The sequence below is a fragment of the Lolium perenne genome, chromosome 7, assembly GCF_019359855.2.
Source record: "Lolium perenne isolate Kyuss_39 chromosome 7, Kyuss_2.0, whole genome shotgun sequence".
In the NCBI taxonomy this organism is placed as follows: Eukaryota; Viridiplantae; Streptophyta; class Magnoliopsida; order Poales; family Poaceae; genus Lolium; species Lolium perenne.
This window is the reverse complement of record NC_067250.2, coordinates 260,192,004-260,313,899: the sequence shown is the minus strand read 5'-3', so window position 1 is coordinate 260,313,899 and position 121,896 is coordinate 260,192,004. Positions and strand designations below refer to the sequence as shown.

The 121,896-nt window shown below is 44.2% G+C and overlaps 8 protein-coding genes, 1 non-coding gene and 3 pseudogenes across 10 annotated transcripts; 7 read left to right on the top strand and 5 right to left on the bottom strand.

Moving 5' to 3' along the window:
• Nucleotides 1-2,297: 2,297 nt before the first annotated feature.
• On the top strand, nt 2,298-7,935 carry LOC127313063 (110 kDa U5 small nuclear ribonucleoprotein component CLO). Its single transcript, XM_051343599.2, has 10 exons — nt 2,298-3,157; nt 4,331-4,399; nt 4,474-5,667; nt 5,761-5,859; nt 5,970-6,128; nt 6,373-6,458; nt 6,547-6,745; nt 6,884-6,994; nt 7,094-7,300; nt 7,393-7,935. Exons 1-10 carry the CDS (start codon nt 2,390-2,392, stop codon nt 7,489-7,491), a joined length of 2,991 nt encoding a protein of 996 aa, XP_051199559.1. The 5' UTR covers nt 2,298-2,389; the 3' UTR covers nt 7,492-7,935.
• Nucleotides 7,936-9,545: 1,610 nt separating this feature from the next.
• On the top strand, nt 9,546-16,995 carry LOC127313064 (uncharacterized). Its single transcript, XM_051343600.2, has 13 exons — nt 9,546-9,972; nt 11,203-12,131; nt 12,260-12,337; nt 13,110-13,181; nt 13,271-13,375; nt 13,463-13,603; nt 14,125-14,310; nt 14,386-14,465; nt 15,094-15,166; nt 15,234-15,335; nt 15,840-15,951; nt 16,328-16,412; nt 16,504-16,995. The coding sequence occupies exons 1-13, from the start codon at nt 9,657-9,659 to the stop codon at nt 16,682-16,684; spliced, it is 2,460 nt and encodes an 819-aa protein (XP_051199560.1). The 5' UTR covers nt 9,546-9,656; the 3' UTR covers nt 16,685-16,995.
• Nucleotides 16,996-19,300: 2,305 nt separating this feature from the next.
• Nucleotides 19,301-24,410, bottom strand: LOC127313068 (putative F-box/FBD/LRR-repeat protein At1g78760; annotated as a pseudogene).
• A 1,706-nt stretch (nt 24,411-26,116) lies between these two features.
• Nucleotides 26,117-29,980, bottom strand: LOC127313065 (F-box/LRR-repeat protein 13-like). 2 transcript variants are annotated; one of them, XR_007858773.2, is made up of 6 exons: nt 29,007-29,980; nt 28,253-28,396; nt 27,633-28,150; nt 27,251-27,393; nt 26,411-26,528; nt 26,117-26,331 (listed from the first exon to the last, which is right to left on the bottom strand). XR_007858773.2 is itself a non-coding variant. In XM_051343601.2 (3 exons), exons 1-3 carry the CDS (start codon nt 29,841-29,843, stop codon nt 27,767-27,769), a joined length of 1,365 nt encoding a protein of 454 aa, XP_051199561.1. In that variant the 5' UTR covers nt 29,844-29,980; the 3' UTR covers nt 27,506-27,766. The 2 variants fall into 2 exon arrangements, 1 of the variants encoding a protein (XP_051199561.1); XM_051343601.2 differs by lacking the exons at nt 26,117-26,331; nt 26,411-26,528; nt 27,251-27,393 and having other exon boundaries at nt 27,506-28,150.
• A 3,100-nt stretch (nt 29,981-33,080) lies between these two features.
• Nucleotides 33,081-37,336, bottom strand: LOC127313066 (F-box/LRR-repeat protein 13-like; annotated as a pseudogene).
• Nucleotides 37,337-40,845: 3,509 nt separating this feature from the next.
• On the bottom strand, nt 40,846-43,266 carry LOC127313069 (uncharacterized). Its single transcript, XM_051343602.2, has 5 exons — nt 42,854-43,266; nt 42,561-42,743; nt 41,933-42,002; nt 41,746-41,817; nt 40,846-41,202 (listed from the first exon to the last, which is right to left on the bottom strand). The coding sequence occupies exons 1-5, from the start codon at nt 43,133-43,135 to the stop codon at nt 41,147-41,149; spliced, it is 663 nt and encodes a 220-aa protein (XP_051199562.1). The 5' UTR covers nt 43,136-43,266; the 3' UTR covers nt 40,846-41,146.
• Nucleotides 43,267-52,638: 9,372 nt separating this feature from the next.
• On the top strand, nt 52,639-54,617 carry LOC127313070 (putative F-box/FBD/LRR-repeat protein At5g52460; annotated as a pseudogene).
• Nucleotides 54,618-55,571: 954 nt separating this feature from the next.
• LOC127315324 (F-box/FBD/LRR-repeat protein At1g51370) lies at nt 55,572-57,452 on the top strand. Its single transcript, XM_051345821.2, has 3 exons — nt 55,572-56,463; nt 56,585-56,728; nt 56,847-57,452. Exons 1-3 carry the CDS (start codon nt 55,597-55,599, stop codon nt 57,228-57,230), a joined length of 1,395 nt encoding a protein of 464 aa, XP_051201781.1. The 5' UTR covers nt 55,572-55,596; the 3' UTR covers nt 57,231-57,452.
• Nucleotides 57,453-58,928: 1,476 nt separating this feature from the next.
• On the top strand, nt 58,929-60,408 carry LOC127313071 (uncharacterized). Its single transcript, XM_051343606.2, has one exon. It carries the CDS (start codon nt 58,975-58,977, stop codon nt 60,406-60,408), a length of 1,434 nt encoding a protein of 477 aa, XP_051199566.1. The 5' UTR covers nt 58,929-58,974.
• Nucleotides 60,409-91,993: 31,585 nt separating this feature from the next.
• LOC127313072 (FBD-associated F-box protein At4g10400-like) lies at nt 91,994-94,039 on the top strand. Its single transcript, XM_051343607.2, has 3 exons — nt 91,994-92,933; nt 93,055-93,198; nt 93,317-94,039. The coding sequence occupies exons 1-3, from the start codon at nt 92,061-92,063 to the stop codon at nt 93,698-93,700; spliced, it is 1,401 nt and encodes a 466-aa protein (XP_051199567.1). The 5' UTR covers nt 91,994-92,060; the 3' UTR covers nt 93,701-94,039.
• A 6,903-nt stretch (nt 94,040-100,942) lies between these two features.
• TRNAL-AAG (transfer RNA leucine (anticodon AAG)) lies at nt 100,943-101,023 on the top strand. Its single transcript has one exon. It is a non-coding gene; the product is annotated as a tRNA-Leu (tRNA).
• Nucleotides 101,024-101,290: 267 nt separating this feature from the next.
• LOC127311829 (uncharacterized) lies at nt 101,291-102,241 on the bottom strand. Its single transcript, XM_051342305.2, has 2 exons — nt 102,112-102,241; nt 101,291-101,927 (listed from the first exon to the last, which is right to left on the bottom strand). The coding sequence occupies exon 2, from the start codon at nt 101,884-101,886 to the stop codon at nt 101,584-101,586; it is 303 nt and encodes a 100-aa protein (XP_051198265.1). The 5' UTR covers nt 101,887-101,927; nt 102,112-102,241; the 3' UTR covers nt 101,291-101,583.
• Between the last annotated feature and the right edge of the window lie 19,655 nt (nt 102,242-121,896).

The window sequence follows — 121,896 nt, the reverse complement described above, 5'->3', positions numbered from 1 at the left end:
CTGGAGTTTATTTGCAGTTTTACCTCATTGTACAGTAGAAGGCTGTGATGATCTTATGTAACAGAGTCAATGTTGTAATTCTATAGACATGCCTTGGACCCGCATATGTTTCTGTTGTACCACTCTGAGCGATATAATACTAATGGAACGGTGTTTCATTGGTGTTATATCAGACTTGCATACTACACCATGCAGTGGTATGCCGGGTCACCACAACAACCGAATTGGAGACTCCCAATATCTGTAACAACACAACAGTAACAACAAGCAAATCAATCACAAGCAACTAGGGTTTCAAAAAGAAACACTAGCAAAGGGTCCCTCAAACAAATGAGGGGGGAATGTAAATCGCTTCGGTGAAGATGTAGATCGGGGTCTTCTCCTTCGATTCTCCAAAGATCAAGAGCTTTGGGTGGTTGGAGGATGAGATCTAGTGAATCTTGTATTTCTTGAGGTGGCTCTAATGGTGGGTGAACTTGAGCAGAAATGAGCAACCAACACTTGAGGAAGAAGGGGGTATTTATACCCCCAAGAAATCCACCCGTTGGTGAAAGCTGAGGCCGAATATTTCGGCCTAAGTATGGGTCGGATTACCCCCCCCCCCCCCCCCCCCCCCGCCCGGAATATCCGGCCCTCGACAAAATATCCGGCCAAATATTCGACCCTAGTCCAGGGGGTTGGCCGCTCAGGTCCTTAGCCGTTTTTCAGCCCCCCCGGATTATCCGGCCTGGTGTTAGTTTCCTGCTTCCTTTTTCTTCTTTCTCAACACAAATCCACCACAACTAGTTTCTGCACTATATTAACGCACATTAGTGTATCACATGCATTGTCATCAAACATACAAAACTATAAACCGAGAGATGTTCTTTCAACCACCGTATCCTCCTTCTTGATCCAACAAGTATGGTGTATAGGTAGATGGGATATACATGCCAACAACTCGACGGCGTTGGAGGCTATGGTGGAGAACTCCACCAGGGCTTTGCCAAGCTGCTGCCGAGGAGGAGATGGGAGAGGAGAGGGGGCGGAGGCTAGGGTTTGGTGTGCCACACCCCTTCCCCTCCCTCTAGTTATATAGGCCATAGGGTCGGCCAAATTGGCCCCCTTTCCAAGCCTAGGGCAGGTGGGCCTCCTAGGGAGAAAACTTACCCCTTAAGTTTCGCCTTCGATAGTCCCTCACTCCCTTCGGCCTTTAGGGTTTCCATTCGGCTGGCTGCATGAGCCTTGCGGGGCTGATTCCCCATGCCCATGTAGGCCTGGGCACTTCCACTTGGTCCAAGTGGGCCTCTGGGAAGGTGTGGGCCCCACTGGTGGCCGCTCTAGAACCTTCTAGAGAACTTCCATACATACAATGCTGGAAAATTCCCGAACTTTTTTGAAGCCCTAAAATGACTTTCCCATAAATGAATCTTATTCTCCGGATCATTCCGAAGCTCCTCGTGATGTCCTGGATCTCATCATAGACTCCAAACAAACCTTCAGCATCACGATCATGAATATCCCATTTCTACCCAAGCGACGTTGAGCATTAAGTTTGTGACCCTACAGGTTCGAGAATCTATGGACATGATCGAGACACCTATCCGATTAATAATAAATAGCGGGACCTCCGCAATCGCAGAACACAACGTCACGCAACAAAAATCCTAGACTTGCTAAACCACAGCTAATCTCGACGACATTGTAATCCCATCATCAATACAAACAACAAGCACCATGTAAGGTTTCTCCTCTAGTGTCCTGAAGCCAGGTAAAACCCTCGCTGTCTCCCGTGTCTTGTGTTTGTACACCGCTGAAATCACCGTCATGCCGTTTTCCCTAAACCCAATTTCATCACGTGTGAACATTGCCGTGGTTACCCCACGTCACACCCGGACGCTGCCCTATCCGCCCACGTCCACGCTGCCACCCAAACGGATCAAATAGAACACAAAATGTGTCACATTTGCGTCTCTGCCTTGGATATGGCCTTAGTCTCAAACTTGCATTGTGCATCTTATTCTTATACAAGGATGTAATAATATGGAAATAGTCCAAATTAAAATTGAAATATTGAGTATGGTTGGTTAGTTTGCTGTACACTAATATAACGGGGATATTTTGTGTGGAAACGGGGACATATTTCCAGGTGCAGCTCACCAAGTCGGCTGTCATTTCCAAAAATATTACGGAGTAGTAGGTCGTGTGCTATTTCGTGTGTTTGCTGGTGAGCGGCACGATCCCGATCCAAAGGACCACATCGCTCGCACATGTGTATGCCGGTTTCCACCTCTCCTTCTCTACCGCCTCTGCCTGCCTGCCTGCCCTCTCTCCCCAAATCTCAAACCTCCCCGCCCCCTCCCGGCGGCCCCCAAAACCCTAGCCCGCCGCCGCCGCCGATTTCGCCGCCATGGACGACAGCCTCTACGACGAGTTCGGCAACTACATCGGCCCGGAGCTGGCCGACTCCGACGCCGACGACTCCGACGCCGCCGCCTCCCCATCCCCCACGCAGTCCCGCTCCCCCTCCCCGGCGCGCTCCCCTTCCGGATCCCCCACCGCCCGCCGCCCCGCCGCCCTCATGGACGTCGACGACGACGACGGCTACACCGACGCCGCCCAGGGCGCCATCGTCCTGGCCGAGGACAAGAAGTACTACCCCACGGCCGAGGAGGTGTACGGCCCGGGCGTCGAAGCCCTCGTCATGGACGAGGACGAGCAGGCGCTCGAGAAGCCCATCGTGGCGCCGCCGCGCGACGTCAAGTTCGAGGTGGGCACCCGCGCGGGCGCGACATCCACCTACGCCTCCACCGACTTCGTGCTCGGCCTCGCCTCCAACCCGCTGCTCGTCCGCAACGTGGCGCTCGTGGGCCACCTGCAGCACGGCAAGACGGTCTTCATGGACATGCTCGTGGAGCAGACCCACGAGGTGGACACCTTCGACTCCGAGGGCGAGCGCCACGTCAGGTTCACCGACACCCGGGTCGACGAGCAGGAGCGCAGGGTCTCCATCAAGGCCGTGCCCATGTCGCTCGTGCTCGAGGGGGGGAACGGCAAGTCGTATCTCTGCAATATCATGGACACGCCCGGGCATGTCAATTTCTCCGATGAGATGACTGCCGCGCTCAGGCTGGCGGATGGGGCTGTGCTTGTTGTCGACGCTGCTGAAGGTGTCATGGTAATTCGCTCATCCTATTGCTTTATACATCTCTGCTCTAGTGATGGATTAATAACCTCTCAAAGTAGGACCATTCATCTGGAATTAGTACTTGCTTCCCTCTTTTGTTGAGTGACATAACTAGAGGCCTGAAAGTGTTGCTTGAGCGGTTCTGAAGGCAAATAAATAATGCGTTGCTTCAACTTGGTTTGTGTAACCTTAACTTCTTACTCGGTTAGAGTTTGGAAGTGGTTTGCTGGTGCTGAATTTGACGCTATAACAGCTGCACCTGCTGATGACAAGCATGAGCAAACATATAGTGCTAATATTCTAAGAAAAAGCTAAAATTCTCTTTTACGTCTTGTTCTATTGTATTTTTATTTGGTTCAAGTATTACGCTCAGTTAAAGCTTGTAAGGCAATGATAACTCAATAGGGTATCCAGCATTCAACAGTTTTCAAGGCAATTAAATAGTATGTTACTTGAACTTGGTTTGTGTAAGCGTAACTTCTTATTCGGATAGAATTTGGAAGTGGTTTGCTGGTGCTGAATTTGGGACGCTAACTGCTGCACCTGCTGATGACAAGCATGATCAACCATATAGTGCTAATATTCTAAAAAACAGCTAAAATTCTCTTTTGTGTCATTGTTCTATTGTATTTTTATTTGGTTGAAGATATGCTCAATTAAAGCTTCTAAGGCATTGATAACTCAATAGAGTTAATATCTAAAATCTATTTTTCTTGAAACTGCCAGCACCATTTTATCATTGCCACTTTTGTGTCTTCTTAATAGATGGAACACACATTATCATAAAACTAGAACAAAGTAGTAACGGCCTTGACAAGAAAAAACGTTGTCATTTAGTCAGTGCCACCCTCATTTTTTGTTCTAAGCTTGTTCTTACTGTATTAGCTAAACCCAGTTCGACAGTGAGCTTATATAGAGGAGCTTATATGCTTAAGCCTGCAAACCTATGAACTTCCATACAGTTTTTGCTCAAATAATAAACTGCAAATCTGCAACATGCACTAGAGTTATATAAGTTTGTTGTTTAAGTTTTTCCTTCTGCTAAAATAGTATCTTGGCTGCATGCATACAAGCATCTCCAGAAATGAAGTACTTAAGCTATGCTTCAATTTTTATTGGAAGCATCAAGAGTTTTGTTATTTATGTACCTGCATTGATGATTAGGTAAACACCGAGAGGGCGATTCGTCATGCAATCCAAGAAAGACTCCCCATCGTTGTTGTGATTAACAAGGTACAATTCCAGCTGTTTTCTTCTTGATTCAGTTGCAAGCTGAAACTGACGTTTGCTCCATTGTGTTATTGCAGGTTGATAGACTAATAACAGAGCTAAAGCTGCCACCAACTGATGCATATTTCAAGCTACGGCATACACTGGACACAATCAACGATCTAATCTCATCTTGTTCTACCACAGTAGGTGGCACTCAACTGGTAGATCCTGCTGCTGGAAATGTTTGTTTTGCGAGTGGTTCTGCTGGCTGGTCTTTTACCTTGCAATCCTTTGCTCATCTTTATTTAAAGATTCATGGGATACCATTTGACCATGAGAAATTTGCATCTCGTCTATGGGGTGATTTGTATTATGACCATACCTCTAGAACCTTCAAAAAGAAGCCACCAGCAGTAGGAGCTAACAGATCATTCATTGAGTTCATCCTTGAGCCTCTGTACAAAATCTATAGCCAGGTTGTTGGAGAGCAGAAGAGAAATGTTGAATCAACTCTTGCTGATTTGGGTGTGACACTAAGCAATGCAGCTTATAAACTTAATGTTATGCCTTTGCTAAGACTTGCTTGCCGCTCAATTTTTGGCACTGCTACTGGCTTTACGGACATGTTAGTGAAAAATATTCCTAACGTGAAAGATGCTGCAGCAAGGAAGATAGAACACATATACACCGGTCAACAAGATTCAGCACTTGTGGATGCAATGAAGAAATGTGATTCTCAAGGCCCCCTTATGGTCAATGTTACGAAACTGTATCCTAAGCCTGACTGTAGTGTCTTTGATGCCTTTGGACGAGTTTATAGTGGCACAATACAGACTGGTCAGACTGTCCGGGTCCTTGGAGAAGGCTATTCTCCTGATGATGAGGAGGACATGACTGTCAAAGAGGTCACCAAGTTGTGGGTCTATCAGGCACGGTACCGTGTTCCAATAAGTAAAGCCCCTGCTGGTTCTTGGGTTCTTATTGAAGGTGTGGATGCATCAATCATGAAAACTGCAACCATATGTCCCATGAACATGGATGATGATGTGTACATATTTAGACCTCTACGCTTCAATACCTTGCCTGTTGTAAAAATAGCAGCTGAGCCTCTTAACCCAAGTGAGCTACCTAAAATGGTGGAAGGTCTCCGTAAAATCAGCAAGAGCTATCCTCTTGCAATTACTAAGGTAGAAGAGTCAGGAGAACACACTATCCTTGGAACTGGCGAGCTGTATCTGGATTCTATAATGAAGGACCTCAGAGAGCTCTACTCTGAAGTAGAAGTGAAGGTATAAACAATGCACTTAACTTGCTTTTTCTTCTTTTTTTCTTCTTTCTTGAAGCTTTTTTTTACTTGACTTTGTTACCTTTTTTGTACACAGGTTGCAGATCCAGTTGTGACGTTTTGTGAAACAGTTGTTGATACTTCCTCCATGAAATGTTTTGCTGAAACACCCAACAAGAGGAACAAAATTACCATGGTTAGATTTTATTTCTGGGATTTTTGTGCCCTTCTTTCTTCATGATGGTAAATAAGCATACAAGGTTAATTAATTGTGGCTTTTTTTTATGTCTGTGACAAAATTTGCAGTTAGCTGAACCATTAGAGAAGGGCTTGGCAGAAGATATTGAGAATGGCCTTGTTAGTCTTGATTCCAGACAGAAAGAAGTCACTGACTTCTTTCGCCAACGCTACCAGTGGGATGTGCTTGCAGCAAGGTCAATATGGGCTTTTGGACCTGATAAGCAGGTAAGATGGCAAACTGCTTATTGACCTATCAGTAGGCATGTAACAAGTTGGGTCTTATTGGTTGGGTTCTCTCATCTGTTTATTAGAGTTGTATGAATCCCGCCAGCCTGCTGATTATGTGTTTGCAATTAATGCTGAGTTGGTCATATGCCACAAACTTTCCACCAGATCATCAGTTTATAGTTTCATCCATATCATAATCCCATCATTTTGTGGACTGAACATATCTTACTTTGACATACAGGGTCCTAACATTCTACTGGATGACTCTCTTTCGGTAGAGGTGGATAAGAACTTGCTAAATGCAGTCAAAGATTCAATTGTCCAAGGGTAGGGTACTCTGCTGTACTGTTAATTCAAAATTCACTCAGAATCTTTGTCAGTGCCTTAATCATTTTATTTATTGCCATAACCACAGGTTTCAGTGGGGTGCTAGAGAAGGTCCCTTGTGTGACGAACCAATTAGGAATGTGAAGTTCAAGATCTTAAATGCAAACATCGCTCCAGAACCATTGCATCGTGGTGGTGGTCAAATAATCCCCACGGCTCGTCGGGTGGTCTACTCAGCCTTTTTGATGGCTAATCCTCGTCTCATGGAGCCTGTTTATTATATTGAGGTTAGTCACAGACTCCTGGTTCTTGAAAATAGACTTATCATTGTTATCTAGAACAATGCGTACATATTTTATATTTGCTTTATCATGTTGGGTTAAAAGAAATTCTGGTTTGATGACCTGATCTGATGTCTGTGGCAGATCCAAACTCCAATTGACTGTGTCTCTGCTATATATACGGTCCTGTCTCGGCGACGTGGTCATGTGACAGCCGATGTTCCCAAGCCAGGCACTCCAGTATATGTTGTGAAGGTACGAAACATGTTTTTTCTTCTGAATTCAGCCTTTTTTTTTTACCTTAAGTTAAACCTGCATGACTCTTGCTGACTGTATTGTTTTTGTAATTGTCAGGCATTTTTACCTGTCATAGAGTCTTTTGGCTTTGAGACAGATCTCAGATACCATACACAGGGACAAGCCTTTTGTGTGTCAGTGTTTGATCACTGGGCTATTGTTCCTGGCGACCCTCTTGACAAGAACATTGCCCTCCGGCCTCTGGAACCAGCACCTATACAGCACCTAGCCCGTGAGTTCATGGTAAAGACCAGGCGAAGGAAGGTAAGACATACATCTAGATACTGAACAAACATACTATAATAGCCTCTCTTAAACTGATCGTAGAACTAATCGTATGTACACCCATTTTCCAGGGCATGAGCGAGGATGTTAGCATCAACAAGTTCTTTGATGAGGCTATGATGAATGAGCTGGCGCAGCAGGCTGCAGATCTTCACTTGCAGATGATGTAGTTCAAAGAATGTAAGCCACGGTTGCCTCTGTTAGGATAGCGTCATGACATGATCTTCAGATGATGCAGTGGTCCATTTTCCTTTCACACTGGAAACCGATCAAGTTCTTTTTGGGGCTACCATGTGGCGATCTTCCAAGAGATGCAAAATGCCCACACTTGTTGCACTTGGATCTGTGCGTTCTGATCTTTGTCTATTATTGTAACACATTATCATACACCGAGCACCAGCTGTCTGTCATGTATGTACTATTTGCTCTAACATCTACGGCATCTAACTAATTAGTGTAACGATCAAGAGCTGAGACTAGTTTTGACATTTGATAGGGGAGGGCATCTCCAGTGATGTTGGCATTGTTGGTTTAATTCTCTCTTTGTTTCTTTCCTAAACCGATGCACATTGAGCACCTTATTCAGCATGTAATGTGCTTTTTTGTGTTGTAAACTCTTGTGCGCTGGTGTGTCAGGTTCTGTTGGTTCTCAATAGCACATAATCTTTTGCATGATTTATAGGTACGTGTCCACCAACTATTGGTTGATAACTTGATATGGTCCCCTGTGTCACTTAAGTACTTTTTATTGCCAAAATTTGTATTTTGTTAGTCAGATCTGTATGGTGAGTTATACTTTGCTTAAGCTTGTGGCAAAGTTAGCTCTGGACCAGACATCATGTATCTGACAGTTTGCTGACTGCAGTATGCAGTTAAAAAAAGAACGTTTACTGCCGTGACAATTAAAACTGTCGAGTACTCCTCCGTTTCATAATTTTTATCACAGACTCGGATGTATATATCCACAATTTTTTTTAGATACATCTAAATTTACGACAAGAATTATGAAATCATATGGGTATGACAACTCCGTGATGCTAGCAACATATAGCTCTTTATTTTTAAGAACTCAAAATTTGTATTTTAAAGTTTTGAAAAAATCTAAAACAAGTATTGGAGGTAGCCAATGATGTATGCTACAAATGGTGCAAAATCTAAATGCAAACTGATTTGTGTTATAGGCTACATGAAATTGACAAAATCTGACAAAATTAGTAGTCTTGAAATGTGTACTACTCCCTCCGTCCTAGTTCCCAAGGCACAATCCTAAAAACTATTTATCCCATAAACCACCACCTTCTAGGCATAATTCTATTTAATGTGGAAGTAATACCACTTGGGAACTCGATCAATTTTCTGCATGCACCGTGTGAATCCAATCAAGTTTTTTGCATGTACAAGCTAGTCGCCTCCTCTTGCACCAATTTTTCTACATGCACCATGTGAACCCAATCAAGGCAGTAATTATAGATGGTTTTTATGTGAGAAAACTTGACCCAATCAGCTAGTACCTTGGACCAAGATATTCAATTTTTTTGACTTGGGTACTAGGACGGAGGGAGTATTTACTATAAAATTTATCAAAATTTATTATTTTTGTGTAGTCTATAATATAATATAAAGTAGTTTGTATTGAGATTTTACACCATTGTAGTATACATCATTGGCTATCTCCAGAATTTCAATTACGATTTTTTTTCAAAATTTTGAAATATAAATTCTAAGTGTTTAAAAATAAAGGGCTACGTGTAGCTGAGGCTCCATTTGAAGTTTTCCTATCATGTAGGCTCTTATACATTTTTGTATCTGTAACTTGGCCACGAACATGTTGACCGATATAAGGGAAGCTCAACTGGGGCATCATGGTGCCCGGACAGTACACCATACATTATGACCATACAATTACATCATGGGTGCTAGATTGCATCATAGGTGTATAAAAGAGAGAAAATCACTTTTCAAATATCAATAGGAGAGAGAATGCACTTTCCAATTATCAGAAACAGAGACAAATCACTTCCTAGTTTGCTGTGCATGTTTCCTTTTCTGATTCATGGTGCCCAGGCATCATGGTGCACCAGTTAGTTTACCCCGATATAAGTTCATATATATATATATAGATACAAATGCGTGTTCGTCTCAACTCTCAAGTTGATTTGACCCAACTACGTTACACGTGCACACCATAGTTTTTCCAAATGAGAAAGTGAAAGCCCAACGACTTGTCACTTCTCCAAAACCCGCATCTCCCGTCCGTCGTCTTCCTTTCCCCACACCATTTCGAATCCCCAAAACCCTAGCCTCACCTCGCCACCCAAGCTCCCCACGCGCTCCCATGGACGCCAGCGGCGGCGGCGGCCGCCTCTTCCAGTCGCCGGCGCCAGAGGACGAGACGATAGCGCGGAAGCGCTCCCGCCGCGTGAGCTTCGCGGACACCACCGCCGTGCACGTGTTCCAGCGCGACGAGGACTTCGAGACGCCCCCGGAGGAGCGCCCCGCCTCCCCCTCCCCGTCCCCGGCGCCGGAGGGCGACGAGACGGAGGAGGGAGACGAGGAGTTCGTGCGCGCGCCCTTCGGGTTCCTGGGGGATGTCGATCTCGGCTCCGACTCCCCCGCCAGCGCCGCCGGGTCCCTCTCCTCCTTCGACGGAGGTAACCCCCTCCTTCGTTTGTTTGTCTCGCCGGATTCCTGGGCGAATTAATTCGTTTTTATTTTATTGCCGGCCCACATTTCGAGCCTCCCAGAAGTGCTGCATTCTATACAGTTAATTTGAGCATTAATTTGAGGCTCAGATCGCTGCATTTGTCAAGCCATTTTTTAGCTTATGTTTGTTTATGAGTGGTTCCTCACCTCAGTTTAACTGTTTAAGTGCTCAATTCAATGGTTTATGTTAAGGCTGACCTTAAGTCTTGAACAGGGAAGGAGGGTTGCCCAGTGTCATTTGTTTATGTTTCTGGGACTGTTGGAACGAGTTACATTTTTCCCCGAGGTTTGGGGATTTAGTTCAAATTATTTAGGATCCACAAATTCATCTCCCTGTCCAGACATAACCATTAATTTTAGTTGCTTTCAGGGCTTTTTTTTTTGCTTACTTAATTGGTGGAACCAAGATTTAGCTGGGGCATTTTTAGCTTAGTAAGAATTGGGGGTGAGGTGCACCTTAGAGTGAGAGATCTCGATGGCCTCTCCTGGGGTCTGGATGGCCAATGGTGCGGGAACGATCGTTGCCACCTCCCCGAACCTGCAGACACAAGAAATCGGGTTAAGACATGAGCTTGTTAGCTTCAAGATCTTGACCAGTCCGAAACGAGATACACCCTCATGGCGCTCTATTCACGCGCTTAGTAAGCTGATTGTTTTTGTTTTGTACATGCTATACCTGTGAGTAGTGGGTGGGGGGTGCAAGGGTACTTTTCTTGTTGTTGATAATGACATTGTTTTAGTTTAGGATTTGGTCCAAGATGGAGACTATCCATTTATTATGATGTCATAGCTTTTCGTTGAGTCTTATGCCGAGTGTGTCATCGGGACTACTTAAGGTTGCCTTTATGCTTTATTGTTAGAATTTGAGCAATTTGGGTTCCGAAATCATTTTGCGTATCCAACAGTGTGCAGAAAGTGACTATTGATTGATAGACTGCTGAATACATATTTGTCTTGGATATTTGAATTGCTTAATATAGTAAGTGCCAGATATTGTTAGCGTCTGCTCAGTAAGATCTTCAAACCACACACTGTGAATGCATACATGCTAGCAGTTTCACTATATCTTTCCCCCTCGAAATGTCGCTACGATTTGTGGTATTTTACAGCAATGACAAATCAATTATTCTTTGTAGAAGTGCTATATCTTCTTACTTACATGATCGTTGTCTTGACAGATGGCAACTTCTTTGGGGTTGTCTCAACAAGCTTTATTCAACCGGGGAGACCATCAGATTCTGGAATGTCAGAGGATAATTACCATGATCAAACCTTAGATTCCCACACATTCTCTATGCATTATAACAATCTTATTCCTCCAGATGACTGTTCAGCACACTCAGCTGGAAGTCTAAGGTTACCCGATTTAGAATCTACAACACCACTGAAGGAACTGAAGGGATCTGAGTCTGTAAAATCGAGTGCTGGCCGGGATGGGTTAACTGACATGAGTTTGTGTGCAGAAAACGATGAACGTTATGATTACACCAAGTTGTCACCCACATTGAACAATTTACTGCAGGAGGTCCAGGAACCCGAGTCTCCTAAAGATGGAGCTAACCAAATCATGAATTCGGAAACTGTTCTACATACTCCGAGAACACTAGTTCAGCCGCTGCCAATTTCAGAAGGCTCTATATCTTCGCTACGCTCCAAAAGGCAGCAAGTCTTCACTCCTATTCCTCATTCCACTAGTAATGCGGCGGACCAGGAGACAGGCTCTTTGGGGAGCGAGTTTATGAAACATGGTAAAAGAATTTCTGCTCTAGGCCATGTGCTAAAGTTCAGGCTTCATGAATCACCTGCTCCTCCAAGGCAGGAGCTGAATGAGGCCACTGAGTTTCAAGATACTTCGTGCAATGTCCTTGCGCTACCCAATCGTGAACACAATTCTTATATGGATTCAGATGGTAGTGGAAGAAAAAGGAGCAGCGAAGAAAATGTCTGTGCTGAACATGCGTTGCCAGAAAAAAGAGCAAAGGGACCAAGAAGCCCAATAACATCACAGAAACAGCTTCCATGTGTGTCATTGTTTTCTCGTAAGGCAGAAGAAAATCAGAGTGAGCCTCATGATAGTGGACAATCATTAGGTGATGATTGCAACAAGGTAAGACTAAAAATTGCCAGTTTAACTGTGTCCAAACTGTTGAAGTTATTCATGTTTCTTGTTCTTCAAAATGTTTGAACTTTAGAGTGACTAGTCTCTATATGAAATCTAGTGTTTTCCTCGTGCAGGTAGTGTTCACCGTATGTGATTCCATGAAGCAAATGCGAATTTGCCCAGCATCTATTAGTAAGCTTAACCCACAACAGGTATGCATTTTGCCCTGCTATGGGACTAAGCTATTGTTCCCTTCTGTTCATTCACTTTGAATACTTCAGAGACTCTTGCAGTACTGCAGTAGTCTTATTTTAATTTAATATGCTTCAATAACAGGTCCTACAGAAACTGAATCACGGTTCTTAGTTATTCCTTAGATTTACTTGGGAAAATATGTTGTCATCCTTAGGACTAACCTTGGCTCCACATAGTTAGGGTCTTCTAAGTGACACGATTCATGTGTTTGACATGCAATATCCTTTAATTCTCAAGAGTATTTGAGGTAGCATTATCTTCTGTAATAAACAGCCGAGGTGGCTTGAAAAGGAAATTCATGATTACTTCTGCAATCAGATGACCACCATTCGTTCAAAGACGGTTTGATTGTTTTCAAACTATCTATGTCTATTCTCAAATCTGGAAGCTGCAAATTCCTGAGTGAATTACTCTCTCAACCAGTTTAGCCAGACTTCTAGATATCAGTCTGATATGGATATATGGTCTACTTGCTTATTTGGAGTTTGAGTACAGTTGCTAATTGCATGTGTTGAGCAATCTAAAAAAGAGTAAAGTTGTTAATTGTTATTCAGAATTTATAGTTCTCTAAACCTCTTTTGTGAACTTTTTTCCGCGAGGTCATTTATTTTTTATAATGTGTTCAATTCGATATTTCAACCTTATGATCTAGTGTCCGGGATGTCTCGTGGAAATGTTCTATGCAGCGTGAGTTTGTTGTATCTGATGTATGTTTCTTTTTTAATGAAGCTTGATATATTCGGAGATAAGCTGGGGAAGATTCATGCGGCTAGAAAATATAAGAGACTTGCTGCTACTGTGGTATGCTATCCATCATTTAGTTGTCATATTGTCTGTCACTGTTAGAAAATTACTTCCACTTATCTGATGTGTTTGTTTTCTGAACTCAGAGGATTCAAGATTCCAGACTAGCTGAAGCAAGATCTCTCCATGACAAGCTTTTACATGAAAAGACAAAATTGCAAATAAATTCTGTTAAACTGGATAAACTGCAAGTAGGGATTTCTTCGTCTTCCTTTCAGCCCTCTTGATGGTTTCTATGGTGCAGTGCAGTTAGCTTACCCCTGTTCTGTTTGGTGTAGAACAAAGCACAGCTATGTCATGTTGGAATTCAAGAATGCAGCTATCTGAAATCCAAGATTTCACAGCTTCGTCGTTCCACAGCGGGTGCTACACAGGATAAGGGAGGCCCTCTTGGTGCAGCAACTTCGATCAATGCACAGGTACAGCACCACGTTCCACTGTACTTCGCATAACTATGGTCCCATATCCATAGTATTAGATCCTGCACTTTTTTTTTTTTTTTTTTTTTTTGTGTGTGTGTGTGTGTTGCATATCAATATATGACACCGTCAGGCATTCCTTTCAAATGATTATACTTGTTTCATTTGCCAAAGTTGTAAGAGTCAGTCATCTGGACAACCCGAAAATATCTGAAATTGGACAGTGTGTATATTTTGTTTAGTTGCTGTTGTGTTTCATGAAGCTGATCTATTACTTCTGGCTATCAAACTATCAGTAGCAATACTTCTTGCTGTAACAGTGCTACTACTGCTTCTGCGGCTCTTACTCTCACTTCTCTCATTTGTTCTTATTCTTGTTTATCCTTTGTTTTTCCGTAAATTCAGTTGCTTTGACCATCATCTATTTATATACTCGCATTTGCTAAGTATAGTACTTGTGCATACCTTCATGTATTCTCTCACACATACAATTATGAGGAACATATCCTGTGTTTCCCCAGGAAGTACATGCTAGGATTGCTGAAAAGAAGCTTGTACTCAGCATGGTTCAAAAGAAGGCAGAGAAGCTTAAGAGTTCGCTTGAACATTTTTGCGACATTAAAGGTGATATTGGCGAAGTCGTGAGGGTTGCTGAAGAGCAATTGGAGATGAGAAACCGGCGTCAGATCATCAGCCAGCAAGCATCGGTATTAGTGCATGCCTTAGATCTACCGTAATATACTTTCTCCCTTCAGTGACTTACATTTATTTTTGTTTTTCAGCTCTGGACGCTGAATGACATTGTTAAAAGAGAAAATAAGCGTGACGTCATCCTCAACTATCACAATTTGCTGTTCCAAAGGTACTATCCTACAATCACCTGCCCTTTTGCATAGTATAGCAACCATGATTCAGTGGTGGAGCCAGAACATTAACCTTTTGTGGTCAATTTAAAGTTGCGTAGTCAAATATATGAATATTTTATAATATTTGGCACGATTTCTACCTGTGTACCAAAAAAACTGTGTAGTCAATTGACTACACAACTAGTATGTGGCTCCGCCACTGCCATGATTCCCAATCCACTGTGGAACAGGACACTGCCAGGTTACTTTTTCAAACCAATTACTGACTTTAACTGGCTCAATGTGCTTCAAACCTTAGTTTTTTTGTATGCTACTGATGAACCTGCATGGACTTGGCAAATGGCAAGTTGCAGCTCTTGTATTTACCGTGTTTTGCAAGGATATCTCTGTGCAATGTAAAGCCTGTTTTCAACCAGCTAAAACTTTGCACTAGTATAATGAACCCCATGTCAGAGGTTTGTTGGTGTGTAACCCTGAGCCTAGGCACAAATTCATGCCACTCTTGCACCTGCTAGTGACTGTTAGTTTGCAAAACATTTGGTAGCAACAAGCCAATAGCGAAACACAATCTTCCCTTTATATCATGTGTCTGTCTTACTTGTTTGGTTACTGTACCTTTGGCAGGATCATCTTAAACATCAGCGATATGTCAACCATATTTGTGAATAACTCACTGTTGGGATCCAAAATAGAACAGGTGAGATGAGGAAACTGATCTTTTCTTCTTCTGTATGTAAGAATCTCATGATACTCCCCTTGGTCAGGCATTCCCAAATTTGAACGCATCGGTGGCATTCAATTTTGTTTTCAAAGCTGAGGAGAACCAAAGACTTAGTGACTTGCGATCCTTGCAGAAGAAGTCAATGGTGAGTTTGCTTTTACTTTGGAAGTTCTTAGATGTGAGACAATTTGGACTAACCCTTTTGAGTAAAGTTAAAGTAATGGTTTTAATATTTTTTTTTGAGACCGCAATGGCTAGCATATGAAGTCGCATATGAAATATATTTGTGTGCCCTAAGCAGACATTGGAGGGCATTACATTTTGTATCACAGACAGCAGACACATTTTATACGACATTTCTATATGAATTTGTAGTTTCAGAATGTTATTACAGACAGGTATAGTAGTCTGCAGTTATGTGTTTATGCCTATAATGTTTTCACCTTGAGCTGTGTCAGTTTGAGTATTATGACACTTGGCTTTTAGCTTTGACTTGGTCCCCTAACTTTTGAAATTAAGGTAGAAGCGGGGCCTGAACATAGGTGGGTGAGTTCACAACCGTGTGCGCTTATCAAAAGTCCAAAACAGCTGCCATGTCTTGGAAGTGACATAACAAATTCAGTCTAATTGTCCCCACGTATTTGTGCAGGAAACAAGTTTGCTTCTGGGAAATCTTGTTGATGTCCTAGATGAAATTGATGATGCTAAAGGGGAGTTATTGAATCTGACCTCTGCAAATTTCAGCATGGATTCCCAGACAGGTCTCCTCTCTATCCCTTACTTCTGTATTTTAGAATGGGGCTGCATGCACATCCATTTTCAGACAAATCGTCAAGATTATGCTGTTAGTTGCTATTTTGCTTTACGGAAAGGAGGTAAGCAGACAGTCCATAGGCTAGGGTGTAGATGTCGTCATGCTTTGACTGCTGAAGGTACACCTGGAAATGAGGAGGATTTTGTTTGATCTAGACAACAGTTACGATTTATCATAGTTCTCACTGGATTTTATATATGAAAGTATTTGATGTGGAAAAACTAAAAAGATAGTGGCATGATAGCAGTTGTGAGCTTGCTGTAGTGCTCTCTTGACCTGGCAATTGTGTAATAATAACTCTGAATCTGTACCATTTCAAGCAGGGCAACTTATCTTTAGCCTTCGCTTCATGAGTTACAAGAGCGCCAAGAGGGTTGCTTTCACCATCGACATGACAGACTTGAGCCGGTTAGTCCAGCGAAACCAACCAGAGCTTAGATACCTTTACATCTCTACGCTATTTGCTTACAACTGTATATGTCCTAATAATTTGGAACAGCGCGGTCTACCCTGCTGAGCCATCGGAGTTGCCGATCAAGGTATGCCAAGCTCAGACAACGCTGTCCCAGCCAAGCGTGGACAAGCTGACGGCCTCCATCAGGGACCTTCAGCCGGGGCGCACGATGATCCTCAGGCTGTGCCGGATGTTGTCCCGGCTGGTTAACACGTTGCCAGGCTGACCTGCCAGACTGCTATGCGTTGCTGCACATGAAGTCTGGTAGGAAGGATAGCATCACCTTATGTAGATACCGCTCTCCTTCTTGGACAATGGAGTGGGTTTTTTTTGCCTTTTGCAACTGGAGTGCTCGTGAGTCGTGATCCAACTGACTGCTAGACTAGAGCATCTCAGCCGGAAAGTTTTCTCTTCTTTGAGCTAATGAGTTGCTGTATGTAAGCATTTCTTGTGAATGCTGAAGTAATGGGACCTGACGCACTGGCACTGCCAAGCGAAGCCGCTGTGCTCACTAAAAAGATGTTAAGCTGTCCTGAATCTCAGTCACATAGAATTGCATACTACCCCCTCCGTTCCCTTTTAATTGACACTGATTCAGTATTTATACTAAATCAAAGTCAATTAAAAAGGAAATGGAGGGAGTCTAAATTTGCAGTCCGAAAACTGTGTCATTTTGGCACAATACAACTGAAGTTTGCCTATTAAGTCATGTACAGAGGTGGAGATTCTTAGCCAGATAAAAAATAAAATAAAACAAGAGAGGTGCAGATGGAAATGGGTACTGGAGAAATTTGCTTTTGTACCATTGACAACCTACACAATGGATCATTTGCCATCCTACAAAGCTACAGCTCTTATATACCAAACACAAGCAAGTTTAAGTGCTTATTTTATTTGCCATCGCTTTTAGTCAGTCACTAGCGTGTCTCACAATCCATCCAAAAATTCCTATCTTACCTCAGCGTAGAAAAATTTCTATCTTAGGTGGTAAGGCTTAAGGAACCAGTCAGCATTCAGGCGTGGCAATGTCAAATCTACAACATAGGCTAGACGTCGAGCTGGACAGCAATATTCATGAACGTATTACTGTTATGGATGGATAATCCAAGAGCACATGAAACAGAATATTGTCCCTAAAAGATACATCACAACTAAGTGAAAACTATATTGTTCTAAACGTCTCACAAGTGGCTACCCAGTACAGATTCAATCTTACAAAATGCTTGATAATATCCGAATGAGATATTTTCCTTTAAGAAAAGGCAGTGATAGGGTCTCACGATTGAACATACATGATAACCACCATGATTAGAGGTACAAATGGGGAACGCAGATTTCGTGCTCCCGAGCTCCAGTGCTCCTGGTTAGTTCAAAAAATTCAAAACCATATCTATGAGTCTTACAAAAATTGAATTTTTTTTTTGGATGTAGTTCATGAATTATCCCACAAACATGTAAAATATAAATTCCAAATATTTTGTATTCTGAGCTGTAAAAAAATAACAAAAATGTAGATCTGTAGAAGTATGTTTCAAATCCCCAAATTTTATCAGATTTGTCATTTTTGTGTAGCTCACAATACAAAGAATTTCAAGTTACGATTTTACATGCTTGTGGGATACAACACTAACTATGTGCAGAATTATTTTCAGATTTTTTTAAAACTTGTAAACCATGATTTTAATTTTGTTTGAACGACGAGAGCACTAGTGCTCAGGAGCAAATGATACTTTCCGTACAAATGGGTCACTATTAGGATACACTCTACCCTCTTTGATGCAAAAAAATGAAATAAATATGATGATGTTATAAAAAAAAGTTAGTTCATTTTTAGACTAAAGTGGGTAGAGGGTACCCTAATATTGATCCACTTGCATCATTAACCATGATCTATCTCATTGGCCGGTTGTTTAACACTGGAATGAATAACGATTAAGTAAAATACTTCAATGTCTCGGGATGCATGTATGTATGAGGACCGGTACGCTTCACCCATCAGAGAAATAGTTCTTTCTTGAACATGTACATATAAATTTCTTTTTCTATCAATGCATCAAAACAAAACCCTATATACTCAGTATTTTTTTCTACTCGTACTATTAACCCACTTGCATCATTAACCATGATCCACTTTATTTTCTCAGTATGTAATAAGAGTATGGAGGTACGTATTTTTGCTACGGTGACAAAACAAAACCCTATATATTCAGTATTTTTTTTTTTGGATTTTAAGTTGTGCTCAATGTCTGGCCTCCTTATGCTTATTTCCTGGCTCCGCCGTTGGTCCAAAGGGGCCATGATGTCAAAACGCCCAAAATGATAGCGGGCGACCAAACACGTACGCTATTTATCTTTGTCACCATTCAGGTTATTTCATCCAAATACCATTCAGGTTATTTGATCCAAATACACTGCAAGGTCATGTAAATACCTGACCAATAGTGATATGTGAGATTGGACACTGATATTTACTAGTTTTTATGGCATCCAAACACGCCAGCCAAACCTAAATACGGCATGGGATCATAAGCATTTGCCGTGTCCTGATCCTGATACAATTAGAAATGAAGAAATCCTATCCTTGTCACTATGATGCAAAGGGATGAGGTAGGTAACATCCCGAAACAAGTTCAGCATACCCTGAACATCTGATGATAACGAACAAAATTGACAGCAGCAACGCATATGACACCTAAGACATGCTACAAAACTGGTGCACCATATTCAGATTCAGAAGAACATGGCTGTTATAATACCAACACATAGATACTGGACAAGCACATGGAAAATAACACTTGTTTTTGGATAATAACTTGTAGATTCTACACTTGCGTATTCATGGTAGTTGAAATCAGCTATATATCAGGATAAGCAATTGCAGAGCTGGAGTTTTAGGCTTAGTTTTACACATTCTAGCAATTGCTAATTACCAAAATCAATGACACATAGCAGTACACAGGCACGGATAGAAGGGCTTCTGAAAGACTGAACTATATTTGCTTCCTCCCCATTTGCCAGTACCAGTTCAGCTTCACTTGGCAGCGTCAGGTGCCACTTGTGAAGAAAGGAATTGCTTGCAAACACTAGTGAGCCTACAACATTTCATTAGCTGAAAGAACAGATAACTTCGATTCCCAGATGCACAAACACTAAGTAGGGTCACAAGCACCAGGTTTGCTCACTTTCAACAGAATAGCCAGTCGTCCTAAAGAAACACAATACCCAGTTAAATGTTCACACAAGGCTTCAGCTTTGAGAGTTGTACTTACAGGTACAGAAGATCAGCTTCTGATGGACAATAAGAAGTTAACTAGCCGAGCTATCATACGGCATGGGATCACAAGCATTTGCCATCCTGCTCATGTCTACAAAAGCTGATGCATTAAACAAGAACAAATCCTTATCCCAGTCACTACAATGCACAGAGAAGAGGTAGGTAATATGTCAAAAAAGCTCATCATACCCTGAACATCTGATGACACTGACCAAAATTTGACAAGCAAAGCAAATGGCACCTAAGACATGCTACAGAACTAGCGCACTATATTCAGAAGAACATGGCTGTTATAATACCAACACATGGAAAATAACACTTGTTTTTGGATACTTGTTCTAACTTCAAGACTACTTACGTATTCATGCTAGTTGAAATCAGCCATATCTCAGGAGAAGCATGCCTACACGCGAAACAGCATGATCTACAGTCAGCGATTTCCCAAAAGGAGCGGAGCAATCTTGAAAAACATATGGTGCATTAACTATGCATTCAGAAGCGAAAAGGGTCATCGAATGTGAGATCAGTTGCTTTCTGCATGCTCGAAATAGAGTCCTCTTTAGGCAACACCAGCAGCACTGCAGAAACCCCTGTTTGAAACCGTAGACTCTGCAATTTCTCTCTTGTGCCGTTCACCTTGCCAGTGGAAGAGTGTTTTCTTCTTGCAACACAACATGCAAAGACTGCAGCTCCTGGGAATTCATGGCGACGAACTTGAGGAATTCAAATTCGTTTTGATCCCCTCGGAATTCGTGGATGACCATCTTCTTGACACGTGATCTCAAGCACTCAACCGGACTTGCCTCCTGCCAGAAGCTGGCATGAAGCTCCGTACTGTGTTCATTGGCAGTTAGTCAGTTACAGATGGATCATGCAGGGCAGACTGCAAAATGTGAACCAATGCGTGAAAAGACCAGTTACATATATATATGGTGCTGGCTAGCTGCTAGATACCATTCAAAAACGACTGTCTGGCTGAAGTAACCAGCTGCCGATGATACAATTCTGTTTATGGATCATGATCTCGAAAAAGCTCAGAACCTGAAATTAATTTTGGTAGCTTTTGAGCAGTTGTCGGGATTGAAAATTAACTTCCATAAAAGTGAATTGTTCTGTTTCGGTGATGCCCAAAATGATACAGCTCTTTATACAGAGTTGTTCGGTTGCGGGCAAGGCCAATTTCCCATTCGCTATTTGGGTATTCCGATTCATTACCGGAGACTCACGATCGCTGAATGGAAAATAGTAGAGGAAAGACTACAGAAGCGCCTTAGTAGTTGGAAAGGCAAATTGCTATCTCTGGGAGGAAGATTGGTACTCATTAATTCGGTACTGACAAATATGGTACTGTATATATTATCATTCTTCCTTTTGCCAAAAGGAGTTCTGCACAAACTCGATTATTATCGATCCAGATTCTTTTGGCAAGGAGATAGTGAGAAAAAAGAAATATCGACTGGTTAAATGGAGTGTAGTTTGTAGTCCTAAAGATCAAGGCGGGCTTGGAGTTCATGACCTAGAAGTCAAAAACACAGCTCTGCTAGGTAAATGGCTTTTCAAGCTCCTTACCGAGGACGGGATTTGGCAAACTATACTCCGAAGAAAGTATATAGGCTCCAAGACGTTATCTTAGGTGGTTTGGAAACCTGGAGATTCACACTTCTGGGCTGGTCTAATGGCGTCAAAAAATAACTTTTTTCGTCATGGTACTTTCTCAATTAAGAATGGAGCACAGATACGGTTCTGGGAGGATGCTTGGTTAGACAATGCACCCCTAAGTGAACAGTATCCTGCACTGTATAGTATCGTTCGTCGCAAGGGAGATACCATTGCCACAGTGATGGCTACCTCTCCACCGAATGTGACGTTTCGACGCGTTTTGCTTGGGCAAAGGCTAGAGGCATGGAATGCTTTAATTCATAGGTTGGGGGATGTTAATCTATCGCCTGAACCAGATGAATTTAGGTGGAATTTACATGTAGATGGCTCTTTCTCGGTGAAATCCTTATACACTGCCATAATCCATTCTGATTTACCAGTTGATAATAATAAAAAAATTTGGAAGATGAAGATACCACTAAAAATCAAAAAATTTGGATGGTACCTTCGTCGAGGAGTCATCCTCACCAAACATAATCTTGTTAAGCGGAATTGGCAAGAAAGCTCTAGATGTGTTTTTTGTCATCATGATGAAACTATTAAACACCTCTTCTTCCAGTGCCCGTTTGCGAGATCTATTTGGTCTGTCATCCAAGTAGCGTCTACCTTGTATCCTCCCACTAGTGTGGCCAATGTCTTTGGTAATTGGCTTCATGGTATAGATTCAAGGTTCAAGTTGCTTCTTAGGGTGGGGGCGCTAGCAGTTATCTGGGCGCTTTGGCTGAGTAGAAATGACAAGATTTTTAATGACATTAACTCCTCTTTGTTGCAGGTTATCTACAGATGTACGGGGATTCTTCGTTCATGGTTACCTCTTCAGCGTATGGAGAACCGAGACCTATTTACGGAGGTCTGTACACGATTGGAGGCTACGGCGAGGGATACTTTTTCCCTACATGGGTGGCAGCATAGTCTACGGATTGAAGCCCCACCCCCATCTTAGGCGTTTTACGTTTCATCGTTCCGATATGTATTTCGCCTAGTTTCTAGTTTGGCATCTTTTTATTCTAGACTTGACTATCATAAACGGCTGTGTGCATCCTGGTTATGCAGATGCTGGATGTAATTGCTTCTCAAAAGTAATAAAGCATCCTTTATCAAAAAAAAAAAAAGCTACCTCGATGTGCAGAGTGTCAATGTTGGGAAAGCATCTGAGGAAGCTGGCCAACATCTTGACCTCCCTGAGGATAACGAAATTCACAGTCACCGCCAATATCCTGACGCTTGGAATCGCAGTGGTTGTACTCGCCATTGTGTTAAGCTGCAATGCAGTCCACCGAGACAGGCAGAGATCATTAATCATCAAGTTTTCTACTATCATAGGGAATATCATGATGGATGGATCAATGTACCGGGTAATCTATAGCTTTGAGAGACAGGTCCAAACCATTTTACTATTTTATTTTTGACCGTGAACTGTGAGGCAACATCCCCACAGCAATTTTATTACGTACTCAACCCAAAAAGCAAGTCCTATGTACATAAAGGAAAAGACTAGACTAGAAAAAATACAATACAAGAAGACACTAAGGCAGAGTCCTGATTCAAGAAAGCAGGCTATCCTTATGCTTGGGTTTAATCCTATGTTGCAGCAAAGATATGTCATGTACAAATTTGCAATTCCACTCTGAACATATTCCCAAATATTCCAGCAGGCAGTGATTAAGACCTCCATAAAAAATGCATGCCCAAAACTTGTTTTCGCCTGTTCCATTACACCAGCTGCAAATCATGATGCGGGTTCCAGTCAATTTGCAGGTAATTCCGAATTCTTATGCTTTACTTGCACTCAAAAGATAAATGAAGGTCCACATCATTACTCATCAAGTTTTCTAGGAAATATCATGTTGGATGGATCATGTACTAATTTTGAGAGACTGCATTGCATTGAGGTGCACCAAGAAGCAATAGTATCAAAATCAATTGACTAGCTACTTTATGATCACAGAGGAGAAGATGCTGAATGGATCGAGGTGGATGGCATAAGCTGAGAGAGAGGGAGAGAGATGGAGAGATAGCGGTAGTGCAGTATTGCCGTACGTACCTCGATGAGGGTGTCGCGGATCTGCAGCCTGTGAAGTCTTCTTGTATCCAGGTGGCCGAGCACCCGCAGGTTGGCTGCATGATCGATCTTGACCATTGCAGGAGTAGCAGGCAGAAACAAGACGAGCCGCTCCAGCAGCGGCGCGTCCACCACCGCCAAGTTTTCGTCCCTGGACAGCATAACGAGCGCGCATCGGAGGCTTGGGCTGCAGAGGTGGATGCGGTTGGCTGTTGTGCCGGCGAGCTTCAGGATCTCCAGAGCGGTGCAGGCGGTGATGAGGTGCTTGAGGTCTCGGTCTTCTATGGCAGCCGTTACCAGGGTGAGCTGCCGGAGGTTTGGAAGCGAGACACCGGCGCCGCGGGAGAGGTCGACGGGGAACGCCCAGGAGCCTAGCATGAGCTCCTCGAGCGAGCCGCAGCGGAGGATGTCGGCGGGGACGAGCGGCAGGATGTCGTTGGCCTGGCAACGGTTGGCGAGGTGGAGTTCCTGGGTGTGCTTCGCGGCGACGAGGCGCGGCCAGCCGGGGAGCTCACGGTCGAGGGAGGCGAGCCTGAGGTCGTGGAGGGCGACGGTGCGGAAGTGGCCTTCGTGCTTGGCGAGGACTCGCGGGACCAGGGCGTCGCGCGCGGGCTCGGGGAGGGCGGCGTCGCGGAGGACGAGCGGGGTGGAGCTCCAGAGGTGGCGCCAGCGCCTGGCGAGGGCGGCGGTTTTGGCGGCTTCGGTGACGGGGAGGTGCTGGGTGATGATTTGGTGGAGGAGGTCGTCGCTGAGGGCGCTGAGGCGGTCCCGGCGGCGGCCGGCAGCGGAGAGGGGGGCGGCGCCGTCGGCCATGGCGGCGAGGCGAGGCGAGGGTTTGGTTTGATTTTGGTGGAAATGGAGCGGCGGCCCAGCGGTCTAGACCAACCTGGAATGTTCTAGAGGATGTTTTCTTCCCGGATGCCGGAGCTCACGCTTAAAACGAAGAAATGCCTTTTCCTTTTGTTTTTTCGAAACTGAGGCAAAAACTTTACCATTGATGGATGCGGAAGAAAAGAGCTGGCCCGTTTTCTAAAGAAAACTGGCTAAAACCCGTGGCAACACAATACCATACACAAGCCCTGAGGCTGCGTTCTACACGAGTCGGCGACCCACCAGGTCAACACTAGACCTCAACGTAATATAGGGAGGCAAAAGACCGAAGCCACTGCTTCAACTACCACGCCGACCCCAAGGTTGTGCCCCGCTTGGCTGAAGATGAACCCGCCTCCGTCGAACCATCAAAACACTCCACATGTCCCTTAGTCCGATGGACTGTCCGTAGTTTCTCTCCCCTCTCTCTATTCTTCAGTATTAGAAGCACCAAAGCAACCAAGTTCCAAAATCTATGTCAAGAAAAATAGTACTTCGAAACGAAACAAGTGTATCTTTCATAAGAAAGAGCAGCCGGTTGATTGCCTAATCAACTGAATTAAGGAGGAAGCTAGCATATGGAAAGGGTAAGCACTAATCTCTAGGTTTAGAGGCTCTCATTGGGGGCGCCCCCCCCCCATCTCGCTCTCGGCTGACTACACCTGTCCGCCTTCCTCCTTACCGGGCCGCTCCTTCCTCCTCTCTGCCGGAATAGCCGGTCGGAGATGGAGAGGAGAAGGCGCCGGTTGTAGATATTTAGTTTCTTTTTTGTAGTTTTTGTCCCTTTGTGGTGTTTTGGAGCTGCACCTCGGATCTAGGCGACAAGATCTGGGGGTTAGGGTTCTTCTTCTTGCTGCTATGGCTCCTGTGGTTGGAGCATGGAGTCGAGGAGGGAGCCACTGTCTCCGCAAATAAAGTAGGGGCCGCGGATCTTGTGCTGTTGTTGGGGTGCTGCGAAGCAGAGCCTCCCCTGACCGGCCATGGAGGCGAGGGGGAGGGGCGATGCTTTCTGCGACGCAAAACGGAGCTTCTTCTGGCCGGTCGTGGAGGCGAGGAGGAGAGGTGAAGCAGTGCGCTCTCCCCGGCGAAGAGGAGATCCTGGTACTTCTCTCTGACTCTCGGTTTGGTGGATTCTTGGGCAACTCTTCCTCCTCCTTGTGGTTGTGGGGACAGACAGGAGGGTGCGAGCCCCAGAGTTCGTCGATCTCGAGTTCGGAGGCACACTGGTGAGCGTGCGGTGCTCAGACGGAAGCTCTCAATCAGCGGCAGATCCCAAGCATCGGCAGCCGCCGCTATCTTTGGCCAAGGGGGCCTCTCCGCACCTCGGGAGAATTTGCTCCGGGGAGAATCAACTTCCTCTAGGCCTTAGTGCTGCGGTGGAAGATCTTCAATCTCGGCACGGTGGTCCATCCTGGCGATGAACCAAGTGGCGTAGTCCCCGGCGTCGCCGCTAGCGATCGTGGCCCGATTTAGTCAACGGCGCGGTGGAGAAGAAGGACTTGATTGCTTTTCACTTTATCTTTTTGGGGTCCTTCTTGTAATATTTCAGGACTCTTGTGCTACTTCTACTCAAGCCAAGGTCCTTTTTGTATTTGTACCCACCGTTTAATGGAGCTTCTCGGTCCTTCGGGGCCTTATCTGTTCAAAAAAAAATCTCTAGGTTTCTAAGAGATAGCTTTTTAACATACATTCTGAAAAATACTGCAATGAATTCTCAAGGTTTGAAACATTCATGAATTCAATAATACTACACGCATGCAATCCGACTGAGAATTGTCATTTCATAGTTATCAAATCGTATATTTTGACTCCAGGCTACCTATTGTAGATGTCTAAACATTTTATTTTCTCGGTATCTAATAAGGGTATGGCAGTACGTATTTTTGCTACGGTGACAAAACAAAACCCTATATATTCAGTAAATTTTGTGGGGATTTTAAGTTGTGCTCAATGTCCACCCCCTTATGCTTATTTCCTGGCTCCGCCGTTGGTCCAAAGCTTGCACAGCCTGCCAAACAAGTACGCTATTTATCTTTGCCACCATTCAGGTTATTTGATCTAAATACACTGCAAGATCATGTAAATACCTGAGCAATAGTGATATGTGAGATTGGACACTGATATTTAGTTCTTATGGCATCCACACAACACGCCAGCCAAACCTAAATACGGCATGGGATCACAAGCATTTGCCGTGTCCTGATCCTGATACAATTAGAAAGGAAGAAACCCTATCCTTGTCACTATGATGCAAAGGGAAGAGGTAGGTAACATCGCCAAACAAGTTCAGCATACCCTGAACATATGATGATAATGAACAAAATTGACAGCAGCAACGCATATGACACTAAGACATGCTACAAAACTGGTGCACCATATTCAGATTCAGACGAACATGGCTGTTATAATACCAACACATAGATATTGGACAGCACATGGAAAATAACACTTTTTTTTTGGATAATAACTTGTAGATTCAACACTTGCGTACTAATGGTAGTTAAATCAGCCATATATCAGGAGAAGCAATTGCAGTACTTCTGGAGCTGGAGTTTTAGGCTTAGTTTTACACATTCTAGCAATTGCTAATTACCAAAATCAATGACACATAGCAGTCGGATAGAAGGGCTTCTGAAAGACTGAACTATATTTGCTTCCTCCCCATTTGCCAGTACCAATTCAGCTTCACTTGGCACCGTCAGGTGCCATTTGTGAAGAAAGGAATTGCTTGCAAACACTAGTGAGCCTACAACATTTCATTAGCTGAAAGAACAGATAACTTCGATTCCCAGATGCACAAACACTAAGTAGGGTCACCAGCACCAGGTTTGCTCACTTTAATTAAACAAAATAGCCAGTCGCCCTAAAGAAACACAATACCCAGTTAAATGTTCACACATGGCTTCAGCTTTGAGAGTTGTACTTACAGCTACAGAAGATCAGCTTCTGATGGACAATAAGAAGTTAACTAGCGGAGCTATCATACGGCATGGGATCACAAGCATTTGCCATCCTGATCATGTCTACTAAAGCTGATGCATTAAACAAGAACAAATCCTTATCCCGGTCACTGCAATGCACAGAGAAGAGGTAGGTAACATGTCAAAAAAGCTCATCATACCCTGAACATCTGAAGACAACTGACCAAAATTTGACAAGCAAAGCAAATGGCACGTAAGACATGCTACAGAACTAGCGCACTATATTCAGAAGAACATGGCTGTTATAATACCAACACATGGATATTGGACAACACATGGAAAATAACACTTGTTTTTGGATACTTGTTCTAGCTTCAAGTCTACTTACATATTCATGCTAGTTGAAATCAGCCATATCTCAGGAGAAGCATGCCTACACCCGAAACAACATGATCTACAGTCAGCGATTCCCCAAAAGGAGCGGATCAATCATGAAAAACATTGGGCAAAATAACAATGCATTCAGAAGCGAAAAGGGTCATCGAATGTGAGATCGGTTGCTTTCTGCAATCTCGAAAGAGTGCCCTCTGTAGGCAACACCAGCAGCACTCCAGAGATCCCTGTTTGAAACTGAAGACTCTCCAATTTCTCTCTTATCTCGTTCACCTTGTCAGTCAAAGAAATGTTTTCTTCTTGCAACACAACATGCAAAGACTGCAGCTCCTGGGCATTCATGGCGACGAACTTGAGGAATTGGAATTCGTTTTGATTCCCTCGGAATTCGTGGATGACCATCTTCTTGACGTCTGATCTCACGCATTCAACCGGACTTGCCTCCTGCCAGAACCTGGCATGATGCTCCCCACTGGGTTCATTGGCAGTTACAGATGGACCATGCAGGGCAGACTGCAAATGCGAACCAAAGAGTGAAAAAGATCAGTTACATATATATGGTGCTGCTAGATACCACTGAAAAATGATGGACTGACTGAAGGAACCGGCAGCTACCTCGATGTGCAGCGTGTCAATATTGGGAAAGCATCTGAGGAAGCAGGCCAGCATCTTGACCTCCCAGAGGACACCAAAATTCACAGTCACCGCCAATATCTTGACGCTTGGAATCGCAGTGCTTGTGCTGGGCACTGTGTTAAGCTGCAATGCGGTCCACCAAGACAGTTCTACATCATTTTTTTTTATTACTCAGCCCCACAGAACACAAAAGGAAAGACTAGACTAGAAAAAATACAAGAAGAGGACACTTAAGGCAGAGTCCTGATCCATGAAAGCAGACTATCGTTATGCTTGGGTTTAATCCTATATTGCAGCAAAGAGATGTCATGTATAAATTTGCATTTCCACTTAGTGAAAGAATGCCTCTCCTGTCTGAAAATATTCCCATTGAGAATCAACCAAAAATTCCAGCAGGCAGTGATTAAGACCTCCATAAAAAATGCATGCCCAAAACTTCATTTCGCCTGTTCCACTACCAGCTGCAAATCATCATGCGGGTTCCAGTCAATTTGCAGGTAACACCCAAAACATAAATGAAGGTCCACATCATTACTCATCAAGTTTTCTATGATCATACTACTACTGTAGGAAGTATCATGACGGGTGTAATAATTTTGAGAGACTGCATTGGATTGAGCAATAGTATCAAAATCAATTGACTACTTTATGACCACGGAGGAGAACATGCTGAATGGATCGATGTGGATGGCACAATAAGTTGAGAGAGGGAGAGATAGCAGTATGGACGTACCCCGATCGCGGTGTCGCGGATCTGCAGCCTGTGAACTCTTGTATCCAGGTGGCCGAGCACCCGCAGGTTGGCTGCATAACCGATCTTGACCGTGGTAACCTTACTGGGCAGAAACAAGACGAGCCGCTCGAGCAGCGGCGCGTCCACCACCGCGAAGTCCTCCACCCTGGACAGCCCAACGAGCGCGCACCGGAGGCTTGGGCTGCGGAGATGGATGCGCTTGGGTGTTGTGCCGCTGAGCTTCAGGATCTCCAGAACGGTGCAGGCAGTGATGAGGTGCTCGAGGTCGTCGTCTCTTATGGCAACCATTATCAAGGTGAGGCACCTGAGGTTGGGAAGAGAGATGCCGGCGCCGTGGGAGAGGTCGACGGGGAACGCCCAGAAGCCCAGCAAGAGCTCCTGGAGCGAGTCGCAGCGGAGGATGTCGGCGGGGATGTGCGGCAAGGCGTCGTAGGTCAGGTTCGGGGTGGAGCGGTTGGCGAGATAGAGTTTCTGGGTGTGCTTGTCGGCGAGGAGGCGCGGCCAGTCGGGGAGCTCACGGTCCAGGGAGGCGAGCCTGCAGTCGAGGAGGACGACGGCGCTGAAGTGGCCTGGGTGCTCGGCGAGGACTCGCGGGACCGCGGCGTCGCGCGCGGGCTCGGGGAGGGCGGCGTCGCGGAGGACGAGCGGGGTGGACTTCCAGAGGTGGCGCCAGCGCCTGGCGAGGGCGGCGGTTTTGGCGGCTTCGGTGACGGGGAGGTACTGGGTGATGATTTCGTGGAGGAGGTCGTCGCTGAGGGCGCTGAGGCGGTCCCGGCGGCGGCCGGCAGCGGAGAGGGGGGCGGCGCCGTCGGCCATGGCGGCGAGGCGAGGCGAGGGTTTGGTTTGATTTTGGTGGAAATGGAGCGGCGGCCCAGCGGTCTAGACCAACCTGGAATGTTCTAGAGGATGTTTTCTTCCCGGATGCCGGAGCTCACGCTTAAAACGAAGAAATGCCTTTTCCTTTTGTTTTTTCGAAACTGAGGCAAAAACTTTACCATTGATGGATGCGGAAGAAAAGAGCTGGCCCGTTTTCTAAAGAAAACTGGCTAAAACCCGTGGCAACACAATACCATACACAAGCCCTGAGGCTGCGTTCTACACGAGTCGGCGACCCACCAGGTCAACACTAGACCTCAACGTAATATAGGGAGGCAAAAGACCGAAGCCACTGCTTCAACTACCACGCCGACCCCAAGGTTGTGCCCCGCTTGGCTGAAGATGAACCCGCCTCCGTCGAACCATCAAAACACTCCACATGTCCCTTAGTCCGATGGACTGTCCGTAGTTTCTCTCCCCTCTCTCTATTCTTCAGTATTAGAAGCACCAAAGCAACCAAGTTCCAAAATCTATGTCAAGAAAAATAGTACTTCGAAACGAAACAAGTGTATCTTTCATAAGAAAGAGCAGCCGGTTGATTGCCTAATCAACTGAATTAAGGAGGAAGCTAGCATATGGAAAGGGTAAGCACTAATCTCTAGGTTTAGAGGCTCTCATTCCCCCCCCCCCCCCCATCTCGCTCTCAGCCAGCTACACCTGTCCGCCTTCCTCCTTACCGGGCCGCTCCTTCCTCCTCTCTGCCGGAATAGCCGGTCGGAGATGGAGAGGAGAAGGCGCCGGTTGTAGATATTTAGTTTCTTTTTTGTAGTTTTTGTCCCTTTGTGGTGTTTTGGAGCTGCACCTCGGATCTAGGCGACAAGATCTGGGGGTTAGGGTTCTTCTTCTTGCTGCTATGGCTCCTGTGGTTGGAGCATGGAGTCGAGGAGGGAGCCACTGTCTCCGCAAATAAAGTAGGGGCCGCGGATCTTGTGCTGTTGTTGGGGTGCTGCGAAGCAGAGCCTCCCCTGACCGGCCATGGAGGCGAGGGGGAGGGGCGATGCTTTCTGCGACGCAAAACGGAGCTTCTTCTGGCCGGTCGTGGAGGCGAGGAGGAGAGGTGGAGCAGTGCGCTCTCCCCGGCGAAGAGGAGATCCTGGTACTTCTCTCTGACTCTCGGTTTGGTGGATTCTTGGGCAACTCTTCCTCCTCCTTGTGGTTGTGGGGACAGACAGGAGGGTGCGAGCCCCAGAGTTCGTCGATCTCGAGTTCGGAGGCACACTGGTGAGCGTGCGGTGCTCAGACGGAAGCTCTCAATCAGCGGCAGATCCCAAGCATCGGCAGCCGCCGCTATCTTTGGCCAAGGGGGCCTCTCCGCACCTCGGGAGAATTTGCTCCGGGGAGAATCAACTTCCTCTAGGCCTTAGTGCTGCGGTGGAAGATCTTCAATCTCGGCACGGTGGTCCATCCTGGCGATGAACCAAGTGGCGTAGTCCCCGGCGTCGCCGCCAGCGATCGTGGCCCGATTTAGTCAACGGCGCGGTGGAGAAGAAGGACTTGATTGCTTTTCACTTTATCTTTTTGGGGTCCTTCTTGTAATATTTCAGGACTCTTGTGCTACTTCTACTCAAGCCAAGGTCCTTTTTGTATTTGTACCCACCGTTTAATGGAGCTTCTCGGTCCTTCGGGGCCTTATCTGTTCAAAAAAAAATCTCTAGGTTTCTAAGAGATAGCTTTTTAACATACATTCTGAAAAATACTGCAATGAATTCTCAAGGTTTGAAACATTCATGAATTCAATAATACTACACGCATGCAATCCGACTGAGAATTGTCATTTCATAGTTATCAAATCGTATATTTTGACTCCAGGCTACCTATTGTAGATGTCTAAACATTTTATTTTCTCGGTATCTAATAAGGGTATGGCGGTACGTATTTTTGCTACGGTGACAAAACAAAACCCTATATATTCAGTAAATTTTGTGGGGATTTTAAGTTGTGCTCAATGTCCACCCCCTTATGCTTATTTCCTGGCTCCGCCGTTGGTCCAAAGCTTGCACAGCCTGCCAAACAAGTACGCTATTTATCTTTGCCACCATTCAGGTTATTTGATCTAAATACACTGCAAGATCATGTAAATACCTGAGCAATAGTGATATGTGAGATTGGACACTGATATTTAGTTCTTATGGCATCCACACAACACGCCAGCCAAACCTAAATACGGCATGGGATCACAAGCATTTGCCGTGTCCTGATCCTGATACAATTAGAAAGGAAGAAACCCTATCCTTGTCACTATGATGCAAAGGGAAGAGGTAGGTAACATCGCCAAACAAGTTCAGCATACCCTGAACATATGATGATAATGAACAAAATTGACAGCAGCAACGCATATGACACTAAGACATGCTACAAAACTGGTGCACCATATTCAGATTCAGACGAACATGGCTGTTATAATACCAACACATAGATATTGGACAGCACATGGAAAATAACACTTTTTTTTTGGATAATAACTTGTAGATTCAACACTTGCGTACTAATGGTAGTTAAATCAGCCATATATCAGGAGAAGCAATTGCAGTACTTCTGGAGCTGGAGTTTTAGGCTTAGTTTTACACATTCTAGCAATTGCTAATTACCAAAATCAATGACACATAGCAGTCGGATAGAAGGGCTTCTGAAAGACTGAACTATATTTGCTTCCTCCCCATTTGCCAGTACCAATTCAGCTTCACTTGGCACCGTCAGGTGCCATTTGTGAAGAAAGGAATTGCTTGCAAAAACTAGTGAGCCTACAACATTTCATTAGCTGAAAGAACAGATAACTTCGATTCCCAGATGCACAAACACTAAGTAGGGTCACCAGCACCAGGTTTGCTCACTTTAATTAAACAAAATAGCCAGTCGCCCTAAAGAAACACAATACCCAGTTAAATGTTCACACATGGCTTCAGCTTTGAGAGTTGTACTTACAGCTACAGAAGATCAGCTTCTGATGGACAATAAGAAGTTAACTAGCGGAGCTATCATACGGCATGGGATCACAAGCATTTGCCATCCTGATCATGTCTACTAAAGCTGATGCATTAAACAAGAACAAATCCTTATCCCGGTCACTGCAATGCACAGAGAAGAGGTAGGTAACATGTCAAAAAAGCTCATCATACCCTGAACATCTGAAGACAACTGACCAAAATTTGACAAGCAAAGCAAATGGCACGTAAGACATGCTACAGAACTAGCGCACTATATTCAGAAGAACATGGCTGTTATAATACCAACACATGGATATTGGACAACACATGGAAAATAACACTTGTTTTTGGATACTTGTTCTAGCTTCAAGTCTACTTACATATTCATGCTAGTTGAAATCAGCCATATCTCAGGAGAAGCATGCCTACACCCGAAACAACATGATCTACAGTCAGCGATTCCCCAAAAGGAGCGGATCAATCATGAAAAACATTGGGCAAAATAACAATGCATTCAGAAGCGAAAAGGGTCATCGAATGTGAGATCGGTTGCTTTCTGCAATCTCGAAAGAGTGCCCTCTGTAGGCAACACCAGCAGCACTCCAGAGATCCCTGTTTGAAACTGAAGACTCTCCAATTTCTCTCTTATCTCGTTCACCTTGTCAGTCAAAGAAATGTTTTCTTCTTGCAACACAACATGCAAAGACTGCAGCTCCTGGGCATTCATGGCGACGAACTTGAGGAATTGGAATTCGTTTTGATTCCCTCGGAATTCGTGGATGACCATCTTCTTGACGTCTGATCTCACGCATTCAACCGGACTTGCCTCCTGTCAGAACCTGGCATGATGCTCCCCACTGGGTTCATTGGCAGTTACAGATGGACCATGCAGGGCAGACTGCAAATGCGAACCAAAGAGTGAAAAAGATCAGTTACATATATATGGTGCTGCTAGATACCACTGAAAAATGATGGACTGACTGAAGGAACCGGCAGCTACCTCGATGTGCAGCGTGTCAATATTGGGAAAGCATCTGAGGAAGCAGGCCAGCATCTTGACCTCCCAGAGGACACCAAAATTCACAGTCACCGCCAATATCTTGACGCTTGGAATCGCAGTGCTTGTGCTGGGCACTGTGTTAAGCTGCAATGCGGTCCACCAAGACAGTTCTTTTTTTTCGAAATGGGGGTCATCCCCGGCTTCTGCATCATGATGATGCACACAGCCTTTTATTGAAAATATTCAAAGTATAATTGTTTACAAATCACTCATCATCGAGGATTGATACAAGAATCAACCATCGAAAGAAACACATAGCAAAACTATAAATCAACATAGTCTTCTAGTATGACGCCAACCAGCCTGGCACAAGATATCCTGAGCGACCATCAGGAGCCGTGTGCATCCAGAAGCCATGACATCCCGCTGCCCCTCCGGAGAGAGTAGGGCCCAAAGTTGGACCCAATGGGAAACCATATGAATAACCTGCAAAAAATGAAAGGAAGGTTTTTTATTAAAAATTATGTCATTCCTGCTCCTCCAAATAGACCAACATAAAGCAGCAACCCCAATCCGGATAAATGCCTTAGATTGTCTATCAACTCCCTTCAACCAGTTACCAAACATATTAGTAATATTGGTGGGAGGTGGAAGAGCATAAGTAAAATTCACAGTACGCCATAAGAGTTTAGCTAAAGGGCATTCAATAAAAAGGTGTTGAATGGTCTCCTGTTCCCCACAGAAAACACACTTTGTACACCCATTCCAATGTCTTTTAGCTAGATTATCTTTTGTTAACAACACCTTGTTACTCAAGAACCACATGAATATCTTAATTTTTAACGGAATTTTAACCTTCCATAAATATTTTCTCAAGAAGGGGGTATGATCGCACATAAGATCCTCATACATCGACTTTACTGTAAACACACCATTTGATGACAAATTCCAAATGAAGCGGTCCTCGTCTTCATTCAGATGCACCATCATTAATTTCCGACATAGTTGTAACCAGGAAGACCACTTATTACCATTTAACAATCTTCGAAATGTAATGTTCAAAGGCGATTGACCAAGAACATGTGCGACCGTGACATTCTTATGGTGAGTAATATTATAAAGTGACGGGTACTGTTGGGCCAACGAAGTCTTACCTAACCAGGTATCTTCCCAAAAACGGGTATTGCTACCATTACCCACCTTGAAAACACCCCTAGAAAAAAACTCCTGTTTGACCTCCATAAGTCCTTTCCAGAAAGGCGAGTCAATAGGTCTTGCCTCAACCTCTGATAATGTCTTATGTCTCAGATATTTATTATGTAGCAATTCCTGCCACACCCCGTCCTCATTAAAAAGTTTGAACAACCATTTACTCAATAAACATCTGTTTTTGATCTCTAGGACTTCAATACCTAAGCCTCCCTGGTCTTTAGGTCGACACACAATGTTCCATTTTGTAAGCCGGTATTTTCTTTTGTTTTCGTCGGACTGCCAAAAGAATCTAGATCGATAGTAGTCCAAACGTTTCCTTACCCCAACAGGTATTTGGAGGAAAGACAACATAAACATCGGTAAGCTAGTTAGCACTGAATTGATAAGCACTAACCTATCACCATAGGATAGTAACTTCCCTTTCCAGCACCCTAATTTACTCTCAAACCTTGTTTCTACCGGATACCATTCAGAGTTCTTGAGTTTCTTGTAATGGATTGGAATACCTAAGTATCTAAAGGGGAGTTGTCCAGCATCACATCCAAAGATCTGTTTATACTGTTCCTCCTCCTCCTTTGCCTTGCCAAAACAAAAAATCTCACTCTTATGAAAATTAATCTTGAGTCCCGATAATTCTTCAAAGAGACACAAAATTAATTTCATATTAACTGCTTTGTTTAGGTCATGCTCCAAAAAAAGTATAGTATCATCAGCATATTGTAGTATAGAGAGACCACCCTCAACCAAATGTGAAATGAGTCCTCCAACCTGACCACCAAGACAGTTCTACATCATTTTTTTTTATTACTCAGCCCCACAGAACACAAAAGGAAAGACTAGACTAGAAAAAATACAAGAAGAGGACACTTAAGGCAGAGTCCTGATCCATGAAAGCAGACTATCGTTATGCTTGGGTTTAATCCTATATTGCAGCAAAGAGATGTCATGTATAAATTTGCATTTCCACTTAGTGAAAGAATGCCTCTCCTGTCTGAAAATATTCCCATTGAGAATCAACCAAAAATTCCAGCAGGCAGTGATTAAGACCTCCATAAAAAATGCATGCCCAAAACTTCATTTCGCCTGTTCCACTACCAGCTGCAAATCATCATGCGGGTTCCAGTCAATTTGCAGGTAACACCCAAAACATAAATGAAGGTCCACATCATTACTCATCAAGTTTTCTATGATCATACTACTACTGTAGGAAGTATCATGACGGGTGTAATAATTTTGAGAGACTGCATTGGATTGAGCAATAGTATCAAAATCAATTGACTACTTTATGACCACGGAGGAGAACATGCTGAATGGATCGATGTGGATGGCACAATAAGTTGAGAGAGGGAGAGATAGCAGTATGGACGTACCCCGATCGCGGTGTCGCGGATCTGCAGCCTGTGAACTCTTGTATCCAGGTGGCCGAGCACCCGCAGGTTGGCTGCATAACCGATCTTGACCGTGGTAACCTTACTGGGCAGAAACAAGACGAGCCGCTCGAGCAGCGGCGCGTCCACCACCGCGAAGTCCTCCACCCTGGACAGCCCAACGAGCGCGCACCGGAGGCTTGGGCTGCGGAGATGGATGCGCTTGGGTGTTGTGCCGCTGAGCTTCAGGATCTCCAGAACGGTGCAGGCAGTGATGAGGTGCTCGAGGTCGTCGTCTCTTATGGCAACCATTATCAAGGTGAGGCACCTGAGGTTGGGAAGAGAGATGCCGGCGCCGTGGGAGAGGTCGACGGGGAACGCCCAGAAGCCCAGCAAGAGCTCCTGGAGCGAGTCGCAGCGGAGGATGTCGGCGGGGATGTGCGGCAAGGCGTCGTAGGTCAGGTTCGGGGTGGAGCGGTTGGCGAGATAGAGTTTCTGGGTGTGCTTGTCGGCGAGGAGGCGCGGCCAGTCGGGGAGCTCACGGTCCAGGGAGGCGAGCCTGCAGTCGAGGAGGACGACGGCGCTGAAGTGGCCTGGGTGCTCGGCGAGGACTCGCGGGACCGCGGCGTCGCGCGCGGGCTCGGGGAGGGCGGCGTCGCGGAGGACGAGCGGGGTGGACTTCCAGAGGTGGCGCCAGCGCCTGGCGAGGGCGGCGGTTTTGGCGGCTTCGGTGACGGGGAGGTACTGGGTGATGATTTCGTGGAGGAGGTCGTCGCTGAGGGCGCTGAGGCGGTCCCGCCGGCTGCCGGCAGGGGAGAGGGGGGCGGCGCCGTCGGCCATGGCGGCGAGGCCAGGCGAGGGTTTGGTTTGATTTTGGTCGAAATGGAGCAGCGGCCCGCCAGCGATCAAGACTGATCTGGAATGTTCTAAAATGAAGGGATGCCATTGTTTGTTATTGGATATATGTCATTTTTAGCTGTAAAAAAAGTCATTCGTTTAAGCCGCTGAACTAACTTCAAAACATTATTGGTTTCAAAACAAAACTTCTGAACATTATTTTTCTGCTAAAACTAACAAAGAAACTGATAACAGGCATTGTGTCTAATCGTGCAGAGTCACCATGGCAGTTTGTTTTAACTTCTTTTTTTAGGAAAGATTTCGGGCACCGCTAGGCATCGGATGCCGATTTAGGCTTCCCATCGGACCACTATTCACCCGTACGATCGGAAGCTGCCGCACCGTACGATCGAGTCAAACAGAGGCGCATCTAGTTCCTGTAATTTGTGGACGATTGAATGCTTCCGTATTAAATTTCGATTGCATGCTTCCGATAGTTGCAATTTCCGTAATGCACGCTGATGTGGCTATCCTTTCATTCTTATTTTTGTCTGCTTAATTGACTGTTTTTAGGAAATAACTTCCCAATATTAAATTGATGATTTTTAGGAAACAAATTCCGAATATAAAGGAAGCAGTTTTTTAGAAACTTATTTTTTTCCTATTCTTGCTTCCGCTATTAACATTTTCTTCCAAATATCTTTTAATGTTTGAAAAAATAGTTCCGGAGTACTGGTTTATTGAAACACAGCAAAAAATTATGTTCCCATCTCGTGGATAATTCGTTTCCATGCTGAACAATTTTTTTTAATAAAAATATTTTTCCAATGAAACTATTTCCAAAATTGCTTCCATGGAATAGAGATTTATTTTGCGAGTGAGCAACTGCGGATCTTTTGCAAATGCTTCAAGGTTCAAGCGAATACGAGACTGTTTCTACACAAATTGAATCTGCTCCTATCTAATCTACAGATTACTTCCATGAACCCAATGTTCAACTCATAACAACATGTGTTCGCATTGTTTCGGCTAGTTGCTTCATATACTGGAAATTAGAGCTTTCAATCCATTGTATATATACAAACACCAATCAACTATGCTCCCAAAAAGATTAATACAGGCTTTTCGTCAATTAGAACAATGCTTCGTATTAACATTATGTAAATTTCAATTCATAATTTTCTATGTTTCCTTTACTTCATCTATTTGCTTCATATACATCTGATCAGTGCCGTGTTAGATTCACGAATAAAAAGATGCTCCGAACGAACGCATTACATGGTTTCTGCAAGGATTGTTGATGCAGGAGAACATGAGAGCATCCGCCGTTGCTAGCTGGGGAAAATTTTGCTTGGTCGCCGACGCACCGCTTCACCATGCGTCGACTTTTCTCATGTGGTTGCACTACTATATGACTGTGAGCGTTGCGTCGATGACGCAATGCATTGACTACTCGTACCATCCATCATTCAACTGTCCTGCTAGACTCTTCAAAAGACGCTTAGAATCAACCTCCTTCATGATACCTAGAAATTATAAAAAGCATATCATGGAAAGTAAAAAAATGAACATGATTTGGAAGCAAAAGAAATAAGAATATGGAGCAATATCTATGTACTGAAGAAATAGTACTACCTCTATAACGAAGCAAATTGAAACCTTGACGAAGCCCAATTATGGACATAAGAAGCATAGTTATAGAGAAGCGTATGTAGGAGATATAAGAAGCATGGATACAAACTTATGAAGCCCGGCCATAGTGCCATCTAGACATGAGAATCACATATGGCATATATATGAAGCATTGGATCTCTGTAGCAGTTAAATAGCTGGGTGGCTGGCTGCATTGCATCTTACCTGGGAAGCGTATGTAAGAGATATAAGAAGCATGGATACAAACTTATGAAACCGGGTCATAGTGCCATCTAGACGTGAGAAGCACATATTGCATATATATATGAAGCACCGGATATCTGTAGCAGTTAAATAGCTATCACATCGCTTGAGAAACCTAGTGGAAGCATACAAATTTAGAAACGAAAAATACCATGCCGATGCAAAGATGTAGGTGATCAAATTTGTGATGAACAAGTGGATATTTGAGAGCCTAAGTCATACGAACGAAAATCAGTAGATCAAGTCCTATGTTTGTAGGATTGTACATCAAATCATAGATACATAGCAACTGTGGAATCCGATCCTAGTTGGTGGAGCTTGCGGCTGCCGGTGCTCAGATATACTCACGCACCAGCGAGCTTCGTTATCTGGTATATGAATCGGCTATTAAATCTGATTTCACAAATTCAAAATAGCGGAGGACTACAAGGATTTAGTGCTTGGTAAATTCAGAAATAGGCACACATGGTGACCTAGTTCAGTTGCTATTACTACCTTCTCAGATCTTGTAGTCGCTGAACTGAGCAATGAAGTAACGTATGACGGAGCGGCATGGACTGACCGATGTTGTAGCATGGATATACCGTTAGCTGAAGGCGTAGTGAAGTAGTCAGCTCAGGAGATGCCATACATGATTATATCGATTTAAATTTCGATCGAAAGTGGAGAAGATATGAACAGATTGGGACCGGGTCACTTGCAATTACCTTCTCTAATTCGTGTTGTCGGTGAAGGGATTGAGACGACGCCAAGCACAAGTGGAAGCATCTCTGGCCCTCCGCCGATCCCTCAAGTACCAAGTGTTTCCTCGTCGGACGCAGGCTAGGCCGCCTCCGGACCTAATGCTACGATCATTATTTACCACGGCGGAGCGGCATGATTCGTTCTTCTTGGACGTGCAGGCCTCGGCTCGGATGGGAGGGAGCGGCGTCATGGCGAAGGAGTGGTGGCACGGCGGTGACAGCAGGGCCAACTCGTTGGGTGAGAGAATGATTTGGGGCGAGCTGTGTGATCCATAATCGCGAGCTTGATTTCCGGGTGCATTAAGGAAGCATGCGGAGAGAACGGGCCAGTTTTTCTTCTTCTATGCGAGAACTCTGTATGTCAGCCATGCGATGGAATATACATCAACGGCAGCGAATCAGTCCGATGGTTGGTTGGTTTCGTATCGGACCATGATATAGAGTGTTTACCCCATTTGTTTTACCATCCCCCAGATTTGTTCTAACTTCTTTTTTTGAGGAAAAGCCACCACGGCGGATTATATTAATTTTGGAAACACATATACATTGTTTGCAATTACATCAACGATAAACTTAGGTGGACCATCCTTCTATATTTGGAAATAATCCACCGCCTCTCTAGCTAGAACATGCGCTGCAAAATTTGACTCCCTAGGACACTGTTCTAAAATCACGTCATTAAACTCTCTACAAAGAAACAAGCAATCTTCATACTCCCTGTCTGTGGCCTCCATTCTTCATCACATCAATAATTTCAACACAATCTGAATTTATAACCAGGTTCGAATAGCCCATAGCTTCAACAATCATCAGAGATTTTGCTTTAACTTGCAGTTGTAGAAAAATGGTTCCAGAACAGAGGACATAATTTTGGTGATTGTAAACCTGGTACTCCAAAGATGACTGCAGAGAGCATCGATCAGCCATATCTTCAGCTCGTAACAAAAGAGACAGACAATGCAGTTAACGGAACAAATATCTCACAAGTTCATGACAAAACAGAGCAAGGACAGGACAGCCATGTTAAACGACTACTCAAGATGTCAGGGATCCACAACACAGCATAAAGCTCATACAGACAGAAACATGGTATACCACTATACCGAGCCCTCGCCGGCCATATATACAGGAAGGCCTCAGCATATATGTCCATATTATACTGCTAGGATTATTCATGTACATGAGTGGCACCCCGTTGAGCTACGACGCGTCGTTGAAATGTACAGGGAGGAGGATGGATGGCCTGCGGAGAACAGGGAGGATCTTACGCCTTATTGGCCTCCTCCAAAGCCTGGAACACGTCTGTGCGCGTGACAATCCCTGAATGTTGGAAATAAAACGTGTTGGTTAGAAGAGAGCTCCTGTTACCGCAAGGAAAATAATGTTTACACAGCTACAGTTGAAGACTCATTCGAATTTTAAGTGTTCTGTTTACGGGTGAAACTTTGTTAAGGGCAGTGTGGCAAACTTGGGCACTTTTCAGCTGAAACCCGCAGGAAGCCAGGAAGATTCTGCCGCTAGTTCAATGTTCAGGAAACATGATGCTCGATAAAGCAGAAACAAAATTAAAATGTGAAATGCATTGTTCATACAAGTAGCGCTGGAGACCGGTGGGTTCCCATCCAACTTGCAGAGACCAAGTATTTTTAGTGCAACTTTCGATGCAAGCAGCTTCAATCAAAGGTTCTAAACAATACTTTTACAGACCATGGTAGGACATAACATGAACGTAGGTTTCATAGAAACTACATTGCAGCCAGTATCAATTATGACAACTCAAACTTACATATGCAAGTAAATGGCCACAGCTACATATTTTTTCAGAAATGAGCTATATGAAAGGAGGGGCATAAAAATTCTTACCAATCACTTGCAGCTGTTCATTCACAACTGGTATCCTGTGAACTTTATGCTTCAGCATTAGTGCCGCAGCTTCTGCTCAAGTAACAAGTTGCAAAGAAGGACATGAGCACATGTTACCGCGATAACACTTTGTGTTTAAGCGTGGTTTAGGAATGCAGGCTGTAGGGCAGATGCAAGAGAAAGTTACCCAAGACAGTCTTGTCAAGCGTCAGAGTTATCGCAGGAGATGACATGACTTCTGCAACGGTCGAGTCCAACTGCATCATAAGAGCAAGCAAGAAAAGATCAACATCGTCAGAGACCGGGTACCGGAAAGGCGGAAACTGTACAGAGTATTGGTCTTCTATGCACATATCCTGATCATACCAAGCTGAAATTAACATAGCCCAAACCCGAGCTGATTGATTATAAAAAACTGTCCCGCTTGCCCCATGAATCGCCGCAATATTCAGTCATCTCGAAGTGAAATTCATGGTACTAACAGTTTTAATATGCATTCAAGGCTGTTCTTAGAGGTTTACTCAATCTAATGTAACCCTCGAATATTTGGGGAACCAACTCAAGGGACTTGAACACTTGATGCTTGAGCATGCAACATAAACAGAAAAGTCCACTAGTGATACTCTGAATCTAACGGTGGGTGAACCATACAACTGAATCCTGCATCCTGCATTTTTAACAGATGAAACAAAGCAGGCAGATCTATCATTATCAAACGCATACACTTGTATCGTCCGCATTCGATTACTCGGATAGTTGCAATTGCAGGTAATGGGGGACATGCAAAAAAAAAGGATGGACACTGAAGCACTTGCCCCATTGGAGGCCTTGGCCTTGTCTTTCTTGGAGACGACCCCGATGCACCTGCCCTCGCCGTCGAGCACGGGCAATCCGGACTGCGTGGCGAAGAGCGCGTCGATCTCGGCCAGCTTCTGGTCCGCCATGGCCACCTCCACCGGGCGCGACATGACCTCGCTGAGCTTCGCCGTCGGGCTCATCTGCCAAGGCAGAGCAATTCAACCATCAGATTCGAGGAACACAAGAGCCGGACCGGGAAGGCGAGCTAGGAGGAAAGAGGTCGTGAGCAAGAAAGGGAAGGGAAGGCAACCTTGTCGGTGGAGACGATCTGGGACTCGAGGTACTTGCGGAGGTCCTCGTAGCTGACGAGGGAGAAGTTGTCGGGCCACTCGCCCGACAGCACGCCCTCCGGGTTCTCGTCGATCGCCGGGCGCATGTCCCCGAGCGCCGCCGCCACCACCGCCGCGCCCCTCCGCAGCCGCCGCGGCGCCACGACGAGTGAAGCGGGTGCCGGCGCGCGGCGCGGGTGGGAGGAGGGCGGCGACAGGGTACTTCTCGCGCAGTGGACGGCGGCGGAGGGCGAGGACGCCATGGACGGCGATGGGTTCGGGAGGGATGGAGACGGAGATTTGGCGATGGGATCCCGGGCGGCGCGGCGCGGCGTGTTGTGTTGCACGAGTCACGAGTGGGATGGTGGGTGGCGCAGAGTGACGGCAGTGGAGAGACAATGGAGTGCAGAGTGGTGTGGATGTTTCTGGAAGGATGTGGTGTCGTGGGGCCCGCCCGCAGGCGGATGGACGATGGTAGTGTGGCGAGTGTCACCTTCACGTCTTGACTGAGTTTCCAAAAAAAAGCAAAGTACACGTGCTCGTGGCCGGGCTGGATTTTAGAGCATCTTGAACCACGTCCTCTAAAACGACCTAGCTGTGTGTCCCAAAGAGTGCGACTTAGAGCATCTCCAGTCGCGTCCCCCAAAGCGTCCCCTAAAGGGATTTGGGGCGCGCCGGACAAAAAAAGCGTTCCAGCCGTGTCCCCCAAAGCCCATTTTTGTCCGGCGCGGCCCGATACGGTGTCCGGCGCCCCGAGCCCGTCCCCGTCCCACAGGGGACGCTCCGGGGACGCTGGACACAACGAAAAGCGAGGCGGGCTCCCACATGTCGGCGACTATTTGCATAAACCGTTGGTTCGCGCCTCTTTTCTCGTCGCTCCTTCCTTCCCGCGCCTCCCACCCCACCGCCGCCGCTGGATTTCCCGGCCGTTTGGGCGTCGATACGTGCCGCGAGTCGGCACCGTTGTCGCGGTGGGGCTCCCGCCGGTCGTGCCGCCGCCGCGCCGCCGTCGCCGCCTCCCGAACGCGCCGTCAAATCCGCCCCACCTCCGCGCACGAAGGTGCTCGACGACTTGCCAGTAGGCGCGATTGGTCGCCGTTTGTTGCGTCGTACGCCTCGGCGCAATTTTAACCATTGATTTTGCTTTAGCCATGGACGCCGACGATGAGATGGTTGCCCCGTCGCCGGAGGACGAGCAAGCGTTCGACGACGACTGCGGGAGCATTTGCCGATCATCGCGTCCCTCCAGGACATGCTTGACGCCGAGGCGGAGAAGAGGAAGAGAGCCGCGCCGCGGAGGATCAAGGCCGGGAAGAAGGAAGTCGAAGCCGGCAGAGGATGGAGGGGCATGCCATGCCGCACAACGACTACTTCGCCGACGGGGCAACACATGCCGACAATTTTCGGCGCCGTGCAGACAGATGAGCAAGGGCCTCGTTCATGAATATCCTCCACGGCGTTCGAGAGTTCGACCCCTACTTCAAGCTCAAGGTCGACGCTGTAGGCGTTCTCGGGTTCTCATCCATTCAGAAGTGCACCGCCGCCATGAGGATGCTTGCATACGGAGCACCTGCCGATACACAGGACGACTACCTTCGCATGAGTGAGTCTACTGCTATTGAGTGCATGTACAAGTTTTGCCGAGCTGTGGTGGGAAAGTTTGGCAAATACTACTTGAGAGGGCCAACTGAGGAAGAGACTGCAAGGATCATGGCACAAAATGCTGCCAGATGATTTCCTGGAATGCTTGGAAGCATCGATTGCATGCACTGGGCATGGAAGAACTGCCCGTTTGCTTGGCAAGGTATATACAAAGGGCGTCATGGATATTGCAGTGTGGTGCTTGAAGCTGTGGCAGATTATGGCCTGTGGATTTGGCATTCTTTCTTTGGCATGGCGGGATCACACAATGACATCAACGTGTTGCAGCGGTCTCCGGTGCTCAGCAGACTAGTGGAAGGGCATGCTCCACCATGCAACTATGAGATCAATGGCCACCAATATACCAAAGGCTATTATCTAGCCGATGGTATATATCCAAAATGGGCCACTTTTGTCAAAACAATCTCGAATCCATCAGTCCGAAGAATTATCACTTTGCTACACGACAGGAGGCTTGCAGGAAGGATGTCGAGCGGGCATTTGGTGTGCTTCAAGCACAATTTGCCATTGTCCGGTACCCTGCTCTAAGCTGGTCTCACGACCAAATGTGGGAGGTGATGCAGGCTTGTGTGATCATGCACAACATGATCATCGAGGATGACCGCAAGAATCATGTTAGGTCACATGTTGGTCCCTATGAGTGTCAAGGCCCTCTCGCGGAGGTTGATCATGAGTTGCCTGCAGATTTTGCTGATTTTCTCGCCATGCACGCAGAGATCCGTGACAGCAATGTGCATGAGCAACTTCAAGCTGATCTCGTTGAGCATTTATGGAGGATCAAAGGAAATACCGTGGCACCTTGATGTATCATCTAGCCCTTTTTATTATATTTGATTACTTGTTTTATTATTTGTTGTAATTTAATTTGAAAACAATCCTCGAAAACATTTTTTTTCATATGCTACATTTGATATAAATGGTTTATGTGTTAAAAAATTATTTTAAATGTTTGGGGGCGGCGTTTGGGGGACGCGGCTGGGGAGCGACGTCCCCCAAACGCGGCACGAACAAAACACGTCCCCCAAACGCTCAATCCGGCGCGGTTTGGGGGACGGTTTGGGGGACGCGGCTGGAGATGCTCTTAATATGGTGCCCGGCGGTCTCGAGTCTATCTCTGGTTCACAGGGTATTTTTCGGACACGTCAAACACTGCGAGAAGCGAGGCGAGAAGTGGCGGATCCAACGCGTCAGTGATACGGAAGTCTAAAACCCCGTCGTCTACCTATGTTAATGGCGCCCAACTTTCCCTGACGACTTTCCCTGACGACGCATGATGCATGTAAAATGCATATATGAACATTGTAGTTTATTGCACTAAAGTCTTTATTATATTGTAATTTTATTATATTTATTGGAACTAACCTGTTAAAAGTTGCAAAAGTGCATAATTTCTTGTTTTAAACTATCTTGTGTAGAAAATAGGCGATATGGATGGAAACCGATCATTATGGTGAAATCTGAAGTTTCCTGAAATCTGTCCGTGCAGTACTATTTTCAAAGACGGCACTGGGGATCCCGAAGATAGCGTCAAATGAAAAACTGCCGATTGACAAAGTTGTGGGGAATTTCCATATCTTTAATTTGACATAAATAAAGCCCCAATCAAAGTCCGAATGCTCTCGTGGTCGCGATATTACTGGGTACAGAGGCAGTTTTGGAACCCGAAAATTGGTGACGTGATTGACATAAACTCTTGATATATTTGATGGATTCGGCCAAGACACGATTTTATGGACTCATAAAGTACAAAGGGGAGTCCTAGAAAGGTTCTAGAGGTGCCCAAGAACCCTTGGATCAAAGGAGCATCAATCCAATGGCCAAGTTTGCATCTCCACCTCTATATATTGAGGGGAAACCCTTGTTTTGGAGGCCCCCATCCATTATGATGAAAATCCTCCTCCTTGGCAGCTGCCAAGGAGGGAGGAAACCTCCTCTATACTAGCACCAAGTTCAAGGAAGAAGAAGGGGCAAGGGGCCGCAGCTCCCAAGGGCAGCCGCCACCCTCTTGCTGCCGGCGCCGCCCTCCTACCTTCGCTGGGGCGTCGCCGCCTCCTGTGGCCGCTGCCACGTGGATTTTCACTGCCATCTCCTCCACGGGCTGCACATTTTCATCTACAACAACTCTTCATCATCCCCCTCTGTAATCTCTTGGCAAACATGATATATGATGTACTCCCTCTGTTCCATTCTATAGTGCCTATTGTTTTTTGGCACGGAAATTAGCGCAAGAGTATTTTTTACACAAGACCTCTCGCTGAACGATTTGAGATCAACGTAAAATTTGGTAAATCCATATCTTTCTAATTTAGCATAACAATTTTTTGGAGCTGAACGATTTGGGAGCTGGGGGAGGGGTAATTGAAAAAAAGCTAAGCTACAACCTTATATTCTGAAACAAATACCGAAAATCTATAGGCACTATATAAAGGAACGGAGGGAGTAATATATTGTTTTTACATGATCTATTGTATTTTTATGTTGTTGTTTGAGTAGTGAATTGTTCATGATAATTTTTATATAGTTTGTTGTTAGCTGCATATAAATATTTATTATCTTCTATGATGGTCTTATATATTGAACTATTGATATATGAGTGCATACATATGTCAAGGGGATGCATAAGGTTATCACCGTTGCATGTTGACATGATGAGGGATAGTGGGAGCGACAGAAACCCGATCCCGATTCTTAGATGCATGTTAAGGGGGGAGGCAATTATGGGACCTTTAAACTAATGGCTATGATGGGACATTTATGTCTTAAATGATTCTATACTTGCACATGAAAATGGCTCTAGAATCCATCATAAGGGGTGTATTTGCACATGCTTATGGTTGCACCTATCTATGTTTCCTCTCTAGAAGAAGCACCAAAAAGACTATAATGAGCTTCACTAATTGTGACAACCACACAAATGAAATAGCAATTTGCCTGAACACTTGCTCTCTTGAATTACTCCAGTACTTCACTTCACTTCATCTCATTGCATTTTACTTTATTGCACTTTACTTGTCTTGCATTTTACTTCTTGCATTTTAATTTCAGCACACATTGTAAAATCTCCACACACACACACACACACACCTTAGATCTTTGCTTTGCATACAAGGCCATATAAGTGGGTTATAGGGCTTTAGAGAATAGATAGTTTACCTTCAGCTCCTCGTAGATTCGACACTCATCGAATTGTACTGCGGTGATCCCCTGCACTTGGGGGGTTATCAAGATACTTTTCTAGCGCTGTTGTCGGGGAGCGTAGCGCTAAGCTTTTATTCTTGTTTGCATTGCTAGTTTACTTTTAAGCACCTTTATTTTAGAAAATGGAAAATATCAAAAATACTCCTGTTATGAGCACAAGTATGAATGTCAATGACACTTTGCTTATGTAATTGAAAGCTGCTGAGATTGCTAAGAAATATGGATAATCACAAGAAGGAATATTATTAGTGACGTGGGCATTACCCTTCGGGTAACCGACATCGCCCTATCCTGCACAATCTAATTGGAGGTCCATAAAGGTACTCGATGGCAAGGCGGGCCACTTGGACGACGCAGCAGAAGATTCCTTGACGGACAAGACAAAGGAGAAGCCGAACAAGGAAAGTTTAGAGCTAGGACTATTGTAAACCTAGTCGTACCCGGTTGGATCTCTTGAGACCTGGCCTCCTATATAAAGGCCAGGAGAGGGGCTGCCGAGGGACACGTTCAATCATAGCAATCTTAGCCACCAGAAGTCTAGAGCTAGGTCGTCGTAGCACTTAGCCTCTCGACGAGCACACAGCCGAAACCTTCGGCACCCCATTGTAACCCAATATTCTCATAATCAAGATCAGACAGACAGGACGTAAGGGTTTTACCTCATCGAGGGCCCCGAACCTGGGTAAATTGCTCTCCCCGCTTGTCTGTGAACCGATGTCTCGTGTTAGCCTACAGGATTCCATCAACCCTAAGCCCCAATCGGAGGGCATTGCCGAGGAGTACCCTCGACAATTGGCGCCGTCTGTGGGAAGCCTGTCGGCACAAGATCGGTCATCAGAAGATCCAGTCATGTCATCAGCAGCTTCATCGACGCCATCATCGCCAAGTCTAGGAAGCCCGATTCGATTCAGCTCCTATGAATTCACCCCGCACAACGACTCTTCTCGCTCGACCTTTTCTGATCTACAAGGAAACATGGAGATGACCTTCGGCAACGTCCACTACAACGTCAACTCGGAAGGAGTCCTTCGACTGCTAGAACCACTTGCCTCCAGATCGGCAGGTCTAGGCACGTCGTCATCAGTCGACCTTTCGGCTGGTCTGGCGGACTAAACGAACTCGCCTTCGTCAAGCCCTCGTTCAACGTCTTCAATGTCGGTTGGATCCGATAATCCCACATCTTTGGAGATGACCTCGTACTACTGCTTGAACTGCGATACCAGGCACGGGCTAGGATCAAGCTACACACCGTTCATCTGCAACGCCCAGTATTCGTCGGGAGAGGACAGTGTCGACAACATCGTCCAAGGTGCCACCCGGAAAATGGCACACCACCAGGTTTATGTCGCCAATAACACAGGAAACACAAGGAACAGGGGAGATGGAGATCACACCCCCCGCTCCAGCAGACGGAGACGAGCAAGTTTTGGAAACAGCGCCAGTAACAATAACAGCAATTACACCATCGCAGAGGAAGAGTGGGCAACAGCCAAGGCAGCCGTGCTTAACAACACACCACTCCCCGCAGGAACCTCGGTTGGAACCCTCAACGCTTATCGCTCTATACTGGAGAAAAACCGGGAACGCCTATCGAAAGAGCAAGCCTCTCTTGAGAGACGCCTATCCGCCGCAGACCAATCTAGTGAACGACGGAGGGGCTCACGAGGAAGCGCCTCTCGAAGCACTCAAGGAGCAGGCAAGCACCGATCAAGGTTATCCAGACTTTCGGAAAACGACGCCAGAGAAATAACGTCGAATCTGACCAAGTCCTTCATGACCACGGACACCACGGGCATGCCACGGCCAAAAACTGTCGCGGGAGCGACTGCCAATCTCGCAGCATACCTCATCAATCAACGCCCTGAAGGTTCTATGGCCCAAGCCCATCGGGGTGCCCTAGAAAGTCTCGCAATATTGGGAGACAACCTGGTACCGCGGAAGGAAAAGACCACGTTACAGGCCAGCGGCTGAAAGCACCGTGCGAGAGATTCTCGAGATGAGATCACCCAGAGTAGAATCGACAAAGCAAGACGACGACGCGCCGCTAGGGAGGAATATGACATTGATTCTTCGGATGAAAGCCAGGAGAACGACGTCGAGTTAAGGGGGGCCGATTGCTTAAGCTACAAAATCCGCGAGGCGATGCCACCCAAAAAGTTCAAGCCCACCCCTACTGACGCCGCCAAATACGATGGACAGTAGGGGCCGAGGTCCTGGATAGACGACTACTTGCAGACTGTGATTCTGCACAAAGGAAATCAGATAGCGGCAATGCAATGCTTGCAGCTTTACCTGAAGGATTCAGCACGAGCTTGGCTAAGAGGCCTGCCGAAGGGTTCCATCAAATCATTGGACGACCTAGTAGACGCTTTTGTTGCCAACTTCCAAGCAACATACAAAAGGCCCGTCGGCATTGAGGAATTACGGCATTGCCAGCAGAAGCAGAAGGAATCGATGCGTGCATACATCGGGAGATTCACCAAGCTTTTAAACGCTGCCGAAGATGTCTCTGTCGACAGAGAAATCGATGCTTTCAGCGATGGCATCCGACGTGAAACCTACATAGAGGAACTTGGGCGCAAAAAACCAAAAACTATAACCAAGTTAATGGAAATCGCCAACAGCTGGGCTGATGGCGAGGACAACGTACGAAGGCCGCGACAGCGCAGTGACGACGAAGACGACGACCAACCGAAGCACGACTCGGGTGGACGAAGGGATCGCCACAAAAAAAGAAAAAACCGTAGTTACGACGATAGTAACCTGGTAGCCGCAGGATACTCTGATCGGCAGGACGATCGGTACGACGACAGACGAGACGATCGGCAGGACGGCAATTGGAACAACTCTAGAAACCGCGGCAACTACAAACCATGACCACAGAGGACTCCCGAGCTACCCTTTGCCGAGCAGATCAACGCTCCTTGCTACTTGCACTCGTACGTCGATTGTAAGGACAACAAAACAAAGTCAAGCCACCTGCTCAGAGATTGTAGGCAGTTCATTGACATGCAGAAACTCATCCAGCAACAGCAACAGCCGCCGCCGCCACCACCACCACCCCCATCGCAGCACCAGGTCCAGCAGGCTCAGCCTCAACCCAATGAGGCGTTTCCACCACCACGTGGGCAGATGAGCATGATCCACAGGACAGGTGTTTCAAGAAGAGAAATGAAGAAGCTCACCCGAGAAATCAATCTGGCAGAAAGTATCATGGCGAACATCCCTGAGTATGTTGAGCGGTCGTCTCAGAATATTACGTTCAGCCGAGCAGATCACCCTATGACCATACCAAAACCAGGACACGCTGCCTTAGTAGTCGAGGCGCAAATCGGGGGGTTCAAGATGAGCAAAGTCTTCATGGATGGTGGAAGCGGACTAAACCTGATATTCGTCGACACAATCAAAAGTATGGGGATCACCATGACTATGCTAGAAGATACATACACCTGTTTTCATGGGGTTCTCCCCACTTCATCGGCGTACTCTCTTGGCAAAGTTTACCTGAACGTCGTTTTTGGCAAACCCGACAACTTCAGGAAGGAAAAGATCCAGTTTGAAGTCGTGAACTGGGAATCACAGTATCACGCTATACTCGGAAGACCAGCTTATGCCAAGTTCATGGCTGTACCGCACTACACATACCTCAAGCTGAAAATGCCTGGGAGCAACGGGACAAACATCACAGTCTATGGAAGTTTCTCACGCTCAGACAATTGTGATCGCGACTTTCAGAGGATTGCTGCAATGTTTGGGTTAAAACAGGAAACCCTATTGATGCACACAACGTTCTTTGGGTGATACTAAGCAACGACATTGGGCGCCTCGACTATAGAGGTCGTGGGCGAGCCATGCGATGACTAGAAGTGGTCATGCATGTTACCTATGAAGACGCAACGACGATACTTAAAGTAGGCGAGGAAGAACCTGATGGCGTGATGAAGACCTTACGCGGATGTCTCGAGAGGCGTCGAGAGAGGCGGCGCGCTGGTACCATGGAAATTCTGTAAGCGGAAGACAACAAAGGTGACCGCGTGCAGCGATGTCGCCGCCCAAGGAAGGCGGTGCTGCAGACGTGGTGTCAGCCAGTAGCGAGGACCAAGGGCAGCAGTACTGCGGCCTCAAGGGGCGACGCAGCTCAATATGCCTGTGCGGCGAGCTGCTGAAGATGCACTAATTAAAATACTACCTCTGTCCATAAATAGATGCCAAAAGTTTGTCTAAATTTGAATGTATCTAGACACGATTTAATGTATAGATACATCTGAATTTAAATAAATCTTTGTCATCTATTTATGGACGGAGGGAGTAAAACAAGTATCGTGAGAGGCCAACAACACGTACCACGATTAGACACAATGTTCGTTATCAGTTTCTTTGTTAGTTTTATAGCAGAATAATGTTCAGAAGTTAACTCAGCGGCTTAAACAAATGACACCATTTCATTTTTTCGCAGCTCCTCGCCTCCTCCGGCTATAAGAGCATCTCCACTCGTCCCCCGACGAGGCCCCCGAGCGACGTTTTTTCCATCCGGACGGCGAAATTCGTCCCAGTCGCGCCCCCGGTTCCTCGTTTTCGTCCGGATTTGACCCTTCATCCATCCGGCGAGCCCACGCCATCCCCGGCCCCCCGGGGCGCGCTCGGGGACTCCGGACGAAGCTAAACCAACCGCCCACGCCCACGTGTCTCCTCTTTCGTCCGGATTCCCCGAGCCATCCTCTTTTTCCCCGAGAAACGCCGCTTGGGGAGCACACGACTGGGAAACTACTCCTCCCCACGCCAAATCTTCCTTCAATCCGGACGAAAAATTCGCCGGATTTGGGCGTGGGGAGCGCCAACGAGTGGGGATGCTCTAAGGACTAGAGAAAGTCGAAAACATCCGCTAGAACATTCCAGGTCAGTCTCGACCGCTCCATTTCCACCAAAATCAAACCAAACCCTCGCCTCGCCTCGCCGCCATGGCCGACGGTGCCGCCCCCCTCTCCGCTGCCGGCCGCCGGCGGGACCGCCTCAGCGCCCTCAGCGACGACCTTCTCCACAAAATCATCACCCAGCACCTCCCCGTCACGGAAGCCGCCCAAACCGCCGCCCTCGCCAGGCGCTGGCGCAACCTCTGGAGCTCCACCCCGCTCGTCCTCCGCGACGCCGACCTCCCCGAGCCCGCGCGCGACGCCGTGGTCCCGCGAGTCCTCGCCGAGCACCCAGGCCACTTCCGCACCGTCGTCCTCCACGACTGCAGGCTCGCCTCCCTCGACCGTGAGCTCCCCGGCTGGCCGCTCGTCCTCGCCGCCAAGGACACCCAGAAGCTCGATCTCCCCGAACCAGGTCGACCCCTTCCCGTGCATCCCCGAGGGCATCCTCCGCTGCGGCACGCTCAAGGAGCTCTCGCTGGGCTACTGGGACCTCTCCCGCGGCGCCAACATCTCGCTTCCCCACCTCCGCTCCCTCACCTTGATAATGGTCGTCATAAGCGACCTGGACCTGGAGCACCTCGTCGCTGCCTGTCCCGCGCTGAAGACCCTTCATCTCAGCAGCACAGGACCCGCGCACGTCCGTCTCCGCAGCCCAAGCCTCCACTGCGCGCTGGTTGGGCTGTGGATGGTGGAGGACTTCGCGGTGGTGGACGCGCCGCTCCTGGAGCGCCTCATCTTGTTTCTGCCGCCGCGCGATGATGGTGTTGTAGTAAGGGTCAAGATTGGTGGTCATGCAGCCAACCTGCGGGTGCTCGGACACCTGAATACAAGAGCTCACAGGCTGCAGATCGGCGACATCGTCATCCAGGTATGGCCATATCTCTCCAGCTCTGATCTCTCTCTCAACTTGAAAATGTTCCGTCCACAATGATCCATTCATCATGAATGTTCTACTCTGTGATCTTGAAGCAGTCATTTGAGTTATGATGCTGTTGCTTTTCGGTGCACCTCATTGCAATCTCCCAAAATTATTCCATCCTTGTAAATTGGTCCATCCATCATAAATTGGCCCCATCCGTCCATCATGACATGAATAATGATGTCTACCTGTCTTGGTTGCATTGCAGCGTAACACAATGGCGAGCACAAGCGCTGTGATTCCAAGCGTCAAGATACTGGCGGTGACGGTAAATTTCGATGTCCTCTCGGAGGTCAGGACGCTGGCCAGCTTCCTCAGATGCTTCCCCAACGTTGACACGCTGCACATCGAGGTAGCTGACAGTTTTCTTCAGTCAGTCGATCATTTCTCAGTGGCAACATCAGTCGTTAGCAGCATGATCCATACTATATGTTACTGAAATGGTCACTAATTGGTTCGCATTTTGCAGTCTGCCGTGCATGGTTTTTCTGTAGTTGCCAATGAACCCTGTGGGGAGATTCATGCCAGGTTCTGGGAGGAGGCCAGTCTGGTTGAATGCTTGAGATCGCACGTCAGGAAGATGGTCATCCACAAATTCCGAGGGGATCAGAACGAATTCCAGTTCCTCAAGTTCGTCGCCATGAATGCCAAGGAGCTGCAGTCTTTGCACGTTGTGTTGCAACAAGAAAATACTTCCTCGACTGACAAGATGAATGAGACTGAAGATAATTTTAGTTGGGACAATAATTTTAGTGCCCTGAGGAACAAAACCACAACCAAGTGGAGCAAAAGAAGAAAAAAAAAACACTCCTAGAAGAAATCACTGTTATAGGGGGAAATATGTCAAAGCAAAATAAAATAGGGCCATATTGCTGAAGCACAAGGAACAATTTACACCTGCAAGAGAAATAAAATTTACTATTAACACGTGGAACAAAATACGAAAATAACAACTACCTAAACTAGATGAAACACAAATTTAGAAAAAAATAAGAAAAATAAAACATAAAGGTAGCTCACAAAAGAACCACAGGAAGATAAATTTAGAACACAAAAAAGAAGAAAAAAAAAGAAGATAGTAAAAATTATAAAAGAAAATCATCCGGTGGGAGGGATGAAACGGCTGGCGTTATAGAACTTGTACTACATCCGTTTCAATGAATAAGACTTTTTTCTAAATGTCAATCGAAGCAAAGTTTGATCAAACTGGTAAATGAATCTAACAACAGTTTAATATAGATATCATATGAAAATATATTTAATGATGCATGTAGGACAAATTTGGTAGGCCGCACTCACTTTGGTTCGCATGGGGGGAGACAAAAATGGGTCATTTGGTTGCCCGGTGTCCTTCGCCTTATTGGATGAACTGGATTTTAAAGCACCCTTAGGGCAGGCCCGGAAGGAACATCCAAATCGGCTGTTTCCCTAGCGCCCCACTCTTCATCGATGATGCCCAACTCCCCGTGTCCGCGCATGCCACTTCCATCGTAGCCCGATTCCTCGCTGACCACCCAGGCCCCTTCGCAAGGTACGCCTGCGTTAGCGCAGGTTCATCTCCCTGGGCCCTAAGTGTTCGTGCCTCCTTGCCGCCATGGGCACCGAGGAACTCGCCCTCTCCATCGCTGCTAGCGTCGGCCGACAATTCACCTCTCTGTCCACCGGCGTTCTCCCTAGCTCACAAACTAGCGCTCCCTCCAACACCGACATAGCTGGCTGCAGCATCGCCGCAGAAGTCTCCGCATGGCATCCCCTCCTCTACCGAGTACATAGAGTGGTGGCTTCCGATTGAGGATGGTTTTTTTTGAACCCACTGATAGCTTTTTTAGAAAAAAAAACGGCTCGCTCTGAACTTACTTAAACAAATGAAGACAGAAAAAACATTTAATGGGCCAGCCCATACAGCGCCACCATAAAACACCCTTCCCACTTCTCAAAAAATTCGCTGGACGCTTGATGGGCCGTGAGAAACTGACTCCGATCGACTTGTGCCTCCGGCTAACAAAAATCCAACCAAAACCCTCGCGCCACCATGGCCGACGGCGCCGCCGCCGGCCACGGCGGCAAGGACCGACTCAACGGCCTCCACGACGATCTCCTCCACCAAATCATCGCCCATCTCCCCTTCACGGACGCCGCCCGCACCTCCGTCCTCGCCGCCCGCTGGCGCCAGCTGTGGCGCTCCACCCCGCTCGCCATCGACGATGGCCACCTCCCCGTGCCCGCGCGTGCCACTTCCGCCGTCGCTCGGTTCCTGGAAGAGCATCCGGGCCCCTTCCGCACCGTCCGCCTCCGTCACTGCAGGTTCGCCTCCCTGGACCCTACGTGGCCGCGCCTCCTCGCCGGCAAGGGCACCCTGCAGGAACTCGCCCTCCACAACAAGGTCGGCAAGGTCCAGCCGTACCCCGCGCGCCTTCCGGCCGAGATCCTCCGCTGCGCGTCGCTCCGATGCCTCTCCCTGGCCTTGTGGGAGTTCCCCGGCGACCTCTCCGGCGGCGCGGACATCATTCTTCCTCAGCTCCGGGTGCTCGAATTGATAAATATTTACATTAGCAAAGAGGACCTGGACACATTGCTGGCTTTCAGCCCCGTTCTGGAGACCCTTACGGTGCGTGGTCCTTGGGCTTTCCGGAGTGGAGCATTTTGGAATTACCACAAGGGCAAGCGCTTCCATCTCCGCAGCCAAAGCCTCCGGTCCGTGGTCCTTGGGCTTTCCGGGGTGGAGCAGTTTGAAGTGACGGACGCTCCGGTCTTGGAAAGCCTCATCTTGAAGGAGCAGTCTGCTGCTGGAGGTGATGATGGTGGGAGGATCAGCATAGCTTTCGCACCCAACCTGCGGGTTCTGGGCTACCTGGAGCCAAGAGTTCACACGCTGCAGATCGCTGGTAATGTGATCAGGGTATGGTTCTCTCTCCATCTTCCTCACCATACGAGATTATTCCATCCATTTCAGTTCATACGGCATAATCATTTTAGTCTGAAAATTAATGAGCATGATGTCTTTGTGCATTGCATTGCAGTCTGACACTGTAGCGAGCCCAAGCGTTGTGGTTCCAGGTCTCAAGATATTGGCCTTGAGAGTGAATTTCCGTGTCTTACGAGAGGTCAAGATGCTGGCCAGCTTCCTCAGATGCTTTCCCAACATCGACACTCTGCATATCGAGGTTTCCACCTATTCCTTTAGTCAGTAAATCATTTTTTCAATGGCTCCATATAAATTGTGAGCAGCATGATGATCCTTATATGAAACTGAAATGTTTATGAATTGGTATCAATTTGCAGTCTGCGCTGCATGATCCATCTGCGATTCACTATGGTGTCACTAGGGAGCAGCATGCTGAGTTATGGCAGGAGGCCAGTGCACTTAAGTGCTCGATATCGCACCTCAAGAGGATGGTTTTCCACAAATTCAGAGGGCATCAAAATGAATTCGAATTCCTGAAGTTCATTGCGACGGATGCACATCAGCTGGAGTCTTTGCTGCTTGTACCGCTCAAAGGAAGTTTTGCTTCTTCCATCGAGGTGAATGAGATAATAGACAAGTTGGAGTGTCCACAGTTTCGAGCATGGGCCTCTGAAGTGCTGATAGTGTCGCCTAAAATGGACATTGCTCGGAACTTGCAGAAAGCATCCAACCTTTCCATCAACGACCCTTTTTGTTACTGAACGCTTGGTTCATTCACTTTAGGTTTACTTGATCAATCAGAGCATTTTGGGAAATCCATGACTGTTGTAGTGCAAGATCTAGGAGTGCTTAAGCTTCAACTTTCAAGTTTCAACTACCATGAGTACATTTAAGTATCTAAGATGGCAGAACTACCGAAAGACTTGTGTTATGTATCTTGGCATCTAACGTTCTATATTATTATTGGTGATATAATTAACGATTATTTGGTTTCTGAAATTTGAATCACTGCTGCAACATCAAACGGTTTACATTTGGAGGCATCCATTCTGTTTAGACATGGCAGATTTCAACTACAATTAGCATATTACTTGGCATTTTTTTGGTTTCAACTACCATTGTTAATTTAAGTATCTATGTAAGCTAGCAGAACCGTTGAAAAGACTAGTAGTGTTATTTATCATATTAGCTAACGTACTGTATTAGTATATTATTTTTCTAGTCTTACAATTAACACTCATATTCGTTCTAAATCTGAAAATCGTAGACCTGCTTTGTACCGTATGTTCTGTGGCATTATGTTTGCTTTGCTTTGGTCCTGTAGAGTGTCACCTCTGTTTCATTCATTATCATCAGCTGATCAGATTATACTGAGCTTGATTGGCATCCAGTTCTGTAAGACATGTTTTTTCCTCGTGTCATAAAGCACGGGAGACCCCAGGAGTCACTGCATCAGCATGAGGAAACCACCAGGGTCATGCACTGAAGAACATGTCCTGCCGCAACAGGGTGGACACACAATATAACTATCTCAACTAAAGCAAAAACCTACGAGAGTGGATTTTGTACACCCACGCATGGGTGTGGGTGTTTCCGTCACCGTTCATTGTGCTTTAAGATTCGGATAAAAAGAGGAGAGAGAAAGGAATCTTTCTATCTACCATGATGGGCATGAATCTCGAGGAATAAATGAACGGTGATAGAAACACCCACACCCATGCGTGGGTGTACAAAAGTATTTCCGAAAACCTTACATACACCGCGAAACTGTTTACTTTAACTGTTGGACATGATGCTATAGAATTTGCTCCTCCCGTTTTACTGGTTATGAAACTGGGCTGTGTATGCCCATTTGAACCTCAAATTATCGTATGTCAAACTGGGATAAGGATTTGTTCTTGTTTAATGTACTCCCTCCGATTCATATTAATTGACTTCAATATGGATGTATCTAGAACTAAAATGTGTCTAGATACATCCATATTAGAGTCAATTAATATGAACCGGAGGGAGTATCAGCTTTTGTAGACAGGATCAGGATGGGAAATGCTTGTGATCCCATGCCATATGATAGCTTGGCTAGTTAACTTCTTATTGTCCATCAGAAGCTCATATTCTGTAGCTTTAAGGACAACTCTAAAAACTGAAGCCCTGTGTGAACATTTCACTGGGTATTGTGTTTCTTTAGGGCGTCTGGTGATTCTGTTGAAAGTGACCCTCCTTAGTGTTTGTGCATCCCGGAATTGAAGTTGTCTCTTCTTTCAGCTAATGAAATGTTCTTTCAGCTAGAAGAAGTATCCAGAAACAATTGTTACTTTTCATGTGTTGTCCAATATCCATGTGTTGGTATTATAATAGCCATGTGCTTCTGAATATAGTGCGCATGTTTCATAGCATGTCTTAAACTCCGCCTATATTGTCTCAACATAGCCGGTCCCAAGCCCAGGTAAAGGAGGAGGGTTGTGATAGGCGAGGCGAGCCAACGTAAAAAACCCAGCCACTCTTATGGAGATGAAACCCAAAGGAACCTCGTTGGGGCGTAACCCTCTTAGCGACGCGCCACATCGGAACCCGGGTGTGGTGTCAAATGGGCAAGGGCCGGGCCGTCACCCCCTTGGTGGCGCGCCGTATCTTGATCTGGATACGGTGATAAGTGAGCAAGGATCGGGTCGCCGCATCCTTAGTGGCGCGCTGCACCGACGCCCCGGTGTAGTGAAAAATGAGCAAGGGTCTCCGCATTTGACTCGACGAGTGCGTAGGGTAAGGAAGTTAGCCGAGCCTAGGAGGATACGCTTAGGTAGCTGGAACGTAGGGTCCCTGACGGGTAAGTTACGGGAGTTAGTTGATACAGCGGTGAGGAGGCGTGTTGATGTCCTATGTGTCCAAGAGACCAAATGGAAGGGACAGAAGGCGAAGGAGGTGGAGGATACCAGTTTCAAGTTGTGGTACACGGGGACAACTTCAAACAAAAATGGAGTAGGCATCTTGGTCAATAAGAGCCTCAAGGATGGAGTTGTGGACGTCAAGAGGCAAGGGGACCGGATGATCCTTGTCAAGCTGGTTGTTGGGGACTTAGTCCTCAATGTTATCAGCGCGTATGCCCCACAAGTAGGCCACAATGAGAGTACCAAGAGGGAGTTCTGGGAAGGCCTGGAGGACTTGGTTAGGAGGGTACCTATTGGTGAGAAGCTCTTCATAGGAGGAGACCTCAATGGCCATGTGGGTACATCTAACACAGGTTTTGAAAGGGTGCATGGGGGCTTTGGCTATGGCATCAGGAACCAAGAAGGAGAAGATGTCCTGAGCTTCGCTCTAGCCTATGACATGGTCGTAGCTAACACCCTCTTTAGGAAGAGAGAATCCCATCTAGTGACGTTCAGTAGTGGTCTACACTCTAGCCAGATTGATTTTGTCCTCTCTAGAAGAGAAGACAGACGCGCCTGCATAGATTGTAAGGTGATACCTGGAGAGAGTGTTGTCCCTCAACATAAGCTGGTGGTTGCTGACTTTCGCTTTAGGATCCGTGTCCAGCGGGGTAAGCGCGCCAAAGTCGCTAGAACAAAGTGGTGGAAGCTCAAGGGTGAGGCATCCCAGGCTTTCAGGGAGAGGGTTATTAAGGAGGGTCCTTGGGAGGAAGGAGGCGATGCAAACATGATGTGGACGAGTATGGCGACCTGCTTGCGGAAGGTCGCCGTAGAGGAGTTTGGGGTGACTAAGGGAAGTAGAAGGGAAGCTAAGGATACCTGGTGGTGGAACGATGAGGTCCAGAAGGTTATTAGGGAGAAAAAAGACTGTTTCAGATGCCTATATCTGGACAGGAGTGCAGCTAACATGGAGAAGTACAAGGTGGCGAAGAAGGCTGCAAAGCGGGCGGTGAGTGAAGCAAGGGGTCGGGCATATGAGGACCTCTACCAACGCTTAAACACGAAGGAAGGCTAAAGGGACATCTATAAGATGGCCAAGTTTAGGGAGAGGAAGACGAGGGATGTCAACGAAGTCAAATGCATCAAGGACGGAGATGATCAGCTTCTTGTGAAGGATGAGGCGATCAAGCGTAGATGGCGGGAGTACTTTGACAACCTTTACAATGGAGAGGCTGAGAGCTCTACCATTGAGCTAGACGACTCTTTTGATGAAACCAGCATGTGCTTTGTGCGACGTATCCAGGAGTCTGAGGTTAAGGAGGCGTTAAGGAGGATGAAAGGCGGCAAGGCGATGGGTCCTGATGGTATCCCCATCGAGGCGTGGAGAGGCCTTGGAGACGTATCGATAGTATGGCTAACTAAGCTTTTCAACCTCATTTTTCGGTCAAACAAGATGCCCGAAGAATGGAGGCGGAGTATTTTAGTACCAATCTTCAAGAACAAGGGGGATGTTCAAAGTTGTACTAATTACCGTGGAATCAAGCTGATGAGCCATACTATGAAGCTATGGGAGAGTCATTGAGCACCGCTTAAGAAGGTTGACAAGCGTGACCAAAAACCAATTTGGTTTCATGCCTGGGAGGTCTACCATGGAAGCCATCTTCTTGGTACGACAGCTGATGGAGAGATACAGGAGCAAAAGAAGGACCTTCATATGGTGTTCATTGATTTGGAGAAGGCCTATGATAAGATACCTCGGAATGTCATGTGGTGGGCCTTGGAGAAACACAAAGTCCCAATAAAGTACATTACCCTCATCAAGGATATGTATGATAATGTTGTGACAAGTGTTCGAACAAGCGATGGCGACACTGATGACTTTTCAATTAGAATAGGGCTACACCAAGGGTCAGCTTTGAGCCCTTACCTTTTTGATTTGGTGATGGATGAGGTCACAAGGGATATACAAGGAGACATCCCATGGTGTATGCTCTTTGCGGATGATATGGTGCTAGTCGATGATAGCCGAACGGGGGTTAATAGAAAGTTAGAGTTGTGGAGGCGAACTCTCGAATCGAAAGGTTTTAGGCTTAGTAGAACTAAAACTGAATACATGACGTGCAGTTTCAGTTCTACTAGGCACGAGGAGGGAGAGGTTAGCCTTGATGGGCAGGTGGTACCGGAGAGAGACACTTTTCGATATTTGGGGTCCATGTTGCAGAAGGATGGCAATATCGATGAAGATGTGGGCCACCGAATCAAGGCTGGTTGGATGAAGTGGCGCCAAGCTTCTGGCGTACTCTGTGACAAGAGAGTGCCAGAAAAGCTAAAAGGCAGGTTTTATAGGACAGCTATCCGACCTGCGATGTTGTATGGCGCTGAGTGTTGGCCAACGAAGAGACGACATATCCAACAGTTAAGTGTAGCAGAGATGCGCATGTTGAGATGGATATGTGGCCACACAAGAAAGGATCGGGTACGGAACGACGATATACGGGAGAGAGTTGGGGTAGCACCGATTGAAGAGAAGCTGGTCCAACATCGTCTCAGATGGTTTGGACATATCCAACGGAGGCCTCCGGAAGCGCCAGTGCATAGCGGACGGATAAAGCGTGATGAGAATGTTAAGAGGGGTCGTGGTAGACCAAACTTGACATGGGAGGAGTCCGTTAAGAGAGACCTGAAGGTTTGGAATATCGACAAAGATTTAGCCATGGATAGGGGTGCGTGGAAGTTAGCTATCCACGTTCCGGAACCATGACTTGGCTTCGAGATCTTATGGGTTCCAACTCTAGCCTACCCCAACTTGTTTGGGACTGAAAGGCTTGGTTGTTGTTGTTGTTGTTTCATAGCATGTCTTAGGTGTCATGCTTTGCTTCTGTCAATTTGGTTCACTATCATCAGATGTTTAGGGTATACTGAACTTGTTTGACATTTTACCACCTCTTCTCTGTGCATCACAACAATTAGGATCAGGAGCTATTCTTGTTTAATGTATCTCGTCAGAGAGGCTGGATTAGGACAGCAAATGTTTGTGTTCCCATGCCGTATTATAGCCTCGGTAGTTAACTTCTTATTGTCCATGGGAGGCTGATCTTCTGTAACTGCAAGAACAACTTTTAAAGCTGAAGCCCTGTGGGAACATTTGACTGGGTATTTTTTTGTTTGTTTTGCAACTGACTATTCTGTTTCAAGTGAGCAACGTGGTGCTCCTAACCCTCCTCGGTGTTTGTGCATCCCAGGCTCGAAGTTGTCTATCTGTTCTTTCAGCTAATGAACTGGTGTAGGTTCACTAATGTTTGCAAGAAATTCATTTCTGCACAAGTGGCACCTGACGCTGCCAAGTAAAGTACTAGCAAATGGGATGGAAGCAAATATAGTTCAGTCTTTTAGTACCCCTTCTATCCGTGCCTGTGCACTGGTATGTGGCATTGATTTTTCTAATTAACAATTGCTAGAAAATTTGTGTAAATAAACTAAGCCTAAAATTGCAACTCTAGAAGTATTGCAGTTTAGCATTAGACAATCGACTCTAGTAGTAGAGAAGCAGTATATCAGCAGAAGTGAATGTTAGTACAACAGCTTAATAAATGGGCTCATTGCCGTTGCCTTTGTGCTTTGTTGATTAGGGTAACTCCAACGATACCCCCACCCCAAAAAATGAGTATCATTTTTGTTTCGATTTTTTCCATTTTGGGTGCGTCGGGCATGTGAGGGCGTAGAACATGTGTCGGCGGACACTTTGTCCGATACACCCAACGCCGCACCACCCACAGCCCCAGCTCAAGGACCGCACCACCCACAGCCCCAGCTCAACAAGGATGTGTCCACTATTTTTTTATTCCAAATTTAGATAGTTTCAGCTTTAAAATTAGATAGTTCAACACATAAATCAAACTACCCAAAGGAAAGGATCATGTAACAAAAAGTTAGTTTTTGGGGAACAAAAGTTTTGACAAGGTGGGAAAAAACTCATGAATTTTTTTTAGTGAATGTGGAACATAGTTGACATCCACAAGGACCAAATTGTAGCGTCTAAGGAACGAACTTTATCTACAGGAGGAACAAATATGTAAACCAAATAGAACAAAACCACGACTAGTTGGGACAATAATTTTAGTGCCGTGAGGAACAAAACCACAACCAAGTGGAGAAAAAGAAGAAAAAAAAACACTCCTACAACAAATCACTGTTATAGGGGGAAATATGTCAAAGCAAAATAAAATAGGGCCATATTGCTGAAGCACAAGGAACAAATTTACACCTGCAAGAGAAATAAAATTTACTATTAACACGTGGAACAAAATACGAAAATAACAATGTCCTAAACTAGATGAAACACAAATTTAGAAAAAAATAAGAAAAATAAAACATAAAGGTAGCTCACAAAAGAACCTCGGGAAGATAAATTTAGAACACAAAAAAGAAGAAAAAAAAGAAGATAGTAAAAAAATTATAAAAGAAAATCATCCGGTGGGAGGGATGAAACGGCTGGCGTTATAGAACTTGTACTACATCCGTTTCAATGAATAAGACTTTTTTCTAAATGTCAATCAAAGCAAAGTTTGATCAAACTGGTAAATGAATCTAACAACAGTTTAATATAGATATCATATGAAAATATATTTAATGATGCATGTAGGACACATTTGGTAGGCCGCATTCACTTTGGTTCGCATGGGGAGCGACAAAAATGGGTCATTTGGTTGCCCGGTGTCCTTCGCCTTATTGGATGAACTGGGTTTTAAAGCACCCTTAGGGCAGGCCCGAAAGGAACATCCAAATCAGCTGTTTCCCTAGCGCCCCACTCTTCATCGATGATGCCCAACTCCCCGTGTCCACGCATGCCACTTCCGTCGTAGCCCGATTCCTCGCTGACCACCCAGGCCCCTTCCGCAAGGAGGATGAAAGGCGGCAAGGCGATGGGTCCTGATGGTATCCCCATCGAGGCGTGGAGAGGCCTTGGAGACGTAGCGATAGTATGGCTAACTAAGCTTTTCAACCTCATTTTTCGGTCAAACAAGATGCCCGAAGAATGGAGGCGGAGTATTTTAGTACCAATCTTCAAGAACAAGGGGGATGTTCAAAGTTGTACTAATTACCGTGGAATCAAGCTGATGAGCCATACTATGAAGCTATGGGAGAGAGTCATTGAGCACCGCTTAAGAAGGTTGACAAGCGTGACCAAAAACCAATTTGGTTTCATGCCTAGGAGGTCTACCATGGAAGCCATCTTCTTGGTACGACAGCTGATGGAGAGATACAGGGAGCAAAAGAAGGACCTTCATATGGTGTTCATTGATTTGGAGAAGGCCTATGATAAGATACCTCGGAATGTCTTGTGGTGGGCCTTGGAGAAACACAAAGTCCCAATAAAGTACATTACCCTCATCAAGGATATGTATGATAATGTTGTGACAAGTGTTCTAACAAGCGATGGCGACACTGATGACTTTCTAATTAGAATAGGGCTACACCAAGGGTCAGCTTTGAGCCCTTACCTTTTTGATTTGGTGATGGATGAGGTCACAAGGGATATACAAGGAGACATCCCATGGTGTATGCTCTTTGCGGATGATGTGGTGTGATACGTCTCCGACGTATCGATAATTTCTTATGTTCCATGCCACATTATTGATGTTATTTACATGTTTTATGCACACTTTATGTCATATTCGTGCATTTTCTGGAACTAACCTATTAACAAGATGCCGAAGTGCCAGTTCCTGTTTTCTGCTGTTTTTGGTTTCAGAAATCCTAGTAACGAAATATTCTCGGAATCGGACGAAATCAACGCCAAAGATCTTAGAATCCCCGGAAGCATCCAGAACACACCAGAGAGGTCAGAGGGGGGCCACAGGCCCACCAAACTATAGGCTGGCGCGGCCAGAGGGGGGGCCGCGCCGCCCTATAGTTTGGCCCCCCTGTCAGCCCTCCTGCGCCGCCTCTTCGCCTATATAAAGCCCCTGGATCGAAAACCCTGATGCGTTCGACGAAAACCACAGAAACCTTCCAGAGCCGCCGCCATCGCGACGCCAAGATCTGGGGGACAGGAGTCTCTGTTCCGGCACGCCGCCGGAACGGGGAAGTGCCCCCGGAAGGCTTCTCCATCGACACCGCTGCCATCTCCACCGCCATCTTCATCACCGCTGCTGCTCCCATGAGGAGGGAGTAGTTCTCCATCGAGGCTCGGGGCTGTACCGGTAGCTATGTGGTTAATCTCTCTCCATGTACTTCAATACAATGATCTCATGAGCTGCTTTACATGATTGAGATTCATATGAGTTTTGTATCACAATTCATCTATGTGCTACTCTAGTGATGTTATTAAAGTAGTTCTATTCCTCCTGCACGTGTGTAAAGGTGACTAGTGTGTGCACCGTGTGGTTCTTGTCGTAGGCTATGATCATGATCTCTTGTAGATTGTGGAGTTAATTATCATTATGATGGTATTGATGTGATCTATCTGGTTATGTTGATCTATCTTACACTATAAGGTTACTTAAATATGAACAAATTGTGGAGCTTGTTAACTCCGGCATTGAGGGTTCGTGTAATCCTACACAATGCGTTCATCATCCAACAAGAGTGTAGAGTATGCATTTATCTATTCTGTTATGTGATCAATGTTGAGAGTGTCCACTAGTGAAAGTGTAATCCCTAGGCCTTGCTCCTAAATACTGCTGCGTTACTACTGCTTGTTTACTGTTTCACTGTGTTACTACTGCTGCAATACTACCACCATCAACTACACGCCCGAAAGCTATTTTCTGGCACCGTTGCTACTGCTCATATATATTTATACCACCTGTATTTCACTATCTCTTCGCCGAACTAGTGCACCTATTAGGTGTGTTGGGGACACAAGAGACTTCTTGCTTTGTGGTTGCAGGGTTGCATGAGAGGGATATCTTTGACCTCTTCCTCCCTGAGTTCGATAAACCTTGGGTGATCCACTTAAGGGAAAACTTGCTGCTGTTCTACAAACCTCTGCTCTTGGAGGCCCAACACTGTCTACAGGAAAGGAGGGGGAACGTAGACATCAAGCACTTTTCTGGCGCCGTTGCCGGGGAGGAAAGGTAAAAGGCACTCATACTTCGGTTCCAGGTAAAGTACTTTTCTGGCGCCATTGTGTTTGTGCTCGAAGCTATTTCCTTTAGATCCTGCAATTGCATCTTTTTGTTTCTTGTTTACACTAGTAAGGCATAATGGACAACATCTGTGAGCTCTTTGTACTATTTCCTGAGTCAAGACATGAATGGTTTAATGCGAAAATTAAAAAACCCATGGAATCTTATTTGCATGCTAGTAGCAATGATATTAGTATGAACGCTTTGAACACCATTGTTGCTAATGATATGGAAAATTCTAAGCTTGGGGAAGCTGGCTTTGATGAGCATGATATTTTTAGTCCCCCAAGCATTGAGGAGAAAATTTTCTTTGATGATACTTTGCCTCCTATTTATGATGATTATAATGATAGTGGTCTTTTGGTGCCACCTACTATGGAGAGTAAATTTTGTTGTGATTATACTATGCCTCCTACACTTGATGAGAATAATAATGATAGCTACTTTGTTGAATTTGCTCCCACTACAACTAATAAAATTGATTATGCTTATGTGGGTAGTAATAATTTTATGCATGAGACTCATGATAAGAATGCTTTATGTGATAGTTATATTGTTGAGTTTGTTCATGTTGCTACTGAAAGTTATTATGAGAGAGGAAAATATGGTTGTAGAAATTTTCATGTTACTAAAACACCTCTCTATGTGCTGAAATTTTTCAAGCTACACTTGTTTTATCTTCCTATGCTTGTTACTTTGCTCTTCATGAACTTGTTTATTTACAAGATTCCTATGCATAGGAAGCATGTTAGACTTAAATGTGTTTTGAATTTGCCTCTTGATGCTCTCTTTTGCTTCAACTACTATTTCTTGCGAGTGCATCATTAAAACTGCTGAGCCCATCTTAATGGCTATAAAGAAAGAACTTCTTGGGAGATAACCCATGTGTTATTTTGCTACAGTATTTTGTTTTATATTTGTGTCTTGGAAGTTGTTTACTACTGTAGCAACCTCTCCTTATCTTAGTTTTGTGTTTTGTTGTGCCAAGTTAAGCCGTTGATAGAAAAGTAAGTACTAGATTTGGATTACTGCGCAGTTCCAGATTTCTTTGCTGTCACGAATCTGGGTCCACCTCCCTGTAGGTAGCTCAGAAAATTAAGCCAATTTACGTGCATGATCCTCAGATATGTACGCAAATTTCATTCAATTTGAGCATTTTCATTTGAGCAAGTCTGGTGCCATTTTAAAATTCGTCAATACGAACTGTTCTGTTTTGACAGATTCTGCCTTTTATTTCGCATTGCCTCTTTTGCTATGTTGGATGAATTTCTTTGATCCATTAATGTCCAGTAGCATTATGCAATGTCCAGAAGTGTTAAGAATGATTGTGTCACCTCTGAATATGTTAATTTTTATTGTGCACTAACCCTCTAATGAGTTGTTTCGAGTTTGGTGTGGAGGAAGTTTTCAAGGATCAAGAGAGGAGGATGATATACTATGATCAAGGAGAGTGAAAGCTCTAAGCTTGGGGATGCCCCGGTGGTTCACCCCTGCATATATCAAGAAGACTCAAGCGTCTAAGCTTGGGGATGCCCAAGGCATCCCCTTCTTCATCGACAACATTATCAGGTTCCTCCCCTGAAACTATATTTTTATTCCATCACATCTTATGTGCTTTGCTTGGAGCGTCGGTTTGTTTTTGTTTTTGTTTGTGTTTGAATAAATTGGATTACATCATGCTTGTGTGGGAGAGAGACACGCTCCGCTGTAGCATATGGACAAGTATGTCCTTGGTTTCTACTCATAGTATTCATGGCGAAGTTTCTTCTTCGTTAAATTGTTATATGGTTGGAATTGGAAAATGATACATGTAGTAATTGCTATAAATGTTTTGGGTAATGTGATACTTGGCAATTGTTGTGCTCATGATTAAGCTCTTGCATCATATGCTTTGCACCCATTAATGAAGAAATACATAGAGCATGCTAAAATTTGGTTTGCATACTTGGTTTCTCTAAGGTCTAGATAATTTCTAGTATTGAGTTTGAACAACAAGGAAGACGGTGTAGAGTCTTATAATGTTTTCAATATGTCTTTTATGTGAGTTTTGCTGTACTAGTTCATACTTGTGCTTGCTTCAAATAACCTTGCTAGCCTAAACCTTGTATCGAGAGGGAATACTTCTCATGCATCCAAAATCCTTGAGCCAACCACTATGCCATTTGTGTCCACCATACCTACCTACTACATGGTATTTCTCCGCCATTCCAAAGTAAATTGCTTGAGTGCTACCTTTAAAATTCCATCATTCACCTTTGCAATATATAGCTCATGGGACAAATAGCTTAAAAACTATTGTGGTATTGAATATGTAATTATGCACTTTATCTCTTATTAAGTTGCTTGTTGTGCGATAACCATGTTCTTGGGGACGCCATCAACTACTCTTTGTTGAATTTCATGTGAGTTGCTATGCATGTTCGTCTTGTCTGAAGTAAGAGCGATCTACCACCTTATGGTTAAGCATGCATATTGTTAGAGAAGAACATTGGGCCGCTAACTAAAGCCATGATCCATGGTGGAAGTTTCAGTTTTGGACATATATCCTCAATCTCATATGAGAAAATTATTAATTGTTGTTACATGCTTATGCATAAAAGAGGAGTCCATTATCTGTTGTCTATGTTGTCCCGGTATGGATGTCTAAGTTGAGAATAATCAATAGCGAGAAATCCAATGCGAGCTTTCTCCTTAGACCTTTGTACAGGCGGCATAGAGGTACCCCTTTGTGACACTTGGTAAAAACAATGCATTGTGATGATCCGGTAGTCCAAGCTAATTAGGACAAGGTGCGGGCACTATTAGTATACTATGCATGAGGCTTGCAACTTGTAAGATATAATTTACATGATACATATGCTTTATTACTACCGTTGACAAAATTGTTTCATGTTTTCAAAATAAAAGCTCTAGCACAAATATAGCAATCGATGCTTTCCTCTTTGAAGGACCATTCTTTTACTTTCAATGTTGAGTCAGTTCACCTATTTCTCTCCACCTCAAGAAGCAAACACTTGTGTGAACTATGCATTGATTCCTACATACTTGCTTATTGCACTTATTATATTACTCTATGTTGACAATATCCATGAGATATACATGTTACAAGTTGAAAGCAACCGCTGAAACTTAATCTTCTTTTGTGTTGCTTCAATACCTTTACTTTGAATTATTGCTTTATGAGTTAACTCTTATGCAAGACTTATTGATGCTTGTCTTGAAGTGCTATTCATGAAAAGTCTTTGCTTTATGATTCAGTTGTTTACTCATGTCATATACATTGTTTTGATCGCTGCATTCACTACATATGCTTTACAAATAGTATGATCAAGATTATGATGGCATGTCACTCCAGAAATTATCTGTGTTATCGTTTTACCTGCTCGGGACGAGCAGAACTATGCTTGGGGATGCTGATACGTCTCCGACGTATCGATAATTTCTTATGTTCCATGCCACATTATTGATGTTATTTACATGTTTTATGCACACTTTATGTCATATTCGTGCATTTTCTGGAACTAACCTATTAACAAGATGCCGAAGTGCCAGTTCCTGTTTTCTGCTGTTTTTGGTTTCAGAAATCCTAGTAACGAAATATTCTCGGAATCGGACGAAATCAACGCCAAAGATCTTAGAATCCCCGGAAGCATCCAGAACACACCAGAGAGGTCAGAGGGGGGCCACAGGCCCACCAAACTATAGGCTGGCGCGGCCAGAGGGGGGGCCGCGCCGCCCTATAGTTTGGCCCCCCTGTCAACCCTCCTGCGCCGCCTCTTCGCCTATATAAAGCCCCTGGATCGAAAACCCTGATGCGTTCGACGAAAACCACAGAAACCTTCCAGAGCCGCCGCCATCGCGACGCCAAGATCTGGGGGACAGGAGTCTCTGTTCCGGCACGCCGCCGGAACGGGGAAGTGCCCCCGGAAGGCTTCTCCATCGACACCGCTGCCATCTCCACCGCCATCTTCATCACCGCTGCTGCTCCCATGAGGAGGGAGTAGTTCTCCATCGAGGCTCGGGGCTGTACCGGTAGCTATGTGGTTAATCTCTCTCCATGTACTTCAATACAATGATCTCATGAGCTGCTTTACATGATTGAGATTCATATGAGTTTTGTATCACAATTCATCTATGTGCTACTCTAGTGATGTTATTAAAGTAGTTCTATTCCTCCTGCACGTGTGTAAAGGTGACTAGTGTGTGCACCGTGTGGTTCTTGTCGTAGGCTATGATCATGATCTCTTGTAGATTGTGGAGTTAATTATCATTATGATGGTATTGATGTGATCTATCTGGTTATGTTGATCTATCTTACACTATAAGGTTACTTAAATATGAACAAATTGTGGAGCTTGTTAACTCCGGCATTGAGGGTTCGTGTAATCCTACACAATGCGTTCATCATCCAACAAGAGTGTAGAGTATGCATTTATCTATTCTGTTATGTGATCAATGTTGAGAGTGTCCACTAGTGAAAGTGTAATCCCTAGGCCTTGCTCCTAAATACTGCTGCGTTACTACTGCTTGTTTACTGTTTCACTGTGTTACTACTGCTGCAATACTACCACCATCAACTACACGCCCGAAAGCTATTTTCTGGCACCGTTGCTACTGCTCATATATATTTATACCACCTGTATTTCACTATCTCTTCGCCGAACTAGTGCACCTATTAGGTGTGTTGGGGACACAAGAGACTTCTTGCTTTGTGGTTGCAGGGTTGCATGAGAGGGATATCTTTGACCTCTTCCTCCCTGAGTTCGATAAACCTTGGGTGATCCACTTAAGGGAAAACTTGCTGCTGTTCTACAAACCTCTGCTCTTGGAGGCCCAACACTGTCTACAGGAAAGGAGGGGGAACGTAGACATCATGGTGCTAGTCGATGATAGCCGAACCGGGGGTTAATAGAAAGTTAGAGTTGTGGAGGTGAACTCTCGAATCGAAAGGTTTTAGGCTTAGTAGAACTAAAACTGAATACATGAGGTGCAGTTTCAGTTCTACTAGGCACGAGGAGGGAGAGGTTAGCCTTGATGGGCAGGTGGTACCGGAGAGAGACACTTTTCGATATTTGGGGTCCATGTTGCAGAAGGATGGCGATATCGATGAAGATGTGGGCCACCGAATCAAGGCTGGTTGGATGAAGTGGCGCCAAGCTTCTGGCGTACTTTGTGACAAGAGAGTGCCACAAAAGCTAAAAGGCAGGTTTTATAGGACAACTATCCGACCTGCGATGTTGTATGGCGCTGAGTGTTGGCCAACGAAGAGACGACATATCCAACAGTTAAATGTAGCAGAGATGCGCATGTTGAGATGGATATGTGGCCACACAAGAAAGGATCGGGTACGGAACGACGATGTACGGGAGAGAGTTGGGGTAGTGATGGCGTGTAACTCACACGTTCGTTGGGAACCCCAAGAGGAAGGTATGATGCGCACAGCAGCAAGTTTTCCCTCAGAAAGAAACCAAGGTTTATCGAACCAGGAGGAGCCAAGAAGCACGTTGAAGGTTGATGGCGGCGGGATGTAGTGCGGCGCAACACCAGGGATTCCGGCGCCAACGTGGAACCTGCACAACACAACCAAAGTACTTTGCCCCAACGAAACAGTGAGGTTGTCAATCTCACCGGTTTGCTGTAACAAAGGATTAACCGTATTGTGTGGAAGATGATTGTTTGCAGAAAACAATAGAACAAAGATTGCAAGAGATTGTATTTCAGTATAGAGAATTGGACCGGGGTCCACAGTTCACTAGAGGTGTCTCTCCCATAAGATAAACAACATGTTGGGTGAACAAATTACAGTTGGGCAATTGACAAATAAAGAGGGCATGACCATGCACATACATATTATGATGAGTATAGTGAGATTTAATTGGGCATTACGACAAAGTACATAGACCGCCATCCAGCATGCATCTATGCCTAAAAAGTCCACCTTCAGGTTATCATCCGAACCCCCTCCAGTATTAAGTTGCTAACAACAGACAATTGCATTAAGTATTGCGCGTAATGTAATCAGTAACTACATCCTTGAACATAGCACTAATGTTTTATCCCTAGTGGTAACAGCACATCCACAACCTTAGAACTTTCTATCACTGTCCCAGATATCAATGGAGGCATGAACCCACTATCGAGCATAAATACTCGCTCTTGGAGTTACAAGCATCTACTTGGCCAGAGCATCTACTAGTAACGGAGAGCATGCAAGATCATAAACAACACATAGACATAACTTTGATAATCAACATAACAAGTATTCTCTATTCATCGGATCCCAACAAACGCAACATATAGAATTACAGATAGATGATCTTGATCATGTTAGGCAGCTCACAAGATCCGACAATGAAGCACAATGGGGAGAAGACAACCATCTAGCTACTGCTATGGACCCATAGTCCAGGGGTAGACTACTCACTCATCACTCCGGAGGCGAGCATGGCGGCGTAGAGTCCTCCGGGAGATGATTCCCCTCTCCGGCAGGGTGCCGGAGGCGATCTCCTGGATCCCCCGAGATGGGATCGGCGGCGGCGGCGTCTCTGGAAGGTTTTTTGTATCGTGGCTCTCGGTACTGGGGGTTTCGCAACGGAGGCTTTAAGTAGGCGGAAGGGCAGGTCAGGGGGCCACACGAGGGCCCCACACCACAGGGCCGCGCGGCCAAGGGGCAGGCCGCGCCGCCCTAGGGTTTGGGCACCTCGTGGCCCCACTTCGTCTCCTCTTCGGTCTTCTGGAAGCTTCGTGGCAAAATAGGACCCTGGGCGTTGATTTCGTCCAATTCCGAGAATATTTCGTTACTAGGATTTCTGAAACCAAAAACAGCAGAAAACAAAGAATCGGCACTTCGGCATCTTGTTAATAGGTTAGTTCCAGAAAATGCACGAATATGACATAAAGTGTGCATAAAACATGTAGATAACATCAATAATGTGGCATGGAACATAAGAAATTATCGATACGTCGGAGACGTATCAGCATCCCCAAGCTTAGTTCTGCTCGTCCCGAGCAGGTAAAACGATAACACAGATAATTTCTGGAGTGACATGCCATCATAACCTTGATCATACTATTTGTAAAGCATATGTAGTGAATGCAGCGATCAAAACAATGTATATGACATGAGTAAACAAGTGAATCATAAAGCAAAGACTTTTCATGAATAGCACTTCAAGACAAGCATCAATAAGTCTTGCATAAGAGTTAACTCATAAAGCAATAATTCATAGTAAAGGTATTGAAGCAACACAAAGGAAGATTAAGTTTCAGCGGTTGCTTTCAACTTATAACATGTATATCTCATGGATATTGTCAACATAGAGTAATATAATAAGTGCAATATGCAAGTATGTAGGAATCAATGCACAGTTCACACAAGTGTTTGCTTCTTGAGGTGGAGAGAAATAGGTGAACTGACTCAACAATGAAAGTAAAAGAATGGTCCTCCATAGAGGAAAAGCATCGATTGCTATATTTGTGCTAGAGCTTTGATTTTGAAAACATGAAACAATTTTGTCAACGGTAGTAATAAAGCATATGTATCATGTAAATTATATCTTATAAGTTGCAAGCCTCATGCATAGAGTACTAATAGTGCCCGCACCTTGTCCTAATTAGCTTGGACTACCGGATCATCACAATGCACATGTTTTAACCAAGTGTCACAAAGGGGTACCTCTATGCCGCCTGTACAAAGGTCTAAGGAGAAAGCTCGCATTGGATTTCTCGCTATTGATTATTCTCAACTTAGACATCCATACCGGGACAACATAGACAACAGATAATGGACTCCTCTTTTATGCATAAGCATGTAACAACAATTAATAATTTTCTCATATGAGATTGAGGATATATGTCCAAAACTGAAACTTCCACCATGGATCATGGCTTTAGTTAGCGGCCCAATGTTCTTCTCTAACAATATGCATGCTTAACCATAAGGTGGTAGATCGCTCTTACTTCAGACAAGACGAACATGCATAGCAACTCACATGAAATTCAACAAAGAGTAGTTGATGGCGTCCCCATTGAACATGGTTATCGCACAACAAGCAACTTAATAAGAGATAAAGTGCATAATTACATATTCAATACCACAATAGTTTTTAAGCTATTTGTCCCATGAGCTATATATTGCAAAGGTGAATGATGGAATTTTAAAGGTAGCACTCAAGCAATTTACTTTGGAATGGCGGAAAATACCATGTAGTAGGTAGGTATGGTGGACACAAATGGCATAGTGGTTGGCTCAAGTATTTTGGATGCATGAGAAGTATTCCCTCTCGATACAAGGTTTAGGCTAGCAAGGCTTATTTGAAACAAACACAAGGATGAACCGGTGCAGCAAAACTCACATAAAAGACATATTGTAAACATTATAAGAATCTACACCGTCTTCCTTGTTGTTCAAACTCAATACTAGAAATTATCTAGACCTTAGAGAAACCAAATATGCAAACCAAATTTTAGCATGCTCTATGTATTTCTTCATTAATGGGTGCAAGGCATATGATGCAAGAGCTTAAACATGAGCACAACAATTGCCAAGTATCACATTACCCAAGACATTTATAGCAATTACTACATGTATCATTTTCCAATTCCAACCATATAACAATTTAACGAAGAAGAAACTTCGCCATGAATACTATGAGTAGAGCCTAAGGACATACTTGTCCATATGCTACAGCGGAGCGTGTCTCTCTCCCATAAAGTGAATGCTAGGATCCATTTTATTCAAACAAAACAAAAAAAACAAAAACAAACCGACGCTCCAAGCAAAGCACATAAGATGTGATGGAATAAAAATATAGTTTCAGGGGAGGAACCTGATAATGTTGTCGATGAAGAAGGGGATGCCTTGGGCATCCCCAAGCTTAGACGCTTGAGTCTTCTTAAAATATGCAGGGGTGAACCACCGGGGCATCCCAAGCTTAGAGCTTTCACTCTCCTTGATCATGTTGCATCATACTCCTCTCTTGATCCTTGAAAACTTCCTCCACACCAAACTTAGAACAACTCATTAGAGGGTTAGCGACAATAAAAATTAACATGTTCAGAGGTGACACAATCATTCTTAACACTTCTGGACATTGCATAAAGCTACTGGATATTAATGGATCAAAGAAATTCATCCAACATAGCAAAAGAGGCAATGCGAAATAAAAGGCAGAATCTATCAAAACAGAACAGTTCGTATTGACGAATTTTATCGAGGCACCAGACTTACTCAAATGAAAATGCTCAAATTGAATGAAAGTTGCGTACATATCTGAGGATTACTCACGTAAATTGGCATAATTTTCTGAGTTACCTACAGAGAAAACAGCCCAGATTCGTGACAGCAAAGAAATCTGTTTCTGCGCAGTAATCCAAATCTAGTATGAACTTTTCTATCAACGACTTTACTTGGCACAACAAAACACTAAACTAAGATAAGGAGAGGTTGCTACAGTAGTAAACAACTTCCAAGACACAAAATAAAAACAAAGTACTGTAGGTAAAAACATGGGTTGTCTCCCATAAGCGCTTTTCTTTAACGCCTTTCAGCTAGGCGCAGAAAGTGTGTATCAAGTATTATCGAAGGGTGGTGTGTCGTTATTATGAGCTCCCCCATCCGTAGTGGCACTAAGGGCTTTGTCAATTTTAGGCCTATAATAATACTTCTTTGGTTTAGGCACTTTAGAGACATACATAAACTTTTGCTCCTTACCCACATAAGCTTTCTCCTTATATTTAAGAGAAGAAAATGTTGAACCCAAGGTTCCCATAGCTTTTTCAAGTTCGTCAATCCTATTGCTTTGATCGTCATGGACAACACAAGTTCCTAGGACACTAATTCTTTCATCAATTCCTCCTAAGGATTTATCAAGTTCATCAGTTTTATCAAGTAACATTTCCAATTTAGCTTCAATACTTGGAAAATTTTTCTCTATGGTTTCCAATTTTTTCATAACATCTTCAAGAGAGATTTCAGTTTTAACTTCATCAAAGGGAGGTATTCCAAATAGACTCTCAATAATGCAACTAGCTTCTAATGCAGGAGTACTTAGGAAATTACCTTTTGCGAGACTATCAAGAACATACCTATTCCAGCTAGAGATACCAACATAAAAATTCCTGAGTAAAATAGTGGTGGAGTGTTTCTTAGTGCACCTATTATGGGCATCACTAATTCTATACCAAGCATCTCTTAAACATTCTCCCCCTCGTTGCTTAAACGTACGAACTTCAACTTCAGGATTACTCATTTTAGCAGTAGTAAATAAAGCAAACTAGATAAAGTAAATGCAAGTAACTAATTTTTTTGTGTTTTTGATATAGTAAACAAGATAGCAAATAAAGTAAAACTAGCAACTAATTTTTTTGTATTTTGATTTAGTGCAACAAACAAAGTAGTAAATAAAACTAAGCAAGACAAAAACAAAGTAAAGAGATTGGGAAGTGGAGACTCCCCTTGCAGCGTGTCTTGATCTCCCCGGCAACGGCGCCAGAAAAAGAGCTTGATGGCGTGTAACTCACACGTTCGTTGGGAACCCCAAGAGGAAGGTATGATGCGCACAGCAGCAAGTTTTCCCTCAGAAAGAAACCAAGGTTTATCGAACCAGGAGGAGCCAAGAAGCACGTTGAAGGTTGATGGCGGCGGGATGTAGTGCGGCGCAACACCAGGGATTCCGGCGCCAACGTGGAACCTGCACAACACAACCAAAGTACTTTGCCCCAACGAAACAGTGAGGTTGTCAATCTCACCGGCTTGCTGTAACAAAGGATTAACCGTATTGTGTGGAAGATGATTGTTTGCAGAAAACAGTAGAACAGTATTGCAGTAGATTGTATTTCAGTATAGAGAATTGGACCGGGGTCCACAGTTCACTAGAGGTGTCTCTCCCATAAGATAAACAGCATGTTGGGTGAACAAATTACAGTTGGGCAATTGGCAAATAAAGAGGGCATGACCATGCACATACATATTATGATGAGTATAGTGAGATTTAATTGGGCATTACGACAAAGTACATAGACCGCCATCCAGCATGCATCTATGCCTAAAAAGTCCACCTTCAGTTTATCATCCGAACCCCCTCCAGTATTAAGTTGCTAACAACAGACAATTGCATTAAGTATTGCGCGTAATGTAATCAGTAACTACATCCTTGAACATAGCACTAATGTTTTATCCCTAGTGGCAACAGCACATCCACAACCTTAGAACTTTCTGTCACTGTCCCAGATATCAATGGAGGCATGAACCCACTATCGAGCATAAATACTCCCTCTTGGAGTTACAAGCATCTACTTGGCCAGAGCATCTACTAGTAACGGAGAGCATGCAAGATCATAAACAACACATAGACATAACTTTGATAATCAACATAACAAGTATTCTCTATTCATCGGATCCCAGCAAACGCAACATATAGAATTACAGATAGATGATCTTGATCATGTTAGGCAGCTCACAAGATCCGATAATGAAGCACAATGGGGAGAAGACAACCATCTAGCTACTGCTATGGACCCATAGTCCAGGGGTAGACTACTCACTCATCACTCCGGAGGCGACCATGGCGGCGTAGAGTCCTCCGGGAGATGATTCCCCTCTCCGGCAGGGTGCCGGAGGCGATCTCCTGGATCCCCCGAGATGGGATCGGCGGCGGCGGCGTCTCTGGAAGGTTTTCCGTATCGTGGCTCTCGGTACTGGGGGTTTCGCAATGGAGGCTTTAAGTAGGCGGAAGGGCAGGTCAGGGGGCCACACGAGGGCCCCACACCACAGGGCCGCGCGGCCAAGGGGCAGGCCGCGCCGCCCTAGGGTTTGGGCACCTCGTGGCCCCACTTCGTCTCCTCTTCGGTCTTCTGGAAGCTTCGTGGCAAAATAGGACCCTGGGCGTTGATTTCGTCCAATTCCGAGAATATTTCGTTACTAGGATTTCTGAAACCAAAAACAGCAGAAAACAAAGAATCGGCACTTCGGCATCTTGTTAATAGGTTAGTTCCAGAAAATGCACGAATATGACATAAAGTGTGCATAAAACATGTAGATAACATCAATAATGTGGCATGGAACATAAGAAATTATCGATACGTCGGAGACGTATCAGGTATCACCGATTGAAGAGAAGTTGGTCCAACATCGTCTCAGATGGTTTGGACATATCCAACGGAGGCCTCCGGAAGCGCCAGTGCATAGCGGACGGATAAAGCGTGATGAGAATGTTAAGAGGGGTTGTGGTAGACCAAACTTGACATGGGAGGAGTCCGTTAAGAGAGACCTGAAGGTTTGGAATATCGACAAAGATTTAGCCATGGATAGGGGTGCGTGGAAGTTAGCTATCCACGTTCCGGAACCATGACTTGGCTTCGAGATCTTATGGATTTCAACTCTAGCCTACCCCAACTTGTTTGGGACTGAAAGGCTTGGTTGTTGTTGTTGTTGTTGTTGTTTCATAGCATGTCTTAGGTGTCATGCTTTGCTTCTGTCAATTTGGTTCACTATCATCAGATGTTTAGGGTATACTGAACTTGTTTGACATTTTACCACCTCTTCTCTGTGCATCACAACAATTAGGATCAGGAGCTATTCTTGTTTAATGTATCTGCTTTCGTAGACTGGATTAGGACAGCAAATGTTTGTGTTCCCATGCCGTATTATAGCCTCGGTAGTTAACTTCTTATTGTCCATGGGAGGCTGATCTTCTGTAACTGCAAGAACAACTTTTAAAGCTGAAGCCCAGTGGGAACATTTGACTGGGTATTTTTTTGTTTGTTTTGCAACTGACTATTCTGTTTCAAGTGAGCAACGTGGTGCTCCTAACCCTCCTTGGTGTTTGTGCATCCCAGGCTTGAAGTTGTCTATCTGTTCTTTCAGCTAATGAACTGGTGTAGGTTCACTAATGTTTGCAAGAAATTCCTTTCTGCACAAGTGGCACCTGAGGCTGCCAAGTAAAGTACTAGCAAATGGGATGGAAGCAAATATAGTTCAGTCTTTCAGTACCCCTTCTATCCGTGCCTGTGCACTGGTATGTGGCATTGATTTTTCTAATTAACAATTGCTAGAAAATTTGTGTAAATAAACTAAGCCTAAAATTGCAACTCTAGAAGTATTGCAGTTTAGCATTAGACAATCGACTCTAGTAGTAGAGAAGCAGTATATCAGCAGAAGTGAATGTTAGTACAACAGCTTAATAAATGGGCTGCTGTCGTTGCCTTTGTGCTTTGTTGATTAGGGTAACTCCAACGATACCCCCACCCCAAAAAATGAGTATCATTTTTGTTTCGATTTTTTCCATTTTGGGTGCGTCGGGCATGTGAGGGCGTAGAACATGTGTCGGCGGACACTTTGTCCGATACACCCAACGCCGCACCACCCACAGCCCCAGCTCAAGGACCGCACCACCCACAGCCCCAGCTCAACAAGGATGTGTCCACTATTTTTTTATTCAAAATTTAGATAGTTTCAGCTTTAAAATTAGATAGTTCAACACATAAATCAAACTACCCAAAGGAAAGGATCATGTAACAAAAAGTTAGTTTTTGGGGAACAAAAGTTTTGACAAGGTGGGAAAAAACTCATGAATTTTTTTTAGTGAATGTGGAACATAGTTGACATCCACAAGGACCAAATTGTAGCGTCTAAGGAACGAACTTTATCTACAGGAGGAACAAATATGTAAACCAAACAGAACAAAACCACGACTAGTTGGGACAATAATTTTAGTGCCGTGAGGAACAAAACCACAACCAAGTGGAGCAAAAGAAGAAAAAAAACACTCCTAGAACAAATCACTGTTATAGGGGGAAATATGTCAAAGCAAAATAAAATAGGGCCATATTGCTGAAGCACAAGGAACAAATTTACACCTGCAAGAGAAATAAAATTTACTATTAACACGTGGAACAAAATACGAAAATAACAACGTCCTAAACTAGATGAAACGCAAATTTTTAGAAAAAAATAAGAAAAATAAAACATAAAGGTAGCTCACAAAAGAACCTCAGGAAGATAAATTTAGAACACAAAAAAGAAGAAAAAAAGAAGATAGTAAAAAAATTATAAAAGAAAATCATCCGGTGGGAGGGATGAAACGGCTGGCGTTATAGAACTTGTACTACATCCGTTTCAATGAATAAGACTTTTTTCTAAATGTCAATCAAAGCAAAGTTTGATCAAACTGGTAAATGAATCTAACAACAGTTTAATATAGATATCATATGAAAATATATTTAATGATGCATGTAGGACACATTTGGTAGGCCGCATTCACTTTGGTTCGCATGGGGAGAGACAAAAATGGGTCATTTGGTTGCCCGGTGTCCTTCGCCTTATTGGATGAACTGGGTTTTAAAGCACCCTTAGGGCAGGCCCGGAAGGAACATCCAAATCAGCTGTTTCCCTAGCGCCCCACTCTTCATCGATGATGCCCAACTCCCCATGTCCACGCATGCCACTTCCGTCGTAGCCCTATTCCTCGCTGACCACCCAGGCCCCTTCCGCAAGGAGGATGAAAGGCGGCAAGGCGATGGGTCCTGATGGTATCCCCATCGAGGCGTGGAGAGGCCTTGGAGACGTAGCGATAGTATGGCTAACTAAGCTTTTCAACCTCATTTTTCGGTCAAACAAGATGCCCGAAGAATGGAGGCGGAGTATTTTAGTACCAATCTTCAAGAACAAGGGGGATGTTCAAAGTTGTACTAATTACCGTGGAATCAAGCTGATGAGCCATACTATGAAGCTATGGGAGAGAGTCATTGAGCACCGCTTAAGAAGGTTGACAAGCGTGACCAAAAACCAATTTGGTTTCATGCCTAGGAGGTCTACCATGGAAGCCATCTTCTTGGTACGACAGCTGATGGAGAGATACAGGGAGCAAAAGAAGGACCTTCATATGGTGTTCATTGATTTGGAGAAGGCCTATGATAAGATACCTCGGAATGTCATGTGGTGGGCCTTGGAGAAACACAAAGTCCCAATAAAGTACATTACCCTCATCAAGGATATGTATGATAATGTTGTGACAAGTGTTCTAACAAGCGATGGCGACACTGATGACTTTCCAATTAGAATAGGGCTACACCAAGGGTCAGCTTTGAGCCCTTACCTTTTTGATTTGGTGATGGATGAGGTCACAAGGGATATACAAGGAGACATCCCATGGTGTATGCTCTTTGCGGATGATGTGGTGCTAGTCGATGATAGCCGAACCGGGGGTTAATAGAAAGTTAGAGTTGTGGAGGTGAACTCTCGAATCGAAAGGTTTTAGGCTTAGTAGAACTAAAACTGAATACATGAGGTGCAGTTTCAGTTCTACTAGGCACGAGGAGGGAGAGGTTAGCCTTGATGGGCAGGTGGTACCGGAGAGAGACACTTTTCGATATTTGGGGTCCATGTTGCAGAAGGATGGCGATATCGATGAAGATGTGGGCCACCGAATCAAGGCTGGTTGGATGAAGTGGCGCCAAGCTTCTGGCGTACTTTGTGACAAGAGAGTGCCACAAAAGCTAAAAGGCAGGTTTTATAGGACAACTATCCGACCTGCGATGTTGTATGGCGCTGAGTGTTGGCCAACGAAGAGACGACATATCCAACAGTTAAATGTAGCAGAGATGCGCATGTTGAGATGGATATGTGGCCACACAAGAAAGGATCGGGTACGGAACGACGATGTACGGGAGAGAGTTGGGGTAGTGATGGCGTGTAACTCACACGTTCGTTGGGAACCCCAAGAGGAAGGTATGATGCGCACAGCAGCAAGTTTTCCCTCAGAAAGAAACCAAGGTTTATCGAACCAGGAGGAGCCAAGAAGCACGTTGAAGGTTGATGGCGGCGGGATGTAGTGCGGCGCAACACCAGGGATTCCGGCGCCAACGTGGAACCTGCACAACACAACCAAAGTACTTTGCCCCAACGAAACAGTGAGGTTGTCAATCTCACCGGCTTGCTGTAACAAAGGATTAACCGTATTGTGTGGAAGATGATTGTTTGCGTAAAAAAGAGAACAAGATTGGCAAGAGATTGTATTTCAAGATAGAGAATTGGACCGGGGTCCACAGTTCACTAGAGGTGTCTCTCCCATAAGATAAACAACATGTTGGGTGAACAAATTACAGTTGGGCAATTGACAAATAAAGAGGGCATGACCATGCACATACATATTATGATGAGTATAGTGAGATTTAATTGGGCATTACGACAAAGTACATAGACCGCCATCCAGCATGCATCTATGCCTAAAAAGTCCACCTTCAGGTTATCATCCGAACCCCCTCCAGTATTAAGTTGCTAACAACAGACAATTGCATTAAGTATTGCGCGTAATGTAATCAGTAACTACATCCTTGAACATAGCACTAATGTTTTATCCCTAGTGGCAACAGCACATCCACAACCTTAGAACTTTCTGTCACTGTCCCAGATATCAATGGAGGCATGAACCCACTATCGAGCATAAATACTCCCTCTTGGAGTTACAAGCATCTACTTGGCTAGAGCATCTACTAGTAACGGAGAGCATGCAAGATCATAAACAACACATAGACATAACTTTGATAATCAACATAACAAGTATTCTCTATTCATCGGATCCCAACAAACGCAACATATAGAATTACAGATAGATGATCTTGATCATGTTAGGCAGCTCACAAGATCCGACAATGAAGCACAATGGGGAGAAGACAACCATCTAGCTACTGCTATGGACCCATAGTCCAGGGGTAGACTACTCACTCATCACTCCGGAGGCGAGCATGGCGGCGTAGAGTCCTCTGGGAGATGATTCCCCTCTCCGGCAGGGTGCCGGAGGCGATCTCCTGGATCCCCCGAGATGGGATCGGCGGCGGCGTCTCTGGAAGGTTTTCCGTATCGTGGCTCTCGGTACTGGGGGTTTCGCAACGGAGGCTTTAAGTAGGCGGAAGGGCAGGTCAGGGGGCCACACGAGGGCCCCACACCACAGGGCCGCGCGGCCAAGGGGCAGGCCGCGCCGCCCTAGGGTTTGGGCACCTCGTGGCCCCACTTCGTCTCCTCTTCGGTCTTCTGGAAGCTTCGTGGCAAAATAGGACCCTGGGCGTTGATTTCGTCCAATTCCGAGAATATTTTGTTACTAGGATTTCTGAAACCAAAAACAGCAGAAAAACAGCAATCGGCACTTCGGCATCTTGTTAATAGGTTAGTTCCAGAAAATGCACGAATATGACATAAAGTGTGCATAAAACATGTAGATAACATCAATAATGTGGCATGGAACATAAGAAATTATCGATACGTCGGAGACGTATCAGCATCCCCAAGCTTAGTTCTGCTCGTCCCGAGCAGGTAAAACGATAACACAGATAATTTCTGGAGTGACATGCCATCATAACCTTGATCATACTATTTGTAAAGCATATGTAGTGAATGCAGCGATCAAAATAATGTATATGACATGAGTAAACAAGTGAATCATAAAGCAAAGACTTTTCATGAATAGCACTTCAAGACAAGCATCAATAAGTCTTGCATAAGAGTTAACTCATAAAGCAATAATTCATAGTAAAGGTATTGAAGCAACACAAAGGAAGATTAAGTTTCAGCGGTTGCTTTCAACTTATAACATGTATATCTCATGGATATTGTCAACATAGAGTAATATAATAAGTGCAATATGCAAGTATGTAGGAATCAATGCACAGTTCACACAAGTGTTTGCTTCTTGAGGTGGAGAGAAATAGGTGAACTGACTCAACAATGAAAGTAAAAGAATGGTCCTCCATAGAGGAAAAGCATCGATTGCTATATTTGTGCTAGAGCTTTGATTTTGAAAACATGAAACAATTTTGTCAACGGTAGTAATAAAGCATATGTATCATGTAAATTATATCTTATAAGTTGCAAGCCTCATGCATAGAGTACTAATAGTGCCCGCACCTTGTCCTAATTAGCTTGGACTACCGGATCATCACAATGCACATGTTTTAACCAAGTGTCACAAAGGGGTACCTCTATGCCGCCTGTACAAAGGTCTAAGGAGAAAGCTCGCATTGGATTTCTCGCCATTGATTATTCTCAACTTAGACATCCATACCGGGACAACATAGACAACAGATAATGGACTCCTCTTTTATGCATAAGCATGTAACAACAATTAATAATTTTCTCATATGAGATTGAGGATATATGTCCAAAACTGAAACTTCCACCATGGATCATGGCTTTAGTTAGCGGCCCAATGTTCTTCTCTAACAATATGCATGCTTAACCATAAGGTGGTAGATCGCTCTTACTTCAGACAAGACGAACATGCATAGCAACTCACATGAAATTCAACAAAGAGTAGTTGATGGCGTCCCCATTGAACATGGTTATCGCACAACAAGCAACTTAATAAGAGATAAAGTGCATAATTACATATTCAATACCACAATAGTTTTTAAGCTATTTGTCCCATGAGCTATATATTGCAAAGGTGAATGATGGAATTTTAAAGGTAGCACTCAAGCAATTTACTTTGGAATGGCGGAAAATACCATGTAGTAGGTAGGTATGGTGGACACAAATGGCATAGTGGTTGGCTCAAGTATTTTGGATGCATGAGAAGTATTCCCTCTCGATACAAGGTTTAGGCTAGCAAGGCTTATTTGAAACAAACACAAGGATGAACCGGTGCAGCAAAACTCACATAAAAGACATATTGTAAACATTATAAGAATCTACACCGTCTTCCTTGTTGTTCAAACTCAATACTAGAAATTATCTAGACCTTAGAGAAACCAAATATGCAAACCAAATTTTAGCATGCTCTATGTATTTCTTCATTAATGGGTGCAAGGCATATGATGCAAGAGCTTAAACATGAGCACAACAATTGCCAAGTATCACATTACCCAAGACATTTATAGCAATTACTACATGTATCATTTTCCAATTCCAACCATATAATAATTTAACGAAGAAGAAACTTCGCCATGAATACTATGAGTAGAGCCTAAGGACATACTTGTCCATATGCTACAGCGGAGCGTGTCTCTCTCCCATAAAGTGAATGCTAGGATCCATTTTATTCAAACAAAACAAAAAAAACAAAAATAAACCGACGCTCCAAGCAAAGCACATAAGATGTGATGGAATAAAAATATAGTTTCAGGGGAGGAACCTGATAATGTTGTCGATGAAGAAGGGGATGCCTTGGGCATCCCCAAGCTTAGACGCTTGAGTCTTCTTAAAATATGCAGGGGTGAACCACCGGGGCATCCCAAGCTTAGAGCTTTCACTCTCCTTGATCATGTTGCATCATAGTCCTCTCTTGATCCTTGAAAACTTCCTCCACACCAAACTTAGAACAACTCATTAGAGGGTTAGCGACAATAAAAATTAACATGTTCAGAGGTGACACAATCATTCTTAACACTTCTGGACATTGCATAAAGCTACTGGATATTAATGGATCAAAGAAATTCATCCAACATAGCAAAAGAGGCAATGCGAAATAAAAGGCAGAATCTGTCAAAACAGAACAGTTCGTATTGACGAATTTTATCGAGGCACCAGACTTACTCAAATGAAAATGCTCAAATTGAATGAAAGTTGCGTACATATCTGAGGATTACTCACGTAAATTGGCATAATTTTCTGAGTTACCTACAGAGAAAACAGCCCAGATTCGTGACAGCAAAGAAATCTGTTTCTGCGCAGTAATCCAAATCTAGTATGAACTTTTCTATCAACGACTTTACTTGGCACAACAAAACACTAAACTAAGATAAGGAGAGGTTGCTACAGTAGTAAGCAACTTCCAAGACACAAAATAAAAACAAAGTACTGTAGGTAAAAACATGGGTTGTCTCCCATAAGCGCTTTTCTTTAACGCCTTTCAGCTAGGCGCAGAAAGTGTGTATCAAGTATTATCGAAGGGTGGTGTGTCGTTATTATGAGCTCCCCCATCCGTAGTGGCACTAAGGGCTTTGTCAATTTTAGGCCTATAATAATACTTCTTTGGTTTAGGCACTTTAGAGACATACATAAACTTTTGCTCCTTACCCACATAAGCTTTCTCCTTATATTTAAGAGAAGAAAATGTTGAACCCAAGGTTCCCATAGCTTTTTCAAGTTCGTCAATCCTATTGCTTTGATCGTCATGGACAACATAAGTTCCTAGGACACTAATTCTTTCATCAATTCCTCCTAAGGATTTATCAAGTTCATCAGTTTTATCAAGTAACATTTCCAATTTAGCTTCAATACTTGGAAAAATTTTCTCTATGGTTTCCAATTTTTTCATAACATCTTCAAGAGAGATTTCAGTTTTAACTTCATCAACGGGAGGTATTCCAAATAGACTCTCAATAATGCAACTAGCTTCTAATGCAGGAGTACTTAGGAAATTACCTTTTGCGAGACTATCAAGAACATACCTATTCCAGCTAGAGATACCAACATAAAAATTCCTGAGTAAAATAGTGGTGGAGTGTTTCTTAGTGCACCTATTATGGGCATCACTAATTCTATACCAAGCATCTCTTAAACATTCTCCCCCTCGTTGCTTAAACGTACGAACTTCAACTTCAGGATTACTCATTTTAGCAGTAGTAAATAAAGCAAACTAGATAAAGTAAATGCAAGTAACTAATTTTTTTGTGTTTTTGATATAGTAAACAAGATAGCAAATAAAGTAAAACTAGCAACTAATTTTTTTGTATTTTGATTTAGTGCAGCAAACAAAGTAGTAAATAAAACTAAGCAAGACAAAAACAAAGTAAAGAGATTGGGAAGTGGAGACTCCCCTTGCAGCGTGTCTTGATCTCCCCGGCAACGGCGCCAGAAAAAGAGCTTGATGGCGTGTAACTCACACGTTCGTTGGGAACCCCAAGAGGAAGGTATGATGCGCACAGCAGCAAGTTTTCCCTCAGAAAGAAACCAAGGTTTATCGAACCAGGAGGAGCCAAGAAGCACGTTGAAGGTTGATGGCGGCGGGATGTAGTGCGGCGCAACACCAGGGATTTCGGCGCCAACGTGGAACCTGCACAACACAACCAAAGTACTTTGCCCCAACGAAACAGTGAGGTTGTCAATCTCACCGGCTTGCTGTAACAAAGGATTAACCGTATTGTGTGGAAGATGATTGTTTGCAGAAAACAGTAGAACAAGATTGCAAGAGATTGTATTTCAGTATAGAGAATTGGACCGGGGTCCACAGTTCACTAGAGGTGTCTCTCCCATAAGATAAACAGCATGTTGGGTGAACAAATTACAGTTGGGCAATTGGCAAATAAAGAGGGCATGACCATGCACATACATATTATGATGAGTATAGTGAGATTTAATTGGGCATTACGACAAAGTACATAGACCGCCATCCAGCATGCATCTATGCCTAAAAAGTCCACCTCCAGGTTATCATCCGAACCCCCTCCGATTAAGTTGCTAACAACGAGACAATTGCATTAAGTATTGCGCGTAATGTAATCGGTAACTACATCCTTGAACATAGCACTAATGTTTTATCCCTAGTGGCAACAGCACATCCACAACCTTAGAACTTTCATCACTGTCCCAGATATCAATGGAGGCATGAACCCACTATCGAGCATAAATACTCCCTCTTGGAGTTACAAGCATCTACTTGGCCAAAGCATCTACTAGTAACGGAGAGCATGCAAGATCATAAACAACACATAGACATAACTTTGATAATCAACATAACAAGTATTCTCTATTCATCGGATCCCAACAAACGCAACATATAGAATTACAGATAGATGATCTTGATCATGTTAGGCAGCTCACAAGATCCGATAATGAAGCACAATGGGGAGAAGACAACCATCTAGCTACTGCTATGGACCCATAGTCCAGGGGTAGACTACTCACTCATCACTCCGGAGGCGACCATGGCGGCGTAGAGTCCTCCGGGAGATGATTCCCCTCTCCGGCAGGGTGCCGGAGGCGATCTCCTGGATCCCCCGAGATGGGATCGGCGGCGGCGGCGTCTCTGGAAGGTTTTCCGTATCGTGGCTCTCGGTACTGGGGGTTTCGCAATGGAGGCTTTAAGTAGGCGGAAGGGCAGGTCAGGGGGCCACACGAGGGCCCCACACCACAGGGCCGCGCGGCCAAGGGGCAGGCCGCGCCGCCCTAGGGTTTGGGCACCTCGTGGCCCCACTTCGTCTCCTCTTCGGTCTTCTGGAAGCTTCGTGGCAAAATAGGACCCTGGGCGTTGATTTCGTCCAATTCCGAGAATATTTCGTTACTAGGATTTCTGAAACCAAAAACAGCAGAAAACAAAGAATCGGCACTTCGGCATCTTGTTAATAGGTTAGTTCCAGAAAATGCACGAATATGACATAAAGTGTGCATAAAACATGTAGATAACATCAATAATGTGGCATGGAACATAAGAAATTATCGATACGTCGGAGACGTATCAGGTATCACCGATTGAAGAGAAGTTGGTCAAACATCGTCTCAGATGGTTTGGACATATCCAACGGAGGCCTCCGGAAGCGCCAGTGCATAGCGGACGGATAAAGCGTGATGAGAATGTTAAGAGGGGTTGTGGTAGACCAAACTTGACATGGGAGGAGTCCGTTAAGAGAGACCTGAAGGTTTGGAATATCGACAAAGATTTAGCCATGGATAGGGGTGCGTGGAAGTTAGCTATCCACGTTCCGGAACCATGACTTGGCTTCGAGATCTTATGGGTTTCAACTCTAGCCTACCCCAACTTGTTTGGGACTGAAAGGCTTGGTTGTTGTTGTTGTTGTTTCATAGCATGTCTTAGGTGTCATGCTTTGCTTCTGTCAATTTGGTTCACTATCATCAGATGTTTAGGGTATACTGAACTTGTTTGACATTTTACCACCTCTTCTCTGTGCATCACAACAATTAGGATCAGGAGCTATTCTTGTTTAATGTATCTGCTTTCGTAGACTGGATTAGGACAGCAAATGTTTGTGTTCCCATGCCGTATTATAGCCTCGGTAGTTAACTTCTTATTGTCCATGGGAGGCTGATCTTCTGTAACTGCAAGAACAACTTTTAAAGCTGAAGCCCTGTGGGAACATTTGACTGGGTATTTTTTTGTTTGTTTTGCAACTGACTATTCTGTTTCAAGTGAGCAACGTGGTGCTCCTAACCCTCCTTGGTGTTTGTGCATCCCAGGCTTGAAGTTGTCTATCTGTTCTTTCAGCTAATGAACTGGTGTAGGTTCACTAATGTTTGCAAGAAATTCCTTTCTGCACAAGTGGCACCTGAGGCTGCCAAGTAAAGTACTAGCAAATGGGATGGAAGCAAATATAGTTCAGTCTTTCAGTACCCCTTCTATCCGTGCCTGTGCACTGGTATGTGGCATTGATTTTTCTAATTAACAATTGCTAGAAAATTTGTGTAAATAAACTAAGCCTAAAATTGCAACTCTAGAAGTATTGCAGTTTAGCATTAGACAATCGACTCTAGTAGAGAAGCAGTATATCAGCAGAAGTGAATGTTAGTACAACAACTTAATAAATGGGCTGCTGTCGTTGCCTTTGTGCTTTGTTGATTAGGGTAACTCCAACGATACCCCCACCCCAAAAAATGAGTATCATTTTTGTTTCGATTTTTTCCATTTTGGGTGCGTCGGGCATGTGAGGGCGTAGAACATGTGTCGGCGGACACTTTGTCCGATACACCCAACGCCGCACCACCCACAGCCCCAGCTCAAGGACCGCACCACCCACAGCCCCAGCTCAACAAGGATGTGTCCACTATTTTTTTATTCAAAATTTAGATAGTTTCAGCTTTAAAATTAGATAGTTCAACACATAAATCAAACTACCCAAAGGAAAGGATCATGTAACAAAAAGTTAGTTTTTGGGGAACAAAAGTTTTGACAAGGTGGGAAAAAACTCATGAATTTTTTTTAGTGAATGTGGAACATAGTTGACATCCACAAGGACCAAATTGTAGCGTCTAAGGAACGAACTTTATCTACAGGAGGAACAAATATGTAAACCAAACAGAACAAAACCACGACTAGTTGGGACAATAATTTTAGTGCCGTGAGGAACAAAACCACAACCAAGTGGAGCAAAAGAAGAAAAAAAACACTCCTAGAACAAATCACTGTTATAGGGGGAAATATGTCAAAGCAAAATAAAATAAGGCCATATTGCTGAAGCACAAGGAACAAATTTACACCTGCAAGAGAAATAAAATTTACTATTAACACGTGGAACAAAATACGAAAATAACAACGTCCTAAACTAGATGAAACGCAAATTTTTAGAAAAAAATAAGAAAAATAAAACATAAAGGTAGCTCACAAAAGAACCTCAGGAAGATAAATTTAGAACACAAAAAAGAAGAAAAAAAGAAGATAGTAAAAAAATTATAAAAGAAAATCATCCGGTGGGAGGGATGAAACGGCTGGCGTTATAGAACTTGTACTACATCCGTTTCAATGAATAAGACTTTTTTCTAAATGTCAATCAAAGCAAAGTTTGATCAAACTGGTAAATGAATCTAACAACAGTTTAATATAGATATCATATGAAAATATATTTAATGATGCATGTAGGACACATTTGGTAGGCCGCATTCACTTTGGTTCGCATGGGGAGAGACAAAAATGGGTCATTTGGTTGCCCGGTGTCCTTCGCCTTATTGGATGAACTGGGTTTTAAAGCACCCTTAGGGCAGGCCCGGAAGGAACATCCAAATCAGCTGTTTCCCTAGCGCCCCACTCTTCATCGATGATGCCCAACTCCCCATGTCCACGCATGCCACTTCCGTCGTAGCCCTATTCCTCGCTGACCACCCAGGCCCCTTCCGCAAGGTACGCCTGCGTCAGCGCAGGTTCATCTCCCTGGACCCTAAGTGGTCGTGCCTCCTCGCCGCCAAGGGCACTGAGGAACTCGCCCTCTCCATCGCTACTAGCGTCGGTCGACAGTTCACCTCTCTGTCTGCCGGCGTTCTCCCTAGCTCACAAACTATCGCTCCCTCCGACACTGACGGAGCTGGCTGCAGCATCGCCGCAGAAGTTTCCGCATGGCATCCCCTCCTCTACCGAGTACATAGAGTGGTGGCTTCCGATTGAGGATGTTTTTTTTTTAAAAAGAAACTCAAAATAGTTATGCGGCGACTGAGCGTCTCGGCTCATGGGAAAAAAGGAATGAGAGAGAAAGCCCGCGCTAACATTCGTGAGCATATCAGATGATTTAAAAAGTGGATATGCACCAATTCTAAAAAAAGATAGGTGTTAAATACGAAAAATGATAATACAAATCTTATTTGTTGGAATGGGTGGTGCTCCCTCTGTCCAAAAATAAGTGTGTCAATACATTTATAGCTAGAAAAAAAAACGAGGATACTAATTTTTGAACTGAGGTAGTATCACTACAAACGAACCCACTGATAGCTTTTTTTAGAAAAAAAACGGCTCGCTCTGAACTTTTTTTGTTTTGTTTTGAGATGCGCTCTGAACTTACTTAAACAAATGAATACAGAAAAAACATTTAATGGGCCAGCCCATACAGCGCCACTATAAAAGACCCTTCCGACTTCTCAAAAATTCGCTGGACGCTTGATGGGCCGTGAGGAACTGACTCAGACTTGTGCCTCCGGCTAAAATCCAACCAAAACCCTCGCGCGACCATGGCCACCGGCGCCGCCGCCGCCGCCGGCCACGGCGGCAAGGACCGACTCAACGGCCTCCACGACGACCTCCTCCACCAAATCATCTCCCATCTCCCCTTCACGGACGCCGCCCGCACCTCCGTCCTGGCCTCCCGCTGGCGGCACCTGTGGCGCTCCACCCCGCTCGCCATCGACGATGCCCACCTCCCCGTGCCCGCGCGTGCCACTTCCGCCGTCGCTCGGTTCCTGGAAGAGCATCCGGGCCCCTTCCGCACCGTCCGCCTCCGTCACTGCAGGTTCGCCTCCCTGGACCCTACGTGGCCGCGCCTCCTCGCCGGCAAGGGCACCCTGCAGGAACTCGCCCTCCACAACAAGGTCGGCAAGGTCCAGCCGTACCCCGCGCGCCTTCCGGCCGAGATCCTCCGCTGCGCGTCGCTCCGATGCCTCTCCCTGGCCTTGTGGGAGTTCCCCGGCGACCTCTCCGGCGGCGCGGACATCATTCTTCCTCAGCTCCGGGTGCTCGAATTGATAAATATTTACATTAGCAAAGAGGACCTGGACACATTGCTGGCTTTCAGCCCCGTTCTGGAGACCCTTACGGTGCGTGGTCCTTGGGCTTTCCGGAGTGGAGCATTTTGGAATTACCACAAGGGCAAGCGCTTCCATCTCCGCAGCCAAAGCCTCCGGTCCGTGGTCCTTGGGCTTTCCGGGGTGGAGCAGTTTGAAGTGACGGACGCTCCGGTCTTGGAAAGCCTCATCTTGAAGGAGCAGTCTGCTGCTGGAGGTGATGATGGTGGGAGCATCAGCATAGCTTTCGCACCCAACCTGCGGGTTCTGGGCTACCTGGAGCCAAGAGTTCACACGCTGCAGATCGCTGGTAATGTGATCAGGGTATGGTTCTCTCTCCATCTTCCTCACCATACGAGATTATTCCATCCATTTCAGTTCATACGGCATAATCATTTTAGTCTGAAAATTAATGAGCATGATGTCTTTGTGCATTGCATTGCAGTCTGACACTGTAGCGAGCCCAAGCGTTGTGGTTCCAGGTCTCAAGATATTGGCCTTGAGAGTGAATTTCCGTGTCTTACGAGAGGTCAAGATGCTGGCCAGCTTCCTCAGATGCTTTCCCAACATCGACACTCTGCGTATCGAGGTTTCCACCTATTCCTTTAGTCAGTAAATCATTTTTTCAATGGCTCCATATAAATTGTGAGCAGCATGATGATCCTTATATGAAACTGAAATGTTTATGAATTGGTATCAATTTGCAGTCTGCGCTGCATGATCCATCTGCGATTCACTATGGTGTCACTAGGGAGCAGCATGCTGAGTTATGGCAGGAGGCCAGTGCACTTAAGTGCTCGATATCGCACCTCAAGAGGATGGTTTTCCACAAATTCAGAGGGCATCCAAATGAAATCGAATTCCTCAAGTTCATCGCGACGGATGCACATGAGCTGGAGTCTTTGCTGCTTGTGCCGCTCAAAGGAAGTTTTACTTCAGCAGCCCAGGTGAATGAGATAATAGACAAGTTGGACTGCCCACAGTTTCTAGCGTGGGCCTCTAAAGTGCTGATAGTGTCACCTAAAATGGACATTGCTCGGAACTTGCATAAAGCATCCGACCTTTCCATCAACGATCCTTTTTGTTACTGAACGCTTGGTCAATTCACTATATGTTTGCTTGATCAATCAGAGCATTTTGGGAAATCCATGAGTGTTGTAGTGCAAGATCTAGGAGTGCTTAAGTTTCAAGTTTCAAGTACCATGAGTACATTCAAGTATCTAAGATGGCAGAACTACTGAAAGACTTGTGTTATGTATCGTGCCATCTAACGTCCTATTTTATTGGTGATATAATTAACGATTATGTGGTTCTGAAATTTGAATCACTGCTGCAACATCAGATGGTTTACATTTGGTGGCATGCATTCTGTTTAGACATGACAGATTACAGCTACAATTAGTATATACTTGGTGTTTTTTTAGTTTCAACTACCGTTGTTAATTTAAGTGTCTAAGCTAGAAGAACTGTCGAAAAGATTAGTACTCCCTCCGTCCATAAATAGATGTCTTAGGTTTGTTTAATTTTGGATGTATCTATACACTAAATAGTGTCTACATACATCCAAATTTTGATGAATCTGAGACATCTGTTTATGGACAGAGGCTAGTAGTATTATTTGTCAGATTAGCTAACGTCCTTTATTAGTATTATTCTTTAGTGTTACAAACTTACAATTAAACGCACCCATGTGGTTCTAAAATCTGAAAGCAGTAGACCTGCTTTGTACCATGTGTTCTGTGCCATTATCTTTGCTTTGCTTTGGTTCTGTAGAGTGTCATCTCTGTTTCATTCATTATCATCATATGATCAGATTATACAGAGCTTGATTGGCATCCGGTTCTGTGAGCCATGTTTTCCCCTCGTGTGATAAAGCACGGGAGATCCCCTGGAGTCAGTACAGCAGCATGAGGAACAGTGGCGAAGCTAGAAGATTAAACCATTGGGGTCAGCTCCTTATTTTAGGTGTAATCTTCCACTAAATTTGCAATGAGAGACTAAATTAGGACGTTAATGAGAGACTAAATTTGCAATGTCCACAGTTTCGAGCGTGGGCCTCTAAAGTGCTGGTAGTGTCGCCTAAAATGGACATTGCTCGGAACTTGCAGAAAGCATCCAACCTTACCATTGACGACCTTTTTTGTTACTGAATGCTTGGTTAATTCACTACTGTATGTTTACGTGGTCAATCTGAGCATTTTGGGAAATCGATGCCTGTACTACTGCAAGATCTAGGAGTGCTTAAGTTTCAAGTTTCTACTAGCATGAGTACATTTAAGTATCTAAGCAGAACTACCAAAAAGACTTGTGTTATATATCTTGGCATCTAATGTCCTACATTATTGGTGATATAGAACATCAAATGGTTTACATTTGGAGGCATGCGTTCTGTTTAGACAGGGCAGATTACAGCTACCATTAGCAGATGCTTGGTTGTTTTAGTTTCAACTACCATTGTTGATATAAGTGTCTAAGCTGACAGAACTGTTGAAACTAACGTCCTGTATTAGTATTATTTTTCAACATTAATCATATTTGAATCACTGCTACAACATCAAATGGTTTACATTTGGAGGCATGCATTCTATTTAGACAGGGCAGATTACAACTACAATTAGCATATACTTGACATTTTTTATTTATTTCAACTACCATTGTTAATTTAAGTATCTAATCTAGCAGAACCGTTGAAAAGGCTAGTACTGTTATTTATCATATTAGCTAAAGTCTTTACTAGTATACTCCGTATTATTTTCTAGTGTTACAATTCTAAAATCTGAAAATAGTAGACCTGCTCTGCACCATATGTTGTGTCATTCTGTGCCATTATCTTTGCTTTGCTTTCGTTCTGTAGACTGGCACCTTTGTCAGTTTCGTTCATTATCATCAGATGATCAGATTATACAGAACTTGGTTGACATCGGGTGCTGTGAGCCATGTTTTTTCTTATACAACACCAGTTTCCCTCCTCGAGTGATAAAGCACGGGAGGCCTCCTGGAATCTCTACTACCTAAAAAGAATATTGGTGTTCCGTCGTCAACCCATACATGGTCCGTCCTCTTTCGTCCAGCCCCGTCTCTTCGTTCGCAAACGCACTCCCTGGCGTCCCCGCCCGCAGATCACGCCATGGATTGGGCCACCCGGAATCCCAGATGCCGAACATCAATGACGAGGACGAGGACACCGGCCCCTTCGTACCCACCGCACCTCGCCATCCGCCCGATCGATCCATGCAGCCGCCAACTCCCCTCAAATCAGCCCCACTTGGACGAGGACGAGGGCACCCCATCATGCCCGCCGCACCTCGCCATAGCCCCATCATCCTGAGCTTGACGGAGAGCCCTAACGGCGGTGTACCACCACCACATCCCTCCTTCCAACTTCCCCTAAAAATCCGGGGATCTCAAAAACGCCACTCCCGCTACTGTCGCCATGCACTGCAGAGCTTGAACCCCGCCGTCGCCGATGTTCTGTATCCCCGCGATTTCGAGCAGGAGAAGCAAACCACAGGCTCACGGTGGACCGGGAGTTTGAGGATCTGGAGGCGCACTCTGGGGCAACAGATTTAGAGTCCGGGGCTGATGAGGAGGATCAAGATCAAGCCGCCCACCGCCGGGGCTGTTGCCGCTGCTGCATGGTTCCAGGTTCGGCCTCCTCCTCTTGGGCTGCTGGTGAAGCAAAAATAGTACATACGGAACTGGTGGCTTCATCCTTCTCAACACACGGGACGAGGTTACACAGCCTTCCCATGGTCTTCTTAGCACCATTGCTTACAAGATTGGCCCATATGTAACCACCAATTATGTTCTCGAAAGCTCAATTGCAATTGCTGGTCCAGTAGTTAAGTGGTTGAGAGACAGCCTTGAAATCATTAGCGCAGCCGTAGAAATTGAAATTTTGGCTGGAAGTGTGCAGGATTCAGGTGGGATATACTTTGTCCCACATTCTGGATTGTGTAACCATGGTTCACATTGCTCGAGAGGTGCTCAAGAGTATGTGCTTGTGCTTTTAGGTGAATGATGTTCTCAGATCCATGCATGAGTATGTTCGGGAGGCAGGAAAGTCACGAGTGCAGAAGGAAAGTTCTTATTGCGTGTTGCTGCTGGTGCTACTATTAACAACCTTCTCATGCAGATTCAGGTAAAGCAATTATGTCTTGTCCCCTTCAGCAGTTCCTTTATTCGAAAGAAATACTGTAGTGTAATGTATATGTCTGTGGTTCATCAATCTGTATAATTAAACAAATAGCTTTATATTCTAGAATTCTAGAAAAAATAGATTACACTACAGTAGACTAAACTTTCTAAAGGATGTTCACAATTAAATCTGAAATGCAGAAAACCCAAGCTTAATTACCTCCTAAATGGTTTTACTTGATTTTGTAGTAATACTGTTGCACTGAACCTGATTCGTTGCTGAGGCTGGTGTTCATATTTTCCTGCATGTGTAGAACACTTACATTTGGATTGCATCTACTCACCTGCAGGCTGATTTGTAAAGTGGCCATGTTGTCAAACCAGCTAACCTCGAGACAACAGCTGACATCACGACAAGGCGTGATGTGCAGCTCGTGCATTTCAAGAAAAGTACCTATATGTTTTACTGATTAGTCATTTTATATGTTTCCCTTTATATGCCACTACGATAAATGTTGGTTTATCTACGTACCACTATGATATTTGTGGTCTGACAATGAATATTTATGGTGAACAAAAAATTTATAGACAGTGTATCTTATTATATCAGTAAGTATATAATTTTTTTGATGCATATAGCTTGTAGTAGCATCAATTGCTGCATGATCATTCACCTGCTAATCGTCGAGGTGTAATGATAATATTGGTGCATGCTGTATCTCTGATAATCATGGTTTAATTTGGTGAGATATTGGATATTTGCTGATTTCTTAGTCTTCTTGTTCGTTTCTGCAATTTAAAATTAATATTAGCAGAATCCATGCTCAAAACATATATGTTTCTTTGTAGCGGATATCTTGTGCACCCAAAGTTATTGAAGTTACTGCTCTCCTCGCCACACACCTGACAAGATCCTGTGATTGTTCTTACAACTAAATTAATCTTCCCAAAACAAATTTTGTGCTGCGAGCTGTTGCTGAAAATTCTAAAAATATTTTGCAATTCCAGTGTTACTTCTAAAATTGTTTACCTTTTGGAAGCCTTAAATTACATAAGCCTTTTCTTGTACTTTTCTCAGGGTTCATCGGAGATGGACTTCTTCAGGATGCTAACAGATACAATATTCAGGAAGTCATCAACAAAGGGAAGTTACAATGTCGTTTGTTCAGACATTGACCAATATACTAGCGACAATGTTGCAATCAAGAAAATACACAATATTTGTGAGACTTGTTTGATGCTGCCCGGATTCTCTGTGAGATTATATTACTACGGCTATTTTTTTCGATAAAGGGAATATATTAATATCAAAAGATACCAATTACACCCAGCCTCTGCAACAACGCCCCACCCTAATGGCAGTGCGGATGCACACAGCCAAAAAAGAGAAAAGAAAACTAAGAAATAAAAGTCCCGCTACAGCTTTCTAGACCTAGCAACAGCAATACAATAATTGAGATCATCTATATATAATGTTACCTCCATAAAGGAGTTACTTCAAGGATATTTGTGTTTTCTTTGAGCCGATGGATACAGACCCCACCAAGTCAAGGCCCATGCGACATTACCAAAGAGGACCATCAATTCTTTCTCTACCAGATGCTTCGTGCTCTGGAATATATTTATGATGGTATGCTACTTTTCTTTTTCCAGCTGAAATCTGAGTTAGTGTATGATTTCTTAAGTACCCAGGGTTAGTTCTTTTTTTTAATACTGTAACCACTATTGATGCCTTGTTGCGTTCCGTTGGGTGCATACACAGTGTAGAGTAGTGTGCTCACACATAAGTTTCATAGTAGTTTCAGGTGCTAACTCGATAACCCAGGCCACCATATTTATTGAAAATTGTACTTTGTCCTCCATGAATAATGTATATGTGTTAACAATTTTTCTTGGCTATTGAGTCCCATCAGACATGAAACATGTTTGGCTCCCCGGGTGCAAGAGAACACATTAGTTGTCAAATAATCTTATGGAACCATTGGTTATTTACCCTCAATCCTGAAAAAGATATGAGTTATCGTGTTATTTTGCAGTCTTGCAGGCAAGTCAAGTTTACGTACCTCTTTCTTTTTAGTCCTACTTCGTATGTTGCTTGTCTTCCGCCAAATAGAATTTGCATCTCTACTGATAAGACATCAAATACCCATTTAAATCCTTTGTCATGTGTTTAGAAAACTAATGTCGTAGCCGTGCAAATTACAGAAGGAAGATGCTATATAATCCGTCTAATATTGTCAGGGTTAATTGTGTAAAATGCAGGAATAAGATATGTCGTGCTCACATACATAAGCTGCTTTCCTGGTTATATTGTATATGTGTTCTTCTGTAAGTTGTCAATAGAATTAATTATAATTGTATTTTCTTTGATCTCCTCATGTCAGGTTCTTATTCTTGCATGTGCTCAGAGAGTACCCATATAACCTATACGTTTTGCTAAAGAAGCCAACCTGAAGTACTCTACAACTTGAGCATTTCCAATTATCACAGCAGTATGTCCCAACCCTTAATTTTTTTCCTTGCTCCATTTCACTTGGAAGTGTTTGCTGACAAACTACGAAATATGGAATTTTTGGTGTTGTGAAAACTTAAGACTTAATCCACCGTTTGTTCGGTTGATAAAATTTGTGGCATCTTCATGAGTGGGTTCTTGAATTGGTTGTAGATAGTAATTACTATAGGGTAATATAGGAAAATTCATGAGTGAATTTTTGGATATGTAAGCAAATAAGCTCATGTAAGTTCGCTTGTTTATTTTTTTCAAAGAAGCAAGAACGTGATCTCGCATTATTAGTTGGGGTTGTTAATTGAACAAGTATTCTTTTTACTGTTGATGGAGTTGCTCAACCACTATAATCTTCCCTATTGTGTTTTTCAACAACCAAGTCTTACTGTGACTCTCTAACAACGAGTTAATGTTGGATGAACCCATTTGATCAGATTGGGGCAAAGTCAGCGGGAACGTCCAACCAATACTCAAAGAGATACAATAATACCAAAAGAGAGAAGGTAAATTCAAAGGCTAAGTCGAAGGCTGTGGAGATTCACTATGATTTGAGAAGATTGTAGTGCAAGATTGGGGAAGTGTTGCAATGTATCGTCCAATGTTTCATCTAAAGCATATGCATTTATTTAGCTACATGTATATTTTTTCTTATCTCATAGTCTATACCAACTCATGGAAATTCAAATAGAAGTTAAGGCGGAGTGAAAGGTGGAAGACAATTGGGGTTAGGGTGGAGTAATGAAATTTAAGTACAAGCATGATGAATTGAGTCTTTTGTGGGAGATAGAACTCGGACAAGGTGTTTTTGCACCCAGGAGCATATGCTCCTGGTTTTTGTGGAAATGTACAAAAAAAATCGAACAAAAAATTGTACATACATGTCGACATCCTTTGTGCTCATGAAGTTGTTTAGCCTAAAATCGACAATTTTTGTGTCGTGTGCAAAAAAGAAAAAAATTGATGCTTAAAAAGAGCTTTTCAAGATACATTTCTTTATCTTTTTTTACACAACGCACAAAAAAAGCCAATTTTCCGTGAAACTTAGCGTGTGCACTTATAATGTCGATGTATATGCACCAAAATTTTGTTCATATTTTTAAATATATTAAAATGTTTTGTGGATAGCAAGAGCATATGCTCCCACGTCCGAAAGTGCATTTTCGATAGAACTCGTCATAAAATGGAGTCAGAGGAAGGTGACATTGTCCGCCGTTGACAATCTTGTTTGTGAATTGGACACAATGTTTGTGTACATACAACTGTTGTGGTCCATAGCTATCTTACAATGTTATGTAGATATATGTTTTAAATATCTGAATTTTCACATGAATTATATTTACATATGCCGCAAAAAAAATGCGAGCCACCGTGCAACGCACGGGCATTTAACTAGTCACTACAGAAGCACATGGAAACCACCAGGGTTATGCAGTGAAGAACATGTCCTGCGGCAACAGGATGGACACACAATGCAACTATCTGAGCTGAAGGAAAACCCTTACATAAACCGCGAAGCTTTAGTTGAACACGATGCTATACATTTTTCTCCTCCTGTTTTACTGGTTATGAAAAGTAGAATGGTACAAGGATAATCTTGGTTGAGTATGCCCATTTCATGGTCATATAAACTATACTATATGATTTGTTATAATTGTACTATGTATGATCCAATTCAGTTTCCACCAATAACGTTGATATGGCCGAGTTGGTCTAAGGCGCCAGATTAAGGTTCTGGTCCGAAAGGGCGTGGGTTCAAATCCCACTGTCAACATAATTTTTTTTCACTACTACTCTTTTTACTCTGTAATTCTTTTTCTATATTCATATAGTAAACCAACGATTATTTTTTTTCTTTTTCATTCAGTAATCTGATTGCTCCGTAGCGGCTCTCTCTCACCAAATGTCATTCTCTTTTTGGCAGTTATTATCCTGCAATTCTGCCATCTGCGGATGTTATCCTGTCGTCTTGGCATGCATGCAATTCTGCCATTTGCAAATGTTATTACCCTGTCGTCTTGCCACGCATGTAATTGTGCCATTTGCAAATGACCGATTTCCATTATATACAGAACCAACATTCAGAATCGTCGACAGCAGAAGACGACAAGTTCAGAATTGTCGACGGAACCAGAGGATCCAAATGTAAAAAAGGAGAAGGAAAAAAAAAATACATCCCCCTTTTCCTGCACACCACCAAAGAACAAACTGAAATGAGAAGGCCCCTAGCACCAGAGAGGCGGCGACGCCGGCGGCCGTCGGTTAGCCGATTCGCCGCGCGCGCGTGCGCACAGGAACGTATGGCATGGACGTGTGGTGTGGGAGCGCGCGTCGTCACGCGCCGTGCTTCTTGCCCATCTCGTGGAGGCCGGCGCCGACGATGCCGCGGTGGAGCCTGCACCGGAACGACCCGGCGTGCGTGGTCGGCGAGCAGAGGCACGCCCGCGGGCTCGCCAGAAAGTGCGCGTGCTTCGATGCCTGCGACGACGCCGGCGGCGTCTTCACCATCACCGCAGGCGCCTCCCCGCCGCCGACGCCCTTGCCCGCGCCGGCGTGGAGGTGGAGGTGGTGGGGCTTCTTCTCCGGCATCGCAATCTTATTCACCACCACCACCGGCCTCTGCAGCTGATCCTCCATGCCGTCGACGGCGATCTTGGCCGGCCTGGATCGATCGACCTCTACCAGATCGAACCAAATGTTTGATCAAAACCAAGAACAGGTGAAACAACACATCTTATAGAATGCTACAAAATTATTCCATCATCTCGACAAAAACCATCAAAAATCTCAACAAAGAAAGACAGAAAAGAATTGGAAAAGACAAAGACATGAAGGATGAGGCATGAGAGTTTAGTTAGTCACCTTTGCCGAAATGAAACACTAATGTGCAGTTAATTGTGGATCCTGATGTCAGCCTAAGTGAAATTACTCTACGGGTCGTAGTGGTATAAGGAGTAACAAAGTTGGGAGGGAGGTAAAAAAAGGGGCGCTTTATCAATGCACTGGCCTATTTAAAGCCACGTAACAGCTACACAAGCTATTTTTATCACCTATCCCTAATTCGTTGGCGCCACTTATGGATCGGATATATCCATATCCAAGCACAGTCCAATATAGGGGAGTCAGGGAAACTATTTTTGGCAGGAGTGATTTCGCTACAGATATGTGTGGGTCATGCAAATGTATCTTAATTATTTAGACACTAATTGCATTTGTGCAATTTTCATTGTGCTCAGTTCACGCCGACGGTAACCAGACTCCAGAAAGCAGGCAACGGAAGAAATGGTCTTTCTCCTGCCCCATGAAGTGTGGCGTTTGGTGAAGCACAACCTTTTCAACGGCTTCGCACTTCGCCATCTTCATCCCATGTATAAGAGCTTCATATTCTGCCTCGTTGTTAGACGCGTTTGGAAACGTCATCCGCAAAACATACTTCAATTTACCGCCTTGTGGTGATATCAGTATCACGCCTACTCCAACCCCCTCCAATCTCTTGGACCCGTCGAAGTCCACAGTCCAAGTTCTCGATAAATCTGGGGGTCCCGTATTTTGTAGCTCCATCCACTCTGCAATAAAATCAGCCAATATTTGCGACTTTATTGCCTTTCTCTTTTCATATGTGAGTCCCGAGGGGAAAGCTCTATTCCCCAAAGGGAGACACGACCCTTAGCCTCTGAATTGTTTAATATATTGGACAAAGGTGCCTCATTAACCACTATTATCGGATGCGCCGAAAAATAGTGTCGCAGTTTTCTTGCGGTTGTAAACACCCCATATGCTAGCTTCTGGTACTGCGGGTACCGTTGTTTGGAAGGCTATAAAACTTCGCTGACGAAATATACCGGCCGTTGCACTCCATGGAGTTTTCCTTCTTCTTCTCTTTCAACCACAAGCACTGTGCTAACCACCTGAGGAGTGGCTGCAATGTATAGCAGGAGAGGTTCCTTTTCCTTAGGCGCCACCAAGATTGGTGGTGTCGAGATTGTGCGTTTGAGATCCTCGAAAGCTCTATCCGCTTCCTCGTTCCATTGAAACTTCTCGCCTTGCTTGATCAACGCGTAGAACGGCAATGCCTTTTCTCCTAACCTGGCGACGAATCTGCTCAAAGCTGCGACTCGCCCAGTCAACGGTTGTATTTCTTTCAACTTTGTTGGCTTCCTCATCGTTACGATGGCTTGGATTTTCTCTGGATTGGCTTCGATCCCTCTTGTTGAAACTAGGAACCCGAGAAGTTCTCCCGCAGGAACACCAAAGGAGCACTTTGTCGGGTTCAACTTAAGGCAGAACTTGTCAAGGTTGTCGAAAGTTTCCTTCAGATCTTCGATCAAGGTTGACCCTTTTTTGTTGTTATGACGACATCGTCAATGTATACTTGTATAGTTTTACCAATCTGTGTTGCAAGACACTTCTGCATCATCCGCTGATATGTTGCTCCCGCGTTTTTCAGACCAAAAGGCATTGTTTTATAGCAGAACACACCATAAGGTGTTATAAAACTGTTTTGACCTCGTCATCTTCTTTTAGTCTTATCTGGTTATAGCCAGAATATGCATCCAAAAAGGAAAGACGTTCACATCCTGCCATGGAGTCGATAATTTGATCGATCCTCGGGAGGGGAAAGTGATCCTTTGGACAATGTTTATTTAGACACGTGAAGTCGACGCACATGCGAAGGACTTTTGTGTTTTTCTTCGGGACCAGCACTGGATTAGCTACCCATGTGGCCTCCGTGCGTATTTCTTTGATAAAGCCAGCTTCTCTGAGTCGATTGATTTCTGACAGCATAGCCTTGCGGTTTGGCTCCGAAAAACGCCGCAAAGGTTGTCTGATTGGTTTCGCCACTGGATCCAAATTAAGGTGGTGCTCGGCAAGTTTCCTGGGTACTCCTGGCATGTCTGCTGGACACCATGCGAAGATTTCTCAGCGCTCACGGAGGAACTCGACGAGCGCGCTTTCCTATGCGAGATCCATGTTTGTTGCGATGGATGTCGTTTTCTTGGGATCTGTCGGGTGAATCTGGACTTCCTTAGAATCCTTAGTAGTGTCGAAGGTTGGTTCCCTGAGTGGCCTCCCTGAATCCGGCAACACATCATAATCCGTTGTTAGCTTTAATGCCATGTATTCTGCATGCATCCCGAAAGTTTCTGACAGTCGATGAAAGTCCTTGTCGCATTTATCAGCTAGCGCAAAGCTGCCTTTTACTGTAATTGGTCCCTTGGGTCCAGGGAGCCTCCATAGCAGGTACGTATAATGTGGTACCGCCATAAACCTAGCATACGCTGGTCTCCCCAATAAAGCGTGATACTGTGAAGGGAAATCCACGACTTCGAACTCCAATCTCTCTATCCTGTAATTTTCTCGGGTTCCAAACTGAACATCAAGATTGATTTTTCCCAGCGGATAATTTGGCTTATCCGGTGTGATTCCATGGAAACGTGTATCAGTTGGCTTTAAGTTCGCCAAGGATATGTTCATCTTCCTTAGTGTATCTGCGTACATAAGGTTTAAACTGCTGCCTCCATCTATGAACACTCGAGAAACGTCGAATCCTGCGATCACCGCTGGTAAAATGAGTGCTGATTGCCCTGGTCGAGGAACTTGCTGCGGGTGGTCCGCTATGGTAAAACCAATGTCCTGTCCCGACCAATTTAGGTACTCTATTGTAGGTGGCGGCATCTTCTCTGCCATAAAAACTTGTCGCGATATCACTTTCTGAGCTCTATTGGATGGCCTAGCTTTCTGAATCATCGAGACCGCGCCGTTGGAGTTAGGATCAACATATGGAGGTGGGTGTGGTGCTGCCGCTATTATGAGCTGGTGTCGATTTTCGTCCGTAATTGCGGGAGGAGGTGGAAGGTGGATCTCACTCCTTGGCCCCTGAGGGTATCTATTTGCTTGAGCGTTAGCTTGCCCTACAAATCTCAACATTGCTTGAAAATTTCGATAGTCCTTCTACAAATGCCCTGACTGTCTCTTCCCATTGTTATCAAGATAAAAATGCATCTGACACGGTCCATTCATCATATCCTCGGGAGACACATATGGTCTCTGGAACCTTGGTCCACTATTTTATCTATTATTACGGGAATCACCTCTGTTGTCGCCTTGCTGCTCGCTACTTCTTTGATAATCATCTCGACTGTTTCCTCCAGTGTTTCCTCGGAACCCGACCGATATTTGGCCAGGAGCATCATAACTCGAGAACTGTCGAGAGAATCGTCGTCTATTTTGGAAATTTCGACTGCGGTCCTCCTCTGGCGATCTATATCGTTTGTTGTGTATAGCATCTTCTCCATCTGCCCACCTGTTTGCTATTTCCATTAATGCTGATACTGTCTTTGGGTTGGTTCTCCCCAAGTCTTCGACGAAATCTCCTCGTCGAATTCCTGCCACGAACGCATCTATTGCTCTCTCGTCAGATATGTTCTCTGCCGAGTTTTTAATGATGTTCCACCTCTGTATGTATTTTCTCATTGACTCATCATGTTTCTGTCTACACGACCTCAACTCTTCTAATGAAGCGGGTTTTTTGCAGGTAGATCGGAAATTCTTAACGAAGACATCCTCAAAACTGTCCCAACTGTCGATGGAACCTGGGGGAAGTTTCTTTATCCAAGATCGTGCGGCTCCGCTCAAGTGTACTTGGATGCTCTGCATGGCTGTTGCCCTTGTTCCGCCTATCAACTTCACCGTCTCGAGGTAATCAACGAGCCAATCCTCGGGATCCTGTAGACCATCAAATTTTTTGAAATTTTCGGGTAACTTAAACCCTGATGGTACTTGAGTTTTTCGAACTCGTCTCGTGAAACACGGAAGTCCACACATATCTTCCTCAGCAACTTCTGGTGAATACCGATGTTCCCTTTTGTCCTGTCGTGCTCTATCCACCCTTGCCTGAGTCGCTGAATCTCTTGCTCCACTTGCTCTCGGTGGATCCTGCACTGTGATGTCTACGTGTGCTTCTATTCTTGTAGACAGTGTTGGGCCTCCAAGAGCAGAGGTTTGTAGAACAGCAGCAAGTTTCCCTTAAGTGAATCACCCAAGGTTTATCGAACTCAGGGAGGTAGAGGTCAGAGATATCCCTCTCAAGCAACCCTGCAATTACGATACAAGAAGTCTCTTGTGTCCCCAACACACCTAATACACTTGTCAGATGTATAGGTGCACTAGTTCGGCGAAGAGATAGTGAAATACAAGTAATATGGATGAATATGAGTGGTAATAACAATCTGAAATAAATATGGCAGCAAGTAAACATGTAGCAGAACTTGTTGAAAACGGTGTTTCAATGCTTAGAAACAAGGCCTAGGGATCCTACTTTCACTAGTGGACACTCTCAACATTGATCACATAATAAATAACTTCTCCTCACTTGTGCTACATACACTCTCTTGTTTGATAACAAACACCATTCATTGTGTAGGGCTACAAGAGCTCCCTCAAGCCGGAGTTAACAAGCTCCACAACATTCAGAGTTCATATTTAAGTAACCTCTAGAGCATAATAGACCGTTGCAATTTAGACCGAGTACTAACATAGCATACACACCGTCACCAATAGCTATGAAAGGGGGAATAGATCGCATCAATACTATCATAGTAATAGTTAACTCCATAATCTACAAGAGATTACAATCATAACCTACGCCAAGTACTACATGATGCACACATCGTCACCTTTACATCATGAAGGAGGAATAGACTACTTTAATAACATCACTAGAGTAGCACATAGATTAATAGTGATACAAAGCTCATCATATGGATCTCAATCGTGCAAGGCAGCTCATGAGATCATTGTATTGAGATACATGAGAGAGAGATTAACCATATAGCTACCGGTAGAGCCCTTAGCCTCGAGGGAGAACTACTCCCTCCTCATCATAGGAGACAGCAGCGGCGATGAAGATGGCGGTGATGTCGATGGAGATGCCTTCCGGGGGCAATTCCCCGTCCCGGCGGTGTGCCGGAACAGAGACTTCTGTCCGCCGAACTTGGCTTCGCGATGGCGGCGGTGATACGACTCAAACGTATCTATAATTTCTTATGTTCCATGCTACTTTTATGATGATACTCACATGTTTTATACACATTATATGTCATTATTATGCATTTTCCGGCACTAACCTATTGACGAGATGCCGAAGAGCCAGTTGTTGTTTTCTGTTGTTTTTGGTTTCAGAAATCCTAGTAAGGAAATATTCTCGGAATTGGACGAAATCAACGCCCAGGGTCTTATTTTTCCACGAAGCTTCCAGAAGATCGAAAGGGAAACGAAGTGGGGCGACGAGGCGGCCACACAACAGGGCGGCGCGGCCCAGGTCCTGGCCGCGCGGCCCTAGTGTGTGGGCCCCTCGTGGCGCCCCCTGACCTACCTCTTCGCCTACTTAAAGTCTTCGTCGCGAAACCCTCTGTACCGAGAGCCACGATACGGAAAACCTTCCAGAGACGCAGCCGCCGCCAATCCCATCTCGGGGGATTCAGGAGATCGCCTCCGGCACCCTGCCGGAGAGGGGAATCATCTCCCGGAGGGCTCTTCATCGCCATGATCGCCTCCGGATCGATGTGTGAGTAGTTCACCCCTGGACTATGGGTCCATAGCAGTAGCTAGATGGTCGTCTTCTCCTCATTGTGCTATCATGTTAGATCTTGTGAGCTGCCTATCATGATCAAGATCATCTATTTGTAATGCTACATGTTGTGTTTGTTGGGATCCGATGAATATTGAATACTATGTCAAGTTGATTATCAATCTATCATATATGTTGTTTATGTTCTTGCATGCTCTCCGTTGCTAGTAGAGACTCTGGCCAAGTTGATACTTGTAACTCCAAGAGGGAGTATTTATGCTCGATAGTGGGTTCATGTCTCCATTGAATCTGGGACAGTGACAGAAAGTTCTAAGGTTGTGGATGTGTTGTTGCCACTAGGGATAAAACATCGATGCTTTGTCTAAGGATATTTGTGTTGATTACATTACGCACCATACTTAATGCAATTGTCTGTTGCTTGCAACTTAATACCGGAAGGGGTTCGGATGATAACCTGAAAGTGGACTTTTTAGGCATAGATGCATGCTGGATAGCGGTCTATGTACTTTGTCGTAATGCCCTGATTAAATCTCATAGTACTCATCATGATATATGTATGTGCATTGTTATGCCTTCTTTATTTGTCAATTGCCCAACTGTAATTTGTTCACCCAACATGCTATTTATATTATGGGAGAGACACCACTAGTGAACTGTGGACCTCGGTCCATTCTTTACATCTGAAATACAATCTACTGCAATTGTTCTTTACTGTTCTTCGCAAACAAACATCATCTTCCACACTATACGTTTAATCCTTTGTTACAGCAAGCCGGTGAGATTGACAACCTCACTGTTACGTTGGGGCAAAGTACTTTGATTGTGTTGTGCAGGTTCCACATTGGCGCCGGAATCCCTGGTGTTGCGCCGCACTACACTTCGCCGCCATCAACCTTCAACGTGCTTCTTGGCTCCTACTGGTTCGATAAACCTTGGTTTCTTTCTGAGGGAAAACTTGCTACTGTCTGCATCACACCTTCCTCTTGGGGTTCCCAACGGACGTGTGTCAACTGCACGCATCAGGCGGCTCTGGAACTTTTCTCGTATCGTGGCTTATCTTTTTAGGGTTTTCGCGACGGAGGTAATATATAGGCGGAAGGGCAGCCTCGGAGGGGTCCCAGGGCGCCCTCACCATATGGCGGCCTAGCCAGGGTGGGACCCGCACCCCCCTATGGTGTGGGGCCCCCTTGGCTCCCCTCTGGCCCCTCTTCGGTGCTCTGGAACCTTCCGTGAAATATAAGATCGTGGGCTTTTGTTTCATCCAATTCCGAGAATATTTCCTGTGTAAGATTTCTGAAACCAAAAACAGCAGAAAACAGGAACTGGCGCTTCAGCATCTTGTTAATAGGTTAGTTCCGGAAAACGCATAAAAACATCATAAAGTATGAACAAAACATGTAGGTATTGTCATAAAACTAGCATGGAACATCAGAAATTATAGATACGTTGGAGACGTATCAAGCATCCCCAAGCTTAGTTCCTGCTCGCCCTCGAGTAGGTAAACGATAAAAAGAATAATTTCTGAAGTGACATGCTACCAACATAATCTTAATCATACTATTGTAAAGCATATGAGATGAATGAAGTGACTCAAGGCAATGATCTATAGTTGCTAACAAATAGATAACATATAGCAAAAACTTTTCATGAATAGTACTTTCAAGACAAGCATAAAAAAGTCTTGCATAAGAGTTAACTCATAAAGCAATAGATTCAAAGTAAAAGGCATTGAAGCAACACAAAGGATGATTAAGTTTCAGTAGTTGCTTTCAACTTGTAACATGTATATCTCATGGATAGTTGTCAACATAAAGCAATATAACAAGTGCAATAGGTAAACATGTAAGAATCAATGCACACAGTTGACACAAGTGTTTGCTTCTAAGATAGAAAGAAGTAGGTAAACTGACTCAACATAAAGTAAAAGAATGGCCCTTCGCAGAGGGAAGCATGGATTACTATTTTTGTGCTAGAGCTTTTATTTTGAAAATATAGAAACAATTTTGTCAATGGTAGTAATAATTCATATGTGTTATGCATAATACATCTTATAAGTTGCAAGCCTCATGCATAGAATACCAATAGTGCTCGCACCTTGTCCTAATTAGCTTGGATTAACACGGATTATCATTGCATAACATATGTTTCAACCAAGTGTCACAAAGGGGTACCTCTATGCCGCCTGTACAAAGGTCCAAGGAGATAAATCGCATTTGATTTATCGTTTTTAATAGATCTCAACCATGGACATCCATACCGGGACAACATAGAAAACAGATAATGGACTCCTCTTTAATGCATAGGCATTCAACAACAGATAATATTCTCATAAGAGATTGAGGATTAGTGTCCAAACTGAAACTTCCACCGTGATTCATGGCTTTAGTTAGCGGCCCAATGTTCTTCTCTAACAATATGCATACTCAAACCATTTGATCATGAAAATCGCCCTTACTTCAGATAAGACGAACATGCATAGCAACTCACATGATATCCAACAAAGGTGTAATAGTTGATGGCGTCCCCAGAAACATGGTTACCGCTCAACAAGCAACTTATAAGAAATAAGATACATAAGCTACATATTCGATACCACAATAGTTTTTAAGGCTATTTTCCCATGAGCTATGTATTGCAAAGACAAGGAATGAAATTTTAAAGGTAGCACTCAAGTAATTTACTTTGGAATGGCAGAGAAATACCACATAGTAGGTAGGTATGGTGGACACAAATGGCATAGGTTTTGGCTCAAGGTTTTGGATGCACGAGAAGAATTCCCTCTCAGTACAAGGCTTTGGCTAGCAAGGTTGTTTGAAGCAAACACAAGTATGAACCGGTACAACAAAACTTACATAAGAACATATTGCAAGCATTATAAGACTCTACACTGTCTTCCTTGTTGTACAAACACTTCACCAGAAAATATCTAGACTTTTAGAGAGACCAATCATGCAAACCAAATTTCAACAAGCTCTATGGTAGTTCTTCATTAATAGGTGCAAATTACATGATGCAAAAGCTTAAACATGATCTATGAGAGCTCAAAACAATTGACAAGTATCAAATTATTCAAGACATGTACCATTTACCACATGAAACATTTTCCGTTCCCAACCAAATAGCAATAAGTGAAGTGATCAACTTTCGCCATTATTGAACATTAAAAGTAAAAGCGAAGAACACTAGTGTTCTTATGAAAAAGCGGAGCGTGTCTCTCTCCCACACAAGGTATGATCCAATTTATTCAGAGAACTAAGATAACAAAACGAAAATAAAAGCACACAGACGCTCCAAGTAAAGTACATAAGATGTGACGGAATAAAAATATAGTTTCACTAGAGGTGACCTGATAAGTTGTCGATGAAGAAGGGGATGCCTTGGGCATCCCCAAGCTTAGATGCTTGAGTCTTCTTGAAATATGCAGGGATGAACCACGGGGGCATCCCCAAGCTTAGACTTTTCACTCTTCTTGATCATAGTATATCATTCTCTTCTCTTGACCCTTGAAAACTTCCTCCACACCAAACTCAAAACAAACTCATTAGAGGGTTAGTGCATAATAAAAATTCACATGTTCAGAAAGGACACCATCATTCTTAACACTTCTGGACATTGCCCAAAGCTACTGAAAGTTAATGGAACAAAGAAATCCATTCAACATAGCAAAAGAGGCAATGCGAAATAAAAGGCAGAATCTGTCAAAACAGAACAATCCGTAAAGACGAATTTTTAAAAGGCACTTAACAGGCTCAGATGAAAAAGCTCAAAACTAATGAAAGTTGCGTACATATCTGAGGATCACGCACGTAAATTGGCAGATTTTTTTTGATTTTTCTACAGAGAGATCTACGCAAATTCGTGACAGGAAGAAATCTGTTTCTACGCAGCAATCCAAATCTAATATCAACTTAACTATTAGAGACTTTACTTGGCACAACAATGCAATAAAGTAAAGATAAGGAGAGGTTGCTACAGTAGTAACAACTTCCAAGACACAACAAAACAGTAATAAAAACATACATGGGTTATCTCCCAAGAAGTGCTTTCTTTATAGCCATTAAGATGGGCTCAGTAATTTTAATGATGCTCGCGCAAGAAATAAGAGTTGAAGCAAAAGAGAGCATCAAGAAGCAAATTCAAAACACATTTAAGCCTAACCCACTTCCTATGAAAAGGAATCTTGTAAGGAAACAAGTACTGAAAGCACATAGCAACAAGCATAGAAAGGCAATAGAAGCGCAACTTCAATATTCTCAATATAAAGAGGGGAAACTTAATATTATTAAGATGCATATAACCATGTTTCCCTCTCTCATAATAACTTTCAGTAGCATCATTGATGAAATCCACAATATATCCATCACTTAAAACATTCTTATCATGAGCTACATGCATAAAATTATTACTCTCCACATAAGCATAATCAATTTTATTAGTAATAGTGGGAGTAAAACTACCATAACCATCATTGTAATCATCATAAATTGCAGGCATGGTATAATCATAATAACCTTTATCCTCCATAGTAGGTGGCACCAAAATACCACTATCATTATAATCATCATAAATAGGAGGTAAAGTATCATCAAAGAAAATTTTCTCCTCAAAACTTGGGGGACTAAAAATATCATGCTCATCAAAACCAGCTTCCCCAAGCTTAGAATTTTCCATAGCATTAGCAACAATGGTGTTCAAAGCATTCATACTAATAACATTCCCATTAGCATGCATATAAAGTTCCATGGGTTTTTTAATTCTCTCTTCAAACACATCATGTCATAATTCAAGATAAAGTTCATAAAGATCTCTCATTTTGTTGTTATTTTCCATTAAGCCTAACTAGTGAAAACAAGAAACAAAAAGATATAATTGCAGGATCTAAAGGAAATACCTTCGAGCACTCACACACCGGCAACAGTGCTAGGAAATAGCTTAGTAGTCGGAGGATGTGAATACCTTTTACCTTGCCTCCCCGGCAACGGCGCCAGAAAATAGCTTGATGTCTACGTGTGCTTCTATTCTTGTAGACAGTGTTGGGCCTCCAAGAGCAGAGGTTTGTAGAACAGCAGCAAGTTTCCCTTAAGTGAATCACCCAAGGTTTATCGAACTCAGGGAGGTAGAGGTCAGAGATATCCCTCTCAAGCAACCCTGCAATTACGATACAAGAAGTCTCTTGTGTCCCCAACACACCTAATACACTTGTCAGATGTATAGGTGCACTAGTTCGGCGAAGAGATAGTGAAATACAAGTAATATGGATGAATATGAGTGGTAATAACAATCTGAAATAAATATGGCAGCAAGTAAACATGTAGCAGAACTTGTTGGAAACGGTGTTTCAATGCTTAGAAACAAGGCCTAGGGATCCTACTTTCACTAGTGGACACTCTCAACATTGATCACATAATAAATAACTTCTCCTCACTTGTGCTACATACACTCTCTTGTTTGATAACAAACACCATTCATTGTGTAGGGCTACAAGAGCTCCCTCAAGCCGGAGTTAACAAGCTCCACAACATTCGGAGTTCATATTTAAGTAACCTCTAGAGCATAATAGACCGTTGCAATTTAGACCGAGTACTAACATAGCATACACACCGTCACCAATAGCTATGAAAGGGGGAATAGATCGCATCAATACTATCATAGTAATAGTTAACTCCATAATCTACAAGAGATTACAATCATAACCTACGCCAAGTACTACATGATGCACACACCGTCACCTTTACATCATGAAGGAGGAATAGACTACTTTAATAATATCACTAGAGTAGCACATAGATTAATAGTGATACAAAGCTCATCATATGGATCTCAATCGTGCAAGGCATCTCATGAGATCATTGTATTGAGATACATGAGAGAGAGATTAACCACATAGCTACCGGTAGAGCCCTTAGCCTCGAGGGAGAACTACTCCCTCCTCATCAAAGGAGACAGCAGCGGCGATGAAGATGGCGGTGATGTCGATGGAGATGCCTTCCGGGGGCAATTCCCCGTCCCGGCGGCGTGCCGGAACAGAGACTTCTGTCCCCCGAACTTGGCTTCGCGATGGCGGCGGCTCTGGAACTTTTCTCGTATCGTGGCTTATCTTTTTAGGGTTTTCGCGACGGAGGTAATATATAGGCGGAAGGGCAGCCTCGGAGGGGTCCCAAGGCGCCCTCACCATATGGCGGCGCGGCCAGGGTGGGACCCGCGCCCCCCTATGGTGTGGGGCCCCCTTGGCTCCCCTCTGGCCCCTCTTCGGTGCTCTGGAACCTTCCGTGAAATATAAGATCGTGGGCTTTTATTTCGTCCAATTCCAAGAATATTTCCTGTGTAAGATTTCTGAAACCAAAAACAGCAGAAAACAGGAACTGGCGCTTCGGCATCTTGTTAATAGGTTAGTTCCGGAAAATGCATAAAAACATCATAAAGTATGAACAAAACATGTAGGTATTGTCATAAAACTAGCATGGAACATCATAAATTATAGATACGTTGGAGACGTATCACACTGCTGCGGTAGGTCGCGGAATATTTTGCCTTGCAGTTCCTTCGGGAGGTGTAGCTGCGAACGCTGTTCCCATGGCTCCAACTCCTGCCATTGCCATGTTATACAACGCTTCTCTCGGATCCCGAGGAGGTGGTCTGGACGCGAGGATGAAAGCTTGTGTTGCCATGTACCCGGCTTCCGGTGTTTTAGGGATAATATTTCCCCTTGTGTCGATTGACATAAAAGACATGTCGAGGTTTTGAACTAAATTCTCCCTCTCTGTTTCAGGTATATTTTGCAGCCGAGATCTTACTCTCCGTCGAGCTTCTCTGTGACTATCTGATAACGCGTGAAGCACACGTCCGTTGGGAACCCCAAGAGGAAGGTGTGATGCGTACAGCAGCAAGTTTTCCCTCAGTATGAAACCAAGGTTATCGAACCAGTAGGAGATGAAGGCCACGTGAAGGTTGTTGGCGGAGGAGTGTAGTGCGGCGCAACACCAGGGATTCCGGCGCCAACGTGGAACCTGCACAACACAACCAAAATACTTTGCCCCAACTTAACAATGAGGTTGTCAATCTCACCGGCTTGCTGTAAACAAAGGATTAAACGTATGGTGTGGAGAATGATGTTTGCTTGCAAAGAACAGTAGAGAACAGACATTGCAGTAGATTGTATTCAGATGTAAAAGAATGGACTGGGGTCCACAGTTCACTAGTGGTGTCTCTCCCATAAGAAATAGCATGTTGGGTGAACAAATTACAGTTGGGCAATTGACAAATAGAGATGCATACATATCATGATGATTACTATGAGATTTAATCAGGGCATTACGACAAAGTACATAGACCACTATCCAGCATGCATCTATGCCTAAAAGTCCACCTTCGGGTTAGCATCCGCACCCCTTCCAGTATTAAGTTGCAAACAACAGACAATTGCATTAAGTATGGTGCGTAATGTAATCAACACAAATATCCTTAGACAAAGCATTGATGTTTTATCCCTAGGGGCAACAGCACATCCACAACCTTAGAACTTTCTGTCATCGTCCTGCATTCAATGGAGGCATGAACCCACTATCGAGCATAAATACTCCCTCTTGGAGTCACAAGTATCAACTTGGCCAGAGCCTCTACTAGCAACGGAGAGCATGCAAGAACATAAACAACACATATATGATAGATTGATAATCAACTTGACATAGTATTCAATATTCATCGGATCCCAACAAACACAACATGTAGCATTACAAATAGATGATCTTGATCATGATAGGCAGCTCACAAGATCTAACATGATAGCACAATGAGGAGAAGACAACCATCTAGCTACTGCTATGGACCCATAGTCCAAGGATGAACTACTCACGCATCAATCCGGAGACGGGCATGGTGATGTAGAGCCCTCCGGTGATGATTCCCCTCTCCGGCAGGGTGCCGGATGCGATCCCCTGAATCCCCCGAGATGGGATTGGCGGCGGCAGCGTCTCTGGAACTTTTTTCGTATCGTGGCTCTCGGTAATAGGGTTTTCGCGACGGAGAGTTTAAGTAGGCGGAAGGGCAGAGTCGGGGGGGCGCTCGAGGGGCCCACACCATAGGGCGGCGTGGGCCCCTCCTTAGCCGCGCCGCCTTGTGGTGTCGCCACCTCGTGGCCCCACTTCGTATCCCCTTCGGTCTTCTGGAAGCTCCGTGGAAAAATAAGACCCTGGGCGTTAATTTCGTCCAATTCCGAGAATATTTCCTGTGTAGGATTTCTGAAACCAAAAACAGCACAAAACAGGAACTGGCGCTTCGGCATCTCGTTAATAGGTTAGTGCCGGAAAATGCGTATAAATGATGTAAAGTGTGTATAAAACATGTGAGTATTGTCAGAAAACTAGCATGGAACATAAGCAATTATGGATACGTTTGAGACGTATCAAGCATCCCCAAGCTTAGTTCCTACTCGCCCTCGAGTAGGTAAACGATAACAAGGATAATTTCTGAAGTGACATGCTATCATAATCTTTATCAATACTATTGTAAAGCATACGAAGTGAATGAAGTGATTCGAAGCAATGGTAAAGACAATGACTAAACAACTGAATCTATAGCAAAGACTTTTCATGAATAGTACTTTCAAGACAAGCATCAATAAGACTTGCATAGGAGTTAACTCATAAAGCAATAAATCCTTAGTAGAAAGTTTTGAAGCAACACAAAGGAAGATATAAGTTTCAGGAGTTGCTTTCAACTTCAACATGTATATCTCATGGATAATTGTCAACACAAAGTAATATGATGAATGCAAATAAGCAAGTATGTAGGAATCAATAAACACAGTTGACACAAGTGTTTGCTTCTAAGATAGAAAGAAGTAGGTAAACTGACTCAACATAAAGTAGAAGAATGGCCCTTCGCACAGGGAAGCATGGATTATTATTTTTGTGCTAGAGCTTTTATTTTGAAAACATAGAAACAATTTTGTCAACGGTAGTAATAATTCATATGTGTTATGCATAAGACATCTTATAAGTTGCAAGCCTCATGCATATAATACCAATAGTGCTCGCACCTTGTCCTAATTAGCTTGGATTAACATGGATTATCATTGCATAACATATGTTTCAACCAAGTGTCACAAAGGGGTACCTCTATGCCGCCTGTACAAAGGTCCAAGGAGATAAATCGCATTTGATTTCTCGTTTTTGATAGATCTCAACTAAGGACATCCTTACCGGGACAACATAGAAAACAGATAATGGACTCCTCTTTTAATGCATAAGCATTCAACAACAGATAATATTCTCATAAGAGATTGAGGATTAGTGTCCAAACTGAAACTTCCACCATGATTCATGGCTTTAATTAGTTAGCGGCCCAATGTTCTTCTCTAACAATATGCATACTCAAACCATTTGATCATGAAAATCGCCCTTACTTCAGACAAGACGAACATGCATAGCAACTCACATGATACTCAACAAAGGTGTAATAGTTGATGATGTCCCCAGAAACATGGTTACCGCTCAACAAGCAACTTATAAGAAATAAGATACATAGCAACATATTCAATACCACAATAGTTTTTAAGACTATTTTCCCATGAGCTATGTATTGCAAAGACAAAGAATGAAATTTTAAAGGTAGCACTCAAGTAATTTACTTTGGAATGGCAGAGAAATACCACATAGTAGGTAGGTATGGTGGACACAAATGGCATAGGTTTTGGCTCAAGGTTTTGGATGCACGAGAAGTATTTCCTCTCAGTACAAGGCTTTGGCTAGCAAGGTTGTTTGAAGCAAACACAAGTATGAACCGGTACAGCAAAACTTTCATAAGAACATATTGCAAGCATTATAAGACTCTACACTGTCTTCCTTGTTGTTCAAACACTTCACCAGAAAATATCTAGACCTTAGAGAGACCAATCATGCAAACCAAATTTCAACAAGCTCTATGGTAGTTCTTCATTAATAGGTGCAAAGTACATGATGCAAGAGCTTAAACATGATCTATTTGAGCACAACATTTGCCAAGTATCAAATTATTCAAGACAATATACCAATTACCACATGAAGCATTTTCTGTTTCCAACCATATAACAATGAACGAAGCAGTTTCAACCTTCGCCATGAACATTAAAAGTAAAGCTAAGAACACCTGTGTTCATATGAAACAGCGGAGCGTGTCTTTCTCCCACACAAAGAATGCTAGGATCCGATTTTATTCAAACAAAAACAAAAACAAAAACAAACAGACGCTCCAAGTAAAGCACATAAGATGTGACTGAATAAAAATATAGTTTCACTAGAGGTGACCTGATAAGTTGTCGATGAAGAAGGGGATGCCTTGGGCATACACAAGCTTAGATGCTTGAGTCTTCTTAAAATATGCAGGGATGAACCACGGGGGCATCCCCAAACTTAGACTTTTCACTCTTCTTGATCATATTGTATCATCCTCCTCTCTTGATCCTTGAAAACTTCCTCCACACCAAACTCGAAACAAACTCATTAGAGGGTTAGTGCATAATCAAAAATTCACATATTCAGAGGTGACATAATCATTCTTAACACTTCTGGACATTGCACAAAGCTACTGAAAGTTAATGGAACAAAGAAATCCATTCAACATAGCAAAAGAGGCAATGTGAAATAAAAGGCAGAATCTGTCAAAACAGAACAGTCCGTAAAGACGAATTTTTTAGTGGCACTTAACAGGCTCAGATGAAAAAGCTCAAAACTAATGAAAGTTGCGTACATATCTGAGGATCACGCACGTAAATTGGCAGATTTTTTTGATTCTTCTACAGAGAGATCTACGCAAATTCGTGACAGGTAGAAATCTGTTTCTGCGCAGCAATCCAAATCTAGTTTCAACTTAACTATTAGAGACTTTACTTGGCACAACAATGCAATAAAGTAAAGATAAGGAGAGGTTGCTACAGTAGTAACAACTTCCAAGACAGAACAAAACAGTAATAAAAACATACATGGGTTATCTCCCAAGAAGTGCTTTTCTTTAACGCCTTTCAGCTAGGCACAGAAAGTGTGAATCAAGTATTATCAAGAGATGAAGCATCAACATCATAATTTTCCTTACAAACACAACTTGTCGCAGAGGATACCTTAGATGCTCCATTATCTAAATTTCCCATAGTGGTACTAGGGGTTTTATCAATTTTAGGCTTATAATAATTCTTTGGTTTAGGCACCTTAGAGACATACATGAATTTTTGCTCTTTACACACGTAAGCTTTCTCCTTAAATTTAAGAGAAGAAAAAGTTGAACCCAAGGTTCCCATAGCTTCTTCAAGTTCACTAATCCTATGAGTTTGATTATCATGAGTAGCACAAGTTTCTAAAACGGCAATTCTATCATTAATTCCACTTAGAGATTTATCAAGTTTATCAGTGTTATCAAGTAATATTCCCAATTTAGTCTCAACACTTGGAAGATTTTTCTCTATGGCTTCCAATTTTTTCATGACATCCTCAAGAGAGATTTCAATTTTAGCTTCATTAACAGGTGGTATTCCAACTAGACTCTCAATAATGCAACTAGCTTCTAAAGCGGGCGTACCTAGAAAATTACCCCCCGAAAGAGTATCAAGAACATACCTATTCCAGCTAGATATACCAACATAAAAGTTCCTAAGTAGGATAATAGTGGAGTGTTTCTTAGTGCACCTATGATGAGCATCACTAATTCTATACCAAGCATCTTTAAAACTTTCTCCACCTTGTTGTTTAAAAGAACGAACTTCAACTTCAGGATTACTCATTTTAGCAATAGTAAATAAAGCAAACTAAATAAAGTAAAGTAAAACAAGTAACTAATTTTTTTGTGTTTTTGATATAAGAAGCAAACAAGACAAATGAAATAAAGTAAAGCAACTAATTTTTTGTGCGTTTTTTATATAAAGAAAAGCAACTAATTTTTTGTGTGTTTTTTATATAAAGCAAACAAAACAGAAAATAAAATAAAGTAAAGCAAGACAATAAACAAAGTAAAGAGATTGGATGTAAGAGACTCCCCTTGCAGCGTGTCTTGATCTCCCCGGCAACGGCGCCAGAAAAAGAGCTTGATAACACGTGAAGCACACGTCCGTTGGGAACCCCAAGAGGAAGGTGTGATGCGTACAGCAGCAAGTTTTCCCTCAGTATGAAACCAAGGTTATCGAACCAGTAGGAGATGAAGGACACGTGAAGGTTGTTGGCGGAGGAGTGTAGTGCGGCGCAACACCAGGGATTCCGGCGCCAACGTGGAACCTGCACAACACAACCAAAATACTTTGCCCCAACTTAACAGTGAGGTTGTCAATCTCACCGGCTTGCTGTAAACAAAGGATTAAATGTATGGTGTGGAGAATGATGTTTGCTTGCAAAGAACAGTAGAGAACAGAGATTGCAGTAGATTGTATTCAGATGTAAAAGAATGGACCGGGGTCCACAGTTCACTAGTGGTGTCTCTCCCATAAGAAATAGCATGTTGGGTAAACAAATTACAGTTGGGCAATTGACAAATAGAGACGCATACATATCATGATGATTACTATGAGATTTAATCAGGGCATTACGACAAAGTACATAGACCGCTATCCAGCATGCATCTATGCCTAAAAAGTCCACCTTCGGGTTAGCATCCGCACCCCTTCCAGTATTAAGTTGCAAACAACAGACAATTGCATTAAGTATGGTGCGTAATGTAATCAACACAAATATCCTTAGATAAAGCATTGATGTTTTATCCCTAGTGGCAACAGCACATCCACAACCTTAGAACTTTCGTCACATCGTCCTGCATTCAATGGAGGCATGAACCCACTATCGAGCATAAATACTCACTCTTGGAGTCACAAGTATCAACTTGGCCAGAGCCTCTACTAGCAACGGAGAGCATGCAAGAACATAAACAACACATATATGATAGATTGATAATCAACTTGACATAGTATTAAATATTCATCGGATCCCAACAAACACAACATGTAGCATTACAAATAGATGATCTTGATCATGATAGGCAGCTCACAAGATCTAACATGATAGCACAATGAGGAGAAGACAACCATCTAGCTACTGCTATGGACCCATAGTCCAAGGATGAACTACTCACGCATCAATCCGGAGGCGGGCATGGTGATGTAGAGCCCTCCGGTGATGATTCCCCTCTCCGGCAGGGTGCCGGAGGCGATCTCCTGAATCCCCCGAGATGGGATTGGCGGCGGCGGCGTCTCTGGAACTTTTTCCGTATCGTGGCTCTCGGTAATAGGGTTTTCGCGACGGAGAGTTTAAGTAGGCGGAAGGGCAGAGTCGGGGGGCGCTCGAGGGGCCCACACCATAGGGTAGCACGGGCCCCTCCTTGGCCGCGCCGCCTTGTGGTGTCGCCACCTCGTGGCCCCACTTCGTATCCCCTTCGGTCTTCTGGAAGCTCCGTGGAAAAATAAGACCCTGGGCGTTAATTTCGTCCAATTCCGAGAATATTTCCTGTGTAGGATTTCTGAAACCAAAAACAACACAAAACAGGAACTGGCGCTTCGGCATCTCGTTAATAGGTTAGTGCCGGAAAATGCGTATAAATGATGTAAAGTGTGTATAAAACATGTGAGTATTGTCATAAAACTAGCATGGAACATAAGAAATTATGGATACGTTTGAGACGTATCACTATCTCCCGAATTTCCTGATTGTCGACTTAAATCTGCCCTTCGCCTGCTTGACGCGGAAGCTGCCTCCTTTCTTCTATTTAATGCGGCTGTCTGTTTTTCTAACTCTCTGCTAACACGAGCAAGTCTGTATTGATAAGCTTGCAATTCTTCTACCGTAGCAGTTGTGGTCATTGGTTCTGTACCATCCATGGCTCTTGCGGCTCTGTCCTACGCTTCTTGCGGGAGCTGAACCCTTAGACGTGGTGTAGGCCCAACATATTTAGTGCCTAGACCTCGCGTGAGATTAGCGGGATCGACATATGGATTTCCCACATCGTCGAAAGCCTCTGATGTTTCCGACTCTGCTCGGTTTGTTTCCTCAATTGCGTAGATCTGATGATATTTTGAATTTTGATTTTTGTCAGGATTGGTGACACCATCG

Coding starts and splice junctions, on each gene's coding strand:
- LOC127313063 (XM_051343599.2), top strand. CDS start 2,390: ATGGACGACAGCCTCTACGACGAGTTCGGCAACTACATCGGCCCGGAG. Junction 6,459..6,546: donor AAAGATTCAATTGTCCAAGG/GTAGGGTACTCT, acceptor CCATAACCACAG/GTTTCAGTGGGGTGCTAGAG. Junction 6,995..7,093: donor CTCCAGTATATGTTGTGAAG/GTACGAAACATG, acceptor TGTAATTGTCAG/GCATTTTTACCTGTCATAGA.
- LOC127313064 (XM_051343600.2), top strand. CDS start 9,657: ATGGACGCCAGCGGCGGCGGCGGCCGCCTCTTCCAGTCGCCGGCGCCA. Junction 12,132..12,259: donor TAGGTGATGATTGCAACAAG/GTAAGACTAAAA, acceptor TTCCTCGTGCAG/GTAGTGTTCACCGTATGTGA. Junction 13,604..14,124: donor CAACTTCGATCAATGCACAG/GTACAGCACCAC, acceptor GTGTTTCCCCAG/GAAGTACATGCTAGGATTGC.
- LOC127313065 (XM_051343601.2), bottom strand. CDS start 29,843: ATGGCCGACGGCGCCGCCCCCCTCTCCGCTGCCGGCCGCCGCCGGGAC. Junction 28,397..29,006: donor TCCGCGACACCGCGATCGGG/GTACGTCCATAC, acceptor ACCGCATTGCAG/CTTAACACAGTGCCCAGCAC. Junction 28,151..28,252: donor TTGACACGCTGCACATCGAG/GTAGCTGCCGGT, acceptor TCGCATTTGCAG/TCTGCCCTGCATGGTCCATC.
- LOC127313069 (XM_051343602.2), bottom strand. CDS start 43,135: ATGGCGTCCTCGCCCTCCGCCGCCGTCCACTGCGCGAGAAGTACCCTG. Junction 42,744..42,853: donor AGATCGTCTCCACCGACAAG/GTTGCCTTCCCT, acceptor CTGCCTTGGCAG/ATGAGCCCGACGGCGAAGCT. Junction 41,818..41,932: donor GCTTGACAAGACTGTCTTGG/GTAACTTTCTCT, acceptor TTACTTGAGCAG/AAGCTGCGGCACTAATGCTG.
- LOC127315324 (XM_051345821.2), top strand. CDS start 55,597: ATGGCCGACGGCGCCGCCGCCGGCCACGGCGGCAAGGACCGACTCAAC. Junction 56,464..56,584: donor TCGCTGGTAATGTGATCAGG/GTATGGTTCTCT, acceptor ATTGCATTGCAG/TCTGACACTGTAGCGAGCCC. Junction 56,729..56,846: donor TCGACACTCTGCATATCGAG/GTTTCCACCTAT, acceptor ATCAATTTGCAG/TCTGCGCTGCATGATCCATC.
- LOC127313071 (XM_051343606.2), top strand. CDS start 58,975: ATGGAGATGAAACCCAAAGGAACCTCGTTGGGGCGTAACCCTCTTAGC.
- LOC127313072 (XM_051343607.2), top strand. CDS start 92,061: ATGGCCACCGGCGCCGCCGCCGCCGCCGGCCACGGCGGCAAGGACCGA. Junction 92,934..93,054: donor TCGCTGGTAATGTGATCAGG/GTATGGTTCTCT, acceptor ATTGCATTGCAG/TCTGACACTGTAGCGAGCCC. Junction 93,199..93,316: donor TCGACACTCTGCGTATCGAG/GTTTCCACCTAT, acceptor ATCAATTTGCAG/TCTGCGCTGCATGATCCATC.
- LOC127311829 (XM_051342305.2), bottom strand. CDS start 101,886: ATGGAGGATCAGCTGCAGAGGCCGGTGGTGGTGGTGAATAAGATTGCG.